The sequence below is a fragment of the Onychomys torridus genome, chromosome 3 (assembly GCF_903995425.1).
Source record: "Onychomys torridus chromosome 3, mOncTor1.1, whole genome shotgun sequence".
NCBI lineage: Eukaryota > Metazoa > Chordata > Mammalia > Rodentia > Cricetidae > Onychomys > Onychomys torridus.
Genome location: NC_050445.1, coordinates 107,577,796 through 107,721,503, shown reverse-complemented (window position 1 = coordinate 107,721,503; position 143,708 = coordinate 107,577,796). Strand labels below are relative to the sequence as shown.

Below are 143,708 nucleotides of genomic sequence, written 5' to 3'. Positions count from 1 at the left end.
AGCTCAGTTCTGGCTCCAGTTCTGAGATCATCACTGTGTCTCTGGAGCTCAGCTCCTCATCTGCACAAAGGAGATGCAAATTGTGGGGTGACTACATAAAAAGGGCCGAGGAGGTGACAGTTAATGAGCACCTAATGGGCTGCTGGATTTTTATCACCACAGCATGAGGCCCAGTTACTACCTTGCAACTTCCGTGCAACAGTGTAGCTTTTGCTTGTAATCCACGCACCCCTTTGTTCAGGTACGTGCTAGACTGCTCACAACGCCACTGCAGTAGACATGCTATGGTAAATGCCGCTCCCTGCATTGTCTAGCGATAATGACATGGAGAAATGCTGCTAAATAGCTGTTCCGCTGCATTGTGTAGATAATGACAAGGAGAAAGGTCTGCACATGCTCAGTGCAGGTGCGGTCTTCCTCCAGTTCGTTTTCCATCCATGGCTGCTCAGGGAACCCCGGGGTATGTGGGTTAGCCTATGCCCAGAGTTCTGTAGCCAGAGCTGGTACAGCCATTCTCGTCCAGATGGCTCCACACCTCTCTCCTTAGCAGCAGCATTCACTCGTGCTTTGGGGGGTGGGGGGGTGGAGTAGGGGGGAGGCTGGAATCTTGCCAAGGTAATCCTGGACTTTATAGATGAGGCCCGTTCAAAATGTAACTGAAATGCTAGCGGCCTCTGTGGGGAGGGGTGCCGCTTCCAGTCCTTGCTCAGTGCTGTGTTCAGGTGAGCCTGTTCAGCAGCCGTGGCTCCTGCTGGGGTCGGCTGCTGTGCGGATCCAGGTGTGGAGCCCAACACTTGCCCTTTCTCTAACACACCCTCCTCCAGTCTTGTTTTCATCGTGGTTTCTCTTAAGCAGGGTCGTCTGTTCTAGAAACCAGTGCACGCTCAAGGAATGAGCAAGTAAGCGAGTGATGGCTTGCGTCTGAGTGGGACGAGTTAGAGACTGCTGAAGACCACAGTAGGCCCAGCCCATGCGGCTTGAATCGACTTAGGACTTGTTTTCGGAAATCGTTACTTCCTGCGGCTCATCCCAGGAGCTGACCTCTGTCAGGAAATGGAGAAATGCCGCCCTGAGTTGTGTCCTGTGAGCATCTGCACCTCCCTGGCCCAGTGGGACCTCTCCAGGAGGCTGCCATTATTTATGGAGCAGTCTCAGTGACAGGGAGCGGCTATCATGTCCCTAACCTGACTGACATCGCAGTGCCTCAGGGAGAGGATGGGGTCAGGAGCCCCCATGGAGACTTTTCAAAGCCATAATAAAGATATCAGGAGGGTGATCTGTCAGGTGGACGCTGCTAGGCCATTGAGGGGGCGGGCAGATGGTGAGGAGAAGGCTGGGCCAAGAACAGATGTTCTGTTTCCTGAGAATAGACATGTCAGGTCTTCAGGGCTGTCAGGTGCCCCTTCATTAGCCCATCAGCCTCCCAGAGCCACAGCACACTGACATCTCACTCAGCATGACACCTGGCAGAGACCCAGGTCCACCGCCATCCACAGTGACCACTGCTTCCCTCTTTCTTTGCAGAGGAGGGGGTCCTATAGGGGCATGGCGAGCCTCAGTGGCTGAGACTGGAGCAGATGACAGCTCAGGAAATACCAGCAGGCTTTGAGCTGTGGAGATCATTTGGGTGTCACCACCCATGTGTCCCTGGCCTGGACTGTGCTGTCCTTTCTTTGGACCCAACCTTCTTCTAAGCACGTTTTTTTCTTAGCAAATGGAAACTTGATGAACTATCTTAAAACACACACAGGCATGCATGCAAACGCCCATCAACCCGTACTGTGATGCATGAGAGGTGGCACTAACAGATCTCAGAAGCATCTAGGCTGTGACGGTGTTTGCTAGCCAACTTCTCTGTCTCTGGGCCTCATGGCTCTCCTCTTGGTTAGTAAGTGGTAAAACCAGTATGGAGGGCGCCAGAGACAGACAAGTAACAAATGGGAATTTTCTTGTACAATGATCAGGACAGAAAAAAATGATTATCTATTGTGTCAAAGTTATTTAACATCCAAGTCATGTCTCATTAGTTCCGGGGCCCAAAGATACCACCTGCTCAATGCTCACACAGTTGACTCTGTTAGCATCAGTCCACTAGGTTTTAGTAACACACACAGTGGCGGTGACCGTTGGACAAGCACCTCCTCCTCTTTTTCAGGTGGGTTATAAGAAGATCTTCATGTGCCTATTATGCGTGAGACACACAGTAGGCACTCAGTACATGGGTCCTCTTCACTACTAAAGAGGGCCTCTGTGGTGTAAAAAGAGCCATGTATTGGTGTTATCTCAGTATCAACACAGTAGGTGGGTAGATGCTTCATTTTGCCTGCCTGGGGAACACCCGTGTAGATCAGGGAAATTGAGGCTATAACACATGTCATCCACTCAAGCACCAAGATGTGCTTGGGACAGCCAATAAGCTGGTGGGTTTTCACTGGCACTAGGTGTCACTGGGATTCAGACTTGACTTGGGACTAGGGAACAGAGGCCTAGCAAGAACAACCACGTTCAGAGTCACTCAGCCTTCCCATAGTGCCTGCTGGCCATTTAAGATGCAGGGAGGAGGGACATGCGCGCTCACTACGCAGGCCGAGGTTGTTCCTCTTGTGGGGTGCTCCTCAGCCTAGACGCTGTAATTAGGCTGGGTAATAACAGGTCCTGTATCTCCTGCGCCTGTCAGGGGGAAGAATCCATCTTATCACTAATTGCAGGGTTGGCGGGCTCTGAATGTCTCTTTCCGCTAGCCTGGGCCTTTCCTGGGGGCAGCTGGCAGGGCTTTCTGAGTTAACACTGCCTGGGCCCCGGGAAAGGGAAGGTTGGAGAAGGGTAAGACAGGCACATAGGAGCCTCCCTTGTCTTGGTCTGAGCCTGCAGCTCTACCTGAGCTTTGGACACAGCTTCCTCGGCCATCCTCCTTGCTCTATCCCTTCTTCCACAGTCAGAAAGCATGCAGCTGAACTGGAAGCCTGTCCCCTCCTTTGCTTTATATCCCCACTGTTCAGCTTTCATGGGAAACAGGACGCAGTGCTCATGATGGCCTATAGGCCTGCATCATCAGCCTGGACCTGCGAGTGTCCACTAGCCTGCTGGCCTCCCTGCTGCTTCCAGAGTGCCCAACCTCCGGCTCACCCAGGGCCTTTGCATGAGTGTTGTCCCCCATCTGTGCCTCTAGGTGGATCTCCTCCACTTCCTGGCATCCTGACTCCTGGTGTGGACGCTCCCTCCTCGGGAATGCACTCCAAAGCCTCCGGCACTCGCTGCCCACCTGCCCTGCTTCGTCTTGTTTTCCTTGTTAGCTCATCACCTTCTTACCCACCATATATTTTACTGCTTATTGTCTCCCGCACCCCACAAGTGTTCAGAGACTGCAGTCTGGCTGGTTCACCAAGGCACTCCTGGTGCCTCAAACAGTGCCCATCACAGAGTAGGTGCACACTGGTAACCCAGCTGACTTGCCTCACCGCTTGCTGGGTTCCCTGTTTCAACTGAAGCTGTTGCTGCCAAGGAGGCTCTTACAGAGGCCCTCACCTCCAGGAAGCCTGCCTGGACTCCCCTGCAACTGCCAGGCTCTGCTGGAGACAATTTCTTTCTCTAGTTCCTACCTGTGTCTGAATCTGTCACCATGGATTATTCCAGGGCTGGGTGGTCCTCTGGGTCTCTAAGGACTGACTGCCTGAGGCCGGTTGTCCTCGTAGGAATGAGGGGAATGAAGGGCTAGGTGCGTGTGCTGAGGGGCAATGCAGTCAGATAATAAATAACAGGCCCTGAATTTAATCCAGAGGGCTCTGTGACCAGGCCACATGCTGTTCCCCCACCTGCACCCATGCACCTCATCTGGAAATGACCACAATGCAGGCCAGAAGCCAGTGTTCCTGCCTCCCCCACTGGAATCCACACAGCAGTTCCTTTATCCAGTGAGGTCCAAAATTTGCTAGCATACTCTGGTTTGGACATGATCCTTTTGAAGTCGTGTGTGAGTGGGTTGAGAGGTGGGGGGATCTTGCAGGGGAGTGGCTTAGGAGGGATTCATGACATTCTCACGGGACTTGGTACTAACTACTGTGGCAACGGATTGTTTTAAGGGGAGGCTACCCCTTGGGCTTGGTGCTTTTCAATGTGTTGGCTTGTTTTCCGCTTCCTGCTGTGTTGTAACACAGCACAAAGTCACCACTGGGTGTGGCCATGCATTCTTGGACTTGCAGCCTTCAGAACTGTGAGCTTCTTTATAAATTACCCAGCTTCAAGTGCTCTGTCATAGCAACAGAAGAGGAACTGAGATGTAATACGTCCTTAGCCAAAATTTAAAAAAAGTTCTAGAACCCACTTCCTATAATCTAGTTTATACTTATAAAATGTGTTTGTATTTACTTCTTAAGTGGTAAATACTGAACACTTATCTTTGTAGGGTATATAGAATATACAGAGTGGGAGAAAGACAGAGACCTTCATGTTCATGTGTGTAGTTCCTTCATACGGTGGCTCCTGCCCAGCCTCTGGGAGACATCCCATCCTGAGGCCCAGTACTCGGTGAGCTGATGTTTCAGGCACTGAGAAAGTGGCATGAGCCATGGATCTTAGCACCCAGGCTGCTGTGCGTCCTTGGAGAAGTTGCCACACCTCTCTGAGCTATAGCTTTCTCATGTGTGAAGTGTGGGTGAGGATGCTTGCCAGCCCATCATGGAAAGGGAAATTTACTCACAAGGTTGAATGTGGAGGCAGGGGAGCAGCTCTCAGAGCCCCTGAGGGTAGCAGGGTTTGGGGATAATTATGGCTCAGGCATATGGGGAAAACATACTGGCAGTTAAGAAGTCATCAGTGGTCAGCCTGCAATCAAATGTCACCAGCTTGGACAGTGACAATCTGTATTAAAGAGGTGTTATCTCCACCTCTAAAATGGGTGAAGGAGATTTTCTTTTCTTTTCCCTTTCTCTCCTTTTTTATGGTGCTGGGGACCGAACAGAGGCCCTCATCCATGCCAGGCTCATGCTTTACCCCCGGGCTGCACCCCAGGCCCTGAACTGGTGGAGTCACTTCAGGCCAGTAAGCCACAGTGAAACTGAGTTTTATCTGGTGCGGTAGTCACCTGAGTCCGCAGGGCACTGTGGAAGGGCCAATGAGAGCATCGCCTGGCACTTCAGAGTTGCTTCTTCCCCAAAGTGGGATTGAAGTGACCAGCGAGAAGCTCAGGCCAGCAAGCTTGTCACCAGGCAGACCCCTCTGCCACTTGCCAGTGCTGATGTATGCCAGGAGCTTGGGGCTCACTGAGCAGACAGTATGAGCCAAGTGAACAAACGGATTCCTGTGCTCAGAGTCATCCCCACAGTGTGCGGGGAGGTTGGAGGGTAGTGGGGTGTCAGAGGCTGAAAGCTGAGGTCTAGCCCCAGCGAGGCCTGGTGGGCAGGGTGGTTGTTCTCTGTTTTCAACACCATTCTGAGGGCTCGTGGTTTTAGTATACACCAAATATTTCTTCCAGGACCTTAATTCAAGTCAGAAAGGAAAGATTTGCTTCACCAGATCAGAGCAAAATGGTACCGATTAGCTTGCTAAATATGTGCCTAGGGCCTTGTCTTCACATGGTTCTGGTGCCGGAGCCTGTAACTGCCTGGCTTTTGGTGAGTGATGACTCCAAAAATAGACAAAGGCCATGAAGCTGTACAGCAAAGCCCCACAGAGCAGACCCTGACCATCTGACATTAGTAGATCACTAGCCAGAGCAACTCTGGTATCAATTGCTCTGGGCTGAGAGGCCTGTCTTTGGGAACATCCCTCAGTAGGGTGCTGTAAACTGTTATAACCAGGTGAAGGAGCATCCTGGAGATCCCATGACAGGAAGTGCCCACACTAGAACATGAGCATAACGTGGGAATCAGGACTCATGGCTGTAGGGCTCCAGCCTTCTGGAGGGGCTGAAGAATTTTCCAATGCAGAGCACTGGGAAAGTCCTGGCAGTTTGCTGAGGGAGGTCCATGAGGATGTCAGGGGGAATAGAATTGGGGCAAAAGGACAAAACTTGTGTTCTGTTGTCTCCACAACAGCAAAGTGCAAAATGCCCTGGAAATCAACTTACGGTCATGGATCCTGCATCTCATCACCCTCAGATGACAGACAGAATCCAGTGATTCAGGAACCTTGACTGTGATGTCGTCAGAACCCATTAACACTAGGCCAGGTGTGTCTGAGAAGCAGGCATGAATTCAGACACCACTACTCTCACTGCCTCAAGAGGGGGAAGGTAGCATCTATTAGGGGCCAGTCCCCAATTCCAGCAGTAAACCAATGGCCCTTTTGTCCTGGTGCCTGTCCCACGGCTATCAGAACCTAGTGAATCTTCTTATAATTTTGAAGGCTAGGTAAACCCTCATGGCTTTGGCATGTTAGAGAAATGCAGATCCCAACTCTTTAAGACATCCAGGTACACCCCTCTTTTTTGATGCCCCCCTAGTAGAGTCAACTATAGTATCTAGGGTGACCCTGATGGTCCAGTTGTCTGTGATAACCTCTGCAGCAATGCTTCTCAGCATTTTGCAGAAACTCATGAATAATCCAAGACACAGGGACTCAGAGTGGGCCAGGGCACTGCTGCTTTCTCTATATCTCCTGGAGAACCCTTTGCAGAGAGCCCATGGACCACACTCAGAGACAGCCCTGGGACCCACTAGCTACAGCCTATTTCCTTGCATGTTGGGTATCCTTAGCCTATTGAATGATGGGGGCTGGGCTTTCATATCGCTGCACCTCTGACAGAATGATTTATTACCTTGTAGGTCAGGGGATGGAGATACCTGCAAACATCTGTGGAATGTCACCATTGGGGGCTCCTCACTAATTGAGTAGATATACACAGTAGCATGGTAGGGGCATCAAGCTAGCAAGGAGTCAGGTACCTCATATTGAGACTAGATTAAGAGAGGGTATCTCGGCAGCTGGTGAGGCAAGCCTGGCTCCTCTTCTGGCATACCTTGGCTCTTGGCTTTCATTCATTCATAGATTTGTATCCTTTCCTCTGTTTTTTTTTTTTTATTGTGATTCATACCACATTCCACCCAATTCATTTTAAATTATATGGTTCCATTTCTGTTGTAAGTATTGCCATAGCCAGAGAACTTTCTCTCTGAAAGTAACCCCACTATTAGTGGCACTCCTCATTGCCCCTAGTGTGTGTTGATAAATTTGTCTGTGCAGATATTTCATGCATATGGAATTATAGACGTACATGCGTACACATGGTTTTGTGCCAGGCTTTGACATAGCTTATAGTGTTTTCAAGGTTCTTTGTTTTGGTGTGTGCCATACTTGATGCATTTTCATATCTGCATAATATTTTGTTGTGTGAACCAACCATGAATCAGTGGGTGGACATCTGACTTGTTTGTACCTTTTGGGTACTGAGGACGGTGGTGCACTGGATGCTTATTTCAAGCTTTTGTATGAACCTAGGTCTTCCCTTCTCTTGGGTGAACAGCGAGGAGTGGAATTGCTGGGTCATGTGGCAACTTCTTTTTATTTTCAAGACAGGCTTTCTCTGTGCAGTCCTGGCTGTCCTGGAACTCACTCTGTAGCCCAGGCTGGCCTCAAACTCACAGAGATCTGCCTGCCTCTGCCTCACCAGTGCTGGGATTAAAGGCATGCGCCATTACCGCCTGGGTCCTCATGTGGCAACTCTAACTTTGAAGTTTTGAGGAACTGCCTGACCTTTCCGTGGGGCTGCACCACTTGACGTTGTTACAAGGAGCATGTGCGTCTCTGACTCCCACACTCTTGCCAGCACATGCCATTGTCTGTGATGACAGTAACCCTTGTGAATGGGATGTGCTGTGCCCAACTGTGCTTTGGATTCGTGGCTGAGGCTGTGCATCTTTGAATGTGTATATTGACCATTGATTTATCCTTTGGGAGGATGTTTCTATCCAAATTACTTTTGCATTTTATTTTGGTTGTTTTTCTTTTTGCTGTGGAACTGTGATAATTCTCTGTTTCGGATACTCGTTCTCCAACAGGTAAATACTTATGACTCAGATCTTCTTTAAGGCACAAGTTTGTAATTTCGATCAAGATGTTTTCCTGTGCTAAAGCAGCTCTTGTCTGACCCCAGATCATTCTCTTGAATGTTCTTCTTGGGGTTTTTATTTAACTTGCACACATACGGCGAGTTCATTTTCGTATGTGATGTGAAGTTGGTTTCACATCCGTTTGTTTGCAGTGTGGATGGCAGTTGTTCTAAAAGCAGTTGTCAGCAAGTGTACTTCTTTGTCATCAGACTGTCTAGTGTCCTTGTTAGAAACCTGCTGGTGATGATACAGCTTTTCTATTCTGCCCCGGGTTGCTGTACTGGCCTCACACACATCAGTCACTGGGGATGTGTCTTAAAACTTTCCAGATTGGATAATTAGACTACAGCCCACAGCTCTAGAGAAGCTAGCTAACATGGAGGACCCTAAGAGAGACACTTGGATCACCCTGAGAAGGGGAAACCGATGAGATCTCCATGAGTAAACTGGGGGTGAGGGGGGCAATGGAGGGTAGGGGATGGGGATGAGAACATAAGGGAACAAGATGGTTGAGCTGGAACAGGAGTGGAGTGGGAGAACAATGAAAGAGATGCCATGATAGAGGGAGACATCATGGGGATAGGGAGAAACTCGGTTCTAGGGAAGTTCCCAGGAATCTGCAAGGATGTCCTCAGCTTAGACTACTAGCAGTAGTGGAGAGGGTGCCTGAACTGGCTTATTCCAGTAATCAGATTGGTGAATACCCTAACTGCCATCATAGAGCCTTCATCCAGTAACTGATGGAAGCAGATACAGAGATCCACAGCCAAGCATCAGGCCAAGCTCCAGGAGTCCAGTCGAGAAGAAGGAAGAGGGATTCTATGAGCAAGGGGCATCAAGATCATGATGGGGAAACCTACAGAGACAACCAGACCAAGCTAATGGGAACTCATGAACTTTAGACCAACAGCTATGGAGTCTCCATGGGATGGGACTAGGCCCTCTGCATAAGTAAGACAGTGGTGTAGTTTGGTCTGCTTAAGGGGACCCCTGGCAGTGTGACAGGATCCATCCCTGATGCATGAGCTGTCTTTTTGGAGCCCATTACCTATGGGGGGAGAACACCTTGAGCAGCCTTGATGCAGGGGGAGGGGCTTGGACCAGGCTTTGTACCAGGCTTTGCTGACTCCCCATGGGAGACCTTACCTTTTCAGAGGAGGGAATGGGGAGTGGGGTGGAAGACTTGGAGACTCGGGAGAGGGGAAGGGGGGATCTGTGGTTGGTATGTAAAATGAATTTTAAAAAATTCTTAATAAAGAAAAAAACTTTCCAGATTGGTTCCTTTCCAGGATTGCACTAGGCATCTAAAATTCTTGGGAATTTTAGATCAGCTTGTCCCCGGGCAGTGGTGGTGGTGTACACCTTTAATCCAAGCACTCGGGAGGCAGAGACAGGTGGATCTCTGTGAGTTCAAGGCCTGCCTGGGCTACAGAGTGAGTTCCAGGAACAGTGCAAAGCTACACAGAGAAACCCTGTCTCAAAAAACCAAAAAAAAATAAATAAAATAAAATAAGAAAAGAAAGGAAGGAAGGGAGGGAGGGAGGGAGGGAGGGAGGAAGGAAGGAAGGAAGGAAGGAAGGAAGGAAGGAAGGAAGGAAGGAAGAATCAGCTTGTCAATTTGTGCAAAAGACACAACTAGATGTTTTTATCTGGACTGCATTGAAGGTATATAGCAGCTGGCTTTGTTGCCATGATGACAGCACCTTTTTTGTTGTTGTTGTTTTGTTTTGTTTTGTTTTTGTTTTATGCCCACAGGCTGTCTTTTCCCAGTGGTTTGCAGTTCCCAGGGTGCAAGCTGCGGCACCTTCTGTTCATGGTATCTCCGTGTGGCTTACTCTTTTTGGTTCTTTTATAATTGGAATTGTCTCTAGATTTCCTGTATTTTGGAAGGGGAGGGCAAAGTTTGGGGCTGGAACATCACCCTGGTGTATCCTATGTAAGTGCGGAGTCTGGTTCTGGAGCCCCAGATGTCCTCTCTTGCACCCCGGTGGCTCGCTGCTGCTGTGTGGGAGCACAGCTGAATTTCATGCACTGATCTTGTGTTTTACTTTTCTTAATCACATTCTCTCTAATCCTCCTCCTCCCCCTCCTCCTCCTCCTCCTCCTCTTCCTCCTCTTCTTCTTCTTCCCAAATAGCATTTAAAATTAATCTGTCAGAATTACCAGGTAAACTTGTTGGGATTTTGTTTAGGATTGTATTTAGGGTTCAACAAATACCTTTGCAACATTAAATATTCCTACCCTTGATTATGAACCATCTCCACACTGGGCTACTGCTAACTTTTCTGGCACCTTGCAGTACACTTAGCTCTGGGGCTGAGTTTCTGACATTTTCTGGGTATTCCTAGGTAATCTGTATTTGCATATTTTCTTGCATTAATGATGATCTTAAAAGACAATCTTTTGGGATGGTTTTCATTCACATATAATATTGAGTATATAGTCAGTAACTTTTTTCATCTCATCTGTTATGTTGAGTTTAGTAATGTATGAAGATCCCAGAACCTAGGCTGTAAGTGGCTCTATTCCATGTAACTTCCCAGGAGAAGGGGGAACCCCCCAAAAAGAGAGAGGAAGTATTCTGCTTGGGTTCCCTTTAGTGTCCAGGTCCTGGCTTCTAGCTTGCTAGCCCTCTCTCAATTCTTCTAATAAATCACTTCAGATCACATTTGTTTGGCCCAGGTCATGTCAAGGAGTTGCTAATACCTGGACAAAGGTGTTATAATATATATTTGGTTTAAAGTATACACATACATATTATAATGTATAATATATAAGATATGTATAATATATTATATAATATTATGTGTATATAATAAATATTAATACTGTAATGTAATAATATAATATATCATATTGTGTGTATATTATATATGTATACAACATATGTATATGTATGTATGTAATATATGTATATAATATGTATAAATATATATGTATGTATAACATATAATATCTACATAGGCTTGGGCACAGAGGGAGATTTCTCTCTGTTCTCACAGCCCTGGCACAGGGCTCAGTTCATGGATGAGGCTGAGAACATCTTCTAGGAATGAAGACCAGTTGATGCCTGAATCAGAGAGTGCTTGTGTTTAAAATGCCACAAACACACAAGCCTCACCATGATCCTTTGTGTTGGGTGCGTCTATGGCTCTCACCTCAGAGACTCGGCGCTGAGGTGTAGAGAGTCAGGTCACGGCGCAGGCAGTGGGCAGCTGAGCCGGAACTGAACTAGATCGTGTGCTCCAAGGCCTGGCCTCTCAACCTGTGTGTGGGTGCATGTGTACCATGGGCTCCCTTGCTTCCCTCTTCATCTTCATTTGGAAGGGTGCCCAGCTTGAGAATCTGCACGGCAGAGGAGACTGGCACAGGCCGCCCTGCCTCCTTCTCACTCGGTACTACCTCACTTCTCACCAGGCACGGCCAGTGTTCATTCAGTTTCTGAGCCCTGCCACTCTTTGTCTAGAATATTCTCCACAATGCTGTCGGAAGCAGGCTCCGTCCTCTCCGAGGGCCACTGCTGCAAGGTACCTCCCAAGGCAACTTTCTCTTGTCTGCCCAGAGAAAACGGTTCCCAGCCCTTCCTTAACCTTGCTGGTGCAGTCCCCATGGGTCACATTATGATGGCTTCTGCCTCATGGTGGGACTCTGGCTCTTGGTGACTTAGAATTGCCAAGTATGGGTCCAGGGTGCCAGTCGCCCACCCGTCCTTCCCTGGGGTCACATGCCGGATGCCCAGCTGTGCAGGCAGGGCCCACGGACATGCCTGAGCAGAATGGCTGGGGCCCATGGAGCTGGTTCTCTAGAAAACAGCTGACTGCTGGAATTCAGAGCTGATAAGAAAAATGCACAAGGTCAGGGACACAATATGAGGAAGGAGTTTTTGTTGTTGTTTTTAAGTACATTTAGAATGTTGACAGTAGGAAGATTCTATTAGGTCTTTCCTATTTAAAGACTCTTTCCTATTTGAAGAAACCAGTGTGACAGTGTGGTGTTTAATTCAGGGGTAGGTTTAGATTGGGCGGGCCTAATCTGAGGCGCCTCACTCCCCTTGACCAGGCCTGGTCCAGGGAAGGATGTGTGATGTTGGTTACCCTAGAAGATTTAAGGGGAATACTGCTAGGGGGTCCTGGGTGTGGTTCTCCCCAGAAAGGGGTATGTGTGGATCAAGACCTTCCTTCTCTCCTTGCTTGGCTGTTGCCATGGCCGGGTGTGGTATTGGAGTGAGGGCAGTTGTCTGTGACCATCACTAGAGAGGTTATGGCCTGCAAAGAGTGACATCTTTGATTCCTTGAGCCAGCTCGAAGTACCACCCTCATGACCTTGGAACTCCTTGTTCTGTTGCTGGTGTTGGCTTTGACTGTCAACATGACACAGCCTGGAGTCACTTGAGGGGGGTGGTCTCAACTGAGCGATTGCCTAGATCAGATTGGCCTGTAGGCATGTTTGTGGGGAATTATCTTGACCAATAACTGTATGAGAGCACAGTCCACTGTGGGTGGCACCACTCCCTCAGCAGGTGTAAGAAAGCTAGGTAAGTGTGAGCCTGGAGTGGGCCCACAGCAGCATTACTCCATGGTTTCCCCTTCAGGCTCCTGTGTGTTCTCCTGACCTATAGACTGAAATAAGCCCTTTCCTCCCCCAAGCTGGTGTAAGTCAGAGTCAGAGGCAACAGAGGTGAAACTAGAGCATCCACCATAATGTGTTAGGTGAAACCTCATATCTGCCAATGATGTCCTGAGCACGGCTCCCCGCGGTTGGGAGGGCCAGGTAGCTGCCCCCTGGTAGACAGCCTCTGGTTCACTCAGTACCTTCCATTTCCCACAGGAGCCAACTCCACTGTCATCTCTGGACACAGGAGAGTGGGGATTGAAGGCCAGGGCATTGTCTGAGCCCCTGCAAGCCCTGTGGACAGTCTTCCATCTTCAGGGGTCTACCTTCCCCAGTCAGTCATCAAGAAGTCATCACCCAGACTCCTCTGCTTGCTTCTGTGCTTGTCATCCTGTCCAAGTTTCCTGTTTGCTAACTCATTCCTCTCTGGCAAACACCTTTTCACCATCCAACTACAATGGGAGACCGAATGTCTCTGCAGCACATCTCTGTGCCTCTCTGCTCCTGCCTACAACTCATGCCATAGTCTGGCAGTCCATCTTGTCTTCTGTAAGGTTCTGCAATCCAGGGCCTGTGTCTCATTTCTATGTGTGACCCCTGTTCCTTATGAGGGTGCAGAAGGGCTGCTGGTTAACAGCAAGGTTAACATTGGTCTGAATATTTAAATCAGAAAGGGGAGTGGATGAGCGGGTGGATGTATAAATGTTCTCACATACCAGACCCAGGGCAGAGGCCAGGAGGCCCCTGTCCATGAAGAGTATGGTCTTGGCGGTGCTGGTACAGTGGCTGCTGCAGGGACACAGCCCACTGCAGAGTTGGGCTGTAGCTTGCTCCTGGAAGGGCAGGTGGAGGCCTGCCTACTGGCCTCCTGCCTCCTCTAATCTCCTCTCCCTGCATCTGGGCTGCTGCAGGTTGGCCCGCCCTCCCCTCTCCTCTGCCTCTGCCAGCTGAGTTATCCCCTCTGCCATCTCCTTCTCCAGATGCTTGGGGGCTGGGGCGGGACTCAAGAGGGAGACAGGTGATGGCCCCACTGCTTTGGGAAATTAATTAGCTCGGTTCTGCAAATCACTTTGAAGATTAAAAAATAGTAGTGGTTGTGAGAGGGGAACTAGAGAAGAAAAATGCTCACTTGCCCTTTATTGGGAGGGTCACTACCAGAGGGCATGGGTAATACCCATCCCACCTCATATCTGTTCTCTAAAAAAGCAAACTTCTGGAAGCAAGGCACTCCTGCCTGTGTAGTGTTCAGGAAAAGAGCATTTGTGTCCTCTTTGTTAGCCTCATACTGAAGGGGACTCCTCTCACATTGGGCTTGGGCCTCAGACCTACCTGAGGATCTGACTATCGACCCTTAGCTGCAGCCTGGTCTTGCACATAGCAAGTTCTCTGCAGGCAAAGCTCATAGCCTTTCCTTCCGCCATGGACAGGGTAGAGTCCTCACAGCTCAGGTGGAGGCAGGCCTAAAGTCTGTCCTGGGAACCCAGCTGCTTCCCTGGGGACCACCCAATCAGGCTGCCTGTTGCTTCAGGGCAAACTCCTGCTCAGAGCCGCAGAACAGCTGAGAGCCCTGGGTGGGGTGCATGCCAACTTCCCGCACCCTAGGAAAAGCCTCATGCTTACCACCATGCCCCAGGGAGGCCACATGGCAGCCCAGAGGCTTTCCTCCTCAGACCCCTGGCTACCCTTTGAGATGCCCCAGAATGTCCCCCTGCCCTTGCCTTAGGCTGAAACTGAAGCTGCAGAAGTTGGCTTTGACTTACTGAGACTTAGCTGGCTTTTCAGCTTCAGCCCCAGCTGGGCTGGAGGAGGCTGGCTGACTGGCACACAGGTGAGGTTTGGCAGAGCAATGGTCTGGAAGCTTTCATAGGGCTTCAAAAGTTTGGCATAGGCACATCAGGATGGATGATGCTTCCTTTTTGGGGACCCCACCCCCGCAGGTCTTGGCATACATGCCAGGCAACAGGTGGGGCTCAGAACCATCTTGTTTATGGCTCCAGGTGAGCACTCAAGGGCCCCCCACTGAGGGGGCAGAGGGAGGAGGCTGGGCTTCAGCCAGGGTGCCCCATCTCTACCGCTCTCCAGCTGCAGCATCCTGGGAAACCCAAGTTTTCTTTCATTCTACCCTGGGCCCTGCACTCTCTCCCTGCCTCTCTTTTGCCTAGGAAGATGTACCCCAGGTGTTTAGGAGGTGCCAGACCTTGACGGACACTGCAGGACCCTGTGGCAGAATGGCTTGGCTTGAGCCAGGCTTTTGCCTCTGTGAAACGGAAGCAGAGGCTCTTGCCAGAGTTGCTGAGGATGGGAAAGGACCGGCCGGAGCTGCTGTGCTGTGGCTCTGCCATGGGGCCTCTTACAACCCTGTGCAAGGCCCTGAAGCAAGATGGTGAGAAGCTAGGGATCTATCCCTTACAAGGAGCCTAGATGGCTGGCTGCTTACTCCTTTGGTCCACAGACTGGCGGCATCTGTTCGGCAGGCATGACCCAAGCTGTCTATACTCTCGAGGAGGCGTTAAGTTAATACAGGAGATTAAAACATGCTGGCAGGGGTGGGGGCGAAGCTACCATGTGCTGAGCACTTGCTGTACTTCAGACACCCGACAGTTAACTCAGATCGTGCTCTCAACCACCCGAGGCAATCTTTTATGACCAAGTTCAGTTTTAGGATGGGCCTGAGCATACATGTATAGCTGGCGTGATTCAGAGCTGGGTCTCTACCTGGACTGGTGGGCTCTGCAGCCCTCTCTCACAGCTACTGAAGCATGCTACCCTTCAGAGAAGGTTGAGGATACCCAGGCAGTAAAGACCCATCTTCTGTTCATAAAGGAGAATGAGAGGACCCTGAAGTTACCTCAGTGTCGTTCCTAGACCACACTCCACTGTTGTTACCATCAGTGGTGCCCCAGTGCAGGAGGACCAACTGAAGCCCTGGGCTCCTGGCCTTGCCCCCTCTGCGGACTGCTCCTATCTCATGTGGCTCTCTCTGCCCACAAACCCAATTCCCACCTCTGGCCACCATTCCAGCTTTAGGGAATTCTTACTAGGGAGTTCTGAAGGGTGCCAGGTTTAAAAATGGGGGCTGTAGAACCCCTTTTTTGATTTTTCTATTTTAAAGCCTATGTGTATGGTCTGGACAGCAAAAGGACATTATATGGTCCCACCCTTCCCAAGATGTAGTACTGTTCATAAATGGGATGCCCATTACATAAATCTCCATCCTCTTTCCTCTCTTCCTTTTCTTAGTAACATGGAGTTTTCAAAGTATTTGTTTATATTTCTTCAGGCAACGAGAATTCTGTTTTCTCTTCCAGTTTCAGGGTTTATCCTCTACAAGAAATCAGAAAGTTATCCCTGCATCTAACATAAGTCTCTCTTTTGTAATGGGTCTCATCATAGACCATGTCCTCCAAAGCGGTAGACCTCCTGAGCAACTGCCATCCTGGGGCAGAGAACAGGTTCTTTTCTGACATCTTCTCAGAAGACAGGGCTCTGGATACCCCACAAAATAAGGGCTCAGGATACCCCATCACCAAATTGGAAAAGCCTGCTGCCAGGGGAAGGTGACTTTTTCTGGCCCATAGCTCTCTATCCATACTAGTTGTACTGGTGTAAACAGGAGTCCTGTACATGTTCGCTGAATGACTGAGTGAGTATAGGAGGCGGAAGAAGAACCATGGGCAGAGATGAGAAGCTCTTGCCCATGGTCCCATCCGAGAGGCTAGGCTGTGGGTAGGGTGAAGGCAGGGAGTATAAGGCTGAGATGGGGGCAGGGTGTCTGGGAGAGGGCTTTCTAGTCGGATCAGAAGGCCCCTCCCAGCAGCCCTGGTAGCATGGTCAAAGGAAGTAGAAGCTGCCAAGTGAAATGCCTGAGGGCAGCCTTTCTATGGCGCTGTCCATCACCTGTAGCTATCCAAGGAATGTGGAGAGCGAGACCCAAGCCAGAGGGAACATGGGTGGCAGAGGGTAGCAAGCCCTTTCCCCCAGCATAGAAAGCAGGATGTGGCACTGGGCTGTGACCTTCGAGTCCCCTCCTCCTTCCCTCCATCCCTTCCTTTCCTCCTTCCCTTCTCTGGCTGGAACTCCCTATGCAGCCTAGGCTGGCCTTGAACTACCGTAATCCTTCTGTCTTGGCTTCTTGGGAGCTGGGATTCCAGGTATTGCCACCATGCCCAATTTCCATTGGTTAAACTTTCACTTTGAGGTGACACCACGTGTCCTGTATGGCTGTGTGGACTACTGTTGTCCCTAAAGTCACAATCCAGGTGAATAGCAAAGTGAGGCTGCACATCCCACAGTCTAGAATAAAGGTCTACACAGTGACTATGTGCATGCTCCTTAGAACCTGTCAGCACCCTCTCAGAGGAAGAGCCAAGTTTCTCCAATGGCTGCAGAGCTGACTGGCCAGTGTCTCTGGCCTCTTCTGAACCGCTGACTCAGGCTGTCCTGTCCGTCCGGATTATTCTCCCCCTAGTTAGCTGCTTGATTCTCTCCCTTGTCTTTAGGATACTGCTCAGAAGTCACCTACTCTGGGGGCCCTCCCTAGCCCCTCTCATTTAAGAAACACCCAATCCCCATTGCTCCCAACCTGCACTGTCCTATGGTAGCCAGCAGTCACGTGTCTCCTGAACACTTGATGGTGGCTGAACAGGATCCTAACCTGCTGTAAGTGGGAAACAGGCACAGCTTCAAGGATCAGGATGCCAACCCGAGCACAACAGCTCGGGGACAGATAGTTTTCTCTGTGGAGTGAGGTCAACACAGCGGCACTTGGACCTGGTGAGATGCCTCATGGCTCAGCTGCTTTCACATGTCCTGTTCTGCTTGTCTCACTGAACCATCACCCTAGGTGTACTGACTGAGTCACTGTCACATCCTGTTGGCTGTGTGTATTTACTTGTCTGTCCTCCCAGAGATGCCGGCTCCCCAGAGTGGGCTTGAGACTCATCATCCCTCTGCTGTAGCCCCAGAAAACCTATTCCAGAGGGGCTTTATGATGGCACAAAAGTGCTACATGGTCAGCAGAAATGGTATTTGGAATTCTGAATTTGGATCATTTCCAGACTGTCAACAGACAGCTCCAATGCTGGTCAGGGAAGTGGGTGCATCTTGCAGCCAGAGGCTGGGGACTGGTTCTGTGGCATGCTCAGCTGCCCAATCAGGCTTGTATGTAACACTCTGCACTTAGGACAGAGTCCATTGGAGATCCCGGAAAGCCACAGCTGTAACTCCATATTCTGCAGTGTTGGAATTTTGATCTGGACTCTAGATTCTAGAGTATCTGAATGTGGGGTGGGGGTGGAGATGGGAGGGGGTTGTTGGGTTTCATCAGAGCATAGGTATGGAAGGTTCAGGTTTAGGTATCTGGGTGCAAACTTTGCCTCTGCCATAGGAGCCTCAGTTTCTCTGTCTGTCCTGTGATGGTCTTATTCTCTGACAGATATTCAGATAGGTGTTCTTGTTCAGGTGTCCCAGGAACTTCAGGCAGGAGAGGCTGGGGGAACCTTGTCAGACCCCTGCCTGAGTTGAAAAACCAAGGAGGACTGCTCTGAAACAGGCAGCATCTTACACAGCCCAGGAGAGGCTGTGGGTTCTTAGGTCTGAAGTGGCTTGGGCAGGAGTCCCTGTTCCTTTGGGGTGGTAGCCCTGAGGGGCTTGACCACACCCAGCTAGACATTCAGGTCCATGTCCTTGATGGGATTTTGGACTCCAGTGAAATGAAGGGAATGGCAAGGGAAAGGGTGGGGGGGGGGGCTGGTGTGGGATCCAGAGAAAGGCTGGCTGTGCACGCTCTCGAAGACTGGTTTCCAGAGAAGGGGCCCAGAAGGGGCCAGTTGCCTTTAGGTCAGGGCATGCCTGTGGGAAAGGGAGTTGGCACAGGCAGAGGAGTCCAAAGTGGCTGAGAAGGCACTAGGCTGTAGCACTGAGGTCCCGGGTCATAGTGGCAGCTGGCATAAGCCTTGTTGGGGACCTGGCTGTGTCCAGAGGACTTGGTATGCTGTATCTGGGGTAGAGAAGGGGATCATTGCTGGAGATCTGTTCAGAAGGGACCAACTCTCTAGTGGATTTCAAGGGATGGAGGATTTGAGTGTCTCTGCTGACCAGGTGTAGGACAGCTAACCACAACTCACCTGGGTGCCCTGAGAATGGCTGGCCTGCTGCAGCTGACAAGGGGCTCAGTGTAAGGACAGCCATCTCCCAGCCTTCCTCCAGGGAGCCTGGGTTTGTGTGGATGCTCAAGGTGGCTTGCTCTGCCCTCCGGGACTCAATTACAGAATCCCCTTTGCCTTGGACAAGACCCCATGAATTAAGCTGCCAGATTGCTCCTCACAGCCCCACCATGGCCTGGTTGCCTCCTCTACCAATCCCTGCCTATCAGGAAATGAAGACCATTGGGAGGACCAGAAGGAGGAGTGTAAGGTACTGGTAAGCCATGAGACACATGGCAAAGTATAGATTAATAGAAATGGGTTAATTTAAGATAGAAGAAGTAGATAACAAGAAGCCTGCCATGGCCATACAGTTTGTAAGCAATATAAGTCTCTGTTGTGTTTACTTGGTTGGGTCTGAGCGGCTGTGGGACTGGCGGGTGAGAGAGATTTGTCCTGACTGTGAGCCAGGCAGGACCAGAAAAACTAGCTACAGAGGAGTGTCCTTGAACCATCTCTAGACATGTGACACCCTTGTACTCAGCCTCAGTGTCCTGCTGCAGGAAGTGAGTTTGAGTCACAGGTTTTCCCTCTAAGGGCCATGAGGACTGCCCTGCAGTTGATGCCTGTTGGCTAGTTGGATGTGTGTCCTTCTGTCTGGGGAGCAAAGATTGAGTATAGGCCATCAGGGAGCAGCTACTCTGGAATATGTGCTACCTCACCACCACCACCAAGAGGTGGGATTGGGGCAGCCAGTGAGCCAGGGGCCATTAGCACCTGCATGTAATTAGTGATCACTTCCTGGGAGTTATTTTTAACTTAGTCTTTTATTGGGTTCCAAATAAATTGAGCCAGACCAGGAAAGCCTGGGAAGTGGGTAGTGGGGGGCTCTGGCTCTCACTGCCACCCGTCAGGGCACCTGGCCCTGGAATTTTTCCAATCCAGCTGTTCACAAGGTCTCACCGCTCCCCTGGAAGGTTGGGAACCCTGTCTAAGGCAATGGCAACCTGGCTGACCCCAGAAGGGATGGAGAGAGAGTGTTGCAGAGCACTTGAGGCCTTGGCCGTGCAGCCAGGTGGTCTGAGAGCAGGCCATGTGCTTGTGAGTGAGAGAGTTCAGTAGGGCAGAATATAAACATTGAGGGGATCTTGGGGGAGGTTTGTTCAGCCTCTGGGCAGTCTGTTCTTGTGGGGAGTGGGTGGCTGGTCTACTGATTGTGAAGTCTGTCTACACTGGGCAGATATGGGGGGGCAGTGAAGAGGTGGTTGTTGGAGCAAGGAGGTTGGGTAAGGAGTGTATGTCCGATGGGGATTAGGGGTGCAGTAAGGTGCTGAGTCATCAGGGAGAGGAGAGGGGCAGCTGTGTGCCTGCAGGGCCATAGGGTGTGGGCTGTCCACGCATGACTGAGTGTGAGAGCATGTGTATTTGGTGTGAGCTTGGAGTATGTGTGCATGCCTAATACATGAGTGATACGTTGATGGCTGTATAATTCTCTGGATTTTACAAGAGGCTGGACAGGTGGCCTAGTGAATTGAGCGCAAAGCTGAGTTTCTGACAAATGCAGGTCAGGAGCCTAACAAGTCGGTGCATGAGCTCAGAACCCCTTGAATGGAGAGGACAACATCCCCTGAGAAAGGGCCTTTCTGCACACCATACATGCTTTACACACCACACACACTGTCATCCCTGACTTCTGATGTCCTGACTTCAGGATAGTGTGAAAGGCACTCAAGTTCAGTAGAGGTCATACTTGATGTGACTCCATTCTGTGTGACCACCCACTTGTCACTTTCAGTAGCTCATGCATTTTATGAGACGCTCAACCCCTGACAACATGCACACTTTGTGTTAGGCACATCTGAGCTGGGTTGGATCATAAATCTCAAGGCCCACCCCTCCCAGAGACCCAATTTTCCAGCATGTCCCTACCTCCCAATGGCCATCCAATCTCCCAGGCAGCTCCAGCAGCCTGTGTGGTATCTCCCATCCAAACCATAACATTCTACCCTGCCGCCCCCCCAGGCTTGGGTTCATCCCAATGCAACATTCATTCCATCTAACTGCAAAAGTCCCTGTAATTTTATACTGTTCCAGCACTACTGAAAAGCCCAAGGACTCTTCTGAGACCCAAGGCACTCAGTTCTCTTAACTGTGAGCCCATGTAGACTTTTTTTATAAGTTAGATACTTCTGATACATAATGCACTGGGTAGACATTTCCATTTCAGCAGGAGGAACGAGGACACAAACAAGAAAGAAGGTTCCAGCAGGACTGGAACCCAGCAGGGAAGACACCAAATGCTATAGTTCTGTGTCCAACATCTGGGGCTTATACTGAGATGGAGTCATCTGTGCTCTGGTGGGCTTGGATAGCTTTCCCCTACAGCCATTTTGCCTGTGGCACATGTGTTTGCTCTTTCTTGGCAAATGTTCCCAGCATAGCCAATATCCTGAGGTCCTGATTGGAGTTTAGGCCTTACCTTCATAACTGCAGTCATTGCCCATGCCCGGACTCCATGTGAAGAACCCAGCCCTGCTGGGTGGCAGTGACATATGCCTTTAGTCCCAGCACCAGGAGGCAGAGGCAGGTGGATCTCTGAGTTCGAGGCCAGTCTGGTCTACAGAGTGAGTTCCAGGACAGGCTCCAAAGCTACACAGAGAAATGCTGTCTAAAAAAAAAAAAGCGGAGGCAATGTCGAGATACCATGGCACTAGGCTGTGGCTTGGTTACTGCTCATTTCTCTTAGCCAGCTTGACAGTGAGAAAGAGCATCATCAGGTGGACCACAAAGTTCTGAAAAACTTACGACCCCAGCTGGTCATACAAGCCTATGGGTCATTGCATATCCAAATAGCATCACATGGCTGACTGCAGAAAGGGACCACAGGAGAAATGCTTTATTTTCTCACAGGGGAATCCTTGCATACAGACAGTCTCCAGCCTAATGATAAAAATTACCATTTTTCCAACTTTGCAACTGTGCAAAACTCAGTATACATTCCATAGAATTTTCCCCTCTAAGCGGTTCACTTTGCCAGCTGCTTCCCTGATGATCATAGCTGGAGCATGTTCCAAGAACCACATGGGTCGTGACTTACTTAGTAGCACACCTTTCCACATTTCAATCTTGGGCTGGTTCTGAGGCTTGCTACTGGGCGTGACAACCCACTGTGGCAGTGACCACCATCCAGAGCATGACAGACCCTCAATCTGGAGCCAGCCAAAGTGCTCAGAAGTGACCCTTGAGCCTCTCTGCCTGAGCATGGCTGAGAAAGGGCATCAGAGTCAGGGAAGGAGCAGATCTGATAGCTTTGCCATTAATACCTTGGAACCCAATTCATAAAAGCATCTAATTACAGGGAGCCTGCATTTCATTGTCGTTTTGGTAATGACCTGCAACTGCATACAAATTGCAGGGCAATCCCTCAGTGGTGCTCAGTTTCCTCCAGTGTTGAACTTTTCGGCAGGTGTCTGAGGCTCAGGTGATGCCAGCGGCAGAGTATGCCCCTCTTTAAGGCACTCATAATACTACAGAAAGATAAATGGCATGAAGCTGGGCACATGCCCTGCCAGCCCCCCATGAAGTGGTGTTCTCAAGTCCCCAGGCTGGAATGCAAGCAAGGACTTGGGTCACATGAGCTGAGCCTGTTCAGCTGGGGTCAGGGGATCCCAGAGGCAGGGGCATGGATAACCTGACTGCTCCTGTCCCTGCAAAGGTGTCTTACCAGTGGTTAGACGCTTGTCCCTTCACCAAGCCCTCAAAGGACATGTCAGAACCCTTAAGGCAGGCTGTAACTTTCTTAACCCTCTGCTTCTTCAGCTTGTGCAGCCCTCTTCCCTTCCCCCTCATCTCTGCCTGGTCCTGCTCTGATGTGTCAACAGGTTCTAGAGACAGAATCTCTGATCAAGGGGCATGGGCTTTGGAGCAGGACAGCCCTGTTGATGTCTACATTCTGTCTTGGGCCTGATGTGGGCAAGGAGGAGGTCCCATGCATATTTCCTGTGAGAAGATGCCCAGGTGGGATACTCAGGCAAAAGGCCTGTGGCCAGAGCTCAGCTAGGCTGCGGTACAGACTGAAGGTCTCAGACCAGGGTCCTCCTGGTGCATTCTGCATTTGTATCTGCCAGGATGTCTTCTTATATAATAGCGGAATGCTTCCCCTCAGAGGGCGAACAAGAAGCCTGCGGAGGAGGGTCAGAGGCATGCCAGCAAGCAGGAGGTGCTCAGTGTCAGCAGTGAGCAGAGGCCACTGCAAGTTTCAGAATGGAAGTCAGGATAAAGCCATTTGTGGCTGGCTGTGGCTCCCACAAAGCCTTGCCTAGAATGCCTGAGGCTCAGCCCCTACCCTCAGCTCTGTGCACAGGTGTGCATTCTAAGTACAGTTTTGTTTTGTTTCTTTCCTAGAATGCACATGACTTTGCCTGACTGTAAAGGCAAAGATCAAAGTGAGCCATCACAAGTTAGGGACCATCTGGACATACAGTGGTAAAGATGCACACAGGACACAAAGCTAAGATTTCCTCCTTGGCCCCATGAGTTTTCCAGGAGCAGCCACCTCAGCTCCTTGTTCTTCACTGAGGCCTCTTCTGTGGGTTCACACACAGCATTCCATTCCCTGGGAACGACCCTGCCCACCCCCAAACTCCTATCCTCAGCTGTCTTTGTTCATTTGCTGGTAGTCTCGGACATAATGCCACTTCTAATGTCACACTAGGCCTTCATTTTGAGTTGTATGGGCTCCGAGGTGTGGATGATGTATTTAGCCCTCCTCCCCCAGTCTGTGGACATGTGGGGTAGTTTCAATTTCTTGTATGTGAGCTGCCGTGTGCTTCTGTGCGTGCGTCTCTAGGGTGGCGTGTTTGGATGCTGAGCCCCTGACAGCATGCATTCATGTCAGCACACCCTCACCTGGTTCTCAGCTGCTTTCAGACAGCAACCCTCCCACCCACCCCCCACCCACCCCACCCACCCCCGCCGCCCGCGCTCCCCTGTGGCTTCTCTCCATAGACCAGGAGCTCCGGACACTCCTCAGATGCTGCTGAACTGTGGGTGCTGACTATCCTCCAGAGGCCCCAGTGTTCATGACTAGGTTCCCAGGGGACACCATAGTGAGATGTTTCCCGGTCCCTGGGGCGTGTCTTTGAAGGGTATGTGGCATCCCAGCCCCTTCTTGCCATTTTTTCTGCTCTCCACTGTGAATAGAACAGCTATGTTTTGACATCTGTCACCACCATGGTACACTGCTCAACCAGAGGTCTAAAAGCAGTGGCCACCAGTCATGGCCCCTGATCTCTGAAATGCTGACCCCAAAGAAAACATTTCTCATTATAAGTGGCTCCTCTCAGGTATTTTGTTATTGTGACTGAAAGCTCACAAAAAGAGGTGTTCCCTCCCCCTCCCCCCCACTCCGCCAGAATGGACATTCATTCCCACCCTACCCACCTAAAAGCAACCGTGTTCTGTCCTGCTCTACACCATTTTCCCGATAAATGTCTCTTCACTTCAGAATGAATCCCAAGGCACTCATGTCCCTAACCCCACTGTGTGGCTAGGGACACTGAAATGCAGGGAGGGGCCATTCTCTCTCACCCAGGGCTATAGAGATGCATGGCCCAGGCCAGAGGGCAGTGGCCGACACTGGCCTTCTGGGACCGCCCCCACCAGGGGCCTTCAGCCGTCCTTGGCCTAATCCCGTTTTCTGCCCAGTTGAGCAGTGGGAAGGCTTAGTTCTCACCCATTTTAATGCAAAGGAGGCTGCCTAGCCAGCTTGTTCTGAGCATGGTGACAGTGGCCATGAATGGGGACCCCAGTAACGGCGACAAAAATGTGACAGGGCCCTCCATCATGGTATTGTGTGACAATTGGGACATTATAGTTAGTCCTGGAACCCACTCAGGAAGGGGCGGGGGCCTCCGGGCTCATATGCTAAGCAGGGCCAAGCCCGCCTCAGCCACCTTCTTTGGCCTGTCCAGTGACCCCATTGTGTGAGGTGCTTACATGGGGCTCCTTAACTGCCTTCCTCCTTCTCTCCCTCCCTCCCCTGAGGCTTGGATGCAGCCTGGGCAGAGAGGTGCTGGTCCTGGTGCCCTGCTGTGTAGCCCTGGAGGTGCTGCCCTCTCAGGGCCTTAACTGGCAGTAATAAGAGTGATGCAGAGACCACATGAGATCGGGGTCCTGAGTGTGTTCGCCTTGAGCTGTACATACTCTACCAGCTCTTTGTGCAGCCCACATAGGAAACAGCCAGGCATGGTGACTCATGCCTTTCATCCCAAGAAGTGAGCCTGGAGAAGGGCCTTTGCTTGATCCAGATTGCAGATAAAGCCATTAGCTCTGGAAGCTGAGAACCCACGTGGCGTGCGGGTGTGCATGCGTACATGCGTGCAGCCACTCCAGGCAAATCTCTTGCCTCTGTACACAGCATGACCATGGTCCTCAAAGCAAGGCAGGAGTTCAAACTCATGAGCTGTGGAGGGTAGCTCAGGACAGGGGTGAAGAGCAAAGGCAGGCTCCTTCCTCCCTTCTAGGCTGTCCTGCCCAAACCAGACCAGACTCCATTGATCAAAGCAGTCTCCTTGCCCCTGAACCATAGGCCAGCCTGCTCTGCCAGCCCCCAGCTCCTTTCCATTTGCAGCTGGACAGTTTCCAGGGCCGGAGTTGGGACAGGCAGTAATGGACCACAGACTGAGTTATGGAGTCCTGGAGGCAACCACAGCAGTGGAGGCTGGACCCCAGTGCCGCTGAGCTGCAGGACACTTGTCTCCCTGGCCCCTGGACTCCCATCCTCTCTCCTTAGCAGAACAGCTCTCTGGCCTTCCTTCTAAACTTTCCAGAGTTGGCGACTGAAACTCAGAGGATGAAGACGGTTCACCTAAGGTCGCATGATAAGCAAGCTCTGAAGGTCTCTCCAGTGGCTTCATGGGAGTAGGGGAGCACGGGGTTCCCTACCATGCCCTCCCTCTGCTGTGTAAGGAGGCTAATGTGGTTATGTGCCTGTGTGGCTTTGAACCCATGACTTTATGAATCAGAAGTTCCTTCACAGCCTCTTACTGTTGGAAAAGCCCGCGAGATGTTCAGTGGGCAGGACAGAAGAGAGGGGGTTGGAAAGCCATGAGTGATCAACTAAGACTCAGGTCTCATTAATTAAGGTCTGCGCCTAGAATGAGGGTGGTGGTTTTTATGCTTACACTGCCCACATGATTCCTGAATCTTGTCCCTGGGTTTGGAGGAGAGGAGCCCTGTGGTGGTATTGTGTTCCCCGAAATATTATGCCCGCTAATAAACTTATCTGGGGTCAGAGAATAGGACGGCCACAATATTAAACATGAGGATAGACAGTGGTAGAACACGCCTTTAATCCTAGCATTCCAGAGACAGAAATCCCTGTGGATCTCTCTGAGTTCAAGGCCACATAGGAACCAGCCAGGGTGGTGACACACGCCTTTAATCCCAAGAAGTGAGCCTTGAATCCCAGGGAGTGATGGCAGAAACCAGAAAGATATATAAGGCGTGAAGACCAGAAACTAGCAGCATTTGGCTGGTTGAGCTTTCAGGCTTTGGGGCAGCAGCTCAACTGAGACCCATTCTGGATGAGGACACAGAGGCTCCCAGTCTGAGGAAACAGGATCAGCTGAGGAACTGGCGAGGTGAGGCAGCTGTGGCTTGTTCTGTCTCTCTGATCTTCCAGCATTCACCCCAATACCTGGCCTCGGGTTTGATTTTATTAACAAGAACTTTGAAGATTCATGGTACAGAGCCCATCAGAGCTGGGAGGAGTTTGCCGCTGCTTCTGGGTAAAGGGTCCTCCCCATCTGGAAAGCATGGCTCATGGCAGTTTCTGAAGGCTTCCCTGGGACAGGAGGAGGAATTGCGGTTGTGGCCAGAAGGTAGGACTGGGTCCCAGTGTGCAGTGTGCAGACAAACAGGCTACACACTGGTGAGGGGACGCTGCCTCCCAGCAGGCACCTCAGAACTGGGCAGGCTGAGAAGGGAGGCAGAGCTCATCCAGCTGTAGAGGCTAGGGACCCTAGAAAAGGGGGTGCAAAGGGCCTCAGGCTTGAGTGGGAGCTCAGTTCTGGGACCCACAGGGCCCTTCCTTCCCAGAGTGCTCTAGCAGGAGCCCCCACCCCACCTCCTGCTGATTACAAATTGCTCTGTGATTTTTCTCCCGTTACCATGGTGACGGCAGGCCTAGCATCTTAGCCAGCAGTAGGATGCAGCTGGATCGTTTAAGTCCGGGGCTGTTGAGGATCCCTCTCCTCCTTTGTCCTCTCTGTCTTCTTTCCTCTGTGTGTTCTCTACTCATTCATTCCCTCCTCCACCCTTTTCATTCATTCATTTCCTCCTCACACTTCCCCTCATTCATTCATTCGTTTGTTCATTTGTCCCGTCTCCCCCCCACCCCGTTCTCCTTTCCTCCATCGTCCCATCACTTCACAGCTCCTGGCAGCCCTCAGATTGGTAATGGTTGCCAGTGACTAGCCAAACATTCAGAATATCAGATATGTCCTTTGGTGTAACAACCAAGCCTTCCCCTCTCAGCCACATGAGCTCAAAGCTCCAGCTTCCTTTCATCCTCTGGTGGCTATAAGAAGCAGGTACCCCTGTTATTCCACTGTGGTTGCCTTGTGGCAACTAGGTCCCACAGCTACCCAGCTTCCTGGTAGCTCTGTGTTACACCCTGGCCTTTGATCATTCAACTTCTCAGAAGCCATTGGTAGCTGGGAAGGGGCAGCAAGGCCACAGCCCACTCTAGTGCGGAGCTGCCCTCACCCAGACCTGGTATAAATGGCTTCTCCGGGCTCTTTAGCTGTGCCCTGCCCCAGCTGATTTTCACAGTCCCTCCCACCCCCCAACACCCTCACCCACCCCTGGCTCTCTCTACCTTGCTCTGTACCCAGGAGGCTGCCGCTCAGCCACACTGGGGCTTCTCCCTGAGCAGAGCAAGCAGGGAAAGGAACCCGCCTCCTGCCTCCACCACCCTCTTCTATCTGTAGTCACTGATTGCCCCAAGTCCCTTCCCATGGCTCCAGATCTGAGCTCTATGATCCCTTGCTCCTCGTCCCTGTGGCCCAGGGTGACAATGGCTGAGTGCCACTGTGGACACTGCTTCCCAGTCCAGCAGGCTCCCTGCTGTCACAACTCAGAGTGCTTCTTGCTCTTATCTTCATTTCCTGCCCACCCCAGGCCTGAGCCTCGTTCTGGCTGGGTTAACTTTGGTCTCTGCCAGTTTTCAGTGGCTCCCAAAGGTAAGAGAATTCTGGAGCTAGAGAGCAGGGTTCTAATCTCAGGGCTAATAGGTCCTGATCTGCCCTATCAGAGCTGTGTCACCTTGGGAAATGGTCTTGTCTCTCTGGCCCGCTTGTGGTAACTATAATGCCCATCACAAGAGGCTGCTGTGAGGACTAAATCCCTTAACACCACCGAACACATGACCAGCATGTACTAGTAGGTAATAAATGTCAAGTAAGTAGTCAGTGCTTCGCAAGCGTTCACCCTGCTGCCCTTACCAAGTTCTTGTAAGCTGTGGGGCTGGGTGGAAGCCTCAGGCAACCACTGGCATTCTGACCATGGAGACTGGCAAGCCTTTCCACCCAGAGCACTGGTTCCCAACACAAAGCTGAAGCTCTCTCCATCTTCTGCTCTCTCACAGCCTCATCCCCCCACATTCTTCTCATCACCCTCTTTTGGACAGTGGGACAAGGCAACCCTTGATAGCGTGTGACTTCATGCATGGGACCCATGCCACCACCACTCCTGTGGCTTCACAAAGCTCACCTCTCCACTCCTTTTTGCCTGCCATGTATACTAGAGAGCTGCAGGCCTCCTTGCCTGTCCGGCCTGTAACTGGAGCTGTGGCGGTGTGGCCGAGTCCTGGTGGCCAGATCGCACAGGTATCAGTGACTACCAGTGTCCCGTTTTCCTTCACACAGGGACACAGTTAACAATGACTGACAGTCCTCACAAGGGCCTGGCTTCCCCAGGGAGAGGCCCGGGCATGCTATCAGGCCTCACGATCTTACCCCTTAAAAGGCCTACTCTCCCTGCTGACATATCGCACAAATGGGGCCTTCAACCATTGCCAGGGACCGTCTGCTGTCCTGGGAATGTGGGCCGGAACCTGGGGCCCCGTGCCAGCCAGTCCTGCGCAGCTTGCCCTTTCCCTCTGTGTGAACCTGCCTCTCTGAGCACCTGACCATTTTTCCTCTCTCAGCCTGGATTACACCCCGTGAAAGCCCTTTGTTCCCTGGCTGCCCAGCTTCTGCCAAAGTAGCCATCTGCCCATGGGCAGTCACTCAGACCCTGGGCCACTCTTAGGTACCAGTGTTGGTCTAGGAGTTAGGTGGCTTAGTGATGGGCATGCCACTGTCATGCCAGATAATCCTGAGTGTTGCCTTTTGTCCCCAAATGCTAAGGTGTGTATTCTAGAAATTTCTCTGCAGCAGCACTGAAGAGGCTTTATTAGCTCATGGCTGGATAAGTTCTCCCTCGCTGATGCTCTTCCTTATCTGTAAGGAAGATGCCTTACAGCCTCCCCACATAATGGCTCCACAAATGCTGAACTTGGTGGTGGCAGGCCTGGCAGAACTGGGCAGTGAGACAGCGATGGGGCAGAGCTTTGAAGCTTGGGATTGAGACCATTACAGATACAGCTAAGAGAAGGGACAGATGGAGAGGCCAACAAGGCCCCATTTCAGATGGGATCTGGGAAGCTTAAGAGATGATTTGGGGCTAACCTCTTGTCTTAGTCAGGGTGTCTATTGCTCTGACAAAACACCATGACCAAAGAGCAAGCTGGGGAGGAGAGGGTTTATTTGGCTTACACTTCCATATCGATGTCAAGACAGGAACTCAAGCAGGGCAGGAACCTGGAGGCAGGAGCTGATGCAGAGGCCATGGAGGGGTGCTGCTTACTGGCTTGCTCACAGGATCAGAGGTTTAGTCCATTATCATCATAACTGAAAGCATGGCAGCATGCAGGCAGACATGGTTCTGGAGAAGGAGCCAAGATTTCTGAAACCTTAAAGCCCACCCGCAGTGGCACACTTTCTCTAATATTACTACACCTTCTCCAAGGCCACATGTCTTAATCCTTTCAAATAATGCCACTTTTGTTGAGCCTATGGGTGCCATTGATTTCCAGCTTTCTGAGGAATTGGCATATTGATTTCCATTGGCTGTATAAGTCTACACTCCCACCACACCCTCAACAGCATCAGATGTCACATTGATCTCAGTCATTCTGACAGGTGTAAAATGGAATCTCAAAGTAGCTTTGATTTGCATTTCTTTGATGGCTAAGGATGTTGAACATTTCTTTCAGTGTTTCTCAGCAAATTGAGTTTCCTCTATTGAAAATTCTCTGTTTAGATTTGTACCCCATTTGTAATTAGATTATTTGGGTTTTGATATCTACTTTATTGAGTTATTTATATATTTTGGATATAAGTCCTCTATTGGATGTGGAGTTGGTAAAAAAAAAAAAAATCTTTTCCCATTCTGTAGGCTGTCATTTTTTCTGAATGATGATGTCCTTTGCCTTACAGAAACTTTTCAGTTTCATGAGGTCCCATTTATTAATTGTTATCTTAGTGCCTGTGCTAAAAGTATTCTGTTCAGGAAGTTTTCTCCTGTGCCAATGAGTATAAGGCCATTTCCCCACCTTCTCTTCTATCAGGTTCAGTGTAACTGGGTTTATGTTGAGGTCTTTGATCCCCTTGGACTTGAGTTGGGGCAGTGTAAGGACAGCTCTGATTTGATTTGATTGATAAGTACAGCTCTGATTTGATTTGATTGGTAAGTACGGATCCCTTTGCGTTCTTCTGCATGCAGACATCCAGTTTGACCAGCACCATTTGTTTAAAAAGGTCTTTTTCTAGTGTTTATTTCTGGTTTCTTTATTAAAAAGCAAGTGTCTGTGTATGTGGATTTATGTCTGGGTCTTCAATTCAATTCCCTTGATCATTGTGCCTGTTTTATGCCAATACCATGCTGTTTTTATTACTATAGCTCTGCAGTAGAGCTTGAAATCAGGAATGGGGAGACCTCCAGCAGCTCTTTTATCGTGTAGGATTGTATTAGTTATTCTGTTTTTTTTTGTTGTTGTTGTTTTTCCATATGAAGTTGAGTATTATTCCTTCAAGGTCTGTAAAGAATCATGTTGGGATTTTGATGGGAATTGTGTTGAATCTGTAGACTACTTTTGGTAAGATGACCATTTTTACTATGTTAATCCTCTTGATCCATGAGCATGGGAGATCTTTCCATCTGATATCTTCTCCAATTTCTTTCTTCAAAGACTTGAATTTTTATCATGCAAGTCCTTCACTTGCCAAGCCACCTTCCAAGTTTTCTGCAACCACAAGGGACAACTTTGGACAGTTGTGTTAGTCTGTTTTGTGTTTCTGTGACGTCCGAGGCTGGGAATTATAGAAGAGGATTAAGTCAAGTGCAGTGGTACAAGCATGAAGCCCAGGCACCCAGGAGGTGGAGGTGGAGGTAGGAAGAGCAGAAGTTCAGAGTCATCCTCAGCTACAGACCAAGTTTGAGCCAGCCTGGGCTACATGAAGCCCTGTCTAAAAAAGTGTCCTGGCTAGTTTTATGTCAACTTGATACAAATTAGAGTCATCTGAAAGGAGGGACCTCAGCTGAGAAAATGCCCCCATAAGTTCTGGCTGTAGAGCATTTTCTTAATTAGTGATTGATGACAGAGGGTCCAGTCCATTGCGGGTGTTACCACTCTGGGCTGATGGATCTGGGTCTATTAAGAAAACAGGCTGAGCAAGTCATGGAGAGCAGGCCAGCTGCTCCATGGCTTCTGCATCAGCTCCTGCCTCCAGGTTCCTGCCCTGTTTGAGTTCCTGTCCTGACTTCCTTCAGTGATGAACAGTGATGTGGAAACATAAGTCAAATAAATCCTTTTATCGATACCCAAGTTGATTTTGGTCATAGTATTTCACCACAGCAATGGTAATCCTGACTAGTACAGAAAGGAAGGAAGGGAGGGAGGGAGGGAGGGAGAGAGGGAGAGAGGGAGGGAGGGAGGGAGGGAGGGAAAAGGAAGGAAGGAAGGGAGGAAGGGAGGAAGAAAGGGGAAAGAAGAGGCTAATTGCCTTATGATAGAGGCTAGACAGTCAAGATTAGGTGACTGTCTGCTTGGCCTCTGCTGGGGGCCTCAGGTGGATGGCATCATAACAGTAGGAGATCATACTTCAACAGAGAAGACCAAAGGGATTAGGGCCAGCTGTCCTTTTTGTAATACTTCCCCAGGAACTAACTAAAGTCCCAAGAAAACTACTGTAAGTCCTTCCAAGGGCAATGCCCAAGTGACCTACCTGACTTAACCACCTTCCCCCAGAGACTTCCCCACCTCGCCCAGGTGACCTGCCCACCTCCACCCAGAGACTTCTCCACCTCCCCCCCCAGAGACTTCTCCACCTCCCCCATTTCCCCCCAGTGACCTGACCTCTTCCCTCAACATTCCATCCCTCTGCCCACCACAAGAAGGACCAAGCCTCCAACATATGAACCTTGGGGGTTTCACTCAATCCTCTTCCAAACCATAAAGCAACGCGGCTGTGGCTGTGAGGTGTCATCTCAGAAAGTTCTTGGGAGCCTGGTGGAGATTATCGGTGAAGCATCTGCAATGTGCTCTGGCTGCAGTGTCCTTGGGAGTGACAGCCACACTCGGCTTCTGCCACCTGCTCTTTGCAAGCACCTGTACAAGTGTGACTGTGAGTCAGTGCTGGACAGAGGTGAGGCTTTTCCCTCTGCTGGAGACAGTAATGAGGCACAGTGCCGTGCTACACAGCACGGCAATCCTGGTCTCTGAGTGGGACCACATGTAGGACCCAGGAAGGAGTACAAACCTCCATGGGGTCAGGGAGGCTCCTATCTCTCCACCAGGAAGTGTGCAAAGTAGGCCAAGACAAACCCAGATCTTCAAGGTATGAGCTCAGAATGGTGAACCAGGGTGTTCAGTGGGTGGATGCGTGCTCACACACTGGGTTAATAGCTGGTATGTGGGTGTCCTGACCACCGCTGCCTGCGATTGTGCCTTTTTAAGTGGCCAAGAGTCTTTGGCTATGTGACTAGAGACCATCCAACAGTGTCAGTCATTAGGAAAACAACAGACGCTGGTGAAGATGTGGGCAAAGGGGAGGCCTGTTCGCTGCTGGATGGAGCATAACCAGTTCAGTCAGTATAGAAGTCGGTATGGTCTACCCTGCGTCACAGGTCGTGAGTCCTCACCCAAAGGCCTCCAAGCCCTCAGAGACACTGTACAGTCATCCCCATTGCAGCCCTGATCATGCAAGTGGTCATGCAAAGGAACAGATAGGGAAAGCGTGAGCATAGACACACAGTGAAGTTCTTTTTTATCCTAGAGGAGAACAGAATTACGTCATTTGCAGGAACACAGATGCAAATAGGGTTAATCACAGCGTGCAAACTAAGCCAGTCTCAGAAAAACAGAGAGCAGGCTTTTTCTCTCATTTGTAGTTCCTAGGATGTATAGACACATAAAAGCATGTATGTATCCATGGAAGAAAATGAGTCAGCTGTCCTGGACTGATCGTGTGAACCAGCTCATCAAAAGGGTCCTTGCTGAGGGACCCAAGAGGCCAGAGTCAGAGGTTGAAGGAATGTGCTCTGTAGCTAGAGGAAAGGACCACCAGTCAAGAGGTGTAGGCGGCTGCGGGGAGCCAGACAAGTCAGGAAAGGGTTGGTCCTCTCAGGGCCTCTGGAAAGAACCAGCCCTAACCTCACCCAGACTCTGGCATGGGGAGTCTGATTACAGACTTCTGACCACCAGGCAAGTTTGTTTCAGCAGCAAGAGAAAACTTATACATTAGCAAAGAGGCTAGAATTACTGGTTTGGGCACTGGATGGAAACTTCTTTTGCTAACTGGATAACCTTGGGCAAGTGGCCTCAGTTCTCTTTGTTTCTTTTTACTTATCTGAAAATTGGGGCTTATGGAGCTGGGGTACAGTTTTGTGGCAGAGGGTTAACATAAGCCTAACATGTTTGTGGCCCTGGGTTTCATCTCCAGCACTAAAAGAAAAGATTCAGCCTCCCAGTGTTACCAAGAGACCCTGGGGAACTTCTCAGGTAGTTAGGTAGTCTGCAGATGGCACCGAGGATTGTGCTGGGTCTCCTGGGAGCACTTTGCCAACACTGGTTATGAGTGATTTTTGTCTCTATGGTCCTTTCCTAGCACCACACACAGATCTGCCCCATGACAGCAAGGCCTATGGCCCAATGAGGGGCATAGGCCAGGGGTGAGGGTGGGGGAGTGGTTCCCAGCAGTGCCCTGAGGAGCAGCTGGGAGGCTCGGGCACAAGATGGGGGTCTCAGCAGGCATGGGCCTGGATCTGCCTCTCCCCTTTCTCCACCCACACTCTCCAACAAGCTGTCCAAACACAGGCCAGCCGCCTGAGGAGGTCTCCCAAGGATGGGCCCTGGGAAAGGTTGGTGACAGCAGCATGCAGCAGGAGGAAGCAGCCTGTTTGCTTTCCTGCAACCAGGGAGCTTCCTGCCCTCTGTGGTGTGTTTGCTTTGCTTTCTAGGGGCTGCCTGCTGTGGAGGGTTGGCCACCTGGTGGCCCTGAGCCCTGGAGCCCTGGATGGCGGTGCATCCAGACCTGAAGAAGCATCTGGGACATCTCAGTCCCAAAATCGGCTCTTGGACTCACCAGTGCTGAAGCCAAGGGCAGAGCCACCAAAACCACCATGTGTGGTGGCTTATAGCACATAAGGCCCCCTTTTGCAATGCTGTTCCTTGAATCACATACACTCAAGACCATTGTGTTAGCCCCGTGTACCACTGTGGAAATGGAGGCATAGAACATGCTGACCCTAGTCCACTTTCCCCAAAGGTACAGCCTGATCCTGAAGTTGCCTCACCTGACAGCACCCTTGCTGAACATCTCAGAGCAGAGGTGTGAGACCAGCACCAGCCAACTGAGTCTTACCTGTGTTATAGGTGCTTGCAACAAATCCCACCTCTCATGTTCTTATTCTCATCTCAGGTCCATATCAGAAGAGACCCGTATCCAGTGCCCTCCACCTGTGCACTCATTTTCCTGTGACTTTCAGCTCCAGGCTTGTCACCTTGCTGCTCCAGTGTGGTGAAGCAGCTGAGTCCTGGCTGGAACTATCACCTCCATCTGGTTCCAGTTGCCCTGCACCTTCTGATCTCTCCATGCTTCTCTGCCTTCCTGCTTGCTTGCACACATTAGCACCTCTGCCTCTGATTTCTGCTGACAAACAGTGGCACTGATTCTCAAAAGTGTGTTTCTAGTGTGCATTGTATTGGAGTCCCTGGGCAGGGTGGGGCCATCCATCTGCTTGCTGATTATTTGGGCACTTCAGTTAATATCTGTGAAGGCAACTCATGAAGATTGGCGCTCAGAAGCCTTGTATGAAAACAAGATCTGCTAGTGGGGACAGGCGAAAAGATCACATGATCAATCCAGAACTGGAAAGAGGAATCTATCTGTGGACCCTTGATGGATGGTGTCTACAACCTGCAGCAGAGGCAAGCTCACTCTCCAGGGGCCCTGCAGGGTTATGTCCCCTGCTCTGGCTGGCTTCCCCAGAGTGTTGGTGGGGAATAAGCACAAAGGTTTAGCATCACTTGGCTTGGAAGCCCCACTTCTAAGATCTGGTCATAGCACTGTGCCAAACTGCATGCTTGCATAGAAAGACAATATATGGGGCATTGCTTCTTATGGTGGATAGGCAGATGACTCTCCCCAGTGGTCACATAGAGCCTACTAAGACTAATTGGTTATCTTCACAGCATAAGCCACTGTAAACAGTTTCTCTGTGTCCTAGCAGCTGCTCCCAAATAACCACACAGAGACTTATTATTAATTGTAAATATTTGGCCAATAGCTTAGTCTTGTTACTACCTAGCTCTTACAACTGAAATTAACCCACATGGTGGTACCTTCTTTCATCATGGCACGTTAATCTTCCTTCTCTCCATGTCTTCTTCTTCCCAGCATTCTCTTAGTCTGGTTCTCCTGCTTAATCTTATCCTGCGTAGTTATAGACCAGTTAGCGTCTTTACCAATCATAGTAACACATGTTCACAAAGTATAAAGGAATATTCCACAAGTCACTGTATGACAGGAAAATAAGGTGCTGTGACTTGTGCTTGCCAAGGTGAGTAGAGAGCAGCCTGAGTTCATTCATGTTGTCTGAAGCATGGATAGGTTTCTAGTCCCCCTGTCAAGTCTGACAGTAGTCACCATCTCTGGGCATCAGAGCCTCTGAAGAATTGTGTGTATGTCATCTCTTACTTCAGACACTTCTGTGCATTTTTAAACTAGGGAGCACCTGCCATTAACAAGTATAAATAATTTCTGCTCCCCTGTACCCCTGAGAGCATAGGAAGGGGAAGCTGGTATAACCTCCCCTGCTGTCCCTTCCATGCCTGAGAAGGCTCAGTATTAGCCACCTCTGCTCCTACCTTCCTCTTGGCTAATGAAATGGTTGTGTCTCTGTTATAGATGGACATCAAAGTTGCTTGGGTAGCTAAAGCTTGGCTCTTTGTGGCTTGGTACCATTGGCTCCTTGCATTTCAGCACTCAGTGAGGGGCAGAGTGAGGGCCCCCCCAGGACCCTGCAGACCCAGGCTTCTGCCACCAGGCAGCCCTCTCCCCAAGGTGGCTGATGGGAAGAGGTAAATGCTCACTTCTTCTCATTCAGGCATGGGTATGACAGGTGTCTTCTCCTACCCAGCATTCCTTATGGGAGATGCTCCTGCTGAACCATCTCCCAGCTGCATAGGAAGTGGATCTGGTTTGGAAAAGCCCAAGCACAGTGTTCTTTGACCCTCTGCCTGTACAACCTGTATCTTCTCTCTTGCTTGTGAGCAGCCAGTAGGGCTCTGGAAAGCAATGAGGTAAATCTCAGAAATGCCAGGATGGGCCAGAGTTAACCACCTCAGACTTTCTTCTAGGAAGGGCTGGGAAGGAAGCTCTCTGCTCTCTTCTGAGGTTCCATCTGGGTGTTTGGCATTGAGAGACTTCCCCACATCTAAAAGCTAGTCAACAAGCACATACAATTTGGCAGTCAGCTTGTTAAGGGCCAGAAAGACAGATGGGACTGGGCAGAAATTGGGGTATTACCTGGGGGCGGGCAGTGAGCTGGCATGGAAGGGTACCTGCCTACAGGAATGGAGGGTGAGATGAGCATTGAGTCAAGTTGAGTAAGCAAGGTTCTAGAGATGCTAAGCAGGGCCACACATTCTGAGAGCCTCTGGCCACTGGGAGGAGTCTGAAAACCATTAATTCCCTTCATGTAAATGGAAGCCAGTGCAGTGGGCAACTTTGCCCACCATGTGTTCCCACCACCACACACTCCATGACATACTCCACTGTGTGTTCCCGCCATGTGCTCCATCCCATGTTCCCACCATGTACTCCCATCCCGTATTCCCATCCCGTGCTCCAGCACATGCTCCCCCATGTGCTCCACCACACACTTCACCATGTACTTGCCATCACCTGCTCCCACCACATGCTCTCACGGTGACACATTGTCTCACCATAGGCCTAAAGTAGAGAGGCCAACCCCATTAGCCCAAGTGGCACCTTCCTCCCCTCAAGTCACTCTCTTAGCTTTTCTGTCACAGTAGAGGAGGGATGACTCAAACACCAACCTCTCCAGACCAAGAAAGGGAAGGCCTGTGATTGGAGCCCAGACTCTTAGGCTGTGAGCCGGGGTTCTGCAGAGCACAGTGCTCTGTGAAACAAACGCCAAGCTTCAGAAGCTCTTGGCCCTTCAGCCAAGTGCCTCCTGTCTGGGTATGGCCTCCTGGGGCAGGTAGCACTGGCTCTCTCTAACCTTGCATGAGAACACTCACCCAACCATGCACACATGGTTGAGGGCTTGCTTCTGAGCAAGTACCAGAGACCACAGGGGGAGAGGAAAGTCCTGGGCATGGCTCCTAAAGACAGGTCTGCAGCTTTCCCCAAGCCATGTCTGTAGTCTGTGCCTGGGTGTGTGTGCGCATCTTGTACCCTTAAGAATATGGCACTACCCACGCTGCTTTCAGAGAGAGGAACTCATCTTCTTGCCTTAGCCCCCAGAATGCCGGCTCTGTTGCCTTGGCTGACACCCAAGTATGGCTGAGGTGATGTGTGTGTGTGTGTGTGTGTGTGTGTGTGTGTGTGTGTGTGTGTGTGTTGTGGTTGCTTGTGAAGGTCTGCCTGAAGTCACATGGCTCTTGTCTGTCCTCTCCCTTTCAGTCAGTGTCTTTGTGTGACTGTATGTGCGCATGCATTGCCGATTCTTTCTTTGCCATCTCGCAAAGCCGGGGTGGCTACTGAGCTTGCCTGTTGTCTTCAGTTCATTCTTCTGTGTCCAGGAGCGTTGCTGTGGTAACCAGTGCTGCCTGTCAGTGGAGAAGCTGTGGCTGTGGCTGTATCCATAGGCACCAGCCAGCTCCAGTATGCTGCAACCCTCAAAACAAGCCAACCTCTTGTCTTCCAGGTCCTCACCTCTGGTGCCCTCACAAGCCCTCTAGGTCCCACCAGGCATTCATTCCTAGTTAGCAAATGCTTATTATCCTAAGCAGGCAGTGGGCACTAGGGATCCAGCAGCAGCCTCACAGATCCCTGCTCCATAAGCCTCCCCTTTCCAGCCTGCACCATGTGTTAGTTCACTGGGTTACTGCCATCCTGTTGCAGCATCTGCTTGACCAGTAGAGAAAGATGGGCACAGAGAGGTTAAGTGGCTGCTCTAGAACACACAGCCAGTTTTGAACCTAGGAAATCCTTGCTGTCATCTCGTTATCTGTCCATCGATCTGCCCATCCACACTCCCATCCATCTATGCACCCACTCATCTACTTATGGTGCATCCATCCATCCACTCCATTTTTCCAGTTACATGCCCATCCATCCAAACACCAAAAAACAAAACAAAACAAATTAAAATTTCATTCAAGGGAAGAAATCAGCCATCCAGCCATGTTTATTTTCATGCTGTAACCCAGGTGGGGAACTGGACATGACCTAGGCACTGAGAGGCTCCTAGCACACAGGCCAAGGGCTCAGGACTGTGGTCTCACAGGTGTCTGAGTTTCACCAGCAGCTGTGGAGATAGAGTTCAGAGTTGCAGTCTCTTTGTGGCTCAACACAATCAAAATAGTTCCCTGCTGTCTACCTTGCACCCCACCCACAGATATAGACACCCAGTAATACCCTCCAGGGACCACAGATGCTCAGGCATACAGCTCCATACACATGATCTGGTCTCCCAGGCACATGGAGATACATGCAAGCACATCTACATGTGAGCACTCTGGAGGTACTTCAAAGTGCTGGCATAGGAGTGTGTAAATGTGCATGCATGCACACAGGTGGAAATGCATGTGACACACATGAAAATGCCCCCAGCTTTCTTGAGGGTTTCCTGGTTGAGAGACTCAGGTGTAGCTGGGTCTGCTGTAGAGGGGCCACATCCACCACTTTCACTGGGGCCGAGGATTCTTGGCTTTCTCCTTCCCCCTCCTTCCTGACCCCTTCTCTGAGGATTGCACCTCACCTGTAGGCACATAGGCAGTGGCTGGGCTATGCTGGTGAGGTATCAACACCCCTGAACTGGCCTTTGCCTGATGATGAATGCCAGGTCCACTGATGACCACAAGATATCAAGACACCGACTCATCCACCACTGTAGCTCATCCTGAGGTCACCTCCTAAGATTATCACCCAGTGACACCATTCGAAGAACTGAGTTTAGCAAGCTAAGGCTGGGGGATGAGTCCTTCTCATTCAATACAGATCATACCCCAGCCCAGGCATCTGGGAACTGCTATGGCCCCCTTGGCAAATGGAACTCCAGAACCCAGCTGTGTGAGGGTCTCCAGGGGACCTGCCCACACACCTGGCCTTGTCTTCCTGCCCCTGAGTGAGTACCAGTGTTAAGAAGAAGCACGGGCCATGGGGCATCACAGGCAGACTCCATATAAATAAAATATCCATAGAAAAATAGTCTCTTAGAAATCCTCTTATCCAGTGGTTCACTTTCCAGAGATAGAAACTGCCGGGGGGGGGGGGGGTTATGATTCCTGTCCCCTGACACATACTGTTCCCAGTGGGACTTTTCTAACAGTGAGGTTTGAACTGTGGAAGGCAAAAAATGGGGGCGTGTCCTGGAGAAGAACTGCTCCAGATCTGGACCAGCTTAGAGTCTGGATAGGTAGCAGCAAACAGCAAAAACAAAACAAAACAAAAAATACAAATGTGTGTGCATATATATCTATATGTGTGTAAAGACCATCTTCTCTTTGTACTTAACATCTAGTGCTGCAGAAGGGTACTTGCAAAGTCAACTAGTAGAAACATCTGCATAAAGAATAATTATGTACAGTTGTTCACAGCTCCCAGTCTTAGTGACTAAGTCCTGCCACCAGGACCTCAAGCAGTCCACTTTGATTGCAGAAAACGGATCCCGACGAAGTGGAGGAATTCTCTTTAATTAAATAAATTAATATTATTTCTCATCAGAATAAATTGTTAAATATTGCTATGACGAGGCCCAAGGCTCCAGAGTGCCTGCCGCAGAACACTTTGTTCCAGCTGTGGAGGGGCCTGGGCAGTGTCTGGGGGAGGGTGGCCTAGCGGCATCCACGTGGAGTAGAATGGGCGAGGCCTCTGAGAGATTCTTCCCACAGGAGTCTGCAGGAAACCCAGAACACCCCTCCCCACTCAGCAGAAAAGACAAGGCCAGTGCTTCTGTGGTTCCCTGTGAGCATCCGGGCGGTGGCCGACAGGGCGATTGTGTCCTGCCTGCCATCTGACCTCTGACCTCCGTTCACTTGCAGGTGTACATCTCGGTTCGCTCACTGCACGTGTTGCACTTGACGTAGCAGCACCAGTGGAATTTGCAGTTGCACTGCCACACTCGGGCATATTGGTGTGTGTTGTAGCCACGGCCACAGCACATGAGGTCACAGCCGCTAGCCTGAGGGGCTGTCTTATTGCAAGCACGGCCCTGCGTGCCCACGCTGCCTGTCACTGGGTCCTCTTCACAGTAATTGGGTGACTTCTCAATGTACACCAGGTCGGTGTCCATGGGCTTACGGTAGGATAGGGGCTTCTTGATCTTCAGGAAGGTGGGCCGCTTGTTCCGGCTGGCACGCACCGGTTCCACATGGACGGCCTCGTTGTATTTGTCTTTGAGCACATAGCCTAGCTCTCGGAACTGTGGCAGCGTGGTCCAGCACGTCTTAGTGGTACAGGAGCCCGACACGCCATGGCACTTACACTCCAGCTTCATGTTCTCCTCCAGGATCTGCAGGGCCAACAGGGAAAAGCACAGAACTTGTCACTGTGGCTCATGGCCAAGGGCAGGCCCAGCCCACCCTCCAGGCCCTCTCAGCCTTTGGTATAGGCAGCTTGGGTCTGGAACCCGGTCCCTCTGTCCCTCTGTCTCCACAGCCTCGATGCGGTGGTCTCCCTGGGTGCGTGTGCCCTGTTTACTCTCAACTTCTTTATGCTCTGCTCTCTGTGGTGACACCAGCCCAGCTCAGTCCAAATGCACATTAGTTCTCTTTGGTCTAAGATCAGTTTTGAACCGTGTTTACAACTCAGGAGGATCCTGTTTAGAAGATGGGCTTTTCAGATTCCTTTCCAGACCTGTGGCATCTGTTGACACAGAGTGATGACAAAGACCTGCTTCATTCAGCTGGGCTGCTGTAGGTGCTGGCCCAAAGTTCACAGCTGTCTATGGTACCCTGGAGCAACGATGGCTTAGACACTGCCCAGGGGCCCATGACAGTGGGTCCATGAGCTGAAGACCAGACTCCAAAGCTCTGGGGTTATAGCTCTGTATCCTGCAACCTGCCTCTCCCATTAGGCCTCTCCTCCTCCTCTGCAGTCACTGTTGGCCTGGGGCTGTGGTGACCTTGAATGGGCCCTTAATCAGGTGACATCCAGCCCAGCTCTGCTAACTCTGCACCCTGAAAGTCTCAGAGATCTCACTGTATTCAGCATAGTCACAACTGCCCTGGCCAGGACTGGTCACCCACGGGCAGCCAGCTGCCTCCCTAAGGCACCCACAGCAGCAAAGAAAACATGTGCAGGTCACCCCTTCATCCAAGCTCCCACCTCTGGAGGCCAGGCTGATCCTGGCTTCTGAGCTTCCAGGATTCCTAGCTCCCTCCCATGCTTCAGGTCAAACAGCTTGAGGCTTCAGAATCCCTATAGTGACCCCTCTCCAGCACCTTCCCAGGGCTAGCCCCCAGCAGGTACTCAGAAAATGCCCAAAGGGAGTTCACCAGCAGGACATTTGAACTACTTCTTAGCACGCCACACCTCAGGGACCCAGGATAAAGGAGGGTGGATAGGTGTGCTAGGATCTGCCATTCATACCAACACTTCACATAGCCAAAGAGAAACCCAGGAGGGAATCAATACACATCTGGGTCTAGCCTCAGCTGGTTGGCCCTTGGAAGATGCTGAGGAGTTATTGCCCCTGCCAGATTCCATTGGACCCCATGGGAGCTTGGGCCCCCACTATCAAAAATTCATCTTGTCTGAATTCCATCAGGCCTCCAGTCCCAGGCAGTGGGCACCCTTTTAGACTGACTTCATTCTATGGATTAAGAAACCTGTCTGAATAGTTCCGTTCTGATACAGCTCATATGCCAGAAAGAATTATACCTCCTCCAGGAAGCTTCCCCTGATTATCAAGGTAGGCTCCTCCCACCTGTCAGTCCCCGACTCTGTCTCCTGAGCAGTGTTGAGCCGTCCATACATCATGTTCTCCATTAAGGCCGAGCCCTTTGGGACACGGAGGAGCTCTGCCCTAGTGGCCCATCTCAGGTCACTTAGAGCTAGAGGGACAAGTACCTGGCCATTCCAACTTTGGCAGTGACACAGGTAGGCAGTACCCACTCCAAAAAGCTCCTCAAGGCTTAGTGTCTACCTGTCTCCTACAGAGTTCATGTCTGACTCCCCCTCTCAGCCCCCTCTCCCAGAGAACCCCAACTGGGACAGTCATCAATCCACGACAACCGGCCTGAGATAGCAAACGTGCTGACTTCTGCTTGCAAGGGGAACAGAGGGCCGTTTGGGCTCAGATGCCTGCTATCATTCACTTGTTCATATTGCAAAGGACACGTGTGCTGCTGGTATTGCCTCTGCTACAAGCAGGGGTGGGACAGACCGTCGGGGGCCTGGTGACATCGGACACTGGCCCTGCCTGCTCTGAGGTGCAGCCTCTTCTGTCTTTGAGCTTATGGTTCCAGACCCAGGGTGGCCATGGAACTCACAGAAACATGTAGCAATGTGGGCTGAAGGAGTAGTAAGGAACACTTGGAGAAGGGTTGGAGGTGGGCTTCAGGAAGGCGAGAGCGGTGCAGGACCCAGGGAATAAGAAGGACTGACAAGAACAGCTTGGCCTGTGCCTGTGTGGGTGGGATGCAGCCCCTGGGAGGAATGGGAAGGAGGCCCTGTGGAAGGAGGGTGGAGGCTCAGAGTGACAGAGCTGAGGAGCTGGCACAGTTGACTCTTCAGGGCAGGGGAGCATCTGGATCACCATGTAGGCAGCCACAAGATCACTAGGTTGGAAGGGACAGTGGCAGGGGAGCATCTTGGAGAAACACAGTCCTCTGTGCCCAGGCCAGAGATGATGGAGCTCTCGTGCAGGCAGCAGCCATGGGAGGAGAGAAGAGGCAAAATGCACAGTGATTGTGAGTGGACCAGCCACGGGGGCTGGTGAGTGCGGAATCTGTGCACCGAGTTAGGAGGCCGGAAGCTGGGCTTGAGGAAGAGGATGCATACAGAATACAGGGAATACATTCAGGTAGGGCAGTGCTCAGGATGAAGGGCCTCTGTGGAGCGGGGGTGGGGGGTGTCTTTTGGTGCAACTGGACGCTGGCTCCCATCACCTGGCAAGCCTAATGGGGGTCATTTGAAGTCTCAGGAAAAATTCTGTTCCTTCTGCAGACTAACACATGATGAGTAAATGCAGCCAGAAGAGAAGAAAACACTCAAAAATCTTTATATTAAAATTGGTCGCAAAAGTACAGAATGGGAGAGACTGAGAACGATTGAATGCTTCAATGACCACAAGACTGCTAAAAAAGCCAGCCGTCTGAGGCCATGTTGATGGATGCCTAATGCACACACACAGAGAATAGTCATCCTTTGTGATTCCTAGCATGGAAGAAGAGCAGCCAAGCCTGGTAGTGCACACCTGGAACACCAGCACTTGGGAAGTTGGGGTAGGAGAATTGCTACAGAATGAGGTCCTGTCTGTCAAAAGAAAGAAGAATCAGGTCTAATACAGAGGAGGAGTTCAACACAGCTCAGCTTAGAGAAAACAATGTCCAGGGTCCTTGAGTGTGGCCCACAGACTCTGCATCCCTGTCTGGGATGGGGTGAGCAGGAAGGATGTGTGACTGAAGGGCAGCACTTGGACCCTGGGAGGAGGGGTCTTCCTGGGCAGCAAAGCACTGCTCAGTGGGAGGCTAGCCTTCTCTCCCAAGCTCATGCCTGCTGGGAGGCGGCTCCTGTGACAGCAAGTCACCTGTCTTGGAGTGTGTGTAACTAGCAGTTGGCTCCACAGAGGGGCTTCCTGCACCCCGTGGGTGGGGCTGCAGCTGAGATCCTTCTCTGTCTCCCAGCAGTGCCCCAAACCTGTCTAAAGCAGCAGGAAGGTTTTTCTGCACCGCCGGAGGGAAAGACATCCATCTCTTTCTGACAAGTCCTCCAGGAAGTGCCAACAATGTGCCAGGTGCTGCCCAGAGCCCAGAACTCCTCAGGGTGGGGTGCTCAGGTTTGGGAAGGCCTGGGGAGAAACTTGGCTCTAGAAAATTCCTTGACTCATACATTACGCCAAGTAGATACTATCAGAGTCTGCCTGCTGGGCCTGCCCCAGACCCTCACAGTGGCACGGAGGACCTGGAGAACAGTAATGGTTTTGAGAGGTTGGACATGACCTCTGGCTCCCACTCAGTCCATGCCATAGGGCACCCGTCACCAAAGTGTGGAACATGCTCCACAGCATCTCTATGTTGAACATCACTGTTTCTGTCCATGACCCCCAGCTGGGAGCCACACTGAAGCTATCTGAGCTTCCAAACATGATCAGGACTTCCTGCTTGCTGGGGTGGATCACCTCTGCCGAGCCCTCCTCAGGAATGTGGCTCTGTCTAGGAATGCACCACCCTCTAGGATCTCAGGGCTATTCATCTCCTGCACAAGTCTGGCCTACCCCATCAGGTCACTCTTTTTTGGTACTTTGTTTTCTAGCAAGGCTGGCATGACTGACCCTGGCTCCTCAGTGAGGCTTTGCTGGCCACCCAAATGAAAGTCACTCCACAGGTCACTGTTTCCAGCTGCCAATATGTACCTCTCTTTAGTTCCCATCAGTCACCTCCCTTTTCCAGTTCCCACCTGTCAATGCTACTAGTTCCCACAGTCACCTCTCCAATTCCCACCAGTTAACCCCCCAGTTCCTACCAATCACTCCTCCCCAACCCCAGGTCCCACCAGTTATCTCTCTCAGTTCCCATCAGCCACTGCTTAGTTCCCACAGCCACTCCCTTCTGGCTCTCACCAGTCACTTCTCCCAGTTCACACCAGTCATTGGTAAGGATCAGCTGGTGACTTGACCCAGTCACAGCCAAGCAGAGTCAGTCTTGGGAATTAGGTGTGAACTGAAAGTATGTTGGCTGTTTCTCACCAGAGATGAACAAATGGGAAAGTGAAGCCCACAGCTGTGGACAAACATCTGGCCAGCTTGGAAAGTTGAGTCTGGTACCGACTAAATAAGTGAGCTGGGAAGGAGTGATGTGTGCAGCTGGTTCCTGGGAATAGTATTTGTGCCCGGGATCAAGCTGGCGCGGGATTCATTGCCACAGGACCCTTAGTTCTAGGAATTCTCCGTCCTTAACCATGAGTTGTGTTACTACACTGTAAAGTGTCCTGACTGCTACAGAAATCCTTCCATCTGTGTGGGAGATGAGTTGCGAGCGCACACACGTGTGGTGTGTGTGTGTGTGTGTGTGTGTGTGTGTGTGTGTGTGTGTGTAAAACAGTCTCAAGTTGATGGGTTTGGGACCACAAACAATATGGTCTGAGTTACTAAGGACTGGTTTGCATATTAAAAAGGACTTGGGGACAGGCAGGCAGGTGCCAGTGGGTAAAGCCTTGCTGTAGGAGTGGAGGACAAGTTTGAATTCCCAGAACCCACATAGAACTGGACATAGACACATGTACATCTGAATCTGAATGCTCCTTTAGCAAGACAGATGGTGGAGACAGGAGATTCCCAGGAGCTAGCAGGCCAGCTGGCTTGGTGTATGTCACAAAGAAGAGCAAAGAGACCCTGTCTCAAAGAAGCTGGAAGGTGAGGAGTGACATCTGAGGTTGCCCTCTGACCTTCACACATACACATACCCCCACAGCACATGTGCACCTGCACACACATATATCAAGCACACATATGCCCAACATATACACATACCACCACCACCACCACCACTACCACCACCACCACCACCACGCTAAACTATAAATTCAAAGGACATGGGGAGGTCAGGATCCTGGGGTCTGAAGACTGAGAATCTGAGTTAGCTGACATTGTGGCTTCTTTCCCTAGTCAATTCTGAGTAATTTGTGCCTCAGGTGGTGAGCAGGGATCCAGGTGATCAGATCCTCTGTGATAGCATGCTGTAACAAAACATCCCAAGGCAGGGAGCACTTGCTCTTCCCCACTGCTTCTCCTCCTCCCCCACTCCTCCCCCTGTTCTTCCTCCTCCCCCCCTCCTCCCCCTGCTCTTCCTCCTCCCCCTGCTCTTCCTCCTCCCCCACTCCTCCCCCTGCTCTTCCTCCTCCCCCTGCTCCTCCTCCTATTGCTCCTCCCCCCTCCTCCCCTGCTCTTCCTCCTCCCCCACTCCTCCCCCTGTTCTTCCTCCTCCCCCCTCCTCCCCTGCTCTTCCTCCTCCCCCTGCTCTTCCTCCTCCCCCACTCCTCCCCCTGCTCTTCCTCCTCCCCCTGCTCCTCCTCCTATTGCTCCTCCCCCCTCCTCCCCTGCTCTTCCTCCTCCCCTGCTCTTCCTCCTCCCCCTGCTCCTCCTCTCACTCCCCAGTCTTCACTGCTCCTCTTCATCTCATTCCTTCCCTTCTGCTCCCCTCCTCTCTTCCTCCGGCCCATCCATCATGATCCAAAACCTGCCTTGTACTTCGCTGCAGCTGCGTTCCTCTGGGCGACTCAGATGAAAGAGGGAAGCAGCTTTTTCTGTAAATACTTGAGGTATTTTCTCTTCGGTCGCATTCTTCAAGCCACACTGAGTGCACTCACCTCAAGCCGGCGCCCCTATCGGCTCAGGTGGATGCAAGCATAGCTGCATTCCACAGACAGGGGCCACCGCAGCCCTAATGCTGCAGACCTGAGTGTGGAGGACATGCCCAGGAAACAGGGCTTTGGGCCACAGCCAGAGAGGTCTTCTGGTGTAAAGCGGAGGCCTCTGAAAATCTTGTCTATCGGGTCACAGAGGCTCAGAGGCTGTTTGTGACTCCGTGCTGTCTTTGAGTTCCTGGACTTGTCTGGAACCTGTCCTCTAACGCTGGGGTCTTATGGAAACTTGTACTTCATAAATAGCCCAGTCTCATCTCTTCTTGGGTTCACACTTCCTGGGTACACCTATATGTCTGGCACAGGTCTGCTGTGGTCAAACAGCCAGATGCAACAAGTGTTTACACACCCACACACATTCCCTTCTGTGGGTGAACCACACAGTTACACAGGCTACATACCCTTGCACTCATTACCACAGGAGCCATGCCAGGTTTCATCTGCATATATACTCATGTCCTCCCTAAAATAACATGTTCACACACTATATACGAGACACAATTGTGTATTTTCACACTCACACAATTACACACCCTCATTACACACACACACACACACACACACACACACACACACCCCTTCATCTTCCCTACATGTGCATACTCTCACAAACGTGTACCTATGCACCTCAGACCATGCCAGAGACCAGCAGAGAGGTTCCTGCATGGCAGTGGGCCTGGATCAGGCCTCAGTTTCTCTCACTGTAAGCTGAGGTTGCTGTAATCCCTTCACAGGGCTCCCATGGACACTTAGAGCCATTTCAAAAGGGCAGTGGCTGAGCCCTGGGGACACTAGCTGCTCACAGTATGGACTCCTGCCTGGTATCTCTCCTGAGCTGATAAACAGACAGGCGTAGCCTCAGGACTGTCCCATGGTCCAAGCTGAGTGGAGACTATGGACTGTGGCTTCGGGTGAGACAGTTGGGTGGCCCTGCCTGTGATGAGAAGGATGGAGAGTTGGCAAACCTGCATGATTCCAGCAATCTCTGGGACATCAGGAGTGGACTTTGGCCTGTCAGCTCTTTTGTTCATTCTCGTTCATCTCTGTGCCACATGATGATTTAATTCCTGGGCCAGGCCTAGAGGTGGGCAGCTTGGTGGGCAGTGAGAGACTTACTCAGATTTCCGTCACCATGGCAAAATTCCTGAGGTCACCAACTCATGGGGATAAAGGCTTATTTTACACCTGTGGTTTCCAAGGTCTCTTTCCATGCTTGCTCTGGCCCTGTTACATCATGGTGGGAGCACTCAGTGGAAAGCTGCTCACCTCATGGCAACCAGGAAGCAGAGAGAGAGAAAGAGAGAGAGAGAGAGAGAGAGAGAGAGAGAGAGAGAGAGAGAGAGAGAGACTAGACAGTGTATAGGTAAGGGTCTCACTCTCCACTTCAAAGACGTGCTTCCAGACACCTAAGGTCCCTTCGCTAAGCTGACAACTAAGCCTTTAGCAGGTGGGCTTTGGGGGGATGCTCCAGGTCTAAGCAGCATGCTACAACATGGGTGTGCCCTACACACATGATAACAATAAACGAAGCCTGTCACAGACCTGCACATAGATTGATCCTACTTACACAAAAACATCTGGAATAGGCAAATCCACAGAAGCAGAAAATAGGTCAGTAGTTACCAGGAAACTGGGGAAGAGGGGAACAAGGGTAAGATGATGGCTGATTGGTTGACTTCTTGTTTTTCTGAGATAACGGTCTCACATAGCTCAAGCTAGTCTTGAACTTCTGATCCTCCTGCTTATACTTCCCCTCTACTGGGACACAGGGCTTGTTGGCTTGCATTTTGACCTATGACTGTCAGTAGTTACCAAAAACTTTTTCTTTTGGGGCTTGGAGGTTTTAAGTTTATTTGGATGGTAGGTGTGTATCTCTATGAACCTCTTAGGAACCACTGAACCATATCCTGTGATTGTGTGACACACAGATGGCTCAACAGAGCTACTGAAAAAAAAAAACCCTGTAGGGCCAGCAGCCCTAAGCATAGTTGCTTCTGTGTGTGCAAAGTACAGCCTTGGCCTGGTGTATGGCTGGCACCTGCTTCTCCTCCAAAACTGGGCTTCCCAGCCCTGCAGAGTCAATGGGGGCTGAATTTCCAGAAGTCTGGCTCAGGCTCTTCTAAGTTCTGACTTGATCTCAGCTGTGGACAGGCACATGAGAGCATTCACAGCTTGTGGCTATATATTGTGTAACCTAATAAAATTTACCTGAAGATCAGAGGACAGAATAAGCCACTAGATTAAACATAGATGCCAAGTAGTGGAGTCATACACCTTTAACCTAGCACTTGGGAGATAGAGATCCATCTGGATCTCTGTGAGTTCAAAGCCACCCTGGACTACATGAGATTGACTCAGTCTAGGAGAGAAATAGAGCCAGGCAGTGATGGCACACACCTTTAATCCCAATACTTGGGAGTCACACGTCTTTAATCCCAGCACTTGAGATGTATGTCTTTGCTTTTAATCCAAGAAAGTGATAGCTGGGCGGAGAAAGGTATATAAGGCATGAAGAGACAGGAACCAGAGGCTTTTTCAGGCTGAGAAGTGGGTGAGGTAAGAGGTAGTGGCTTGTTCCTTTGTCTCTGATCTTTCAGCATTTACACCAATATCTGGTACTGGGTTGCTTTTTTTTGTTTTGTTTTGTTTTGTTTTGTTTTGTTTTGTTTTGTTTTGTTTTAATGAAAAGACCACTTAACATTCGAGCTACAAAAGCTCTTCTGGTACTTTTAATAATGAGCAGGGGAGAGAATCCTGCTCTGTCCTTCCAGAGCCATCTTGAAGGACCTACCCTCTGCCAAGGTCTCCATCAGGTGCTAGTGATGTGGGGCAAGGTCTCTCTCCTCAGGAGACTCTGCATAGTCAGGGAGACAGACCAGTGAATCTTTCTTCCTCAGATCTGGTCCAAACAGAAGCCTCTACGTTCTCTATGGGCCAAGCAAGTGATGTGCCTGTGAGGCTTCCTAGAGGAAGGGACGTGTGAGTTTTGAGGCATGCAGAGAAGCAAAACCAGGGCATCTCCAGTAGCAGAAGTGCCTGGACAGAAGTCCAAATGATGCAAAGACCAAAGAGTTAGTGAGATACAGGAGAGAGGTGTGTCTCAGCAATGGCCAGCATAGGAAAGGAAGGAGTGTGCAGACCCCACAGAACTCTGGATAGACTTGCTGAGAGACCGTGTACTGGGCCATACCTCCTCCTGGAATCCAGTACACATCTGGGCATAGCTGGGCTTCAATGGGATGGGGATGTGGGCAGTTATCAGAAGCCAAGTGGCAACCTCTTAAGTAAACAACTTCACCCTACCCTCTGGTGCCCAGGACACCCGCTGCTTTCCAGCCCTGCCAAACACCCTCAGCGAACAATTGGTACCAGGTGTTCCTGGGAAGCCATATTTATTCTCACTCAAGACCCCTATGGCTGCTGCTGTCTTGCTTGTGGCACCCTTCCCCTGGGTCCTCAGCTTTGGCACACTCCTCTGTCAGACTCTCATGCATGACCCTAGTATGGATCCTCCCAGCCATGAGTTTTTAGAGGACTTGCTGGATTCACTGTGCAGAGCCCTCTTCTGTGTGGTCCATGAGGCAGCTGGAAGAAGCCTCCTCCTAGGAGATGCCCAGCAGGCATCTGTGAGTTAGGAGTGGCTGGTCTCAAGCATCTGGGACATACATGTTGGGGCATCTCCTCTGAGATACTCTTTTCTAGCTGGGACTTATATTTGACTTCTGTTGGATAGAATTGGGGTTCCTCTGGTTGAGTGTCTGGTCTTGACCCCATGGCAATTTTCAGCTGAGTGCAACAGACCTCTCCCCCAGGCACAGATGGTGGGCATGGTTGAGGGATCATGGATTCCCTGGTGCTGTTCTAAACCTTAGGATTTGCTGCAGGAGCTAGGACCCAGGGCTCCCAGGGACTTGGGCTGTCCCAGCCCTGCCAACCAAAGGTGCTATGCCTTCTTTGCCATTCCAGAGACTCTCTGGCTTCAGGGTCCAGGCCACTTTAGCAGATTGGCAGAAATGAATGGGTCTGGAAGTTCCCCTGAAGTCATGGCATGCTAAAAGATTTGGAGTCTCTTACTTCAGAGGAGAAGGAGTTTTCTCTATTTTGATTCAAGTCCCAGCTCTGTCACCGCCTGGCTGGGTCACTCTGAGGATGTTGCTTAGCATCTCTGAACCTGGTTCTTTGAGCACAAAACTGGGGACTGGTAAGAGAAGCCACTTCTGGGCTATGTGAGCTAAATGAGCTGGAGAGCAGGCCCGCTGGCCCACCCAGGAGGGGAAGGGCTGCAGGGACCTAGTCCAACCTCCTCATTTCCCATGATCATCCTCAGCAGAAATTTATAGCTGCCTTAGGGACCTGGGAAAGTGAAACTGCCTCTCCCCAGCCAGTCCTAAATCAGATTTGGAGATTATAGGGGTAGCGTGGGTATCCTGGAAGCAGCAATATGATGTCCTGAACTAAAATGTGTTATCAATACACATACTAGATTGCAGACAATTATTATGGAAAAGCAGCACACAAGACCTCAGTGTTCTTATACTGGTCACAGATTAAATAAATTGCATTATTCCCTTTAACAGCATCTTTTTTTTTTTCCTCTTCAGTGCTGGGGATCAAACCCAGGACCTTGTGCATACCAGACAAATGCTCTACCCCTGAGCCACATCCTCATGCCTCATTTTGTCTTTTTGATGTTGTCATTAGAACATGTTACTTAAATAGAACATATGGCTTAATTAGGTTTCTATTGGATGGTACAGGTCAAGATCCTTGTTGCCCAGTTGTGGTCCCAAAGCCAATGTCCCAGGCTGTTCTCTGTGGCTTTAACTGACTGTTAGAGGGTGGGTAATTATTCAGCTTAATTCTAGAGGCTGAAAGTCTAAATGCATGGTACCCACATCTAGGAGGACCTTGTGCCATGTCACAACATGGCAGAGGGTGTTACATTGGAGACAGAACAGTATGGGAGCTCAGGTCTCTCTTCCTCTGCTTATAAAGCCACTGATGTCACTCCGAGGGCTGGCCTCTAGACTTCGTCTACCCTTAATTACCTCCCAAAGGTCTCATCTCCAGATCTCCACTTGCTTTTGGGGATTAAGTTTTCAGTACCCGAACTTTTGGGATATACATTCCAGCCACAGCACCCAGCAGCAGGGGAGGCTGCTGGAGATACAGGGTCTCAAGCCCTGCCCAGGCCTGCCATCAGTCAGAGGGTGTTTCCACTCTCCAGGTGGTTTATGGGCATGGGAAGTCTGAAGAGTCCTGTAGGACCCTGGGCCTTGGGTTGGGTTGTGGTGAAGGGGGAAGCCTCAGACAGAGAATGGGAGCCTGTGCCTATCTTGTGGTAGCCTCCAAAGCCACCCCTCGGCAGAAAGCATGCATGCTATCAGAGGGAAGAGAAGCAGGGCACTGGACAGCTGTGCCCCACATCAGTGGACACCAGTAACTTAGGCTGAGAAGTCTTATCTCAGAGGATAACTGACAAACAGATCGATGCACTTAAAATCCCATACTTTACCCTGCTCCCACATTCTGTTTCTTTTTCTCTCTGAAACCTTGGCCAACAGCACCCAGGGGCACTGAATACAGAATGGTGAGGGAGTAAATCACTCAAGTGCCACATGCTGCCCAGGGCCTGTTTCATGGTTGGGCTGCAAACCATTGAGAACTGGGAGCTGTAATTAAAATGCTGATGGCCTCCCAACTGGGAACCCTTCCAGGAGAACAGGGAGGGGGGCTCTCTACAGCAAACCAGCCCAGATTCAGTGCTCTCCACCGGCTCCCAGGCCAGCCAGACACGACTGCCCTTGAAAGCCTTCACACCCAAGAGGCAAGTTGTTCTTCTCCCAGATGTGCCTACTCCAAGCAGACCCCTCACATGTCCTCCAGGGCACCCCTGCTCCCAACACTCCTGCCTGCGACCTTGTCACCCCTGTATTCATTGCTCACTTGGTGGGGCCACGCTGGCCTCTGGGCTATTGAATGCTCTGACTCAAGTGGTATTCCCCAGACAGCTCAGTCTCTGTTCACAGTTCACCTTCTCAGAGGGGTCTCTTCCACCTCCCCCAATAACATCCATTCCTGTCGTCTCTGCCCTCTCACTCTGCCTTATTTTTCTGTCATGGCATTTATTACTATTTGACAATGGCTCTCTCTCCATTTGTTGTCTGACTTCCCCTGGAATGTCAGCTCTATAAAGGCAAGTGCCACACCTAATCCCAGAGCCTAACACAGTACCGGACACACAAATAGGTGCTTGCTGGTGTTTGTTGAGTGAATGAATGTGTGGATTTGCAACCCTTTCTTTCAGCTGGTCTGGTGATCTCACTGGGAAAGTGTCCAACTTCCCAGCAATGAGCTCAGCTTTTTACTCATTCATTCAATCAACTAACTATCTTTCCAAATAACTCTCCATCCATCCATCCACCCATCCATGCATCCTGCATCCTTTGACTCTTACTTGGCCATATTTCAAATATTTATATATACACGCATCCATATACTTATAATCTATTTATCCATTCACACTCATACACATCCATCTATCCTCCAGCTTTCCTACCCCGTCATTCACATGTTTATCCATTCATCCATCCATCTACCCACCCTCCCATCCATTCACATATCCACCTTTTCTAAATCCTTTTCTGTCTATATAGTAAAACATCTCTGCACCCATCTTTTCACCCTCCCTTCTATCCACCCACTCACTTACCTATCCATCTTTCCATCCTCCCATTCACCTACACAACCATCTACCCACACACCTAGGCAGCCGCGCTACCACTCAGCCATCTGCTCAGATCAACCAGTCCCCACACAGAAACCTCATCTTCTGGGTTCCCACAATGTCCTATGCTTCTCTGTGTCAGATTCGATTTCTGCTGTCAGGTATCTGAGATGCAATAATTCACTGTCTCCCTATACCGTCACAATGTATGCCCCTCAAAACCAGCCCCAATGCTTCATCTCTGATGTTCAGAATTGACACATTACAGGTGTCAGCACATGTTTACTGAATGGGGACATTTTCTTCTCCCAATCTTGACTCATTCAATATTTCTTATTGGATTATGAACTCCCTGATGGAGGGCACCATTTGCTTAGTCATCATCTATGTATATGTTCATCTCCAAAATTTGTAGTTAACATGAAGTAGACACGTATTTAACAAATAAAGGAGTGAGCAGCTACAGACAGAAGTGAGTATAGTGAATGTAGGTTCTGACCCTGCCCTTCCTGGATACATGTTCTGGCTCTTTATTTATTGGCTATGTAGTCTTGGGCAAGTCACTGAACCTGTGCCTCCATTTCCATATTTATAATGGAAGATTATGAGTGGCCATCTCATGGGTTCTTATGAGCACTGTGTGAGATAATGCATACAAAGTACTTAGAATAATGCCTGCCATATGACGAGAGCTGTATGGAAATAAACCCTTTCCACTGGCCCAGTGGGGAAAGGTATGGAGGGACAGGCTCCTGATCATGGTGGGGAGGAATCTTTGGGCCTGAGCCCTCCAACAGGATGCCTTCTACAGCAAGCGCTCTGACTTTTCCCAGTCACATTGGGATCTCTGGCAAACTCCCAATATTATGTCAGGTGGTCGAAAGCTATGTGGGAAAACAAAACATGGGCGGGAACAGGAAGTGGTGAGACAGATGGGGGCAGTTTCCAGAGGGGTGGTCAGGAAAACCCTTCTTAGGTGATATTTGAGCAAGCACTTGAGGACGTGTGGTGGGGTGAGTGTTGGGGGTGCAGCAGTCTAGAGAAATTGGCAAGAGCAAAGGGCCTGAGGCAGGGGAATACCCAGCATGTCTGAGACCAGTGAGGAGAACAGAAGAGGAGGAAGAGAATAGGCAAAGAGGAGGCAGGAGGTGGTGTTGGAACAGAGGATGACAGAGATCAGGGGGGGGGTCTTGATGGATATTTTGAAGATTTCAGGATCTATGCAGACATGGAAGGGAATTAGTGTGGGGTTGTAACAGAGGATGACAGATACAAGTCACATTTAGAAACACTGTAGCCCCAAGCCAGGGGACTGCCATACTGCTGCCAGGAAGAGGCTGACGAACTGGAACACCAGGCAGGGGCAGATTCTGTTTGCAGGGGATTTGAACTTAGGGTCTGGTGCACAAGTGAATCCTGGGTAGCTGTAGTAGAGCAGAAATGGGGCAGTAGGTGAAGTCCCACCTGTGGGGTGTGAAAGGAAGCACACAGCCAGAGGCAAGGCCAAGGCTCTGTCCTTGGGTGGCACCCATGCTTCCTGGAGCAGGGCAAGGATATTCCAGGCAGGCCACCAGACAGTCTGCATCCAGGAGGAGGGCAGCTGCTGGATGCAGCAGCCAGGAGTGTGGACAGAAGTTCTGGGTGTAGACAAGGCTTTGTGGACTTGACAAGGGCTGCTCTCTCTACTGAGGAGCAGTTCAAGCATGACTGATTGATCCAGAGACCCATCTCAGGGAATTCATAATGTCACACAGTGGCTTGGTCTCCTGTGGCCCTCCCTATTCGGAAGTAACAAATCTCAATGGCTTCCAGACAGCTGCTTCTCCCCAGATCTTTCCAACCTGCTCTTTGGGCAGGGCTTCAAAGAAGGTGGAGCACGGAGCTAGCAAGAGCCTTAGGAATAGAAGAACATAGGTTCTAGCCAGGTGTGGTAGTGCAGGTCTTTAATCCCACCACTCAGGAGATAGAGGCAGGTGGGTCTGTGTGAGTTCCAGTTCCATAGTGAGATCCTGCCTCACCACCACCCTCTATAAAACAAACAAACAAACAAACAAACAAACAAACAAGCAAACAAACCATAGCACCTAGAACACAACTGTGGCTTTCATGCCATTTCTGCAACCCCTGCCTCTAAGACTCTTCAGTCTCAGAGCAGCTGCCCAGGGCTCCGAGCGTTCCACAGGGAAACACTGGCCATCTAGGACTTTGCACGCATTGAGCTTGCACAGTGGATCCAAGAAGTCTATTATTGGAGCCCCCCACACACACATGGAGGAGGGAAACTGAGCCTCAGAGACAGGTAACTGTTCAAGATCATACAGCAAATAAGCAGTACAGTCAGGACTGGGAGGAAGCTCTTCCCACACCCAGGCCATTTCTATTGCCAGCAGAGAACAAAGGCCCAACTGGAATTCTTGAGAGTTAGAGCGGGGTGTGGCCAGCAACCCCACCTGCCCAGAGGAGAACAGCTCCTTGCAACGCAACCTTCCTGATGCACAAAGGCCCACCCGAGCTTCAGCGGCCATGCCTGCTTACAACAGGGGCCCCGTGACACTGCTCGCCTGCACAGAGCTGCAAGGCTTGACCAGGAAAAGGTGTAAATAGTGAAGGTCTTGCAAGAATAAGGTGTATGCAACTTGCTAGTCATTGTGACTGCAACATACCATCTAAACACTGTACATGTGCACACACAGTAGAGGGCTAAGAGACAGGTACACAGGAGAGGGACAGAGTGTGGCTTGCCAAGGTGGGTGACAGGGCTCCCTCAAGCATACCGCTCATTTAGTGCCTCAGTTTCCTTCTGTGGCAGGAATAACAACAGGCCCACTCTTGTGAGGTGAGAGCAGCTGCGAGGCATATATGGAATGGGATGAGCACACACAAAGTATGTCTAGTCTTGATACGGTACAGCACAGTGAGCAGCTGAGGCTGGCATTGCCCACAGCCAGGGCCCGGGTCTTGCTGTCCTGAGGGCTCCGGTTATCAGGGGACCCCACCCCTCCTGTCAGTGGCCTGCTGCACTCCTCCAGCTGCTGCCTGGACCTCCCCCACCATCCATGCAGTGGGCAGGTGACATATCATCCCATGGGTGACAAGGGAAGCCTTCCTATGGCATGGCAGACACCCGCACCCTGAGCTATCTCCCTGGGTTCAGATGCACACTGCCAGGGAGTCTCCTTGACTAGGCAGAAAGTCCCTCTTCAGTACATTATCACACCTGAATTTTTCTGCAAAGGACACAAGTGTCCAGGATTAGGAGAGGTGACAGCTGGGCTTCTAGGAGCCTGTCTTACCGTCCCTGCCGGACCATGCCATGCCTCTTAGCCCTCTCAAATCCCCCTCTGTGCTCTCCCCTTCACTTGTTTGATAACACCCTGAGTTCTAGTCCCCCCCCCCCGGACAAAGAAAGCAATTGTGTGCCCAGTGGGCACATTTTGACTTGGTCTCACTGTGGCGTAACTGAGCCCCACCTTTGCCTCACCACACTGCCCCTCCCTCCTCTGGTTACTTTCCAGTAAGCTCCTGCCAGGTCAGCCACATGGGGGATTCTTTCTAGGGGAAATCACATGGCTGGTCCTGGAGGCCAGCAAGGTGGCCAGCTATGGAGGCCTTCCTAAGTTTCTCTATTAATGCTAAGTTCTGAATACCCCGTGCTCACCAGTGTCTAGGGGACTTCCTGTACCAGGGAAGTCATAAGCTAACCATGAGCCACACATGGACACCAAGCCCTAGAAACCTGGACCAAAGAACTGAGTTTTCATCGCACTCATGTGCAGTGTGTTCAGAAAGTCATGTACGACTAAGGGAGACTGTTCAATATGACCATAAACATTTTCAGTTCATTTGAGCATTTTGTTAGCATCACTTTATGAGACGAGCCCATTTCACAGATGGAAAGAGTAGGCACAGAGAAGCAAAGTTACAGTCTTAAGGACAGCAAGGCCAGGTGTAGCCAAATGCACAGCAGCATACACTGTGAACAGGAATGAAAGCAGCCCTCCCAGCCGCATGGTCCGCACTAGCCCTGAGATTGTGCCACCCCAAGACCTCAAGTGTACGCCAGGCTGGGCTCTGGGGAACGCTGAGCTGAAGCTCATGTTTGCCTAGTAGAACAAGAAGGACCCTGCAGGTGAAGGCTCAGGGCTCCAAGCTTGCCCTCTGCCCAGCACAAGCCCAGAGCTGTGAAGGCCCAGAACTCTGCTTTAACAGACATAAATGTAGCCGGGCGGTGGTGGTGCACGCCTTTAATCCCAGCACTCAGGAGGCAGAGGTAGGTGGATCTCTGTGAGTTCAAGGCCAGCCTGGGCTACCGAGTGAGTTCCAGGACAGGTGCAAAGCTACACAAAGAAACCTTGTCTCGAAAAAAAAGAAAAAGAAAAGAAAGAAAGAAAGAAAGAAAAGACATAAATGCATAAAACCTCTAAATCATCTGTTTCTCTGGCTCCCAGGTGTCCTCTTCTAGGCAGAAGACAATGTCTAGTGCCCCACAACTAGATCAAGACAGGACACAGTGCCTGAATGACCCTCAGTCCCCAGGTGGTTAAGGACCTTGGGGACTGAGGACCAAAGCTTCTGAGTTGCTTCAGAAGGTTCCAGACTTTTGGGATAATATTGTGGAATCACTCATGGGATGTCAAGATTGAGAAAGGTCAGCCCCAGACATTGTTGAGTCTGGAGCCAGCTTGAGTTCAGATGTCTAGGGTAACTTGAGTGCCGTGTAGCCTTGGACCATTTTACCTCTTTTCACCTCCATTTTCCCAAGTGTAAAGCAGGGAAGGCAGACTTGTGACCAGGCAGGAGGTTAGCGGTTGTGGGGATTAAATGAGATTGTACTGTTAGTGCTGATATTAGACTTCCTGTGTCCCCCCTAGGAAAGAACCTGTTCTGCCTGTGTCAATCCCCCTGACAAGAGCCTTGTGCCGTCTTCACCTGAGCTTGAACCTGCCTTTGCCCACGCTCTCCCTCCTGGGCATCCTGGCCTGCTGAGGGCCTGGGGGACAGCGACAACTCGCTAAAAATCATCTTCTTCGTGGATGAGTGATCCAAGTTCCTTTGGGGCCATGGTGTCCAGCTATTCTCTGAGCTAAGCCTAGGCTGTCATGTCTTCATGGGAGTGAGTAGAGGAGGTCCTGGCAGCCGAGAGCAAAGGGACAGCTGGGGACCTACAGGCATTGCCAGTTTCTCTGGGAAGAGCTGCCCTATCTGGCCACTGATTTCCACTCCTCCCTTATCTCATCCCTCTTTCCCTGGATACTGGTCATAGTTATCACTGTGGCATCAATGGCAGGAGCTGGCTGGACCCAGCCCTGGCTATGTCATTGGATGAATTGGAAAATCCCTAGTCTTCATGAACAACCTCCACCCTGACCAGGGTCAGTTCCCTTCTGACCTGTTCTCAGTGGCTTCTCTAGACCAGTTCTAGCTCCGCCAGTATCAACAGCCTAGTCCTCTTCCTGGACTCTCCTCTCCATGACTTCCCTAGACCAGTTCTAGCTCCATCAGTATCAACAGCCTAGTCCTAGACTCTCAGCTCCATCATGGCCCCAGCCTCTGCCACAGCTTCTCATCCAGCCTGTTCTACCACAAGGCAGGAGAGCCTAAGCTGGGCCGGGTACCAATCCTGGTCTGCTTCTCCACCTGTGGGCCCTTGGAAGAAGTCTCTAGATCTACAATTCCTCTTCCTGGTCAAATTCCTTCTTAGAGGCTACACTCCTTGTCTAGGCACCAGGGCTGGGCAGAGGAACCAGATTTAACCACCATGAAAATCAAACTAGAATAGGAATATTGTCACTCAAGTCACACCTACAACATGAGAACCTGTAAGACATGAGGCCAGTTCAGGCCAGACACAGAAGAAAAACACCCCAATCTAGCTTAATTCTGGATTATTAATTAGTCTCTGGAATGGTCAAATTTGTGGAAGCAGAGAGGAAAAGTATGTCATTAGGCCAGGACAGGAAGTGAGGAGTCTATGTTGTAGTTTGTAGTTTCAGTGACTGGAAGCTCTGGGTTGAGGTGTTGGGACCGAGGCTGCATCTTTCAAGTTGCTGAAATCAAAGAATCTGATGAAGGCCCTGGCATAGTGTGGGCATGGAGGCCCTGGCACAGGGGTGGGATGGAGGCCCTGGCATAGCATGGAGATGGAGGCCCTGGCACAGGTGTGGGGATGGAGGCCCTGGCACAGGTGTGAGGATGGAGGCCCTGGCATAGTGTGAGGATGGAGACCCTGGCACAGGTGTGGGATGGAGGCCCTGGCACAGGTGTGAGGGGTGGAGGCTCTAGCACAGGTGTGGTGATGTCTCTGGCACAAGTGTGATGTTGTCTCCTACACAGGTATGATGGGGGCTCTGGACAAGTATGATGGAAGCTGTGCACAGATGTGGTAGTGTTTCATGATACTAATGGACCTTGAGCTACATAATCATATATATATGCATAGTTGAAGTGGTAAGCTTTATACTAGGCTTAAAACATCTAGTTAATCTAGTTACAAAATTAATGGGCTTAAATGCTTAATTTCTTTCTTTTCTTTTTTTTTTTTTTTTTTTTTTTTTAGTCAGGGCTTTACTGTATAGATCAGGCTGACCTCAAACTCACAATCTACCTGCCTCAGCCCTCTGAGTCCTGGGCTTACAGGCACATGCCACCACACCAGGAATTTAAATGCAAAACTTTTAGAAATAAGGCACTTTAGGGACCCAGAGTAGCAAAGGTTTCTTAGTTAACCTCAAAAGCACTTTCCTCACACAAGTTCAAGGCCAGCAGAGCTACAGTGAGACTGTGTATAAAAACAAACAGCAGTAACAACAGGCCCACTTTTGCTCTGGGAAAGGTCCTGTCATGGAGATAAAAAGACAAGCTGTAGTCCTGGAAAAGGCTTGCAAATCACACCTGAAAAAAAGCACCTGAATAGATGAATCAAAAATGTCCAAAACCAACAGCAAAAAAGCAAGCAGTGAGCCAGAGGATGGACAGACACATTCCCACCGTACCCTCTGGGGTATACAGATGGCAGAAATACACAAGTAGAGATCTTATCAGCCATTGGAGGTGTGGCTAGAGCCCCGTGGAGATATGGCACACACCCTTTACAGTGACAGAAATAAAGACCTGTGTTATCAGCAAGTGTGGGCAGGGATGTGGAGAAGCTGGGTCACTCACAGATGGCTTCTGGAGGCAATGCCAGTGCTGTAGTTCAACCTGGGATGACCCTAGAAGGCCCATGTAGTAAAGGGCTGCTTCCCAATAGACAGTGGGATCTTCAAGAGGCAAGGGAGTTTTCAAGACATTGAAGGTGCCCTCAAAGGGGAAAGTGGGACATGGTCCACCCTATCCCTATCTGTCACCTTCCAGACACAAAGCATGCAGCTTTGCTCCATCATACATCCTATTGTGATGAGCTGCTACAGACCCAATCAGCAGGATCAACCAACCCATTGTGGACCCTCAAAACCAAGAGCCAAGGCAGCCCTTCCCCTTCACAGTTCAGTGGTCTCAGCAGTTGTCATGTAGTGATGTGAAGCTGACATCCCTCTGTAGGGATGTTTAGTTGTTTTATCATAAAGCTAAACTCTCAGCAACAGTGTGTTGGCTCTCTTGGCATTTACCATAGAGAACTAGACATTCACATTTGTAGAAAAATCTGTACACACACATTCACTGCAGCTTTATTTACGATGGTGCAAGCTTGCCAACAAACCAGACGTCCTTCAGCGGGGGAACAGCTAAACCAAGTGTGCCGCCTCTGAGCCATGGACTGTCATGTGGACTGTCACGTGACTGCTGAGAGGCAAAAATTATTGTTGCACACAGCAACTTGAGTGAGTTTAGGAGATAACGTGGAGCAAGCAGGGATTCTATCAGCTGCATACTTCACCTCTCCTCCTATGCAACCTTCTAACACAACAAAATTATAAACACTAGTGATGTGTGGTGACTGGGAGTCCTGAAGGAGGGAAATGGCACACGATCCTCATGCTCTGTACTTCTATGGTATCAATGCCAGGGTCCTGGGGTGACAGCATCCTACAATTCTACAGGCTGTCACTGTGGGGGAGCTGAACAACAGGTCCTCATAGTCTCTGTGTTCTTTCAATTTCATGTGAGCCCATAGTTACCACAGCATAAGCTTTACTCAGAATACATAAAACAGTTAAATTTGAATTTGACATAAAAAAAGAAGACATCTAATTGTGTGTCTCATAAAACATTTAGGACACACATAAATAAAATTTATTTCTTACGAGGTTGGGGATTTAGCTCAGTGGTAGAGTGCTTGCCTAGCAAGCACAAGGCCCTGGGTTCGGTCCTCAGCTCAAAAAAAAAAAATTATTTCTTACTTATCTTGAATCCAAATTTAACTGGGAATCTGAAATTAGATCTGGCATCGTCTTCCCAAGACACTTCCAGGAAAGAGCAGACACTTGCCATTCATGCACGCACTCTGGAAAGCTTTCTTGAACCCTACTGTGTGCCAGGCACCATTCCAGGCATAGACGAGTCAGCTGTCCTGACCCTCATGATGCTGACCTTGTAGTAGGAGGTAGTGGACAATAAAGATATGAAGGGCTGTGCAAACAGAATAAGTTCAAAAGGTGAGGGTTGCATTAAAAAGTAAAAGCAAGTGTTGGGGATTTAGCTCAGTGGTAAGGCCCTGGGTTCGATCCTCAGCTCAAAAAAAAAAAAAATAATAAAATAATAAAAAAAATAAAAGCAGAGGGCTATTACACAGAGAAACTCTGTTTTAAACCCCCACAAACACCAAAAAAGAAGGAAAGAAAGAAAGAAAGAAAGAAAGAAAGAAAGAAAGAAAGAAAGAAAGAAAGAAAGTTCAAGGCCAGCTTGGGCTATATAGCAAGACTATGCCTATAGATAGATAGATAGATAGATAGATAGATAGATAGATAGATAGATAGATAGATAGATAGATGATAGATAGATAGATGATAGATAGATAGATAGATGATAGATAGATAGATAGATAGATAGATGATAGATAGATAGATGATAGATAGATAGATAGATAGATGATAGATAGAAGATAGATGATAGATAGATAGATAGATAGATAGATAGATAGATAGATAGATAAGCAAGCAGAGTGGTATTACTGAGACTAGGTGGACACTGGGGAGAGAAGACGTCTGAGAAGGGCTGAACTTCACTCTGACGGGCAGCATGTGTAAAACCCCTGAGTGGGAGCAAGATGGTTGGCCCAGGAGTTCAGGACTAGAGGCTGGTGAGCATGGGAGGCAAGGGCAAGGTCCTCAAGAGCTTTGTGTTTTCTTCTACCCCAATGTCAGACCTGGAAAAGCCTCTGAGACCCAAGGCCACCCTCATCCAGATCCATTGAGCCCAGGATGCAGGCCTTTCCTGCATTTTGAAGGTGAGATCCCATATCTGCCCCAAATGTGGGGCATGACTTGTAAGCTCAGTAGCCTGAGGACTGCTAGCTGGCTTCCGGGGAGGTGGGGCCTGGCCTCTCGGGCCCTTGACATGCCACACTGTCCACTCTCTCTGGGTAAGTATGCAAGTGGCTTCTAGCGGTAACGAAGTGGAGCAAGTCTTATCTGGGCCTCGCCCTCGCTGCCAGGGGCTGGGTCCCTGCGGTCCCCGATACACTGGCCTCCCTACAGCCATGCCCAGAGTAGAAAGCCCGCCCCCAGGAGCACCCAGACCAGACAGGGCAGGGCAGGAAGGGACAAGACCAACACCCCTTGTGAGCAAGAGGTGACTCCACACTCAGGTGGAATTCCATCCCCCTTAGCTCACCTCCCTGGAGCAAAGCACATTCCAGCAGGGCTGGCCGGTCCCTGTGGGGGGCCCTGTCCTCAGGCTGCCTGTCCTGGCCTCACCACTTCAGGGGCTGCTGACCGCCCATCCTTCCCCAGGACCCTCCAGAGCTCCACAGCACTCTTCACCCTGAGGGTAGGTACACGAAGGCCTCCACAGCCAGTAGGGAGATACCATGTCATTGTGGGGACTTGGAGATAACGTTGTCAGGTGAAGAAATAACAGGAGCCAGAAGCCACTGCAACATCCAGACTCCGGGGATGTTTCCTGTGCAGTCCGGCGGGGTCCCAGGTGGTCCCCTCCCTGCCAGCACCTCCCTTCCCAGAACCCTCCTGGCCTCTGTTGTATTACTTCCCTGCACCCCTCAGAGGCCTTTGGTGTTCCTAGCCCTTCCCACTGTTCCCTCCCTCCAGTGGGTCCTGGGCCTGCTCCACATAGGCATTCCCCAAAGCTATAGTCAGGTGCCAGAACCCTGGGAGTCACCACCTCTACGTCTTGGAGCACCCTATCTGTCTCCTCTGCCTAACCCAGTGAGGGGCACACCGCCAAACATTGCCCAAAGGCTGCTTATTATACTTCCCCTAGCTCCTAGGTGTTGACACCTGCTACCTCTTCTAGGGCCTTTTGCTCCTCCCCATTCCCTGTCAGGGAAGGACAGGAACCCCCCCCCCAAAGCTCACCGCCATCACACTGTTTCTGGTTACTTGGGACATGTAAGGCCTGGTATTTGATTCCAGTCTCCTGGGCAACCTCACTACCTCTTACCCAGCCTCAGACAATGGAGCCCCTACTGCTCTTTGAAGATTTAACACACACACACACCCCTCTTTTTAATGCTGAGGATTGAGTGGAGGGCATTACAGAATGCAGACACTCCACCACTGAGTCCTATGCCTGCTTATGCTAGGTGTCCTCCTCCTGGAATCCTTCTGTTTATCCTTCTAGGCCCGGCTGAAGATCGCTTTCTTCTCTCCCTTAGGAAACTGCACTGCTGTGTTTTCCGAACCATCTTTCTCCTACAACGTTCAGCCATGAGTCAAAAGTTTGGCCCCTTGATTTGACTCACACTAACTTGAGAATCTTGAGGACTCGACCATGGAGTAATTAACTCTTCTCCCTGCCACCCAGGGGACAGGAAAGAGATAATCTAAGGATACAGAGATTGCTGTGAGGATTTCAGGCCCATTCTCCAGACATCTGTCTCCCTCAAGTATCCTGTGATTTGAACCACTAACCAGAATGAGTGAGCCTAGTATTCCACCAGCCTGTAAAGCAGAGTGGCCTGAGACATCAATCTAGAAATAATGTGGCCCTAAAAGGCCAACGGGAGAGACTTCAGTTCCCAGCCACCTTCCCCAGAGGCATCTACCATCTTTGGCCTGTCTTTTTGTGACTACCCCTGCCATGGCCCTGACCACTGGTTCTGGAGTCCACTGATGACAGAAGCCTCACACTGGTCCTCCTTCTTTGCAGGGGACACAGTCAGTGCTTCTGTAGTAATGGCCCCTCTGGAGCGGGCAGAAGGCATGTGTGGCCTTTCTCCTGGCTCTCCTGCCCCTTCCCTTTTCTCCTACACCAGCTGCTGACAAGCTCCAGAGCCTGTGGTCAGGCTGAGTCTTGTCTCTGTGAGGCACTGGGTGATCAACAAGACCATGGTCCTTCCCAAGCCTCTCAACCCATCTTGCCCAACTGCTGTGGGCCTTTCCTCACCAGCCGTATGGAGTCCAGCGCAGCCTGGAATATGCTGGGAAGTCCTGGGGAGGGCTGTGCTTTACAATTAGTAATATCCTCTGGGACTCAGGCCTAGGCCAGTGGCCCCAGCTAACCCTCACACTCAGGATAGTGCCTGGTCCCTAGATGAACTGCTTTTGTGGGAAAACACCCAAGGGTCCTGTAGCAGTTTGAATCAGAGTGGCCCCCAGAGGCTCACATATTTGGATGCTTGGTCACCAGGGAGTGGTACTATTGGAAAGGATTAGAAGTGAGGAGGAGTGACCTTGTTGGAGGAAATGTATCACTGGGGATGGGCTTTGAAGTTTCAAAAACCTATGCCAGGCCCAGTCTCTCCCTCTCTCTCTCTCTCTCTCTCTCTCTCTCTCTCTCTCTCTCTCTCTCTCTCTCTCTCTCTCTCTCTCTCTCTCTCTCCCTCCCTCCCTCCCTCCAGATAATGACGTACTTTCACCTAATGCTCCAATGTCATGCATGCCACGGTGCTCCCTGCCGTGATGACAATGAACTAACTTTGAAGCTGTAAGCCAGCCCCCAACTAAATGCTCTCTTTCCTAAGAGCGGCTTTAGTCTTGGTGTCTCTTCACAGCAACTGAATATTGACTAAGACAGGTCCTCACCAGCAAGGGAGGGAAATCCCTCCTTCTGTGCTCCTCACACCTCAGGCAGGCCCAGCCCATGCTCCACCCATACCCAGTGTCTATCTGGGCCTTGTTGTCATGTTGTCTCCACATGTCTCCACATGTCTCCACATGTCTCCACAGCCTGTTCCCATGACTTCTACCCCTCTCTGCTCTGGAGCCAAAGCACCTCTACCTAGTTGCCATGGGTCCTGATCAATGTGTCCACATGCAGCATGTCTGTCTCCAGGGTCTGGGGGCAGCTGTAAGGGACACCCCAAGACTGAGAAAGCTATGGGACAAAGCTGCATCTCAAAAGAGGTGGGGAAGGAACGAGAAGGAAGCTCCCCTAGAGGGGATATCATGGCTGAGGACAAGGAGAAGCCACATCAGGACACCCTATCAGATTTGGGGATCCTCCAGGAACCCACAGATCAGCCAGACTCCAGTCTGCCATGGGTCCCATCCTTCTGGGACTCTACCTCTTTCCTCTGATCAGCCAAACTTGGCTATCTTTGGGGCCCACCTCTTCCAGGAAGCCCACTGAGCTTTTCCTGTGACCATGTAGTGCCACAGGCCCAAGGTAGCATAACTGAGCAGCAGCCACAGCCTTGTGCCTAGAACCAACTGTGCAGCTTATGAGGCTCTCTTACCAAAGCGGCTAGCCTGGTTTACTGTGATCCATGGGCTAGCCTCATGCTTTGCCTCAATGTAGGCCAAGCAGGCACCTGGGGTAAGGAAACCGAAGATAAAGGGGGGAAGTTGTTGCCTCCTGCCTGCCTCCAAGGAGCGAGAGCTTCAGGAGGGAGCAGCACCTGTGACCTCCAGTCTCCCCTGGGAGTTGGACTACAGCAGTGGAAAGGAAGGGATAGCTGAGACCCCCCTCAGAGTGACCCCCTCTGCACAGATGGTCCCTGGGGCCACCCGATTTACCTGGATATCATCCTAGGGCAGGCCAGGTCTCTCTTACTTATCAAATCTCCTCAGAGGCTGTGGCACACAACATGTGGTCAGGGGGACACAAGAAAGGGGGTAGCCCCTCTTATCCTTCTGGATACAGGCCTGTCTATGCCCTCACAGTATGTAGGCCGCCATTCACACTCCTCACTGGGTCCCTCTGGGTGCTGCATATGTGGGCAACATGGACTCATGCCTGCCCTGCCTGAGCATTGAGGATGGTGGGTCAGATCTTAGTGGGATGCCTTCCCTCCTCACCTCAGCCCTGGCAGTACAGCAATGAATGCCAGAAGCTGACCGAGCAGAGGTGACCCTGCTACCATCTCAGCCACTGCAGCCCTGTGCACATCCGTGCAGAGAATGTGAACACTGTGGCCAGACATGCCTGGTGCCAGTGCTAGGGGACCTTTAGCGCATCACTTCCTGCCTGTGCCTCAGTTTCTTCATCAGTGCAAGTATGGTACAAATGACACAATCTCCTGGGGACACTGGGAGCTGAAATATTTGGGGGCCTGCTCCACCAGGACAAGACACTGCTTTGCCATGGTCACCTAGACTAAGCAGCAGACTCTCATGTCTAAGCCCTTCTGTCTTCATTCCTGGCTTTTCCCATTTCAAGACCAGTTCTTAAGATGAAGTAGTAGCACAGAAAACCAGAGACTTACACTCAGGACTGGCTGTCCTGCTCCCAGAGCCCACCCAGCTGTGACAAGCTGGTCAGGCCTGAGGATGCCCACCCCTCCACCCTACCCCCACGCCCCACCCCTGCTTCACCACAGCTCTGTGTCTCTGTCAGTCCTTCCACCCTGCCTCAAAGATACCTCACAGAGCAAAGCACAAATCCCCTCCCGCTTCTAATCCTTCACAGGCCTTCGGAAACCTACCCCAGCCTCAGGCCTCAACCAGGGACACTGCCCTCTCAGGTAACACTGACCTGGGTGTCCCTCAGTGCCTGCTCAGGCAACTGATGGGTGAATACTTCTGGAATAGGGTTCCCAGCCTGTATTGGTGCCTTCATGCATTCCAAGGCTGTGGCTGGTTCTTACATTGGCAGGACCTGCCTCCCTCTACCACCCCCAACTCATGGTTCCTCGCGTTCTCCTCTGGCCCTTCAGTCCCATCTGCTTCCCCTCATGGCCTGGGCATCCAGCTCCCTTCCCTTCCCAGCCAGTCTGCAGGAAACAGGAGAAATCCTGCCCTACTCCTCTAGGATTGGCTCAGATCTTGGTTTAGGCGACTGGAAATGGGTAACTGCTCTGAAAGCTGGTCCGTGTGGATGCCACTGGCAACTGCCCCAGACTTTCCCCAGAGTCAGTTTCTACAGCTGACAGTGGAGAACTCATGAGCCTCCCTCTTCCCTCCTCGCTGAGAGGCACCCATTTTGTTTTTTGTCTTTTTGTTTTTTTCTATTCAGCCAATAGGCTTCATGCCAGACACTCGTGACACCAGAGTGGAGCAGAAGGAAGCTAGGTGCAGAGCTGGGCTTTCCCAGACGCCACCCCTGTCACCAAGGACCTCACTGCAGTGTCCTCCCTGCTGCCTACCTTCCGGCCTGCCTCGTTATTGTGTAAGTTCATGAGGGTACGGGCATTCTGCTTGATCTCCCGGGCATCCACGAAGACCTTGGCGAAGCCGATGCCGTAGCGGATGTCGGCAGAGCAGCCACCCCACTTCCAGCCCTCGTCCTGGTGGTACTGGCCTTGCTTCTCCTTGTCGCAGCCACAGTCGCTCAGGTTGCCCTGGGTGCAGGCAGCTGTGATGGCATGGGCCACACCCGCAGCAATAATTGCATAGGTGAAGGCAGCCTCCCGGCTCCCTGGGGGCAGAAGAGCAGAGAGAGCTTTGTAAGAGCTGATTTGGGAGATTCTCTGATAAGGACATCTAGGGAGAAGGTAGGATCTGGCCCAGGAGAGGCGGAGTACAGTGCAGTGGCTCTCCAGAAATCAACCAGATGTCTGATGCTGACTATGCAGAGAGCTCCTTAGGGTGGCGATAATGCCTGGGGCCCCAGTCAAGTGACATTCACTCTCCTGTAATCCCTGACCCTCAGGAAAGCTGGATTGGGGTGCGCATGGTGTGTGTGTGTGGGGGGGGTGTCTTCTGTCCCATTTCTACCTACTGCCTCTCCCAGCACACTTGACAGGATCATGTCACCTGTACGTATATTCACATCACGGAAAAGCAACATTTATGGAACACCTGTGGCGTGCACAGGCTGAAAGTTGAAGCTGGGGCCATTAATCCCTGCCTCTGTGACTTGACCAGTAATCACCCCCGCCCTGTGCCTTGGTCTCCTCAGCTGTGAGAGTGGCTAGAAGTATTAAGGGTTCGTCTTCAAAGCTCTAGCCAGTGTTCAGCAAGTAGCACCTATAGGAACAGTATTGCTAGCTCTCAGTCACTGATACTGCTGCGTGACACACTGTTTCATATAACTGTCCTCTGCCCTCTCCATGGTCCCCTTGTCCCACTGTAAGGGGCAGAGAGATCTGAGCATCAAGACGAAGCCAACAGAAATGCTGAGTGGAGGCAAGTGTCATGTTGCCACCCAGCCACTTAGCTTCTCTGGGCTCCAGAGACGCTTTGCCAAATAGGTTCAAGAGATGTGTGTACTCTGCAGGGCGAAGTAGAACAGGACTTGCCCGTGATGATCCCTGAATGAGCACTGGGCCCACAGTTCTTATAGCCTGGGGGACTGAGGAAGAAGCCGAAGCTGGAGCAGGTGCATGGCAGGGGGAACAAACCTCAGAAGAATGCATTCCAGGAGCTGGGGCAGAGATGGCAAAGGGCTGCCAGGGAGACTGAGGATGCTGGTGAGAAACCTGGAAGTAACATAGACCCCCCCCCTCCCTCCAGCCTCTTGGCTTCCACCTGGGCTTCCCTGGAACCTGCTTCACACACCACTTGCCCCCTCTGCACTGCTGCGTTGGCGCTCTGCTTGGCTGGACAGGGCCAGTGTTGTTCTTGCTTTCATGAAACCCACCCACAGCATCCCTATCAAGATAGACTTATGTCTGATTCTTCTCTGCCACTTGCTGGCTGTTGTGGGATAGTCCCTCTTCTCCAAGACCTGGGTCTCTTCATCTGTGAGCCTGGGGTAATGCCAATGTCTACCCAGGAGGGGACTATGAGGGCTATGCAAAATGCTTAACCCAGAGCCTGGCTTAACAAATGTCCAAAACTGGGGTCCTCAGGGTAGAGCTCCTGTCCTTCTTCAGAGTGGCAGCTTGACAAGACACTTTAAGCACCCACTGAGTTCTCCAAGACCATAGAGAGGTAGGGAGGAAGCCCCTCCCCCAACCTGGATGCCAGCTCACTTCCGAAAACAGACACACAAGAAACAGAACTCTAGGAGAAGCAGTGACATCAATGTCAATCCCGCAAAGGCTTTGGAGAAAGGGACAGTCAGAGGCAACTGTGTTCCACTGCTTTCTAGCTGTGTGACCTCAGGTGAGACAGCTGTCTCTCTGACCACTGTTAAAGCAGGAAAAGGGATGCCAAACACCAGTCACTACGGCATTTATGGAGGACAGCACTAGCTGGCCCTCACAGAACTGAAGGTGAACGGGCTGGCCCTTCATTTTCTTTTGCTTACATTTGAAGAAACCAGAGCCAGTAGCGCAGTCCAGCTCAGCCGGGGCACCGGAGCATAGCTGCACACCTGCCCCGGCTACCTCGAGGAACGAGAGCTCTCCTGGGATGAAATGGCTTCAGAACACAAGGGTGGCCATCGCTGTCACATTCCAGCAGGAACTACGTTCACCTAACCACACCAAAAGTGTAAAACTGAGGAGAGACCAAGAGCCTCAGCCCCTCAGCCTCACCCTTCTCGGGCTTCTCCCTGCACAGGGCAGACAGACAGACGGACGCTTCTTGAGGTAACTTTGGGTGTCTGCCTGCCACTCTGTTTCTCTTGAGTCTCCCAAGCCACAGAGTAATGTAGGTGATGGGAAACAGTCAGCTACTGAAGACAATGGCTACAGAGATGGCCACAGCCTCTACTCACACATTCCCTGAGGTGAGGGAAGGGCAGCCATGCTCCTCGTTCAAAGTGCACCATCACAGAGTCTGGTCCTGGCCTATGCATGGCCTTGACCTCCCCGACAAGTCGGCCCTGAGCACCCACTGCTCTGAGAAGCAAGGGGGGACAACTACCCTTGCATAACACCAGTGCTCCCGGCACTGGGTGCTGTCTGTACCCATGCCCAGCTCAGTTCCCAGAACGCACAACCATCTGTGACTCCACAGTCAAGGGATCTGATGACCTCTGCAGGCACCGAGCACGCACATGGCACACATACATACATATATGCAGGCAAAACGCTCACACACATAAAATTTTAAAGTAAAATAAATAAATAATACATGGCTCTTCCAGTGAGCTAGTGACAGTACCCCACTTTACAAATGAAGAGACTGAGGCTCAGGAATGTCTAACCAGGCAGGGGTGGAGCCCATGGTGAACAGGCTGCATGCCTCTCAGCCCATCCTGTCTACCACAACCAGGGAGCCAGGACAGTCATCCCCAGGCTCTGCAGACTTGCAGGAACAAGAGTAGACAATGAGTAACATTTGTTGTGCACCTACTAGATGCCAGACCCACACCTGGCTCTCTGGGGTATGTTTTGGAATAGCCCCCAATGCAAGACACCATTCAATTTTACTGATAAAGAAATGGAGGCTTTGAGGAAGAAAAGCAAGTGGTTAAAGTTTCCTGTCTAGACTAGGGCCAGAACTGGGAGTCAAGGCCTTTGCTGGGTGGCATTGTTCCTCAGCCCTGCCTTGCCGCCCTACCTTGTCACTGCATCTGAAAGCCCTGGTTAGAGAGGAAGGCATCAGCTCTTCTCAGAATGCATTATTTCTGTCAAGAGATGACATTTGGTTATCAGTTAATACTTGTCCATAAGTAATTGGTCAGGCCCTGGTATCCTGAGAAGGAAATGGAGTGATGGCAGATCCAGTAGGGAAGGATTCTGGATCCCTTGGTCATCCAACTGCTCTACCCACTCAAGCCTCCTTCCTTGGAGTGGAGCTGAAGGGATGGGGTTCAGCAAGGTACTGATGTCACAGGCACAGGTATGGCCAGAGGCAAATTGAGAGGTAACAGAGTGTCCCCATTCATGACCTGAGCCATTCCTGGATCCTGATGGTCCACACTTCCCAGCACAGCCTGGAGAAGCCTTCACTGGGACGCTCACTGAGCACATCTCATGGTGCCCGCAGGATACCTGCACAGAAGTTCTGAGTGACTCCTTCAGCTCCCACAGTAATGGTGGATGGAGCTGGATGGCACTGCATTCATACAGAGAGTGCCAACTCTTCAGAAATAGGCTGCTGGCTAGGCTATGTCCTGAACATCTTGCTGAGATCGACAAATCAAGGCAACCAACCTGTAACAGGCAGGCTGACCTAGGCCACCTCTTCACAGAGGCCCAGACACAAGACCTGACCTGACCCGACAGTGGACTCCAGAATATGACCCACTCTCCTGTAGCTCATGGCTCTAATTCCAGGCCACCTCTCCACCAGATCTGGGATGTGTTTTGGGAGTAGATGCCAGCTCAGCTGAAGTTGGCAGTGCCCCTCTGGTGATGAGGAACTACCAGGGGCAAAAGAAGGATCTTCATCTAAATCTTGGCCTCTGCCACCTAGGCTAAGCGTGTGCCCAGTCCCTGCCCTCAGCAAGCATTTCCTGAGCACCTACTGTGTGCTAGGCATGGTGTTGCAGGCTGGATGAACTAAGATGTGGGGTTCAGGTGTAGCTCTGCTTTTGTAGGGAGACATGGCAAGATTACATCACTCTGTTAGCTGAGGACCTTAAAGAAGCAAAACAGCACAGTGGTGGGAGCTGGGGTGTCAAGATTTGAAGTGTCTATCGGGAGGGGAGTCTCCAGGACAGGGGCACCCAGACCAATGTCCCTGGCTGGTGTGGACCAGGTAAACCAGGGATATTGATGAGGAGAAGGGGAGCTGAACAGGGATCTGGATTTCAAATCTGAGTCCTAAGATCCTATCTTGGGCAGAGCTGTCTCCTGTCCCTAGAATCAAAGGACAGATTCCCAGAGCCATAGACAGAAGGAAGGCCTGTCTGAGGTCACCAGTGACTCCAGAGACTAGACTAGAACCAGTCCCCAGGCCCCCAGTGAGGAACCTTTCCCTCTACCTTACTCTCAACTGTCACCAGTCACATATCAGGGGTTTCTACACAGAAGCCCAGGGAACCAAACCCAGGTGTCTTCAGCTCAGTTTGTGTGACAGGGCACTTACCATCTACTCCCCAACTATGCCTCACTCAGCAGGTGACTCGGAGCCCACACCCTGAGTCCCTGAGCCTCACCCTTCCCATCTATGAACTGAGAACCCAGGAGGTCACTGCCAGGCTGCCCTGAAGACAGGCAAGGCTTCTCAGGTGCTTCTAGGGGAATCTTGTAGCTCAAATGTTAAAAGGTCTTATTAATAAAAACCCTGAAACCAGATATTGGGGTAAATGCTAAAAGATCAGAGCAACAAAGGAATAAGCCACGTCTCACCTCTAGGACTCCTCAGCCTGAAAAAAAGCCCTAGTTCCTGTCTCCTCACACCTTATATACCTTTCTCCTCCAGGCCATCACTTCCTGGGATTATAGGTGTGTGTTCTTCCCAAGCAAAGGCATGAGATCTCAAGTGCTGGGATTAAAGGTGTATGCCACCACTGCCTGGCTCTGTTTCTCTCCTAGACTGAATCAATCTCATGTAGTCCAAGGTGGCTTTGAACTCACAGAGCTCCAGATGGATCCAGAGTGCTAAGATTAAAGGTGTGTGCCACCACTGCCTGATCTATGTTTAATCTAGTGGCTTGTTCTGTCCTATGATCTTCAGGCAAATTTTATTAGGGTAGACAATATATCACCACAGAATCTCAACAAGAGGGAGGCGGGTAAGTGCTAGTGCTGAAGTGAAGCCAGAGCCTGGTTGACGCCCTTGGTGTTCAGCTCCATAGCAGTCCCATGGGGACAGAGGAAATGAGCCCTTGTCCAAGCTGGCCCCAAAGATTCCATCCTCCGCCCTTTGCGAACGCTGCCCGTGGTTTGCACCGGAATATTATCTGGGTGTATTTACGGTATCTGACTGGAAACCACAGAGTGCATTGTCGTTTTTTTTTTTTTTTCTCTTTTGCTATTTAAAGCCAATGGGTCAGAGAGTGAACAGTCAGTGACACCAGCAGAAATGTGTGACGACTGGGAAAACAGGCAGACAGAAAAAGGTAGCAGCTCTCACCAGGCTAGTGTCGTAGCTGCTCACAGCCCAGCCCTCTGCTACACAGGAGTTAGGAATCGCTCAGTGCACGACCAGGAGATTTAGGAATGGGGTGGGGGGCATTGAGTCAGACGAAGAGACAGACGGGGACACAGAAATGGGGACGGGCATGTGTCATATAGCCCACTCTCACTGCTCTTCTGTCTGTGGGTCCCTCTTCCGACAGAGCCAAACCACAGCACACTGCTAACTGTCCCCCAGTGGTCACTGGCTGTTTGTTCTGACTTCTCTACGCTTAGAAATGCCCTTTCTGCTGCTCTGTGAGGCATCATGGCATCACGATTAAACTATCCAGGTAGTTTCAAAGCAGGGTCTGGAGGCCAGTGAACCTGGGTTCACAGCCTGGCCCTGCTTCCCTGCTTCCCAGCATGGAAAGATGCTGGGCAAGTTACATGCCTCTTGGACCCCAGGGTCTTCATTTCTAAACTAGGAATCATGAACAATCTTTCTGGAAAGGAGGCAGGGATCAGTAAAAGGCAGCTCCAAGCAGAGGCATTTGTTTAGCCTGATAGCAACCATGATGTGGCTACAAATGTCCCCACTTTCGAGGCCCTTCCTGATGTCCTCTCCCTCCGTTTATGGCCAGCACCTTATCTATCTGTGTATTGTCCTGAACTGAGTTTTCTTCCTCTCTCCATGAGGTTGTGGGGACCTAGATTATTGACCTATGAAGTCTCTGGGTTGAATGAATGGCTGTGTGAAAGTGACTGTGTGTGCACGCGCATGTGCAAGTGTGTGTGTGTGTGTGTGTGTGTGTGTGTGTACGCATTGGACTGTCTACCATGGGGAAGCTGGAAAAACCATGTAACAAAAAGCTCATCTCAAAGAATAGTGTCAGGAGAGCGAAAATCCAGGATGAACTGAGGCTTGCAAAAAAAAAAAAAAAAATGCAAACGAGACAAAAAGCCCTTTGTTGGCGGTGTTCTAAGCGAGAATGGGAAAGAAAAGAGCTTTTGCTTGGGCAAGATGGTGCATTGTTAAGGAAGGCAGAGGGAAAGTGGAGCTGGCCGCCCTCGCTCTATCTCTCTCCCTGGAAAGGACTTCCCATCCATCCTGCCAAGCAGCCAAACACTGCTCCACTTTTACAGGCTGTGGGTATAAAGACAGAGCATTTGGGGGACCTGTAGGGGTTCTCATACAAGGGATGTGGACCCAGGTAGTTCCCTAGAATAAAGGAGGGCAAGCTCAAACAACTGCCCCGGAGAGAAAGGTTATACACTTGGTAGCAATGCATCAGAGTTTCCCTGGAGCTAGATAGAGGCGGGTGGACCTGAGGTTGAAGCCTAGGTCATGTGTGCCCATCCCTGGAAAAATTCTGCAGGAGGGTACCAAACCGGAGGCCATGAACATTTGGAAAGGAATGTGGCATCCCCTGAGCACATGATGGGAAACCACCATTTCTTTGTTGATAATGCTGGCGACACAGCAAACTTTTGTGTGCACAAAGAATGTGATTATCACTCAACCTCCTGGGCGAATCTCTTGGACAACTCCCTGCCTGAGCAAAACCTCTGGATGTGACGTGCAAAACCTTTCCATAGGAAGTCTGGGAATGATGGAGTATGCCTGTAACCCTAGCACTTGGGAGCAGAGAGAATGCTATCCTCAGCTACATAGTTGTGTTTGAGGCCAGCCTGGGCTAAATGAGGCCTTGTCTCAAAAACAAACAAACAAATAAAAACAACCATCTGGGATTCCTCATTCTCCACTTCTTTCTGAAGCCTCTCTGCCATCCCTGTCCATCATCCCAGAGTTCTGCTAGCCCATCCTCTCTAGAATCCAGTATCCTGTACAAGTCACAATATACTGCTGAGCCATCTCTACCACCTCTTAACATCCTGTCCTGTAGACCAGCTCCTACTTCAGGTGGCCCTGCAGGTGGCTCTGAATTGTAGTCCACACAGCCCTTCACTTAGAACACATTTCAACCCCAGCTTTATCTGTCCCCACCAGATGTTGAAAATGCCAGGGCAGAGCCTGTGGCTGACTAGGGTGTTGCTCGCCAGCTTTTACTGCACAGTGATCCAGTCTGTGGGACTGGTGAGTGAGTGTGGGGTGGGCAAATATGTGCGAGAGGATCTTAGCCCATAAGCATTTAACAGCCATGAATTTAACCCAACACACTCCTCAGAAGCTGTAAAGTCTCATGAATGTAGGCTTTGGGTCTGAGTTCTTTATCCAGTACCACGCATTCCCAGATATATGTCAGACATGTCTGTGAGTTTCTACTGCCCTTGTGTGGAGAGTCTAGCATCAGAGTTTCTGGGTGCCTTCTGGGAATTGCTGACTGAAACAGATCTCATCAGCCCCAGTCACATCAGATACTAATAGCCCCCTGTTCTGGACCCGTAGAAAAGATGTTGGGTCTGAGAATGGGTGACCTGAGAGTTGGCTCCAAATCACATTTTGAGTTCAGTTGCCTGTGAGGGTATCACAGGGTAGCCATTTCCAGTATGCAAGTCTCTCCAGAACTTTATCATGGGGCATCTGGGATATCTGTGTGGAGTCTGTTCAAGTTGTTTCTAAAGCTTGTAGTATATTGGTGGACACACCGGCCCTCTCAAAGAAAAGAGTATTACACGCTGAGTTCCCCCAATCACCAACCATAAAACCAAACCCCTATGGTACCTACCAGGGACCTGGTCAGGTTCAGGCAGGGTAAGGTGCTGACTAGTCTGCTGAACAGAACTTGGACACAGCTGCTCCTGAATGATCCTCTAATGGTCTTTCTTGGCTAGTCAACATCCATCCCACTGGAAGATCACAAAAGAGTGAGCACACTGGATGGCTATTCAGAAAGGCTTGCCTAATGTACACAAGGCCCTGGGTCTTACACTTGACACTATAAAATCAGAACAGCTGCCATAAGTAGTGCCATGGCATCAAGGGGCCCAAATAGATATGTGTGGCAACCAGTGTTCAGTCTTATTTGGGCTGGAAATGAAATGCTTTATCTTTCCAGCAAAGAAAATAAGGCACTTATAAACTATGTGAGAGACTCCTGGACACGGTATTCAGTAAATGAAAGGGGCTAGCCTATCCTCCAGGGCTCTATGAAAACCTACTGTGTGCCAGGTTCTGGTCTGGACCAGGCCTGGGGGTCCTGGGAGAAGAGGACAGTTTGGCAGACCCAAGTTCCATGGAGCCTCTGGCTGGAAGAGAAGACTACCTGGAGATGCATTCTTCCACACGTAAGGATGCTCGCACATGGTAAATGCCAGAAATACAACAGCACACAATGGGGCCGGGTCAGCTGTCTCAAAGGAGAGCTTCCTGGGGGAGGTGCCTCTCGAGGAGAACCATGTATGATACTAGGATGGCAGGTTACTGTAGCAGCTCAGCCATCTCCTGTGTATGCTCTAGACCCATTCCCTGCTCCAGTATTCTGGGGTGTCCCTACATCTACTGAGCTCATAGTGGTCACCAGCCTTCCATGTGCTGGCCTGAGTCCTCTACTCCCCACTGGGCTCTGCTTGGAGATGTGGAGATGATCCCAACAACAAAGGGAGATTCACAGGTCTCATCCATCCTTTAGCCACCTGGAAGACAGGCATCCTTATCATGGTGGTCAAGGACCATGGCTAGGACACAGCAGGTAGCCTCAGTGCTAAGGCCCTGAGCTGTCTTGGGCAGCAATGGCATCAGGAAGATATGGGAAAAGTAAAGTGTGGTTAGGGATACACTGCAGTGGTGTGATGAGACATCTCTAAGGGGGTGGGGAGCAGAAAGGCGGAGGACAAAATAAGCAGACATCTGGGGAGTGGCGTGTGGGCAGAGGGGACAGCAGACTGTGCCAAGACAGGACTTGGCCAAAGGAGTAGGGTCTGTGTCTTCGCTTCTTCTAAGAGAACTAGGAAACCACAATAGGGTTTTATATGGGGACATCCAACTTAGATTGACACTGATGGATGCATGGACTGGAGATCCAACCAGGGTGGATGTATAAGGAAAGTGATATTGTCCAGGTGGTAACTGTGTGAAGACTGTCATCGTCATGGAGGCAGGCAGATTTGGGGACTCAATTTCAGTCAACGTAAAGACTTCAGATGAGTAAGCTGACTAATAGTTTCTGCCACACAAAGAATAGAACCTGGGGCATGAGTCCCCGGTTCCTGAGCTGTGTCTCTATCAGATCAGCACACAGGCTCTATAGGAGGGAAAGGAGACCCTCTGAGAGCCAGCTCACCAGGTGCCAGGGTCTTGCATCCTGCATCATGTAGTTCTGCTACCACCTGGCATGGTGGACCACCACAGACGGGCAGAGTGAGAGGAGAAAGGTCACATGCCTTTCCCAAGTCTTCAGCGTATAGGGGTGGGGCAGAATGGAAACCTGGGTGTGTGACTCCAATTCTAGAGCTGGTCGAGCTGCCCCACACAGCTTCCCTGAGGTTCTCAAGTCTGGCTCATGCACACAGGAAAATCCTCCAGCAATGGCGAACTCACTGCCAAGTCTCAGCACTGCCACAAAGCAGCCATGGGATGCTGCTGACTCGTGCCTCTCTGCGAGACTGGAAGGACAGGGCCATGAGAAGGGCTGTCCCAGTTCCTGCCCATATTTGAGCCTCAGTAAAGAGGAGCCAAGAGTGAGGCTCCCCACCTAAATACTGCGAAGGCAGCCCTGGATCCCTGGATCCCTGGATCCCTGGATCATGATATCCGTACTACCACATTACCCCAGCCCAATGGGAGAACCTGCAAGACAACCGGGAAATGGGCGAAAGGCAAGAACAGGCAGCTCAGAGGGGAGTAAATACAACCCCTTCCCTTCACTGGGAAATATAAATCACAATGGCAGGTAGCAGGGAGCTCCATGTGTGGCACCCACTCAACCTGGCAGGAATGTGGAGGTCTGAGAAGTCCTGTTGGGGAGGCCATGAGAGGCACTATGGAGGGACAGAGGTAGAATCTGCCACAGTCATAATTAAACTCAACTGGAATGAAGTCATTTCCTGGGGAGGTGTATCTGTTATGATGAATAAAACATAAGCCATCAGGGATGTGGAAACATCTCCATCCCCTCCACATTCAGAACGGAGAAAGATTGGCATGAGAAGGGACAGGTGCAGAAGGAAGCTCCCACCATGAAGGACCATCACTCCTCCATTGGATTTGAAGAAGGAGTTCTGAAGGTCTAAGAAAGTGTTTTCAGGTGTGTAAATACACGTTGTAAAGGTCTAAGAAAAAGATTTAAGATATATAAAAATGAAAAATGTAAAAGGAAAGAAAGGAAGGAAGGAAGAAAAGAAGAGAGAGAAGGATAATTAGGGTTGGAGATGTAGTCCCATGGCAGAGCATTTGCCTAGCATGGTTAAGGCTCTGGCTTCAATCCCCAGCACAAATGAAAGAGACAGGGATGGGTGGGGCTAAAGCCCTTCTTGAGCCCCCAGAGGGTCTCCTTGGGTCAGGTCTCAGCTGATTAGACATATCAAGTCATACACCACACAGAAAGAATCCCCGCACTCTAGGAAAGACTCACTCACTAGAACCCCCCTTACCTGAGCCCTCTCCCTGTCTCCTAGGACCTTAGTCACAGTTCCCTTGGCTTTTCCCACCGTCTGTGATCCCAGCGACTAGCTAGCAAAGTTCCTTATCTTGCTCTTAGACCCAAACCCCTCTTTTCATCTTGGGGGTCCCACCTCTGAGCCCCTTCCAGCCCTCCAGCACCTCTCTTAAGTCATGGACCATGCCACTGCATGTTGCTATAGGCTCAGCTATGTCCCCTTTAACTCACACTGATGCTCTGACCCCTAGCACCCCAGAATGTGAGTACAATTAGAGAGAAGGCCTTTAAAGAAGTGGTTAGGTTAAAACACGGACATTGGTGGGCCAAATCCCATGAGACTGGGGTTTTTTAAAAAGAACCATGAGAGCTTCTGTGAGGGACAGGAATAAGCAGGTGAGGATACAGCAGCAAAGCTTTACAGTCAGGAGCAAAGTGATTTCCTAGTAGGTACAAGGCCCTGGGGGTGAATCCCCAGCACCAGGTGGGGAAAAGCCTTGTAAAAGTTCAAGAGAGAAGCCTTAGGAGAAAGCAACCCTGCTGGGCCTTGATCTTGAACCCCCAGCCTTGGGAACTGTTAGGAATAAATGCCAGCTGTTTATCCCCCAGCTTTGGCATTTTGTTTCTTTTCCATGAGAGATGGCCAGAGTGGGGCTCTCATGCTGGCCAGCAAAGCATCTTGCCCCTGGGATGGACACATGACTCAAAGTTCAGTTGCATTAAGCTGTGGAGTCTGAGAAAGCATTGGGACTTTTACAATATGGCTGGAGATAGGCCAAGGCTCTTTCCCGAGGTCTTGAACCGGTTGTGGTCCTGGGTCTACAATGGCCATCTGGCTGTCCTCGTAGCATTACTGGAAAGCAATGCAACCTTCGGTCCTGCTCTTCTGAAGCCAGCACCATCCCTAGTTTTCCAGTTCCTTAGGCATTTCAACAGTCCCCTTTTCACCTGGGTGTGTTGGACTTGGTTTCAATTTCTACTTCCAAGAGGCCTTGTCTAGACACGCTCACAGCCTTCTTAGATCTCTGCCTGAAAATCCAGACACTCAGAAGGGAAGGCAAAGCCAGGACGCTCAGGCAGAACAGAGGACCACAGTAGGGATGGGTGGGAGCAGGTGGGAGGAGGAAGTCTTCAGACCTCAGCTTGGGGAAGTAGAAGCTAGCTACACTTACTTCATAATCTACTTGCATATTCCTAACATCCTGAGCTGATAACATGGCTGTTCTGTGTGCAAGACTGCCTTTCACAGCTTCACTTGCAGCTAGGTGAAGTTATGTGACTAAATTCTAGCCAATGGGCTCTACAAAGATGTGTAGGATGGAGCTCCTGAGAAGTTACTGCAAAGGACATGTACCCTATAGTTTAGGGTACCAGAGGGCATCCTGGGGGTAGGGGCGAGGTTGAGGAACCCAGACGTCCCAAATTTGAGAGATAACAGGATACTTGTTGACATAAGAGAAAGGCTTGACTCATATGAAGTTGTCGTTTTTTGCGGGTCAATAATCATTGAATGGTGGCAATGTTTAAGGTGAAGCCCATACTTTGGTAGTCATGGTCATGGTCAGAATCTTCCAACAGATCTCAAGTCCTAGAAATTCAGGCTCCTTAGAGTGGACTCCCACATCTTCCGGCTCTAGGTCCCACTTTCACCCAGGGTACCCCAGCATCACTATGTCATGTGTTTCCTCATAGTTACCCTTACCTGTCCCAACTGGCATGCCTCTACTGGTGGCATCCCTCCTCCTTAGACTGTGTGGGGCTAATCTCATAGAATATAGCCAGGTATGTGGGGTGTTATGATCCAGGGGTGCCTCCATCCTGGCCCCCTCTGCCACAGTCCAATGGGTATCATCACAGTGTGTCTTATAAGTTGGCTATACTCATTCTGAAACAGCAAACTATAAGAGATGAACTCTGTCCTGGGAGACCCTGTCACTCACTTTGGCCAAGTCCCTTCTGAGCCTCAATTTACTCATCACAGTCCAGCAAGGCTATTAGGTTCAAAATAATGTCAGAGCCTCCGCCTGGGTATCAGGAATTAGAAGATGGATAGGGCACTTGAGAAGGACAAAGCTGATAGATGTCAAGCAGAAGGCTGGGGAGACTGGGATTTCAGAGGTTTCAACCGCAGTGTTGGTGTTGACAACATCCTGTTGCCTGAGCTGAGATGGTCCACTCTACAAGGAAATGGGATTCTGAGGTTGAGACCAGGGAGGGCACAGGTAGGTGTGGGGAGGAGGCACTCCATGTAGCCAAGATCCAGACAGGGAGTGCTGAGAAAGGGGCTTTGCTGGAGGGGACCTGCCTGACCATGTCATACAGGCCACAGGACCCAGCTCTGTAGAATCTGGTAACCAAAATAGACTTGCAGCAAGACTGCCTGGAGCAGGGAATGATGCACTCATTGTGAGCCAGCTGGGAGCCTCTGCCCTCCTGAAGTGGGCAGAATGCACCGAAATAGTGTGATGTGGAGCCAAGGAGCAGGTGGTGGGAGGCTCCAAGAGACTTGAATGCATGCAGAGGATTCAGACTATGGCACTGGTCTCTAGAGAGGCATGATGGCCCTTAAGAGGAACCAGTAAGGTGTGTTTAGAGAAGAGGATAAGACTGAGTGGTCCTGAAGGGACCAAGGTCTCACCCGCAGGTGGACAATGGTTTCCTGCTGGCCCTTTAAAGGGTCTTTCACAGAGTAACACCATGCTCTGGTTTCTACTTAGCTGTTCCTTCTTTCTGGGAGCAGTGGGGAGGTGGGAAAGCCTGGGAGCCCAGATGACAGCAGGGAAGCTGGGGAAGCAGACAGGATGTGGAGAATGCTGGACTGGACTGGACTGGACTGGGGATTTCGAACATCCCACTGGAGTTGCTGGTGCTAGAGCTGAAGAGAGCATTCAAAGGGGCCTTTGCAGCAGAGCTGTGCATTCGGGGAAGCCCAGCCCAAAGAGACCGGTATTGCTCTGTGCCTTGAGGAAGGTCACAGTGCAGAAGAGAGTCTGTGGCCATCTTGGGCCCCCAAGTCTGGACACATACAAGTGAGAAGACATCTCCACATCCTCCCCCATGGTTCAGGACCTTCTGAAGATTAGTGAGATTCTCTGCTCCCTTCCCATCACAGGCTTATCGTGATTGCTCTGCATGTTGAATACATGTGTGCATGTGCTCAGGCACACATACAGGTCTGCACATGCCAACCCACCCCCCAAGCAGGAATCAGGTGGATTGTGTCACAGGACTATGCATGCTGGACACAGTAGAGCATGTGGGGACTGTGGCAGAGAATGGGTCCCTCAGACCCTCAGGAGACTGTATTCTCAGCTCTAACTAACACAATGATGCCAGTGCACAGAGGTGATGAGTAGATATGCCCATTTCCCAAAAGAAGCTGCAACCCTCTATGATGGGTAGAACACTACACACTTAAATTTGGACCTCATTTGAAAATATGTTAGATCGGCCAGTGAGCCTTTGGGCCATCAGTTGGTCTGTAGCTTTTTGCCTGTAACCAACGAGGTGGCCTGGCTTCCATCTACAATCCTGGCCTTCAGTGGGAGACTCTAATCCAAACCATACACCCACAAGATGCAATCAGCAAGGGTATTGGAGCATAGTGCTAGAAAAGGGATCACAGAGGGCTCCCAAGGGGACGGACTCTCTTCATAGACCTGCTCAGGGTGCCTGATGATCACGTACCCACTTTAAGCTCCTTCCCGAAGACGGTGCGCTCTCCCAGAGCTGAGCAGTTCCAGCGGCCATTGCGGAACTGAAACTGACACTCGTCCAGGCCCATTTGGGAGCCTTCTCCTATGACGATGATGGCGTCCGGCCGGCTCTGGCAGATTGCCCGCTGTCTGGGAGCCAGGCCTGGGATCTTGTTACAGATGATGCTCGCACCCAGAGCGACCACCGAAGAGAAGCCACTGGAGGGGACACAGAGACAGGGGATGAGACCTGGAGGAAGGCTCCGGCTGGCAGGTGCTGGAGGTGGAAACCTCATCTCAGCTACTACAGTGGACCTCCCACAGAGCCACCGTGGGCGAGGGGTCTAAGGGAGGGCAGGACAGAAGGATGGCATGTAAAGATTTTGGCTACAAGTCCTCTGAACATCTAGCTGAAATGTCTGTCCCGGCAAAGCACAAGGACACCACGGGACCCAAATTTCAGAGAAGCAATTTGCTAGTGCCCAAGGGGGCGGGCCTCTCTTCCATCAATGCCTTCCTTAGTTTTCTAACCTGGAGCAAGTTCACACCCTCTCTGTGTATCTCAGAGCCCTCACTGTTTAAGCAGGAGCTTCTGGTAGGCAGTCTGCACCCCAGAGGGTCGCTAGGAAGCACATATTGAGTTGCCATTTCCAATATTTGGGGAACTAACGGTTCCCGGGGCCTAATGCTGGAGTCTCCTGAACAACCCAGGTAAATTTAGAATACCACAGATGTGCCGTGCAGAATGGGAGGCACAGGAGCCAGTCTTACCTACCAGACTGGGAAACCTCCAGGGATTTGGGGACCTTAACCCTCGGACGCAGGGGGCAGCGGAGCAGTTCAAGGTCACTGCAAGTCTTTGCTAGGACCTCCCTCCAACTGCCCTAGAGAGGAGAAGGCCACGCCCTCCCGACCTCCGCCTCTTCCCCTAGGGTAGCTGGGCCCCTAGGGAGCCAATGAGGTGTCGGATCCCGGGGAGACCAGGGAGGTTTATTCTCTGTTTTTCCCTTCTTCAGTCTTCGGTGTCTCCGCCCCCGTGTCTAATTAAAAAGAAGATAATACCTAAGGCGGCCACAGCCAATAGGCCCGGCCCGCTTCCTGGATGTTGGATGAGAGTGGATGAGCGCAGGGCGGCAGTGTACCGGCCAAGATGAAGATTAAAGCAAGTGGGGGAAAAAGAAAAGCCACCCAGACGCGAGCGAATCAATAACACTTAAAACACGCCCGCAGGCAGGCAGCGCGCGAGCCCAGAAGCCGCCTCTCGATCCGCGGTCGGGCAGGAGGCCGCCTAGTCCACTCAGCGTGCACACTTGGTTGCGAAACCCCGTCCCAGAGAGGTGGGGTTGGGGAAGTGGGAGGCCTGAGGGTGGCGGTGGAGAAACACAAAGGGTCTGCCACACACGCCCCCCTGGCCTTGGGTCCAGTCCTCCCCAAAGCGGCGACAGGAGGTTCACACTAGAGAGTGGGGGTGTGTGGAGAGGCAGGTGTGAAACCTACCAAGATGGCCCTTTGGCGCCAGCACCTCTGTCCGTGTCTAAAGCCCCTCACGTCCTCCAAATCGTACCGCACACAAATCACTTCCTAAGTACAAAGGGAGACACCGTGTAATGCAGCGCAAGCCGCATCTGGAGCCACCTACTTGCACTTTCTAGAAGAGTGTCGCCTGCCCCACCTCCAGACACGCCTGGGCTCCTTGGCTCCCACCCCAGCGACCCCAGGGTCGGGCTGTCTCGCTTCCCTTTGCTGGTATCCAGACAGCATCTCTCCCTGGTGTCTCTGACCATCCATTGACTACCTCAGGACTTCCTATTTGGTTCTCTTTGCTGAGGATGCTGTACTCCTGGCTTGGGAATGGGGTCTGAGGGTCGCTGGAAATGGGGCGGTGCCAGGGCTCTGAGAAGTGGTCCCCCTCCCCTAGGTCCCTGTTTGCTGTCTGAGGAGCCCTGTCTGCAAAAGGGCTGTGCCCGCAGCACACGCGCGGAGTTTCTGCCGGGAACTGAGCTCTCCAGGGGTGGTTGTAGTTCGGCCAGACCTGCCGTGCTTGTGGATTGCGGGGTCCCTGGGGAAGTTGACCCTATGGAGCAGCTACTCTCCTCTGGAGTCCCAGAGCTGTCTGTTTCTGAGGATTCCCAGACTCGGATATCCTTGGGATGGCCGATCCCCTGCCCAGATCTATGGAACAGCATGAGTCCGGGAGGTGTCCGCTCGCTGGGAGCCTTTGTGCCGTCAGGATTCCCTCACCGCCCACTGCCTCTCCTGAGCTAAGTTGGGTAGCACGCCTCCCTCCCGGGCCCAGCCAACTTTGCTTGGACCGCACGCTGGACCGCACGCGCGGAGAGGACGCGCTCGGCGCTTACCCGATCCGGAGGTAGACCATGCCCAGGCTGAGAAAGAGGTGGCCCAGGCAGCGCCGCGCTTTCCGGGTCATAGTCCCCGCTGGTGGCGGGTGCCACGGGCCGGGCTGTGCTGATCCCGCCGGCCGGGCCCGGCGGGGCAATCCACATAGCCTGCTCAGGGGGCGCGGGCCGAGGCTCCCTGGGCCGTCCGTCTGTACGTCGGTCCGCGCTCGGCGCTGGAGACTGTCCCAGAGCGCGGGAGCCGCGGAGTAGGAGGGAGGGACGAGCGCGCAACGCGGGGCGACGCTGCGCGCCAGCGATCGCAGCAAGTGTTTGAGGCGCGGGGACTGCGGGGCGCTGCTGCCGCCCGCCCCCGCCCCTCCCTCTCCGCCCTTCCCCCCCCGCCCGCCTCCCGGAGCGCCCGCCCCGCGCCGGAGCGCCCGCGGGTCGAGGATGTCTGCCCCGAGCGCGCTCCCGCGGCACTCCTCCGAGCTCGCCGTGGGAGGCGGGGGCGCGGAGCGGAGTTGGGGGTGGGGGGCGGTGGAATCCCGCTCGCCTAGCATCCTTCACTAACTCGCAGGTTGAGACCAGCAGGTGCCCAAGGGCCATCCTCTGTGTGGAGATGATATAGGCTCATTCCAGAACCCTCGAGCCTTGTTAGAGCCCTGTCACACCGGCTAGAAACAGGGAGCTGGGGTGGCGACCCCATCTGAAGAACTGCTACCGCACTGGCTATACATACGAGGGCTAGACGTTCCAGGATCCTCCGGAATCTTGCTACCGGTGGAGACTTGGAATTGGACTGAAGCCCAAAAGCCAGAAGCAGAACCTGAGAGCTCACGCAGGTGAAAGCTCAGGGCGCTCTCGTGGCGACACCTGCTGGGTATTTTAGGTAGTGCATTCTAGCCTTGTGTCTTCCGGACCAGAGACGACACAGACCCTTCCTTTGATAAAAACATCACCTGGAGAGACTGTGCTCATGAAAGTGAAGCCAAAGTCATACTCAAAGTCACCAGCTTGTGAATAGCTAGACTGGAACAACTAGTGAACTCTAATGAACCCCTACTCTTCTCCCCACTCCGGCCTGCTTAGCCTTCAAGACTGCTGTTCTCCATGCACACACTCATTTACACTCATGCACAGACTTCTTCCCTGGAAACCGCTGTCCATGTATGCATCCACGGGCTACAGACTCCAGCCAGGCAGCACGGTGATCACGGTGGATTCAAGGAACAAGGAAGACCTTCCTCTGGGGACAGTGGGGAGACAGCTCCAGATGGCACAGGCTGTCGGGAAGGTCACAAGACGATAATAGGAGAGAGAGTTCATTTTAGCTCCAAGGAGGTGGCAGGGCTGTCCCTAGCAGGTCACAGGATTTGGACACCTGTTATGGTAGAAGCTGGGAGATGGGTGAGGGTAAAGCTGGGGTGAAGAGAAAGAACACCAATGAGGTGGAGGGAAGAGGGGGGCACTGCAGACCCAGAAGGCTTAGAGTCCAGTGGGGGACATTGGAGAATAAGCAGGTGACTCATTTGATGTGGGCATTCTAAAGCAACCTTTGGGTGTTCTATGGAGACACTGATGGGGGCTGGGAAGAGAGCTGGGCACAGGGGAGCCTGATGGACGAGAGAGACTCCAGCATGGGTTCGGGGACAGATGGGATGTCTGGGCTGGAGAATGCTTGAATTGCTGTTTTGAGTGTACCCCAGACTGGCAAGGAACTGGCTGGGGCCGAGAATAGCCTTGAGCTCCTGGTCCTCCTGTTCTCACTCAGGAGTGCCGAATAGCAGACTTGTGTACTTCCACTGTGTTTGTGAGTGCTGGGGATTGGACCTAGTTCTTTTCTAATGCTAAAACAGTACTTTCCCCAACTGAGCTCTACCCTCAGCCTAGAGGGCTTTTCAGAACATGGCCACTACATTGCAAAGTGTTCTCTGTGTCTCCTGGCTTACCTCCTGACCTGTGATGGCCCCCTCAATGACAGAGAAAAGGTAATGGTGCAGGAGTCAAAGGTCCTGGCGGTAAAGGGATCATGCAGGATCCCTGAACCACCCTAGTGGCTGCTGTGCTGTGTGGAAGCCAGGAATAGGTAGAGCACTGCAGCCCACAGTCCCAATTGAGTGTCTGACTACTGTCATCCATCCTGATTGCTACACAGATATGTGAAGGCCCTCCTATTGGTGAAATTATTAAGGCCACTCCACGTAGTTAAAAGGGAGGTTTATTTTGTGGGGTAACTTACAAATGAAGGGGTAGGTTGCAGGGTCTGGCAAAGGTATAGGGCAGTCCGGCGGTGTTCTCTGGAGAACTCTGCTCGGTCTACTTCCAGCGTCCAGCGTCCCGGAACCAAGAGAGCCACCTCCTCTTGTTCCTCGGTCTTCCGCTCCCTCCTCTGCCCCGCCTTGTGGGCATGATCATTACTGAAGCCTCAATGGAGGTTGGAACTTCCAGGCCAATGCTGGGATGGCTATCCACTACACCCTCCAGATGCCACCAGCCAGCCACTCAGTTTTCCTGGCTTCATGTTTGCCTAGTTGAGGCACTGTGCACAATAACCCATGTGTGACCTCTCCACCCATAGCACATGCTCTTGTATCGCTCCTCCATCTAGTCATCTGCAGACAAAGTATCAGACCCTTTTCTGTCTCTTCCATGACACCTCTCTGGTATGCCATTTCCAATATGCACCATTGTCATCTGAGAGCAGAGTCAGTCATGCCACAGATGTTGGGGTACTCACTACCTGGATGTGTGTGGTGCCTGTGGTGACAGAGCAGTAAGCAAGCCACCTTAATTAAATGTTTTCCTTATAAGAGTTGCCATGGTCATGGTGTCTCTTCACAGCAATAGAAACTCTAACTAAAACAGCTACCATCTCTTAAAAGATCTACAGCTTCTAAGCAGTTGGGAGGCAGAGGAAGGTGATCTCTGAGCTCTAGGCCAGTCTGATCTACATAGTAGAACTTGTCTCAAAAACAAAAACAAAACAAAAAACAAAAACAAACAAACAAAAAACCCAACAAACAGAAGTTTCTACAACCCCTCAATGGTGTCACAGGCATCAGTTTTGGGGGACATTTCAGTATCCCAACAGTGGCATAGTATCTGGGCTGTCAAGAATGACTGAGGTCTCTATGGCCATGAGTGGACTATCAATCAAATCAGAATACAAGTGGGATATCAGTACTTAGGATCAGTGGGGAATATGTTGCCCAAAGCCACAACACCTCAGCCTGACTGGCAAACAGCTGGAGAAGGGAGTCAGTAAAGGTGGAGCACTCTCCTCCTCCCCTTCCCTCCCTTCCCTCCCTCCCTCTCTCCCTCCCTGCCCCTCATGTGTTGGGTGTAGTGTGTGTGTGTGTGTGTGTGTGTGTGTGTGTATCTGACTCATTCAAAGATCTGTAGAGAATATCTGCCCCTCTGTATCTATAACTGCCACAGAGCCTGGTACAATATAATCCTTGAGGAATATTTGACAAAGGGATGAAGAAGCCAAGAACTGAGGACAGAAGCCAGGTGGATCAAGGCAGGCTTTTCAGGTGAGTGGAGACATGGCAGACCAGGTCTGTATTTGAAGACAGAGTATTTTATTGTAATTCTTCCTTGGGCTTCCACTGCCCCTGAGCTGGTCTGGCAGAGTCCTTCCCACCCTAGAGGATGTCAGCGCTCACACTATCTGCCTCCCATTAGAGCTGAATCTCCTTGTAACAAAGCTCCTTCGATTCTGATTACAAACTGCATGGGCTTAGATCAAACCAGGACCATGGCTTGCTGAAGAGATCACACATTGGTGGTGGGGGGGGGGGACCTAAGCCTGGGTCTGGTCCCAGTTTGACCTCTTGTTAACGTCGTGATCTGAGACAGTTTTTCATTTGTTTGTTGGTTGGTTTTGCTCTGCAGCTAGTAACTTCCAGATCACTTACACACTAGGGGGCTGAGAGTTCTGGAGTGAATCTGATCCATCCTAAGACCCAGAGTCACAGGAAAGCAACTGTCTCGGACTGACTGCAGACTTTCTTTGCAGATTCCTATTAGCCCAGGGTCTCTCCCCATTTGTGACCTCTACTTGCATCCTGGAAAGAGGTGTCTCCCATGACCCAGTGGGTTGCCTGTTACATCCTCAGGCAAAACAAGCATACCTGGGCAGGAGCACGCTTGCCTCTGTGCTTTGTCGACACCTGCTGGAGACAGAAGAAATGGCCACCTCAGTCCATATAACTGTTGCTGCTAAGGGATGCTTTATCTCACGGCAATAAGGGGAAAAGCAACAGAATAGAACACCCCAAATCCTCCTCTAGCTTCTATAGGCTGACACACAGATACACACACTAATCCACATTCATGCACATACAATGCCTCCAACACACACACACACACACACACACACACACACACACACGGGAAAAAGGAAAGAAGGAAGAGAAATAAAGAGCATACATAGTAGACTGCAGAAACCCTTTTACTGCTGAAGTCCCTGCAGCTTCTGAGTCCTGTGCTATGCAGACCACTGGTGAGCAAGGACAGAAGCCGACAGTGCTCAGAGGAAAAGTTCAGCAAATGGGACCGAGTGGCTGGTGCAGAACCTCAAGGAGCAGCAAAGAAGGCCTCCGACACGGAGATCTGTGCTAGCGCGGGCTGATGAAAAGCGCCCCCGGGTCCACCCTGAAGATCCCACCAGGACACTCCTCCCCATCACAGCGGCTGGTGCGCTGCCTTACCTTGGCCTGCATGCTGGCCTGTTCCCCTGACCGGACACAAGCATCACTGAGATGGAAGGATGTGACCTTGAGGTGATACTCTCAAGAGCCTGAGCACCCAGCCCGTGGAGAATGACAGACAGCTGGAAAGAAGTGGTCAGAAGGGAGTGGCTGGAGCCACTCTGGTCTCTGTTGTGAAAGGCTGGGGACCTCCTTCTGCAGAGGACACCCACAGGTTCAGAGCAGAACTGTGGACCCGTCCTATGTGGGACTGTATAGGTAAGGTGAGTCTCTGCAGTCTGTGGCTGTCCTGCATTCCGCCGCATCATGACCACCTCTGTGTGGACAGCCCCATTGTGTATCTGTGTGTGTGTGGGGGGGGGGGGACCAGGCCTCTCCCATGAAAGCTTCTGGCCCTCCTGCCTTGGAGCTGTTGCTTTCAGGTTGGGAGCAGGTGGGACAAGATGATGAGGCCTGAAGACTCCACTCCCACATCTGGAAAGCAGCAGAAACCCAGAATCCCATGACAGTCAGCTGCCAGTCACTGTGACAAATTACCCCAGGTCTTTGACTTATAGAAGGAAGGCTTTGTTTTGGTGTCAGAGGTTTCCGTCTGTGGTTGCTCAGCCCTGTTGCAAGGCAGCTCACCATGGCAGGAAGCTGTTGGGGAAAAACATGCTCCCCTCATGAAATCCAGGAAACAAGAGAGGGACATGAAGGAGATAAGGTCCTTCTTATTCTCTTCTTCAAGGCCTTGGCCTTGATGACTTTTAACAACCTTCCACTAGGTCTTAACCTCTTGAAGGTCTGGTTACCTCCCAGCAGCACCATAAGCTGGGGGCCAACCTTTGGTGGCAACTAAAAAAAGTAGTACCTTATGTTGTGGAATATTACCTTAACTAGGCAAAGATGTGTTACATTTGTTTATGCTGTGGAATATTACTTTATGTGAAGGTGTGTTACATTTGTTTCTGCTGCATTTGTTTAATTATGAAAAGATGCATTGCTGTTTCACCTTGCCTGCCTAAGACACCTAATTGGTCTAATAAAGAGCTGAGCAGCCAATACCTAGGCAGAAGAGTGAAAGACGGGGCTGGCAGGCAGAGAGAATAAATAGGAGGGGAAATCTAGAATGAGAGAGAAGAAAGGAGACGAGAATGAGGAGGACACGCCTGGGGCCAGAAGCCAGGCAGCTACCAGCCAGACATAGAGACAGCAGGAAAGTAAGACATACAGAAAGAAAGTAAGAAAGGAAAAAACCCTAAAGCAAAACGTAGATGAAGAGAAACAGGTTAATTTAAGTTAAAGGAAAAAGCTAGCCAGAAATGAGCGTAAGCTAAGGCCGAGCATTCATAACAAATAATGTCTGTGTGTCACGATTTGGGAGCTGGTTAGTTTCCCCTTGCCCCCCCCCCCAAAAAAAAAGCCTGCTCCAACCTTCCATCTGGCTAAGGGAGGGCAGGGCTGCCTGCCACCTCTGCTCTGTGAAACCAAGATAGTGCTGTGAGGGAGAGCAGCCTGCTGAGGTCCATGGTGAACTCCCTGCAGAGGGGACAGACTGGTTTGGGCACAGTTTCTCCTCATACAGGTGGCATCAGAGGATGAGAAAAAGGAGAGCAGGAACTCAGTGCCCTTTTGGTCCTGATCTCTCCAACTCAGAAGCAGGATCTGTCATGCTAGTGGTGTGTCTGCTTCTCCAGAGTGCTGTATTTTGGGGAAAGAAATGCTCAAGTCCCCAAGAGTGAGACTTTAAAGCACTCTCATTTTCAGACGGACACAAATCCAACACACCCTCCCAGGGCTTCCATGTGTGAGTCTGTGTTTGTGCACGTGGTTGTGAGCTGAACCACTACTGAGTCTGTGGCTCTTGGAAGGAAAGCAGATAGACAGCCTGTAAGTTACACTCCATCACCCATGCTGTGGAGGAATCAGGCAAGTGCAGAGGGCTAGAAGAACTGATTCCCATCAGCACACGAGGCTACAGGGGGCCAGGATGCCATTTGTCCTGAGTAGGTCAATGCTGATATCAACCACTTCAAAGCTGAGTTTTGTAGCATCGATTTGAGAGTAGACAAATACCACAATGGCTAATTCCCATTGTCAACTTGACTGCATTTGAAATCAACAAAAATGCAAGGCACTGGGTGTAGCTAGAGTTTTCCTGGTCCTGCCTGGTCCTGCCTGGCCCACGGTCAAGGCAAATCTCTTTCACCGGCCAGTCCCGCAGATTCTCAGACCCAACCAAGTCAACACACAGAGACTTGTATTACTTATAAACTGTATGGCCGTGGCAGGCTTCTTGCTAACTGTTCTTATGTCTTAAATTAACCTATTTCTATTAATGTATAAGTTGCCACATGGCTTACCAGTATCTTAACATCTTCTCATGGTGGCGGCTCGCAGCGTCTCTCTGCCTCAGCCTTCCACTTCCCAGAATTCTCTTCTCTCCTTGTCCCACCTATACTTCCTACCTGGCTACTGGCCAATCAGTGTTTTATTTATTAACTAATCAGAGCAACACGTTTAACATACAGAACATCCCACAGCAACTGGGCACTCCTGTGAGGAATTTTTCTTGATCAGATTATTCAGACCAGGTGTAAGTGGCACTTCTGGTGGCATATCAGATAAAGGACATGGAAGAGGGAAATGACTCTTTTGCCTGTTTGCCCTCACTCTCACTGACAGCCCTGTGCATGCTGTTGCTGCAGTAATCTTTCACCGATATTAGAGCCAAGTTCTTTGAGATTGTAACAGGCTGAAGGCCAGCAGTTCTTCAAGAATCCTCCAGAATCCCAACATTAGATAGGGACTGCAGAGACATCCAGCCTTCTGGACTGATCATCCACCAGATTCTTAGCCTTTCAGTCTTGAGACAGTCATTGGTGGACTACCAGGACCATATCCTCTAAGTTGGTGTAATAAATCCTTTTTTAATATATATATTCATTCTGTCAGGTCTGTTCCCTTAGAGAGCCTGACTAAAGCAGGCACATTTGCTTAAGCAGTTATTTCCTGGAAGCAAATTAAAACTGCATTGGGCGGGACAGGAGTTGGGAAAGCCACTTTCCCATGCCAAGGAGCATGCTTGTTTCCCCGGTCTGAGAAACAAGTCCCTGTGGATTTCCAAGAACCATAAGCACCCATGTAGCTTGTGATACCATTGAGGAGCCCCCCCACACACACTGAATAGGATTTTCTAATGAACTTAAGGTTATGACCATTCTATGGTCATCTTACACTAAATATAGTGGGGGCTGGGGATATGGCTTAGTTTGCAGAATGCTGGCCAGCATGTATGAGGTCTTAGGTTCACTCCCCAGTACTGCATAAACCAGGTGTGATGACGCATGTTGGTAATGGAGGTAGGAGGGTCAAGAGTTCAGGGTCAGCCATAGAGCCAACTGTAGACTTGCTATGTGACTTTGGGCAGGTGAGTCTACCTCTTTGTGTCATAGCTCTCTGACTTAAATACAGAAAAAGAAAGCTCCATCTCTAGTAGTTATGAGGGATAAACTATAATGCAGACACACTGATAGCTGAAACACCCTGGGAACCAGAACTCAGACAATGGATTTTATAAAGCTTTTGGGGTGGGGCGGGGCACAGGATGTAACCACTAGTGTAGAGTGTAGTGCACTTTTTAATGTCCAGAGTTCTAGAGTGGGTCATCATGAATATGAAGTCTCCTCTGTTACATATGATGGAGCCAGGAACAGATCTACAGCCTCTCAGAGCTGCTATTACTCATGTGTCCGATGGGGAGGCAGGGTCTACTCCCAGGGTGTGTGGGGTTAAGGAAGTAGTAAGTAGTCAGTGCTTGAGCCCAGGGAATTCTCCCTAAAAGCCAGGGAGGGTCTCCATCACAGGTTAGTGTGATGGTAGAGCTGCTCTCTGGCTTTTGACTGAGCATAAAAACTACATTTCCCATCAATCTTTAGATGTTGAAGTAGTGGTTCTTTGAGAAGTCTGTGGAAGACACAATTCTTGGGTTACCCTCCTTTCCCTGCTCTTGTGAGCTTTATGAGTAGGATTATGAGATGGCAATAGGAGGACTCAGGTCCATGATGGCCTTGTAAGCACCATGAGAGCCCACAGTGCTCGTGTTGGGGTTAGTTTTTCCAGGAGAAAGGAAAATATGTAAGTTTTGGTTTTGTCTGTTTTCTGTTTCCTAGTGAAAGGACATGAAGCACTGGTGTCTGGTTCCTAGTTCTTGGGCTCCAGAAAAATCTAAGCCCAGAGGATCATCAGCCTGTCTCACTAATTTCCTCCTCAGACCCCTGAAGCTGGGATAGATGCACCACACCTGCCCAGCCATCTCCTGAGCCCTGTCCAGGCTGCTCTAACTCCTCAGAAGAGAGTCTCTCCTCCAGGTGCCAGGGCCCAAGCCCAGGCTCCCCAGGCTCCCATGGCTCTCCTGAGCACTGTCTCTAGATCTGGCAAATGCTTCTCAGGGTCTCCAAGCTGCTCTGATTTGCTGGGGGCATCTGGACATGGAGCAGGTATTGTACTTTCCATCTATGAAGCAGAGCTGACAACTAAGAGAGACCCAAAGAACTCAGACAGGGAGAGTCAAGGTCAGGATGGTGACAGTGCCTTCAAATAAACCAAGACCAGGACCACTTGTCCAAGAGGAGGGGCATGGCAGAGCTGGGCACTGATGCCAAGTCCATTGAAGCAGTGTGGTGGGTACGGGCATGGAAGAAGTGGGAGAGACTGGAGTCCAATCCTGCTGACCAGAGAGAGTGAGTGCTAAGATCAACCAGAACATGCGACCCAAGAAGGGAGAGGACTGACGTCTCTTAGTGTCCATCGTCTCGGGGACATCCTGTGACAGGTGTGCAATTGGGTAACAAACCTGTGTAAAGTGAGTAACTGTTTCAGTCCACTCAAATTTGTTTATCTTGTATCAAATTTGAGCGAGAATATGTTCCACACATTAATTTTAAAACCAGCACACTCAGTGTGATCTTTGCTATTTTTCTTTTCCTTCCTCCCTTCCACCCTGCCCTTCTTGCCTCCCTCCAACCTCACCCTCATCTTTTCACCCTCATCCTCTCTTCCTTCCGTATTATGTCTATACACATGTCTAGAGCCGGGCAGTGCTAGTGCACATCTTTAATCTCAGCACTTGGGAAGCAGAGGCAGGAGGATCTCTGAGTTCAAGGCCAGCCTGGTCTACTGAGAAAGTTCCAGGACAGTCAGGATTGTTACACCAAGGAATCCTGTCTCAAACACCACCACCCCCACACACACACATACACACAAAAGACCAAACCATATCCAGAATTATGTTGCCCAATACCCATGTGGGGCTTAGGACATGGGGTTTTATGTTGGTTTTTCTTCCCTTCTCACTTTTGAAGTACAGTTTGAAAGTTTTGTTTTGTTTTGTTTTGTTTTTTTCGAGACAGGGTTTCTCTGTGTAGCTTTGTGCCTGTCCTGGATCTCGCTCTGTAGACCAGGCTGGCCTCAAACTCACAAAGATCCACTGCCTCTGCCTCCGAGTGCTGGGATTAAAGGCGTGCACCACCACCGCCTGGCAAAAGTTTTTTAACCTATTGGTTTTTTGTTTGTTTTTACTTTTTCATCTTACTAGTTTTTTTTTAAATCATATTTCATTGGTTCTTTAAGAATTGCATACTATTTATTTTGTTCATATTCACTCTTTTCCCAGCTACTCTTAGATCAAGTACCCCCTCCACACCTGACTTTGTGCCCTTTTCTTTTGTTTTTAAGCCTATCAAGTACAATTTGTGGCTCCCATACATTCTTGGATGGACAGCCTTTCACTGGAGTATGGTCAACCTACCAGCGGCCACACCCTTAAAGAAAACTGACTCCCTCTCCCAGCAGCTACCAATAGCCAATATCTCCTTAGTTAGAAGTGGGGCTTCATGCCACTTTCCCTCAGCATGCTGGGGTTGTCGCCTGACTAGAGCTTGCACTTGTGACTTGCATGCTGTCACAAATGCTGCGACTTCATGTGTGCAACTGCCCAGCTGTGTCCAGAAAACTTGTACTCATCATTGCCTCTGGCTTTTGCAATCTTTCTCAACCCTCTTTCACAACAATCCCTAAACCTTAGCAGAAGAGGGTGTGATATAGATGTCCCATCTAGGGCTAAGTGTTCACCAGGCTCTTCTTCTCTGTACCTTTACCAGCTGTGTGCCTCTGTGTTAATCTGCATCTATGTCAAAAAGAATGATAGAGTTCAGAGATCTCTAACATATAAGTATAGTGAGAAATCCTTAAGAATCTGTTGAATACTATGCCCCTTTATGAGAATAATGATAGTGCGTTCTCCTCTAAAGCCTAGGACCTGTCTGGCCACAGGTCCTGATAATGGTACCAGGTAATGTTTTCAACTTGCAGAGTGGGTCTTCAATCCAAGTGGAAAGTGGTTGGTTACTCCCACGACATTTGTGCCACTACTGTGTCAGCAGGCATGTCTTGCCAGGCCTGTCACTGTTGTGGTCACAGGGTTCCCAGCTGAGTGAGATCAGTGACTACTTTGTCCTCCAATAATGTGTGTAGGCCTTTCCAGCACTTTGAAAGCTAGCCAGTAGGAATGAAGCTTCCAGGAGGGTGCTAGATTGGTTTCTCTACATTCTATGACTCAAGTATGTGGTGTCCTCAGCAATAGGGTCCTACTACCAAGTTTGATGGGGGTAACCATGAGCATTGGCAACAGCCTGTGATGTTTGAGACTTTATAGGACTCCACTGGCCAACAACTCCAAAAGAGGTCATCCATTCTTGCGGCAGGGTTTTTATTTGTTACACTGTGGTATCTAGTAGGGATCCTGTTACACCATTACAGTAAAACTCCATTTAAATCGTGTGTGTGTGTGTGTGTGTGTGTGTGTGTGTGTGTGTGTGTGTGTGTGGTGTTTGGAAGCTTCTACAGTAGTAGGCTTCCACATGTCTTTTTCAAAATGTCTTTAGTGTTGATTATCCCTGGATCCACATCTTCCCTCATCCACCCGACCTTCCCATCTTCCACACCACTTAACCCTTCCTGTTCCACTATTCCCCCTTTGGCCTCTTATACAACTCTAATACAATCCTCCCATGTCTCCTTACTAATGTTCTAGCCTCTACGGGTACTCCAAACGGAACACACATATCTGAAAGTTCAAAGCAAACACCAACATGTGAGAGAAAACACGTTTTTCTTTTGGGGTCTGGGTCACCTCATTCAGAGTATTTGTTTCCAGTTCCATCCATTGCCTGCAAGCTTCACAATTTTGTTTTTCTTAACAGATGAATATTCCGTTGTGTAAATGTGCCATATTTTCATTATTCATCCATCAGCTGATGGACATCTAGGCTATTTGCATGTCCTGACTAGTATGAATAGTATCAATACATGAATGTTGATGAGCAAATGCCTTTACAGTATGATATAGAGTTCTGTGTGTGTATGCCAATAGTGGTATATTTGCACCATGTGGTATATATATTTCTAGCCAGTTTTGTTTGTTTGTTTTTGAGTCAGGGTTCCTGGGTGGACTGAAATTTACTATGTAAACCAGACTAGCCTCAAACTCACAGAGATCCACCAGCCTCTGAATCCAGAGTGCTAGGATTAAAAGTGCAGGCCACCATGCCCAGCTCTTTCTAGCTTTTTGAGAAGCCTCCATACTGATTTTCATAATGGTTGCACCAGTTTGTACTCCCACCAGCAATGAAGAAGTGTTTCCCTTGACCCACATCCACAGTTCACCTTACCATCAATGATAGACATCACCTTAGGCTAAAAGGATGTAAGAAGGCATTCCAAGCAAATGGAAATAGCAGACAAACAGGTGTAGCTGTTCTAATACCAGACAGAATAGACTTCAAGCTGACACTAGTCAGAAAAGATGGGGAAAGAACATTCCATAGTATTAAAGAAAAAAAATCACCAACAGGACATTGCAATCCTAAACATTATATGCACCAAATGCAGGGGCCACCAATGTCACAAAAGAAGCATTGGTATATCTACAACTGCAGACTGATCCCAACACAGTGACAGCAATGATGTCAATACCACTTTCTGACAGTCCATCCAGAAAATAACTAAACAGAGAAACTCTGGAGTTAGATGACATCATAAACCGAAAGACCTAACAGATATTCCACACAAACACTAAAGAACACACATTCTTCCCAGAAGCCCATGGAACTTCCTTCAAAACTGACCTCAAAGCAAATCTCCACAAATATAGAAAAAAGGAAATGACATTCTGCATTCTATCTAACCACAATGGAATCAACAGCAATAAAAGCTACCGAAAGTATACAAACACATGAAAACTAAACAACTCATTACTGAGTGATAATCGGGTCATGGAAGAAACAGAGAAGGAAATTTAAAAATTCCTAGAAATGAATTAAAATGAAAGCACAGCATACCAAAATCTACTGGGGAAAAAATGTAAGCAACAGAAAGAAGAAAGTGCCTACTAAGTGCCTACATTAAAAAATGAGAGATCTCAAATTAATAATGGTGAACCTGAAGACCTTGGTAAAATGAAAACAGGCAAAAAAAAAAAACCCAACCAAAAAAAAAAAGTAGACAGGAAGATATAACCAAAATCAGGGTTGAAATTAATAAAATAGAAGCAACAATGAAAATAATACAAAGAGTCAATGAGACAAAGAGTTGATTCTTTGAAAAGATGAGCAGGATTGGCAGACCTTCAGCCAAATTAACCAGAAGAAAGAGGGAGCTGGAGAGATGGCTCAACAGTTAGGAGCACTGGCTGCTTTTCTAGAGGGTCTAGGTTCATTCCCAGCATCCGCATGGTGGCTCACAACTGTCTGTCACTCCAGTTCCAAGGGATCTGATACCCTCTTCAGGCCTCGGTGGGACCAGGAAGGCACACACTGTAAGATACACATGCAGGCAAAACAGTCATACACATTAAATATTATTTCATTTCAAGTAAAAATTTTAAATACTATATGCCACCAAATGGGAAAAATCTAAAAGAAATGGATGACTTTCTAGATCTGTATGGCTTACCAAAGCTAACCCAAGATGCAGCATGTCCTTTCAATAGACCCACAACATCCAGTGAGATAGAAGCAGTATCTAAAAGTCTCTTGGCTAAACCAAGCTTAGGGTCAGGTGGATTCGGTGCAGAATTCTAGATCTTCAAAGAACTTGCACCAACACACCTCAAAGTATTCCATAAATAGAAAACAAAAGGAATTTCTAAAGTTGTTTTTTATGCAAAGCCAGCAGTAGTACCCTGATTCCAAAATCAGACAGAGGCCCAACAAAAAAATTATATCTCAGTAACATCCTTGTAAACCAAATTCAAGAACACATCAGAAAGATTGTCTACCATGACAAAGTCAGCTTTATCCCAGAGGCACAGGGGTGGCTCAACATATGTAAATCAACAAACATAACCCGCCACATAATTTGACTCAAGGAGAGAAACCACAGAATCATCTCATTAATCAGTAAAGTCCTTTGAAAAAAAAATCCAACATCCCTTCATGATAAAGGTACTGAAGAATCTAGGGATACAAGGGACACATCTCACAGACCACATCTTGTTCAATGGAGAAAAACTCAAAGTATTTCCACTGAAGTCAGGAACAAGACAAAGATGTTCACTCTGCCCTCCCTTCCAGCACAGGACTTGGGAGTTTACTAAAGCAATAAGGTAAAGGAAAGAAATCAAGGGGATACAAACATGAAAGGAAGAAGTCAAAATATCCTCATATGAAGATGATACGATCCTATATATAACTTGAATTCTTTATAATTGCTTCTGGCATTTTAATAAAATGATTCAACAAAATTTCAAGGAGTTCTGTAATATCCACTTAGTAGGACCAGGACACCAAATTGCTGGACCAGACAAGCACCTAGCCTAGCATAGCTCGCACAGTTCTAAGTTGGCCGGGGTCCTTTTCTGGTGATGCACACACTGTTCCTTCTGTCTGTAATATCCTTTCCTCCCTGCTTTACCAAATTTCTGGTCCTTTTAGACCTAGCTCAATGTGACACATTTCCCAAGCCCTACACCCAGCCATCAGACCCTCTCTGGAGACTGAGAATCTGAGCAGTGACAGAGAAACAGCAGAAGGCTTAGCGTGCACTCACAGGCGGCAGCATGCAGGGAACACTGTTCAGGGACTGGCACCAAGTCTGCATGGTGCAGCCCAGCTTCTGCTATTGAACTTGGCCCGGGGACTTCCCTTATCCCGGGACCTCAAGTTGGTTTCCCAGTGCCCACCTGCTGCCCTGACTTCCAGTGTTGAGTCTGTACTGCAAGAGGATTGTAGTTACTCAAAGATTGTTGTACTAGGTCATTCCCCTAAGAACCAACCTGGGAAAAGATGGGGCATGGCCACACACATACCTGTACAGTCTCCTTCGAAGATGTAAGGGCTGGGAGGGAAGGCTAGCTCATAAAGCTCTTACTTGCTATGGAGTGTGCCCATCCTGTAGAGAAAAGGGAAAGGGTAAGGGGCTAAGGGACAAGGGCCAGGCACTGTTAGCAGACACATTTTGTAGATGGGACAGGATGCTGAGAGTTGAGAAGACAGCTCCAAGTTTTGATGTGGAAGTCCATGGTTCCCCAGAACCCAGGTTCTCTCAGCCACAACACCTTCCTGTGTCTTTCTAGGAGATCCCAGGGAAACTGGTGTATGGGGGAGTAAGGTGCACAGGTGGGCTTGTGAGGTGACAGGAGAGGAGAGGGGAAACAATCCTGACTGAGCTGAGCTGTGCTCAATGTGGTTCTAATTGGGCCCATCAACACTGTGCAGAGGACCAATAAGAGATTCCAAAATGGATACTCTGAGCAGGGCGGGCGGGGTGGGGGGGTGTTAGTGGCCAGAGCCAATGACAGGAAGCTGAGTGGAAGAGAAGAGAGGCAGAGAGCCCTGTGAAGTGAAGTAGGGCTGAAGGGCTGGGCGGAACCTGAGGGTTTGAGGTGAGGGGTTAAGGGACGGGTGGGGCTGAAGTACTGATTGAAGTGATGGGAGGCACGGGAAGAAGCAATGGGTGTAGGGTAAAGGGGCCAGGGAAAGAACACCCTGACCCTGATTTGACCTCGAGACCAGGGGCAAGGACTTGAAATCCCACCAACCCTGAGCACAAAATCCCACCTATCCCTGGGCCCAACATTCCACCAATCCCTAAACTTGCCCTAAAATCTGGCCATAAAATCCCATCAATCCCAGGCCAAGAAACTCTACATAAACCCTGCATTCCGTTCAGTTCCCTGCTACTTCCCCCTGAAACAAAGACAGCCGTCCTCCAATAAATCTCGTGTGAGGTTTGTTGTTTGGTGTGACTTTGTGGTATTCTTTAGCTCCTGATGGCCAGGATATCTCTTGAAAGGGTATATTTTTTAAAAAGGAGGGAGGGTAAAGTGGGTACCTTTTGGCAGGCCCTGCCAAGATATGCCACTAAGCAAACATTCCATGCACAACAGTTGGTGCAAGGGGTTTATTGGGGGAGGGGAGGAGTGAAAGAGCGAAAGGCCACGTTGTCGGAGTGGGGGCATGAGAGAGGCAGAGAGACAAAGAGAACAGGCAAGAGAGGCGAGAGACAAGAGAGGCGAGAGAGGGAACTGTGACTGGTTAAAGTGGGCCCCTGGCGCATAGCTGACAGAGGAAAGGCACATGGTGGCAGGTGATGAGGTAACCACCTCAGTGGCAGATGCTGGCTGATGCCACCAGGGGAGCTAATCTCCTTCCCTTCAGAGCTGTAACACACACCTTTCCCAGTTCATTCCCTCTTAAAACCGCCGACCTCCCATGTGCCACTAGGTGGCGCCAGAATGTGCGTACTTCCCTTGCATGCTGGCCGGCTGGTCCGCTGGCTTGGTTACAGGAACATTTAGAACGCTCTGGATGTTAATTTTATAAGCAGCGTACACTTTAGTGCAGCTGCCAGTGAATACAGTGTGGAATTAATTTTCCAGCTATGACAACGGGGGAATCCTCAAGGCATTCAGTCCCGGCATGCTCCAGTGCACCCGAGCCAACCACACGGTTTCTCTCAGAAGCCAGGTGAAGGTCTGAATTCACTTCTGGCTTTCCTATGGCTATTATTGCTGAGATGTTTGGAGAACTCTCCTGAGGTGCAAGGTGTTTTGTTTCTTTCAATGGCTCTGAGTTTTATAAGCCTTGTAACAGAAAATTCAGTCAGTATTCCTCCACCAAAACGCCATTATTTTCTACCCAAGTTAGGTAAAAATCAGATACTCTGTTCTTGTTTCTCAGCAAAATTTCTTATAAATCAAATGTGTGAGGTTCCATTTTCTCCTCATGCTTAGTTATATTCTTCCTAGGGGTGTGTGTGTGTGTGTGTGTGTGTGTGTGTGTGTGTGTGTGTAACCTCCATGTTTCACAAACTAAGAAAGAATGTCCATCATTACCAGCTGGGAAGGCATGGTGGCTGGAGCACCAGGCTAGCCCATCACATGGTGGCCGGAGCACGAGGCTAGCCCATCACATGGTGGCTGGAGCACCAGGCTAGCCCATCACATCACATTGGATGTCTGGAAGCAGAGAGAGTAAATGCACGTGTGTTTGCTCTTAGCTACTCTGCTCTGTTCTGCAGATCAGGATCCCTTGCCCAGAGGATGGTGGCAGCCATAGTGGGAGGATTCTCCTAGCTCAATTAATGAATCAAGATAAACTCCCACAGAGAGGCCCACAGGCCATCCTGATCTAGACAATCCCTCACTGAGACTCAGTCCTACATGATTCTAGAATGTGTCAAGTTGACAAAACTAACCATCCCAACTCTACCATTTATCACCTTGACATAAAAAGACGTCACTTAAAGATATCACCATTGATCCGGCCCTTTCCCCCAAAGTCTCATGTTTATCTCATAATGTAAATTATAGGCCAACTTTAAAAGTCCCCATGGTCTTTAAAAATTCCAGCACTTTAAAAGTCCAGTCTCTTTCATAGAAAAAAAACTACACACTTGCAACATATAATAACACAAAATAAATATTCTAATTTTGTGACAGAATAATCAAAACACAAAATAATCACACTAAGATAGAACCAAAATCCAGTAGGATAAACGCCAAGGCCCTATAGCTCCATGTCAGGCATCTGGAGTTCATGATGTAATGTCTTTTCCAGTCAAGATTTATTACTATTTATGTGTATGTGTGTATGTATTAGTGCAGGGGCCCATGGGAGGCCAAAGAGGGTGTTAGATCCCCTGTAGCTGGAGTTACAGGCAGCTGGGAGCCACTTCATGGGGTTTCTGGGAACTGAACTAGGATCCTGAGGAAGGGCAGCAGCTGCTCCTAACCAGTGAGCTAACTTTCTCACCCACATGTGTCTTGGAGACTAGAGATTCCTGTATCGTGTGTGTGTGTGTGTGTGTGTGTGTGTGTGTGTGTGTGTGTGCGCGCGCGCACGCACACACGTGCGCGCACGTGTGTGCACATGAATATGGAGGAGGCTAGGTATCATCCTTAGGAACTCTGTTTACTTCTTTGAGCCACTGTCTCTCATTGACATGGAACTCACCATGTCTGGCCAACACGCCCCAGGATAGGTGGATACACTGTTGATTGACTGGTTTCTGCAGAGGCTCCTTCTGTAATCTAGGCTGTCCTGAACTCACTACATAGCCCAGCCTGGACTTGAACTTGTTAAGTGACACTCCTGACTCAGTCTCCTAACTGTTGAGATTATAGGCAAGAGCCACCATACCGTACGCACATCAGCTCTCCTGGAGGGGAAAGGAGTGCTGGCACTTCTCTGGACTCCGTCTTTCAGGCAGGATACTCTGGTCTTCGTATTGAGGGAATTGAGATCTGGATATTAATAACTGTTTCTCTAGTACATCTCAACAAATGGACCTGGATAAGGTTTATTAGGCATATTGGCCGCCCCTAGTTTTGATGCATGAGTATCTAAATGATTTCCCAATTTAGTTATCCATTTCTTTACTAAGACAAGCTGATTTCATATTTGTTTGTTTGTTTGTTTGTTTAAAGTCTTTGGGGGTGGATTTGAGGCAGGGTTTCTCTGTGTGTAGCCTTGGCTGTCCTAGAACTCACTCTGTAGACCAGGTTGGCCTCAAACTCACAGAGATCCACCTGTCTCTGCCTCCCAAGTGCTGGGATTACAGGCGTGCGCCACCACCGCCCGGCTGGTTTTCTATGTATATGTCAGGTTATAGTACAATATAACGGGGTTGTAAACTTTCTTTGTTTTTGTTCTCCCACTCTCCAACAATGGGAGTCCTCATGTTCTTCTACCCACCACCGTCCACCTGTTGTTCAACCGTGGTGGCAACCTTGAGCATTAACTCCTACCTCTGTAAGAAACACATTTGCTGCTGAGAATCCATGTTGGCATAGAGTCTCACAGCTTAGGTTAACTATAGGTTTATAATTTTCAGGAAAAACACACTATCAAAGATTCTTATGTCCGTTTCTTTTATTGAAGTTTAAAACCTCGAGAATCACCCTTTGTAATACAAAACTGTGTGTGTTTTAACAAATATATAGTCTTATTCCCATATCCCCATCAAATACACAGCAGTCCGTCACTTTGAGATTTCTCAACTGCACCTCCTTTTGGTCAGTCTGCTTCTCTCTACCCTGACTTCACTCATCCTTCGTCTACCCTATAATGCTCCTCATGAAGAACGTTACGTGAGTGAAACAATTAAACCGTGGTCCTTACGGGCTGTCTCCTTTCACTTAGTGCATGTAAGATGCATTTTGTTTGGTAGGCATTCAGTGTCGACTCCATCTGCCTGTGTGTTCCTGTGCTGGAGGCCATTATTCCTCACACTTGACAGTGACCGTGATGAGTGCCGCTGGCAACACTCACATGGGGGGAGAAGGGGTGTGGGCACACGTTTCCAGAGATTGAGTGTAACCGATACCATCTGTTTGTTTATTGTTCATCCAGAGGAGCCGTTTTAGAATTATTAACTACTACATAGGTAAGCAATTAATTTGCAGCAGGGTGGTGGCAGCACACGCTTTTCATCTCTGCACTCGAGAGACAGAGGAAACAGATCTCCAAGGTCAAGGTCAGCCTGGTCTACAGAATGAGTTCCAAGATACTCAGGGCTACACAGAGAAACCCTGTCTCAAAACAAAACAAAGCAAAAAAAAAAAAAAAGTTAATTTGCCACCCATGTATACTGGCGCAAGCCTGTAATCTTAACAGTCAGAAGGTGAAGACAGGAAGATGAGGAGTTCAAGGCCTCCCTTGACTATACAGAAAGTCTGATGCCAGTCTGGGCTACTTGAGACACTCTCTAAAAACAAACAAACAAGTAAAAAGCCAACAGTCAAGATCTTGATGCTGAGAGTACACTGTTTATATGGAGCTGCACAATGTCCTTAGCCTTTGACCTCATCATTTCCACAGAAAACATCACTTAGTAAAGATTCTTTTTAGGGGTTATAAATGCTGGGGCTCACCCTTTTTTGATATGAAATTCTATGAGTTTAGACAAATAGATAGTTTTGGACCCATCTCCCTGTCAAATACAGAACAGACTGTCACCTTGAAGGTCCCTGTATGCACACTTTTTCTTCATTCACACACATCCCTTGCATCAACCAGTGATCTGTTTGCTGCTGTTCCTTTTAAGGATTATCTTATGAATTGACCCAGTAAACACAACCTTTGCGGTCTCTTTCCACCTAATAAGATGCATTGGAAGTTAATTTGAGTTGATTTATCACTCGCCTACTCTTCTCTCTTGCTGCACAGGAATTTGTTGTGCGGAAGTCCATCTGTCCTTCCATTCCTGTGTTGTGAATTCCATTCCTTCACTTTACAGCAACTGTGAAGAATGCTCCAGGAAAGGCTAGCATGCATCATATTCTCATATGATTTGTGCAGAACCAGGAGTGGGACTGAACAGCTGGCTCATATGGTGAGTGTGTGGTGGAGCAAGATCTCCCCCCCTTCCTCAAAATCTTCTGTAGTTGTCCTTCCCTCTGATGGTCAGTGACTGACGCTGTTCTGATGACCCACACGTGTCTCATTGTGGCTTTGATGTTACTCACCTAGTTCCACCTAATCTTCTCATGTGCTAATTTACTTATGTATGTCTTAGTTGCAAAGGGCGTGCCCATGTCTTTCTTCTTCCCTCATTCTGAGACATGAGAGTGAACGCTGGAATAGAGCCGACTGTGTAGCCACAACTGGCCTTCAATATGTGACCCTGGTACTTCGGCCTCCTGAATGCTAGGACAGTAAACATGCACCCACATGTCTTAGCATCTTCTTGTCTTTCCTACATGTACCACCTGGATCATTTCCTTCATTTCCTCCCGTGTTCTTGACCTCTTAATAGTTGCAAATATTCTGTCCCGTCAACTAATGATGTAAAATTCCATTTTGTTAATATCTGGCTCAAAATGTAGAAAGTCAACCTAACTTAATGTTTTTTCAAATTGTTCACTTCTGTCCCAGTTCATTTCATTTTGTTTTTGTTTGTTTGTTTTGAGGCAGGGTCTCACTCTGTTCTCTGGCTGTCCTGGAACTCACTATATTGACCTGGTTGGCCTCAAACTCAAAGAGATCCACCTGCCTCTACCTCTCAAGTGTTGGGATTAAAGGTGTGTGCCACAATAGCCAGCTCACCACCCATTTAAAGTTATTTCTTTAAATAAAAATCCTAAAATCAGAACTATGCAATCAAAATATGTGTGTGGCTGTCACTATGTCATTCTCATTAAGTGGTATTTAGTCCTGTCACATATCCTTGAATTGCTCTTCTGAAATATCGAATGACACAGAATTCTATGTCACATATGTAAGATATACCTGCAGCAGCATTTGATGTTTTATAGTTAAACATGCATGACAAGTCTCTTGCTTCCACAGCATTGATGGCTGTCCTGCTGGGTGACTTTGCATGTCTGATTTTCAGAGTTTAATGTCATGAGAAACACTTGGTCCAGAAAGTCACAGCTCTTGGAGCTAAAGGGAGGCTGAGAGCTTTTTCCAGTTAAATTTCTTTGCTTTTGAGGCAGGTTATCATACAGCCCAGGTTGGCCTTACCTCACTGTAGCCAAGGCTGGCAGGGCTAAAGATCTCTTCAAAGGCTGAGCAGAGGCAGTGCTTCTTCCTGAAGCTCTAGGAAGAACTTCCCTGCTGCTCTGAGACACTGAGGCTAAGAGTCAGACCGTTAGAAAATGTTCATCATTTGGGAAAAGTCTTCTGTGTTTTAAAACTTGTAAAATTACATTTTGGCACTCAAGAGTCTTTTCACTTTTTTATTCCAGGGAGAATATGCTTTGCATCTGGGTTAAGGTAACTGAACACATTTTTATCATGATAAAGCACATATAAGCGTTTCCCATCTTAAGCATGCTGCTTGGAGTCATTTATGTCTTTACCCACTGCCTGTAACACTTCTTCCTCCTCCACCCAGCCAGTCGCCCAAGGCCGTCCCTCCTGAGCTGAGAATGATATCTGCTCTGTCTCTACCTGTGGAAGTCTCTCAGCTCTTCCTGCTCCAAGTAGTCCACACAGAATCCATTCTATGTGACTTTAGTCAGTCAGCACAATGACTTCATGTTCATCTATGTGGTACCAAGTGCAGAATCCCCTTTGTTTTAAAGCCCTGTGTAGAGACTGTGATTTGTTTATCCATCCTTAGGACTGGTTTTTATACATAGACTCTCTCTCTCTCTCTCTCTCTATATATATATATATATATATATATATATATATATATATATATATATATATATATACCTGATTGGCCTCAAACTCAAAGAGATCCACCTGCCACCTGCCTCTGCCTCTCACTATATGGGTAATCCAGGCCATGACATGTAAGATCCATTTTCCATGTCTCCCTTGAAGACATCCTGGAGAGTATAAAACACTTATGTATCTGACATGTGGCTTTTCTTTTATGTCTGCCATCCACATATATCACAATAAATAGGTTTAACAGAAATAAAAAGAATAACTCTGGGGCCTGGGGAGATGGCTCAGCAGTTGAGAGCATTGGCAGCTCTTCCAGAGGTCCCAGGTTCAAATCCCATCAATCACATGGTGGCTCACAGTCATCTATGATGGGACCTGATGCCTTCTTCTAGTATGCAGGCATACATGCAGATAGAACACCATATGGCTAAATCTTGAAAAATTATAAAGAATAAAACTAAAAAAAAAAGAGTAACTCTATTTTCATTTTAAAGGATGCTCATACAGGCTACACTACAATGCATAGCTCTGATGGCAGTATACCAGCTCATCTTAAGGGGACTTACCCATCCTTAAACAACCACAGGTTTACTGCCCTCTTGTACATGGATTTGAAAATGCTAATTATACTTTTTTCAGTGCTGAGGACCAAAAAAGGACTCGCAGTGGCATAGCCATGACCTGTCAGAATCAACACACAGTAAAACATGGAATTGTCACTTACACGTCTTAAGTAGGAAATGATGCTATCCAAGGTGTACATCACCACAAAGAAACTCATGAAGCACAGAATGGTCCAAGTGGCTCTTTGTTCTGCAGATAGTTTGTGGGAAAGGCTGGTGCTGTGGAGAACACGGGACTTCTTCTTATGTCTGCATAGGAAAGTCACCATGTACCCACTGGAGAGGACCATAAGACCCACAAAGATGACATCCCTGAAGGTCAACAGTATATAAAATGTTTGATGAATGGAGTAATTTGTAGGCACAAGAGAACAAGATTCAGTGAGGTATATAAGACGAGATGAGGTCAGATTAGGGGTTGCAATCACAGATGATATGAGGGGACTGCTAATGGATATATAGAAGACACTGAGAAAAAGAAGGCAGCCTAGCATGTGGTGTAGAGACTTATGTTTGAACTTTGCTAGACAGGAGCTTCTGGGACTGAGGGTGATGGCCTGGAGGATGCTGAGCAGGCTAGAGGTGCACACAGAGAGGCTCCTAAAAAACCTGTACAAGAACATAATAAATTTACATGTGGCATCACCCCATCTCCTCAAAGGCATAAAAATGTCTGTAGCTACTAAACTCATGACCAGCAGCATCAGTATGTGGATTAGGGCCAAGAGACCAATGGGCAGGTCGATGAGTCTGGGCCTCTGCCCACGAATAAGCCTGAGGATGTGGAAGAGAAGAACACTGTTGCCTACGATCCCAATTCCAGCTTCGAAATAAATGATGTTTCTTGCCTTAATGTTATGGGACAGTTTATTGATTTTATTCATTTTATGGCTGAAAGAAGCAGGTAGGAACTGTGTGTGTGGTGGGGGGGGGGAGAACAGCAAGAAGATTCTATATCACAAATCTAGCCTCGCTCATCAGCTTCAGTCAGTGACAGCATTGTGAGCTCAGGGGGACCTGTCGGGAAGTCACAGTCCGGCTGTATTCCACTTGCTGCCACCTCCACCTGTCCAGAAACCACCCCTGCTCTCCCTGTTCTGACACTTACACCCCATCAGTGTAAATTCCGTCACTTACGCCTCATCAGTATAGAAGCTTTCTTCTGTATTAAAAATTGCCCTGGGTCATAGAAAGACTTCTTTTCCTATCACTTCATATTTGAGATTTCCTGAGGCAAAAGCAACTTGTCTTTCATCTGCAGCATCTTGATTGTCAGGGATATAACAGCCCTACAGTTGTTAAGGAAGTTCAGTGAGGATTGCAAGGAAGCAGAAATGAGACTCTGGCATGAAACAGTGTCCTTGGGTCAAACAGGCCCAGAGTCGTTTCCTTCCAGTCTCTCTGTGTTCTGCTCCCTTGCTGCAGATCTAGTGCTCTTCATGTGGTTCTGCAGGGAGCACTGAGAAGTGGGAACTCTGAATCCAGACTGCTCCACATTCTACCCACAGTCTGCCATTTCCTCTGAGCATGATCCTGAGCACTCTGAGGCTGAGCCGCGGTCATCTCCTCTAGAACATATGGACAGTCGTGTGCCTGTGTCAGGGAAACCCTAGGTGTGAAAGAAGATGAAGTCTATGTGCCAACCATGGCAGTGTTTCCTGCACAGGGTGAGTTGTGGAAGTGTCTGCTGCTGGCTTTATTCTCATGAGGTTCCTTATGTTTGTGACTTGGGAAAGTGAATGCAGTTTTAAAAACAATTGATCAGCTCTGCCCTGCCTGAAACAGAAAAGATTAAATATGAAAGCAGTAAAGTTCAGCCCTTTTCCAGAGCATTCTGGTACCGTATTTGTCTTTTCTGTGAATACCATTTTGTAACTGCATCTGAGATATATGTTCATGTCACAGCGTAACAAAAGCCCCTGTGAGAAGCGTCCAGTTATCAGATACTGGCAGGAACATGGTCTGGGGTTTTTCTCCTCTGGCATGTGAAGATTAATAAACAGAAATAGAATTATAATTACAATAGATCCATGGCCATTCCCATTGTAGGGTTTTAAGGAAAGAAAACTTAATAAACCCATCCTAAAAGATGGGCTGCACAGGCATCTAGGATTCCGTACCTCTTTGAGGAAACAGTGATCTTTCTCAGACTCAGGAGGCCCAAGCTTCAGATGTACACCAGAAGATTTGATAAAGGATCTTCTGGAAGAGTCTTACTCATATGGTGCAAGCATTCACTTGAATTCAAATATCGTACTCCTGAATTATGTAGTAGTCATATGGCTCAATCAAACAGTAACTAGCATCTGAAATTCAAGGGTGTGTGCTGGTTTTATATTGTTTAGACCTCGGAACTTGTAAGATAGGAAGAAAAGCAGAAGTGTCCAAGGTCCTGAACACGCAGCACCTACTATGTATTCAGTGCAAAAGGCCTGCAGGGTGGCTCAGTGCGCAGATGGGCTGGCTGTTGATCGTGGCGATGTGAGTTTGATTCCCAGGATTTACATTCTGGAAGGGAAGAGCCAACTCCAAGGACCCCAAGAAGTGTGCTGTGGCCTGCATACCTCCTCCTCCCCCACAAAATAAATAAATGAAAGGAAAGGAAAGAAATCAGAGCAAAGGTAGATAGTTTAAACAATTAGAAACAGTATCTGGAGAGATGGCTGCATGGTTAAGAGCAATTGCTGCTTTTGCAGAGGATGCAGGTTCAATTCCCAGCACTCACACGGCAGCCCCAAACCACCTGTAACACCAGTTCCAAGGGATCCAAAAGCTGCTTCTGAGGTCCACAGGCATCAGGCATGTATGTAGTGAAAATACATATATGCATACAAAATACTTGTACATGTAATATAAAATAAATTGTTTAAAATAGAGATTTCCCAAATAAAATTCTATAGCAACCTTCGGAAAAGTTAAATTTTTATAAGATTAATAATTAATAATAATTAATAATAATAATAATAATAATAATAATAATGAGCTGGGCAGTGATGGCACAAGCCTTTAATCCCAGAACTCTGGAGGCATAGGCAGGTGTATCTCTGTGAGTTTAAGGTCAGCCTGGTCTACAGAATGAGTTCCAGGACAGGCTTCAAAGCTACATAAAGAAACCCTGTCTCGAAAACAACAACAACAACAATAATAATAATGTAAGGATTATAGCAATAATGGTACTAATTGAGTTTTAAATGAGTTTCACTGAATTATTCCCCTTGAATTGTCATTTTCTTTATATAACATATGGGTTTAATGGCTTAATCTCAGTCTCAGTAAGCAGAGATCAGAAACAAAATGAAACAAAATCTATGGGGGGGGGGGGCGTGAGGGAGAGAGAGAAAAGAAATCTTCAACCCTTCCACACAGCTCATTGCAAAACTCTGCAAACAGTACATTTTCTCCACTGGTAACCAGACAGTGACCCTATTATCTTCATGGGACTTTGCAAACCCTGATTTAGGAAAATGGGAAGGATCTCATAATACCACAACTTTAGTGGATGGGGCTTTGGAACCCTTGGAAAACCTTATTTGTCTGGAGGTGACCACCAGAGAAGCCTCCTTCATCCAGAAGACAGACCAAGAATGGGGCATGCCATCATGTCATCACAAGGACTACCTGGCCAGGAGAGACACAGACACTATTTCTGCATTCTTTCTCCCAATGTTGCACCATACTTGTATCAATCAGACATACAAATCAAATGCATGTGGTGTAAAGGTCTTTCAATTATATATGATGTAAAGAAATGTATATGATAACTTCTAGACTAATCATGGGGAGCCATTCTGGTGAAGATGCCTCAACAAACCACAGAAAAGGAATCCCCAGGACCGTCCCCTCCTAGGTGAGCCTTACCAGCTTACACCAGCCTAGCAGAGCTTAACCTTGGAAGTCAGGGGACAGGACAGAAATGCTCCACCACCAGCAGTATCATTTAAGACACCTTCTTCAATCAGACAAGGTAATGGTGGCTGCCCTGTCAGTGTCCTAGAATAAACTGTTTTATAGTGGACCCAAATCGCCTTTTGCACAATGAAAACACAGATTGATTCAGAGACACTTGACTTTCTGTATATAAGGAAATAAGTCACAGGGAAAGTGATATGGGTCTGGGAAATTGTCCCACATGAAGAATGTGTAAAGGTGAACAGACCAGTAAAACAGAATACTCAAGAAAGGAGAAATGACCAAAAGAAAACTGGGGCTCCCTCTGTTAGAGCCAGTTGTAGGGATGTCCCCTGAAAGATGAGAGAGTTAGCTTGCCCTGCACTGCAGAGTTCAAAAAGCCTTGACTGCAGGCACTGTGTCATCCTGAAGTTCCTGCAATCGGGGGAGAGCCTTGCAGTGCCTGACATCACCAAATGGACCTCAAACAAGTGACCAGTGCTCAGGACAGTGACTCAAACTTGTAAACTGGTTGGAAGTAGAGAGTGCAATGAAAGGAGAAAATCCCTCAGCAGATGTCACTGCAGGATGGGGTGCCTATGACCCAGTAGGTGCACTGATCCAGGGAGAAGCAGCTTGGAAGGACACATGTGTTTCCTCCCCAACATGGAATCAGCCTGCCCATCTCCTGGTGTTGAGAGGATGGGTAAAGAGCAGGGTCATGTCAGGACTGAATGGTACCTGTCTACTCTTACATTCACAAAACAGTGGACTTGTATTTGTCATCCTCAGACAGCTCACCTTTACCATGATGTCAACACTCTCATCCCCTCTGTGAGTTAATGTAAGATGGACAGATGGGTTTGGGATGGGAAACTGGCTCTTCCATCTGCAAGTGGGATTGCATGGGGTGGAACTGAGCAGTGTGTGCTGTTTTGTTTTGTTTTTCCTAATTCTATCTGGAAAACTAGAGAGATTCTAGGGAGATGGCTGGTGCATCAGAGAAGGAAAGCCATCACCAAGCAGATGTCAGCTCTGTGTCCAGAGAGGCCATAAAGTACAGGAACTGCAGGAATGCCATGGCAAATGCCTAGAGAATATCCGGGCTAAGAAATAAACACTAATTCTGAAAAGTATCTTGGGAATTAATCCCTGTCATCTTTTTCACTGAAATGAGTGTGGGTACTACTCTGGGCTCAGACTTGCAGCTAGGATGTTGACTAATATTTTCACTACACCTTGAAACAGCAGGAGAGGAAAGTACTTTTTGAAATACAGAAGCAGGAAGCTGCAGAGAATCCTCCTCTCTGATCCCACTGTCAGCCTGGAGATCCACAGCCTGTGGCAGACCCCGCTGGTCTTCAGCTCAGGAGGAAACAATGGCCAAGACCAGCTGTCTGCTGCACAGCTGTCTTTCTCTTCTCCTCTTAGTCTCTGTGTGTCAGCAGTAAGAAAGATGGTGTTCATGTCTGTCTGTTCTGATGATTTATGAAAAGCTCCAGACTGAGAAAATCTGAATGCTAAGCACAGAGCAGGACAGGGTGAGGCTTGACTAACATCTTGTACTCTTTTCTAAGCAAACTGAGAATCCAGCACTCCGCTGTCAGGGTGTTTGGAAGGGGCATTTCTCAGTGACTTGAACACAGGACAGATTAACAGACACAGATGTGGTTCCTCTCAAGCTCTTGGAATTTGGATCCTGGCTCTTTAGAAACCAAAAGGGGAAACCACCACTGTGTTCGTGGTATAGTTAATATCGAGTGTTCCAGCCACCAAGATCCCCTCCAAGGACATGTCTAACTGTGTAGTGCACATACAGTGAGACAAGAGCATTGGTATGTGATTTCTGAAAGTGAATCAGAATAAAATGACTTCAGGAGAAAATACTGGTGGGGACCTCCAAGTAATGTGACATTATCCTCTACTAGACAATGTTGACACAAGGAAGGACATTTCCTTCCAGACACCCTGGAATTCTTTTTAATCACTCAAAATATAGGAGTTACATAATAAATACTTCTATAACAATATATGTTTTAAATTAATAAAATATACTGTATATGAGGAACATTGGATATAATGAGTCATTTAATCCAGACAAACATGTAAATATAAAACATTGATGTCTCCAATGAAAAGTTAACTATTTTTAGGAGTTTCAGAAAATATCCTAAGAAGAAAACACCCTCGTCCGTGCAGCACACATTTCCTGTGCCGAGAGGCTGTCAGAGCTCAATGTCTCCTCTGCAGATGCTGACAACCTCCCTGAGCCCCACTGCTCCTCCTCCCACAGCCTGCCTGGGACCCAAGCACCTTCTGATCCTGCACGTGGGTGCAGAGCACTTACCCAGATGGATGTGGCAGGGGAGGACTGTGCCTGAAGAGATCCTGCACAGGCTTCTGGTATCCTAAACACCAAGATCCGCCCAGCCCTGTGATTTTCAGGGCCTGTGAATTCTATCCTTGACTGACCTGTGCTCCTAGAGGATCTCTGAGTGGTATCAGTGGCGGTTCTTAGGCAACATTCTCCACCCTGTGTCAGTCTGGATCCAAGGGAAGGAAACTACATCCTGAGCACCCAGGGGACAGATGGAAGCTGCCTCTGGAGCCTAAGCTGAAGAACTGGAGAAGTGAGGAAGCTGTGGCTCATTCTGCTTCTCTGATCTTCCAGCATTCACCCCAATACCTGGCTTCAGGCTTGATTTTATTAATAAGACCTTTTAAGATTCATGTTACAGAAGTCATTAACGCACCCCTGAAGCATGTTATTTTCATGGCTATTAAAGGTGACAAGGTCCCACTGGGGAACCTGGAAACATGACATCCCAGTGGAGCATCTTCCCAGCCTTTGATCTTACTCCCTGTGTCCTGGATAACAGCCATCTAGGGAGAGCTAAGCACAAACTTTATCTGAGCTTCCTTGCTGAGAGGGAGGAATCAAAAAGTTTATGTCATATAGACAACCCTAAGTTTTCTAATTTTTCTCCTTAGACTTAATTCAAACCAATTATATTCACTGTGATGCCTCTAATCTGGGGTGAGGACTCTTGGGCCTCCCATGACTTCCCATGGTTCCAAGGATGCTTTCCCTACACTGTGTGATAGGCAACCCTCTTCCTGGGTTGCCTACACTTCTCCCCCATGGAGCATGTATTAACATCAGGGATCGAGTTGGGAAATGGCTCACTGGATAAAATGATTATTATACATACGTGAAGTTCAGAGGTCAGATCCCCAACACAAAAGTAAAGATTGGGCATGTATGCACATGCCTGTAATCCAAGCACCAAGAGGAGAGGAACCTCAATGCCCCACCAGTCTAGTTAAAACAATGACTCTCAGATTCAGTGAGAGACCATGTCTCAACAAATGAGGTGGAGAGAAATAGATGGCACCTAAAATGACCTCTGGCCTCCACATGCACACAAGAGGGAGTCCCCAGGTACACGAGCACACACAGCCTACAGCTCTCTGTCACACATTTAGGGAAAGGAAGACCTGGAGAGGTAGACTCTCCTGCCTGTAATCCCACAGCAAGTCATAGCACTGGCATGTGTGTTCAGATCTCTCCAGCTTCTCCAAAGAGCAATTCTTGGCTCCTCCAAATAGTAGGTCTCACCTACAGATCCCCATCTCCAGAGTTTCCCAAGGACTGTATGGGGACAGAGGAACAGATGTAAATGGGTGATCTCTGTGCCACACCATGCCAGAGTGTAAGGCAGAAGTCTAGTCTGCTACAGGCAGAGAAGTGCTGGGTCCAGGATGAGGCTGGACTGTGGTGACGCCGTTGTCCCAGTAACAACAGGCTGTGGGCTTCCTCCTTCCTGGATGAGCCCTTCCTGATTACATGTGTTCAAAGGGTTGTTCAACAACTTACTCTCACTTCACATTCAAAAGCTTCCATTTAATCCTCCCTTCCTGACAATGGGCACTTGTCACCTTGATTTGAAGATCTCTGTCGCTTTCTCCTAGAGTTTCCAAACCTCCCAGGCCCATCCACAGGCAATGTACAGTTTTTGTCCTCAATTTCCTTTTCATTCCACCTAGGTTTGCAGTTCTCTCTGGAAGTTACTAATCATTCCATCTGTTGTGTCTGTATTAACATCAAACATTGAGAAGAGTTATATTAAAGTACTGTTTTCTGATTCTAACACCTATTTGAGGGTCTCCCTGAAATGACTGCTTTTCTTGACAAGGTCTCTGAGTATCCCAGATTGCTCCTGAACTAAATACTCCTGCCTCCTTCTCCTGGGTGCAGGCGGTGCACCATGTCTGCACAGGAGACTGAAACACAGTGCATATCAGTGCTCCACTCAGACAAAGCACAGCCTCTTCCTGTCTCCTCAGGGACTGGAGTCCATCTCAGGCATGGGTCAGCCTCAGCTGTGCTCCATCTTCCTGTGACACCAGCTCTGAGCTGTGCTCCACCTGCCTGTGATGCCAGCTCTGAGCTGTGCTCCATCTGCCTGTGACGCCAGCTCTGAGCTTTGCCTCTACTTCTTTATTTTTATTTACTTCTTTTAATATTTACTCACATCTTTAATTCTGAAACAGATTTCAGAAACCAGGGAACACTGGTGGGGCAGTGAAGTCCCCCCTTGGTGCTTGGATTACAAGCGTGTGCATACATGCCCAATCTCTACTTGGTGTTGGGGATCTGACCTCTGAACCTCACACATGTATAATAATTATTTTATCCAGTGAGCCATCTCCCAGTTCATGGAAATCACTCCATCTCCATTAACACCAAGGCACTGTCAAAGAGATCTGTGAGAGAGTACAGTGTGACTATTTATAGTGGAATATTAGTTTAAGGGGTGTTACTTTTGTTTATGTTTCATTTGTTTGACTCTATGAAGCTGTGTTACAGTGCCTGCCTAAAACACCTGATGGTCTAATAAAGAACTGAATGGTGGATAGCAAGGCAGGAGAAAGGAGAGGCAGGGCTGGCAGGCAGAGAGAATATATAGGAGAAATCTGGGAGGAGAGAAAGAGCAGTACCCAGAGAAGGAGGAAGACTCCAGGGGCTAGCCACCCAGCTATACAGCCAGCCATGGAGTAAGAGTAAGATTTACAGAAGTAAGAACAGGAAAAGCCCAGAAGCAAAAGAGAGACAGGATAATTTTAAGTTAAGAAAAGTTGGCTAGAAACAAGTCAAGCTAAGGCTGGGAATTTGTAATTAAGAATGAGCCAGGTGTCCAATTGTCAAGAAAGAGGAGGGACTGTAGGAGCGTGAATTGTTGAGACCAAGATTGGAGGAAGCACAGGGACAAATGGCCAGACGAATGGAAGCACATGAATTGTGAACCAAGGGCTGTGGAGCCCCCAGCTGGATCAGGCCCTCTGGATAAGTGAGACAATTGAATAGCTTGAACTGTTTGGGAGGCACCCAGACAGTGGGACCCGGGACCTGTCCTTGGTGCATGAGCTGGCTGTTTGGAACCTTGGGCTTACACAGGGACACTTTGCTCAGCCTGGAAGGAGGGAACTGGACCTGCCTGCACTGAATCCACCAGGTTTAAGTGAATCCCCAGGGGAGTCTTGGCCCTGGAGGAGATGGGAATGGAGGGGAGGGGATGGGGGTTAGGTGGGGATGGGGGTGGGAGGGGGGAGGATGGGGGAACCCATGGCTGATGTGTAAAATTAAAGCACAAATATAATAATAAAAAAAGGAAAGAAAAGAGCCTCTGTGTGTGATTTATTTGGGAGCTGGGTGGTGGGCCTCCAAAAGAGTAAAAACAACCAACAATAGCTATTATTGCTGCAGACAAAGCTGTGGTGGGAAATATCAGTTCCTGAGACAATAAAGCTGCTCTCTGGCTTTTGACTGAGCATAAAAACTACATTTCCCAATACCCTTTGCAGATCAGAGGAGGCATGAATGTTCTGGCCAATGCTAACTAGGCTAAGGCCAATTGGGCCTTGGGTTCTTTTTATTCCCTGGCCTCCAGCATCACTCTTAACATTTTAGTACTTTAGTGGTTAAGTCCCATTTCATTGTGTTGACATGTGACCTTTGTCAGGCAACACGACTCATTAAACATAGAGAAAGTACATGTAACCTAATCTTCCACCAGCTTGTCTCCTCCCATCACCCAATGTTTGAGTTGTCTCCTCAAGTAGATTCTAAAAATTGGTGATATACAAGTATAAACAGTAACTATTCCAGGTATAGAATGTGAATTTAGCATTGCCACATTTCTGTGAGTTGGTCTTTGAAAATACAGTACTGACACCTATGTGAAACACATGTGTGACAGAATTTGGTATTTAATTCCATGTTTAAAGTAAAAGCATATTTTAAGTCCATAGCTTTATGGCATTTGTTAATATCAAAGATTTTTATGTCTCATCTGTGCTTTACAGTTGTAGTTTTGCATTCACAGGAAACCTTATCCAGGAGCTCACAACACTGGAGCTGCCTATAAGGCTGAGTGCCAGAGCTGAGCAGCACATGGCACTGGCAGGATCTCCAGCAAGGGCTTCACTTTCCCAGGAGAGACTGAGGGCATCAGAAACTGGCTCCTTGGTGGTCTCTGGGTGTTTTTTGACATGGGTACAAGACCTGGAGATCAGAGGGCAGAGCTAGCCACTAGTTAACCATAGAGGCCAGGCAGTGGTGGAGCACACCTTTAATCCAGCACTTGGGAGGAGGAAGCAGGAAGATCAGGAGTTCAAGGCCACTCTGGGCTACATGGGATTGATCCAGTCTAAAGAGAAACAGTGCCAGGCAATGGAGGATCACACCTTTAATCCCAGCAATAGGGAAATGGAGACAGTAATATAAGGTGGGAGGAGACAGGAGCTCATCCCCTTTTCAGCCTGATCCTCATGGAGATAAGAGGTAACTGTGACTAGCTCCTTTACTTCTCTGATCTTTCACTGTTTACCCTGATATCTGACTCTGGGTTTTTATTATTAAGACCAATTCTTAATAATAATTCACACTACGCCTGTTATTCTGGTCCAGACTTTCCACTTGGTTTAAGGTTGGGTCTCTTGTCATCTCTATGGTGTGGCCAGGCTAGCTACAGTGGAGAGTCTAGGAATCCCCTCCCTTCTACCCATAAGAACTCTAGGATGGAAGATGCCCCGTGCCCTATTGGCTGGTGTTATGTGAATACTGGATATCTGAACTCAGGTCCTTGTTCTGCAGTGAATCCATTATCCACTGAACTTCACAGGGACTAAAGAGAATGCTGTGTTAGCTGCACGAAGATAATGTGTCTTTTATTATAAGGAAGCTCACAAAACATAAGAAGATGTCATTTGAACATTCTAGCCACACAATTGAGTGCTAGTGAGCACATACACATCATTATATCCTATAACTACACATATCTGCATGGGTTTACCCCTGAATTGAAATTACATCCATCAAGGAAAAAAATTCCATTTGTACTCTTTCTCAATCCTCCATAGTGACATTCATTGTATTTTGTCTCTCTGAGTCGCCCCTCTCTCAGGCAATCCACACAATACTTGTTTTCTCTCACTGTGTTATCTTACTTTGCACAGCAACATCATGGTTTGTCTAGGTTCCATTGTTGCAGGAAACAAGCAAAGGCTGAGACACCCAAGCTGAAGCCAGGATCGTTTATTCTATGGAAACAATAGGCCCACAGGACAGTGGTCCAAAGCTGAGCCCCAAGTTGATATAAGCAAAGCTTTTTATGTTCCCTGTGTCCCCTGCATAGCAATCTACAGTGACACACATTTGATTGGCTTATTAAGCTTCTGTAATAGAGTTTACTAAACTGCCTCATAAGCAGAAGTGTTTGCCCAAGCAACAGAACTTACCACAAGCCATTTAAAAAAGAGCAGATGGGGGAGTGGGGCATGGAGAGGGGAGAGAAGATTGGGTTTTACAAGAGATGTGGGGTGGAGTCTTGAACCCCAAGGGAGCTGATCAGTATGGTATGGCTATTTCTTGGGTTTTTGTTTTGTTTTGTTTTGTTTTTGTTTTTTTGTTTTTTGTTTTTTGTTTTTTGTTTTTTTAGCTGAGGATGGAACCCAGGGCCTTGTGCTTGCTAGGCAAGCACTCTACCACTGAGCTAAATCCCCAAACCTATTTCTTGTTTTTCATTCCTGTGCTGGAATGTCCTTGCACTTTAAGTATCCCAAAGCATAAAAAAGGTTATGTTTTGTTGTATGTTCTGATAACTCTAGACAGTTGTTTCCATCTCTGAGAATTTTAAATCCTGTTACTGTTAGCATTGCTGGACAAGTCATTGTGTAGTGTACCAGGCTTTTTCTTTTGGGCCACCAACTCTCTTCCAAATCACGACAAGGAGACATCTTATTAGTTTTGAATACTTGGCCTTAGCTTAGCTCTTTTCTGGCTAGCTATTTTAACTTAAATTAACCTGTTTCTCTTTATCTACCTTTTGCCTCAGGTCTTATTACCTTTCTTACCTCTATATATCTTACTTTTACTGCTTCTTGTGTCTGTCTGGCTTGAGGCTGCCTGGTTTCTTACCTAAGCACGTCCCTCATTCTCTCCTCTCTTCTCCTCTTGTTCTTCCTCTTGAGCTTAGGTTTTTCCTCCTATGTATTCCCTCTTCCTGACAGCCCAGACTATCCTTTCCCTGCCTAGCTATTGGCTGTTCAGCCTTTTATTAGACCAATTAGGGGCCTTAGTCAGGCAAGATGAAACAAATGCAACACCTCTTTTCATAATTAAACAAATGCAGCATAAACAAAAGTAACATGTCTTTGTCTAGTTAAAATAATATTCCACAACAGTATGGTTCCTTGCATATAGTTCTGTTTTGAAAGTTATGTGTGTAATTCCTTTTCTTTTGGATCATATGACTATTATTTTTAAAAAGGCTTTCTTATTTAATTTGTAAAAATAAATATAACAGAGGAAGTTTAAACACTGAAAATTGTTAGAAGTGGTTATATACTTAAAAGTAGTATGGGCTATCCTAGGCCATGATGTTTAAGAGCCACCTCATAGGACTCCCTTAAAGACTCATTTATATATATTTATATATATATATATATATATATATATATATATATGACTCATTTTATATATATTTTATATATATATATATATGACTCATTTTATATATATTTTATATATATACACATCCCTTATCATATCTCAAAGGGCATATGGTTAAATTTTCTGTCACATGTTTGCCACCACATGAGTTAAATAATTTTAAGAGAAAAAATACAACTTCACATTTTCATGTACAACAAAGCACATAGACACAATGCCATGATTGACAGTTCTAATGCCAGCACATTGGCTCTTCTTAAAGGAACTTGCCATTCAATGAATGTTCAAACATTTATCACCCTGTCACACATAGACTCAACAAGTTACCTATATGTTTTTCAGTGCTCATAAATACAAAAGGACTGACCATAGCATAGATATGGACCACAAAGAAATGGATATTGTAAAATGTTGGATCATTCTGAAACATAGTTCTTGAGCAAGAGATAATGCAATCAAAACAGTAAATCACCACAAAGAAGCTCACAAGCAGCAGGATGGTCCGGGTGGCCCTTTCCTCTGGAGATGCTCTTGGAGAAAGGCTGGTGCTGTGAAGATGCTGGGACTGCCTCTTGTGCCTGCACAGGAGGGTCATCATGTAGCAAGTCGAGAGGACCATGAGACTAATAAGAAAGGCTTCCCTGAGGGCCAGCAGTGTGGAAAAGGTGCTTTGCATCAGGTAACTCATGGGTAGAATAGAGCAGGATTCAGTGGCATACATAATGTTATTCAAGGTCAAATTGGGTGTGGCGATAATAGATATTAAGAGGTGACTGCTAATGAACATATAGAAGACACTCAGGAAAAGAAGGGCACATGGCATGTGAAAGGGAGATTTATGCTTGAACTTTGCCAAACAGGTGTTTCTGGGACTGAGGATGATAGCCTGGAGGACACTCAACAGGCTGGTGGTACAAAGGGAGAGACCTCTAAAATTTCTGTACAAGTAGATAAGGAATTTACATGTGATGTCATCCCATCCCCTGTGAGAAATAAAAATGTCGGTAGCTATGAATGCTGTGATCAGTAGCATCAGTAGGTGGATTAGGGCCAAGAGAGCAATGGGCAGGTCAGTGGGTTTGGGCCTGTGCCCAGAAGTGAACTTGAGGATGTGGAAGAGAAGAAGGATGCTGTTGGCTAAGATCCCAATGCCAATTTCAGAGAAAAAGGTGTTCCTTAAGTGGGGATTAGTGTGGAGTTCGTGGTTCATTTTATGTGGGAACAAACAGTGGCCGAGGAGGAAAGCAGATCAATGACTCATCCCTGATACAACCCCAGGAACCACTGCAGAGAGCTCAGCTGCCTCAGGGAAACATGCAGATGCCCACACACACTTACTGCACTGAAGATCTCAGTTCCACCTCACACTCCACAGACCATCCTCATGTCCTAATCTTCAGAGCCAAGGGTGGGTCTTGTGTCCCAGGGTGGCTGCATCAGTGTGTGAGCTCCTCCAACATTAAAAACTCCCTCCATCAGGCATGATGACTTTTCATATTTCACCTGGTTGGGTTTTACTGGAGCAGGAGCAGCTTCTTACTGGGTTTTTATCCACGGCATCTTGATTGTCAGGTACATTATAGTCAGAGTTTCACTATTTAGGGTGAGTTTGAATGAGGATGATTGTGTAATAGAAGAAACCAGCCCTTTGCACTGAAAGAGGTCTAGTGGGTCAGGCATGCATTTATCATGGTCAGGGCTGCCTTTACTCTATTTATTTCTTAATACATTTCTATGTCAAATGTTGGGAATTGTGAACTATGAATCAAAACATTTCACATTCCACCCATGATCAAGTTTCTTCTAAGTGTGACCTTGAACACTGGAGGCTGAGCTCCAGTCACCTCCTCTGGAACATATGGACAGTCACATTCCTGTGTCAGGCAGACACTAGGTGTGCAAGAACATGCTTTATACACACAAAACTTGACAGTGTTCCAGCACATAATGGTTTCTGTCAGTTTCAGCTGCTGGTTTTCTCATGCAGTTCCTTATGTTTATGTGCTAGGAGAGTTAATGTAGCTCACAGTGGCTGTTCAGCGCCAAACCTGCCTGAAACAGAAGATAAATGATAAATTACACAATAGTAGCACATTGGAGTGGAGTCCTTTCCAGAGACTCTGATGGACAATTCAGTCACTGAGCTCTGCTCTGTAACTGCATCTTCCCTGTTTCTAATCTCATTCCAGAGCCTCCTCCATGAGAAGGGCAAAGTGGGCAAATGTCAGCAGGAGTATATTCCATGTCCTTCTCCCTCAGCATGTGATGTCAGGGGGTAAATGGAACTGCAGTTATAACAGACTCACGGCTATCCTGTCCCATTTCAGGGAATTAGTTAAAGGAAAATGGTCCAACTCAGTCTTAAAAGATGGGCTCCATAGGAATCTAACATTCCATCTCTCCCTAACTGAGCAGTGATACTTCTTCAGACTCTGATACGCCAGTCCCATATTTATTTTAGGAAATATAGTACTTTGAATGAGAATGGCCCCCTTAGGCTCATATATGTGAATGCTTGGTTTCAGTTGGTGAAACTGTTTTGGAAGGATTAAGGAGTGTGGCCTTGTAGGAGAAAGTGTGCCACAAAGGGTGGGCTTTGAGATTTCAAAAGCCCACACCAGGCCCTCTCTCTCCTTTCCTCTTCCCTTCCCTCCCCTCCTCTGCCTCCTGCCTGTGGATCAGATGTATACTCTCAGCTACTGCTCCAGCACCATGCCTGCTTACCTGCCTCCACACTGCCCGCCATAGTGGTTATGGACTCACCCTCTGAAAGTGTAAGCAAGCCTTGAATTCAATGCTTTATTTTATAAGTTGCTTTGGCAATGGTGTCTCTTTACACCAATAGAACAGTAACTAGGATAGGTGTATGTGTTGTTGAATTTTCACATTTTCTTTAGTTAGACACCTTGTATACAGGACTTGTAATATTGTAAAGAAATTCCATTTACATAGTAAAAAAATTATCACTGGGTGTAAGGTAAAATTATCTGGATTTTTATGTTTGTTCGGGTTTTTTTTTGGGGGGGGGGGTTGCTGTTTTTTTGTTTTTTTGTTTTTTTTTTCCAGAACTGAGAACCAAACCCAGGGCCTTGCACTTGCTAGGCAAATGCTCTACCACTGAGCTAAATCCCCAACCCCTGTTTGTTTGTTTTTTGAGACAGGGTTTCTCTGTAGCTTTGGAGCCTGTCCTGGATCTCACTCTGTAGGCCAGGCTGGTTTGAAACTCACAGAGATCCACCTGGCTCTGCCTCCCAAGTGCTGGAATCAAAGGTGTGCACTGCCACCACCCGGCTTGGTGAAATTGTTTTATACTTATTTGAGTCATGTGACATTATAATGGAAGAAGATATTGTGGAGAGAAAAATGGGATAAAATTCACAACTACAGGGTACCATTTAAGGATTTAGACCTGAGGCAAATAATTGGTGAAAACATTTAACAAAGCAACTTTTCTGAAATAAAAACTCTATAGCATTGTTTAAAAGGATTAATTCTGTATAAGCATATGGACCATGTATTCTTAGATAGTAATAGAATGTTGATAAAAAAACAAGTGGTGCTTAATTATTCCCATTGAATTGTGAAGTTCTTTATAAAGTTTATGAGTTTGTTTTCCAAATCCCAGTCACAAGGATGAAAACACAGTAAGGAGGGAGAGGAAGAGGCAGTGTGACATTTTTCAGTGATCAGGAAAAATGGCAGTTTTCTACACTTTGAACAACTCAAACAATTGATATGTGTGTTGATAACCCAGGTGAACAAAGGAGAGATTAAGAGAGCTGCATTGTCTCCAAGCTTTATAGGATAGATGTTATCAGGAGCACATGCTCTTAATGCCATTTTGTGATCTGTGGGCACTGAGTAGCAGGTACATGTTTTATCTAGTTATTTCATGAAGGAAAACACACACTGTAGAGTTTGAAATAGTAGTTTGTATCACCTGCATTCTAGTACTGGCTAACTAAGAAGTAAAATAGCTCTAAAATGTTTTCTCTTATGTTGTTTCTAGAAATCTGCATTTTTCCTTAATTCCACTGAACTATCCAGAAAAGAAAAGAAAGGGAAGTTGGTCTTTATGAAGAAATCACATTGTGAGACTGCCCAGGCAGTGTGCTGTCAGCTCTGCAGAGCAGGGCATGGGCTGTTTTCAGCATCACTTCAGAAACTGTGGCTCTGCAAACCTAAAGCACTTAGGAAAGTCAGGCAGGTGCAGAGGCCATGAACCCTCAGTGATGTCCTCAACATCATGGCTTCAGAAATCCCTGTTTTGACGCCACTGGAAAGGATTGTTTTCTGAAAGTGGAATTCCACAGTCACAAAGGAGAAAATTTACAGTCGTGTAACTGCTTGTCATCATGAACCCCACCTTGCCAGGAGAGACAGAGACAGCATTTCTGTGGTCATCTCACTACCTCCAAATTATATGCACCATACAAATGTATCTAAATTTTATATGAGAATTAGTAAGACACATAGAGTCTAGACGGTTATAGAATTTCTATAGAAAATGTTCTGTTGAGTATTAATCCTTCTTTTTTTTTTAGCTGAGGATCAAACCCAGGGCCTAGCGTTTGCTAGGCAAGTGCTCTACCACTGAGCTAAATCCCCAACCCATGAATCCTTCTTAAGGTCAAACCACAAGGCATCCTCTAGCTTGTCCCATTCCATCTGAACCTCAAAGCTCTCACCTTCCAAGCTGAGCATGGTTAGGATACCATGAGACAAGACCAACACTCTCAGATCTGCAGAATGGACTAAAGGACAGTCATCTAACAGAGTGGGCAGGAGAAAGTGAGTTGTGACAGCCTGGGATAGCTTGTTGTATCATGCACTGTGATTGATTTTACACAATGTAACAAAACAGGCTGCTTTCCAGAGACATGAAATTCTGTCCATAGAACCAGAAAAGGTCACAGATTCTGGAACAGCTCCGATTAGAAAAGGCTGTATTGGAGAGGAAGAAGGGAAGACATTTGGAAGATTAGGAAAAGAAAATATGCAAGGAGCAAGAAATGACAAAGGAGTCTAAGCATTCCTCAGTTAAAGCCGATTGTGAAGGCTGCAGCTGCTCAGGACGGAGGAACTGAAACCCCCTGTCTGTCTGAATCAAGGAAGCCATGACCTTAGACTTTGTGTCATCCCTCACTTACCCCAACCATGGACAACCCAAGGCCATAGGCTCAGCAAAGAGAGAGGCTTGGTAGGCCACACTGTTCCTGCTCCATGCAAGTGATTGAGGATGAGGTTACTCAGTCAGGATGTTTACCTTTGGCAAAACCCTAACTTTAAAACTAGGAAGACAGTAGGAAGAAATGGCTGGCACACCAAAGAGAGGAAAAATATGACCAAGGACATGCCAACACTGTTTCCAGTGATGCCAAAGATAAATGAACTATGGGAATGTCATGGATAAATCACCAAGGGCCTGTGGGCTAAGGAATGGCAGTTGTGTCTGAAAGACTGAGAATTGTATTTTTGAATTTTGAAACCTTTGAAGCTGAGTCTCTGGGTTCAGACTGGCAGCAGGAATGTCACCCGGTGTTTCCAAATCAACCTCCAGAAATGACAGGACCGGAAGCCCTAGAGGAGCAGCGTGGTACAGACTCCAACACTGGACCCAGCACATGCTGCAGCACACCCTGTGTCCCTCATCACCTGAGAGGCTTGGCTTTACTGCTAAGGGGCTGTGACCTCCCTGCCAGAGTGTTCATCACCTCAGTGACAAGAGAAGGGAGTCAGTTCATGTCTGTCTCTTCAAATAATTTCATAAAATGATAAGGTTTCAGGAGAAATCTGAAAACAAGGTAGAGGCAGCAGGACAGGATGGGGTTCAGTTTTTCAAAAATTTCCCCCCCCCCAAAAAAATGAGGTTCAGGATTTTCCATGATAAAACTATACATACAGAGCATGGGAAGAACATAGATTAAAGATAAAACATGCAACTACTCTTCCCAGAAACTCCTATTCCTGGGTCTCAATGAGTTGGGAAGGAACCTGCCACTGTGTTCACTGTAATTTAATAATTATTGTCCTGGCAACCTCATCATCATGGCCACTGGCGACAGTTCCTACCAGGCTAGCTGAGGCTAAGGACCAACACCACAAATTCGTGATTTCTGAGATTGAATTGGAATGAATAGTGACCACGAACAAACAGTAGCAGGCACTCTGTAGTCCTGTGAGGTGGCCCTCTGTGGAATGTGGTTTAGAATCTGCAACCTCCATTCTTTACAGAGATTTTTAAATCTTTGATAACTCAAACTCAGAAGAACTTACACCAAAATAGTTCTGCTGCGTGGGCCAAAGTGATAATTGCACAGCTGAGGACATTTAATTAAAGTGAGAATTCCCAACCTTTCAGTTCTCTGATAGTTTATCTTAGGAATAGGTAAATCACTAAAATGTTTGGTAACTTATCCAACTATTCCATTGTGAGTTATTTAGTTCAGAGGAATAAATGTACATCCTAAATCAATTTTGAAAGCCTTTAAATTAAGGAACTAGATATGTTAAGAAGAAAACACACTCATTGTCCGAGCAGAAAACAATCCCTGTGCCGAGGGGCTGTCAGAGCTCAGTGTCTCCTCTGCAGATGCTGAAAACCTCCCTGAGCCCCACTGCTCCTCCTCCACAGCCTGCCGGGGACCCGACCACCTTCTGATTCTGCACTTGGGTGCAGAGCACTTACCCAGATGGATGTGGCAGGGGAGGACTCTGCCTGAGGAGATCCTGCACAGGCTTAGATAAGGGGAGTTTTTAATGTATTTCTGTGGCATGTAATTTTAGTGTCTGTCGAAGGTGACAAATTCCTACTGGGGAACCTAGAAACATGACATCCCAAAGGAGCATCTTCCCAGCCTTTGATCTTACTCCCTGTGTCCTGGATAACAGCCATCAGGGGAGGGCTAGGCACAAACTTTATATGAGCTCCCTTGCCACATCTGTAGGAGAGATCAGTTGGCCCTATAATATAAACAACCTGACTTTGCTCATTTTGAACTTGGATGTAATCAGTCCTGACCTATTTCATACTTTTTGATGAGTCTGCTCTGGGGTAGAGATGCCTGGTTCTTCTATGACTTCCCATAGGTCTGATAATCTCTCCCTACAGTGTTAACAGGCAGCCACTGCCTGTGACAGTCCTCACATGGAGCACATGGTTTCCATGTATTGTTGTTCCCTGTGCCTCAGTTTCCACATTCTCAGCTTCAGAATTCAAGCTATGAGTGGTGCCTACAAGTAAATTTAAAAGGAAGCAAAATGACAAAGTAGAGGAAGAGGCAGAGCTGGAGCCTGGAGGTGATGCAGTCACAGGCAGATGAACGCTGCTGAGGCCAAGGCCAAGCCCAGGCTGGACTTCAGTCCCTGAGAAGCCTGAGTGACAAGCCTCATCCTCACCGATGCAGCAGGAAATCTCACTCCCGAGGTGACCAAAATTCCCTGTAAATGCACTCCAGTGTCTCATGTCATGTATTCAGAGTTGTACAAAACACTGGGATCCTAGGGACAAAATGGAGTCCACCAGCCTCTACTTACAGCCAAGGTGGCAAGTGCCTATATTCCTGGCATTCAGGAGGTGGAGACAGGATTTGTGTTCAAGACTACATAGAAATACCCTGTCAATAGAAAGAGTTATTTTAGTGGACTCATAAATAGTTCAGGTATTACAATTGGAAAACATACTTTAAAATCACCATTGCCAGTGCTAGAGGTTAAATCAGATTGAAGGATGAAAAGATTAGTAACTTCCAGAGAGAACCTAGAAGGAACCAGCAGAAATAGAAGAACTGAAAGCTGTAGCTTTCCCAACCTCTAATTCCATGTGAATGAGCCAGTGAGGAGTGGAGACTGTAGAAGAGCTACAGTGACCTGTAAAGAAAGTTAACAGATGTTGATCATCATGTACAGTTCACTTCATGCCAGATCCAGCACTCCTCTACCTTCTGCCCATGTCTGGCATGACACGGCCCATTGATCACCCATTTATAGCCAGGTACAGTTGTCCTCTCCCCAACAGCTCCTGAGAGGAACTGGGGATGATGTAGCAGAGGTGAGGCAGCTCTTTTAGGAAGCCAAGAATAATTAATACTTTGGAGAAGCCAGTGAAATCTGAACACACATCCTGGTACCAGTGTAGATGTGTGTGGCTTTAGGAAAATGAGATACCTTGTTAGGTCTTGGTTTCATGATTTTAAAGAAAAAGGGAACTGAAAGGGCATTTTGGTTGTGATAATACAGATACATTGTGTCTGGATCCACCCCCTCACCACCACCACCACCACCACCACCACCACCACCACCACCCGGCACTGAGTGAAATCAGATTCCTGGAGCAGGTCTCAGATAAACAGTAACAACACCCACCCAAACCCTCCAAAAAGAAAAAGAAGCAAAACAGGAAGCCTGTGAGACAGCTCAGCATGCTTATGGTCTGGAGTTCTATCCCCCAAACCCATGTAAAGGTGGAAGAAGAGAACTGAATCCATACTGTTGTCCTCTGATCTCCATGTGCATGCCATGATGTGTGCATACCTGTTGTGTGACAGACTTTTACTGAGGAAATGTAACGCATACCCAGACAGGCAGCCCACAACAAACCAAAGAATGGATGTCACTGAAGTCCAACTTGGTGAACCAATGAGTTTTATTGGGGAATATTACAGGAATATGGTGAGAGGTTACTTACCAGAGCAGAAATGACTCAAAGACAGCTGTATCACCAAAGCCCACCCCAGCATGGGTGACAGCTCACAAAAGCTGAGAACCTGGAGCACACTGAACAGCCTGCAGGCAGCTCAACATGTTGGAGAGAGTCCTTTCCAGGTGCCTCAGTTGGTTTGAACCTCTTCCAGGCAGATCAGCTTGTCTAAGCCTTTTTTTGCAGCTTAACTTGTCTGAGAGTGAATCTTAGAAGACTTAACTCTTTACTTGGGGAAGGAAGAGCCTAGTTAATCTGGTCAGCTTCAGGGACTTCCTGAATCTGTTTTGAGTTGTTTCTTTTTTGTCTTTAGGAGCTCCCCCTAGTATGGAATGTTTTAATCTTCTAGGGAACTGCTACACAACTCCTCCCACAAACCATATACATAATTGTCCTGGCCAGTTTTATGTCAATTTGACACAAGCTGGAGTCATCTGAAAGGAGGGACCCTCAATTGAGAAAATACCTCCATAAGATCCAACTGTAAGGCATCTTAATTAGTGACTGATGGGGGAGGGCCCAACCCGAGGTGAATGGTTCCCTTCTGGGCTGATAGTCCTGGGTTTATAAGAAAGCAGGCTGAGTAAAGCCATGGGATCAAGCCGGTAAGCAGCACTCTTTCATGTTTTCTGCATTAGCTCTTGGTTCCATGTTCCTGTCCTGTTTAGGTTCCTGTCCTGACTTCCTTCAGTGCTGTAAAAGTGTAAGCCAAATAAACCCTTTCCTCCCAAAGTTTCTTTGGTCATGTTTCATCACAGCAATAGTAGCCCTAAGACAATAATTACCACCACCACCACCACCACCACCACCACCATCATCATCATCATCATCATCATCATCATCATCATCATCACCACTATGTTTTAAAAAGACAACAGCAATAGCAACAACAAAAAAACAACAACTACTAAAGATCACACAACTTGCAAAATTCAAAGGCTTTAATCTGGGAAAACTGGATGTCCTCATGTAGAAGATCAAAACTAGATTCCTATCTCTCACCCTATGCAAACACCAACCCCCAAATGGGCCAAAGAACTTTCTGGTAGTAGAAGAAACCTTGTCCCTGATAGAGAAGAGCACTGGGGAAACCCTTTGAGATTTAAGAACAAGCATGAACTTTCAAAATTGGTATCTGATAGCTCAGGAAATAATGGCAAGACTTGATGCATGAGAGTGTGTTAAACTGAAAAGCCTCTGCACTACAAAAGAACACCAAAAGCCAGGAGGTGGTGGCACACACCTTTAATCCCAGCACTCAGGAGGTAGTGGCAGGTGGATCTCTGAGTTTGAGGCCAGCCTAACCTACAGCCAGAGCTACACAGAGAAACCCTGTCTGGAAAAAGACAAAAACAAAACAAAAACAAGCCAACAAACAAAAAACACCAAAGCACAGTGAGGAGAGGTCTTTCAGAACAGGAGAAAATCTTCCAGCTGTTCATCAAGAGTTAATATACAGTTGTCATCCAAAGAGAGGAGGGGAAATGAGGACACTGTTCCTGTTCTGGTGTCCTCCTTCTTCTTTCTTAGAGACAGCAAAACACAGTAACAACCATAGTGATGGTGAGTGTGTGTCTGCTTATTTCGGTGTAAGGTCTCTGAAGAAGGAATGTAGAATGGAATTCTCAGCTCTGCTGCTCTCTAGCTTTGATTGTGACTGTGTCTATCTTCAGTTGCTATAACAAAATACCTGAGGCTGATACTTTATAAAGGGAAGATTTACTTAGCTCACAGTTTGGAAGTCCAAGACATTGGTGATGCCCACTTGGATGTGTCTTGTCATAGAGAGTGGCATCATGGGAATACATGTGAGTGGGAGAGATTACAGGGGAGCCAGGGTGATTCGGGGACCAGAATTGTTCTTTTACATCAACCCCTCTTTTAAGAACAACATCGATTCCTTCCAAGAATGGTGGCCTTGTTACCCTAGTCACCTTACACTAAGCTGCCACCTCAGGAAGTGCCCACTTCCCTGAGGACAAAGCTTCCAGCCCATGAACTCAGAGATCACACTCAAAACAACACAAACCATGGTGGAACACATATGAGAAAGCATCCTATCTTGATTTCCTTGGGTGCCCTTTATCTTCCTTCTCTTTCTCTTCTCTTCTTCTGCTTTTCCTAGTGTATGTTCCTGGGAATGGGACTTGGGGCCTTGGGAATGATAAATGAGCCCTTTATCACTGAGCCTCCCCATACTCTACTACTGTGGGATAGAAGTGTTCATGGTCTCTGCCTGTAGGATAAGGAAGACAGTGGGCTTCACCAGCATATTATGTACTAGGAAGTGACCCTTTACACTACCTTTGATTGTGTGGGTCCTTATCCCACAAAAGGACTTGGAAGTCACACAGGGTCAAAACACAGAGGATGGTCAGATAAGACAGTACCTTGCAATTACTGACATAGCCTAAAACCCAAGGAAAACTGTAGTTAGAATTTACCTTGGGCTGCCAACCATCTCCCAAATAAAGACACAGAGACTTATTATTAATTATGAATGCTCAGCCTTGGTTTAGGCTTGTCCCACTAGCTCTTTAACTTAATTTAATCTGTTTCTATTCATTTACATTTTCCTCTGGGCTTTTAAACTTTCTTTCATCCTATAGGTCCTACTTTTCTGCTTCCTCCATGTTTGGTTGGCTAGGCCCTGGCATCTCCTTGGTGTCTCTTTTTCCTTCTTCCCCCAAGCCTAAATTCCTTCTCCTACGTACTCTCCCTTCCCAGAAATCCTGCATATACCTCCTCCCTCAATACTGGCTGTTCAGATTTTTTTATTACATCAAGCAGATGCCTTTGGCAAGCAAGATAAAACAGCAACACATCTTTATATAGCTAAACAAATATTCTGCAACAGAAAACCACTGGCCAGGGCCTTTCTGAGAACTCCTAGAGGACAGACAGAACCTGTGAGACTCATGCTAGTGATAGATGCAGAAACTCACTGCATCCAGAAATGATCAGACATGGTAGAGTATCAGCAGTCTTAAGCAGCTGGCATTTCAGTTAGAACCTTTTATCAAATACAAAAAGCAGCAGTTTATGGCAGTCCCCAAGGAAGAGCCTGCCTCTAAAAATTCATGGGATTCCAGCTTCTTCCACAGATAAGAATAATATGAAAATGTAAATCATGGAGAAAAATAGCCAAAAACAAAAAGCTATAAAGATAATATGCACTAAGCATTAGGGTAAGAGGCCATAATGGGATCTAGCATTTCTGATCATCACTGTTCTACTCATTCTTTTCTGGTGTGTGTGTGTGTGTGTGTGTGTGTGTCCATGTAGAACTGTTAGTCCTTCCAAACAGAATTAGCAATAGGTTCAGAACAGTATCCCAAGTGACCAAAAGCCTGCAACTTTGCTTTGTGTCACCATGATTTACATGCTTAACTTTTTCCATGTGCCATGGGCCTTCTAGCAACTTCTTTGGCTAGGGGTGTATTCAGGTTTTTCATCTGCTTTTTCTGTTGCTGTCTTCTTATTAAGTATTAAGGGTTCTTTGTATTTTGGATATAAATAACCATGCACACTGTTTGCAAATAGTCTTTCCCATATCATTCAGGGATATTTAATTTTTGTCTGCCTTTATTTTTTTATTATTATATTTGTGTTTTAATTTTACACATCAGCCATGGGTTCCCCTGTCCTTCCCCCTCCCCCACTGTCCCCACCTTCCCTCCAGCCCCTCCCCTCCATTCCCATCTCCTCCAGGGCCAAGACTCCCCTGGGGATTCAATTCAACCTGGTGGATTCAGTACAGGCAGGTCTAGTCCCCTCCTTCCAGGCTGAGCAAAGTGTCCCCGTGTAAGCCCAAGGTTCCAAACAGCCAGCTCATGCACCAAGGACAGGTTCGGGTCCCACAGCCTGGGCGCCTCCCAAACAGTTCAAGCCACTCAACTGTCTCACCTATCCAGAGGGCCTGATCCAGTTGGGGGCTCCACAGCTTTTGGTTCATAATTCACGTGTTTCCATTAGTTTGGCTGTTTGTCCCTGTGCTTTTCCAATCTTGGTCTCAATGAGTCACACTCTTACAGTTCCTCCTCTTTCTCAACAATTGGACTCCTGGAGCTCCACCTGGGGCCTGGTCGAGGATCTCTGCATCCACTTCCATCAGTTATTGGATGAGAGTTCCAGCACTACCGTTAGGGTGTTTGGCCATCTGATCACCAGACAAGGTCAGATCAGGCTTTCTCTCGACCATTTCCAGTAGTCTACAGTGGATGTATCATTGTGGATTTCTGGGGTCCTCTGTAGCACTTTACTTCTTCCTGTTCTCATGTGGTCCTCATTTATCATGGTCTCCAATATGGAGGTTCTTTGATGCCCATAATCTTTTGAAGTAAAATTGGTGCTGTCAGGAGCAGATGTGTCTCCCTGTCATGAAAAGCCTTAGGTTATTAAACATACTAAATGCCATAATCTGTAGGTCTTTGAATTATTTGAAGACCATCTATCTATCTAAATATATCTATGTATGATCTTAAAAACATACCTAATATGACTACAATTTTTATTATTGTAACTATTAACCTGCATTTTAAATTAAACATTACCTTTTTAAATGAGTTGCATAAGCACAATACCCCAAGCAAGAGTAGAAACATGCATATAGTATAGCAAAAATAACTTTAAATTTGTATGAATAAAACAAAATCTGTACCAATCTAAAATATTTTTAGATTAATAGTTGTTTTATGGATTAAAGTAGATTCAATAATCTACCCTTTTTTCCTATCATTCCTATATCATATTCACCTTTTTTTCTTTAGAAAGAGATCTTTGAATTTAACTCTTTTGTCCAGCTTTTTCTCTGACTATGACCAATAACAACTTGTAAGCTAACCCCCCTTAAATGATAACAAACATCCATAACCCACCTTTTTGGAATTTGAGTGTTGTTTTTTTCTAGACTACTTGGTTTTTCTATACTATGGGTACTAGATTCTTTGGGGGAATCTTGAGAAAATCAGGATAATTGTTAAGTCCTGTCTGGAGTAGTCAGTGAGGCTGGACAATCTCAGCCAGCAGCCTTGAAGCTGTTCTGGATGCAGAACTCTGGGGAAACTTCAACACAGGTGCTCTGAGATGTTGGATCATCTGGGCCATCTATTTTTATTGGTGTCTGGTCCCCTTGCTCTGAAAAATACATAGTTTTAAAGGTAATGTACATATCTGTATTAATACAAGCATAGACTGTGTATTGTACATGTTAGCCAAAAATGAGTTTGTTTTATATTTGAGCAGATAAAATATACATTATGTGTTTTGTAGTTTTTCTAGGTTTATTCTGTTATATCTGCATCCAGTATTTTCAGGGGGTCTTTGCCGCAAATCCAATCCATATCAACCTTGAATGAATTTGTAGCCTCTCATTTCCTGTGGAAATAAAATCATAACCTCCCCCCCAAAGCAACACATTTTGACTTCCATTTTGAAGTCAAGATATTTTAAAAATATATAGGTTTGTTTAATCAAGTAGCTTTCATAATCCAATGCCTCTTTAGCAGTTATTGCTCATTCATCAGTACTCAAACAATTCAAAGACAACACAATATCACACAGGATCCAGACTCTCTTTGTATTTCCCATCTTTATGTGGCTTATTTTTTTTTTACTTTACTTTTTAAAAAAAAATTTATTCATTTTACATATCAACCACAGTTCCCCTTCTCATTCACACTCACTTCCCCACAATCCACCACCCATCTACTCCTCCAAAAGGGTAAGGCTCCCATGGGGAGTCAACAAAGCCTGGTGCATTCAGTCAAGGCAGGACCAAGCCCCTCCCCCTGCATCAAGGCTGAACAAGGCATCCCATGATCTTGACCTCCTTGCTCAGTTCCTCTTCCCTCTCCTCAACTGGACTCCTGGAGCTTGGCCTGGTGCCTGGCCATGGATCTCTGCATCTGCCTCCATCAGTCACTGGATGAAGGCTCTGGCTTCTCTGAAACTGTGGTTGTAGTCTGGATATCCTTCACTTTACATCCAGTATCCAGTTATGAGTGAGTACATACTGTTTGTCTTTCTGAGTCTGGGTTACCTCACTCAGAATGATATTTTCTAGTTCCATCTATTTGCCTGTAAATTTCATGATGTCATTGTTTTTTACAGCTGAGTAAGACACCATTATGTAAATGTACATTTTCTTTATCCATTTTTCTGTTGAGGAGCATCTAGGCTATTTCCAGGTTCTGGCTATTACAAATAATGTTGCTATGAACATAGTTGAGCAAGTATCCTTGTGGTATGATTGACCATCCCTTGGGTATATGTACAAGAGTGGTATCATTGGGTCTTAAGGTAGATTGATTCCCAATTTTCTGAGTAGTCACCATACTTATTTCCAAAGTGGCTGTACATGTTTGCACTCCCATCAACAGTAGAGGAGTGTTCCCCTTACTCCACATTCTCTCCAACATAAGCTGTCCTCCGTATTTTTTTTATCTTAGCCATTCTGATGGGTGTAAGATGGTATCTCAGAGTTGTTTTGATTTGCATTTCCCTGGTGACTAAGGGTGTTGAACAACTCCTTAAATGTCTTTCAACCATTTGAGATTCTTCTGTTGAGAATTCTCTGTTTAGATCTCTATCCCATTTTTTAATTGGATTATTTGGTATTTTGGTGTCTAATTCCTGAGTTCTTTATATATTATATATATCTTCTGTCAGATGTGGGGTTGGTAAAAAACTTTTCCCATTCTGTAGGCTGTCATTTTGTCTTATTTACCATGTCCTTTGCCTTAGAGAAGCTTTTCAGTTTCAGTTTCAGAAAGTCCTATTTATTGATTGTTGCTCTTAGTGTCTGTACTACTGGTATTATATTTAGGAAGTGGTCTCCTGTGCCAATGTGTTCAAGGCTACTTCCTGCTCTCTCTTCTATCAGGTTCACTGTAACTGGATTTATGTTGAGGTCCTTGATCCACTTGGATTTGAATTTTGTGCATGGTGATAGATATGGATCTATTTGCAATTTTCTACATGTTGACATCCATTTGTGCCAGCACCATATGTTGAAGATGATTTCTTTTTTTTTCCATTGTAAGTTTTGACTTCTTTGTCAAAAATCAGGTGTTCATAGGTATGTGGATTAATGTCAGTGTCTTCAATTCGATTCCATTGATCCACGTGTCTGTTTTTTATGCCAGTATCAAGCTGTTTTTATTACTATAGCTCTATAGTAGAGCTTGAAGTCAGGGATGGTGATACCTGCAGAAGTTCCTTTGTTGTACAAGGTTGTTCTAGTTATCCTGGGGTTTTGTTTTTCCACATGAAATTGAGTATTGTTCTTTTGAGGGCTGTGAAGAATTGTGTTGGGAATTTGATGGGAATTGCATTGAATCTATAGATTGCTTTTGGTAAGATTGCCATTTTTACTATGTTGATCCTACCTATCCATGAGCATGGGAGATCTTTCCATTTTCTGATATCTTCTTCAATTTCTTTCTTCAAAGATTTATTAAAGTTCTTGTCATATAGGTCTTTCATTGTTTGCTTAGAGTTACCCCAAGGTATTTTATATTATTGTAAAGGGTTATGTTTCTCTGATTTCTTTCTCGGTCCATTTATCATTTGTATATAGGAGAGCTGCTGATATTTTTTTTAGTTAATCTTCTATCCTGCCACATTATTGAAGGTGTTTTATTAGCTTTAGGTGTTCCCTGGTAGAATTTTTGGTGTCACTTCTGTATCCTATCATATCATCTGCAAACAGTGAATGTTTGACTTCTTTCTTTCCAATTTGTATCCCCTTGATCTCCTTTTGTTGTCTTATTGCTCTAGCTAGAACTTCAAGTACTATATTGAATAGATATGAAGAGAGTGAACAGTCTTGTATTGTTCCTGATTTTAGTGGAATTGCTTTGAGTTTAATCTCTATTTAATTTGATGTTGGCTGTTGGCTTGCTGTAAATTGCCTTTATTATGTTTAGGTATGTTCCTTGTATTCCTGATTTCTCCAAGACCTTTATTATGAAGGGGTGTTGGATTTTGTTGAAGGCTTTTTCAGCATCTGATGAGATGATCGTGTGAGGTTTTTTCTTTCAGTTTGTTTATATGGTGGAGTATATTGACAGATTTTCATATATTGAACCATCCCTACATCTCTGAGATGGAGCCTAGTTGATCATGGTAGATGATTTTTTGATATGTTCTTGGATTCAGTTTGCCAGTATTTTATAGAGTATTTTTGCATCAATGTTCATAAGGGAGATTGGTCTGTAAATTCTCTTTCTTTGTTGTATCTTTGTGTGGCTTGGGTATCAGGTTAACTGTAGCCTCATAAAAGGAGTTTAGCAATGTTCCTTCTGTTTCTATTGTGTGGAACAATTTGAGGAGTATTGATATTAGCTCTTCTTTGAAATTCTGGTAGAATTCTGTGCTGAAACCATCTGGCCCTGGGCTTTTTTTTGGGGGGTGGGGTAAGACTTTTAATGACTGCTTCTATTTCCTTAGAGGTTATAGGTCTATTCAAATTGTTTATCTGGTCTTGATTTAACTTTGGTATGTTGTACTTATCCAGAAAATTGTCCATTTCTTTTAGATTTTCCAATTTTGTGGAGTACAGGTTTTTGAAGTATGACCTGATGGTTCTCTAAATTTCCTCAGTGTCTGTTGTTATGGCCCCTTTTTTGTTTCCAATTTTATTAATTTGAATATTCTCTCTCCGCCTTTTGGTTAGTTTAGGTAAAGGTTTGTCTGTCTTGCTGTTTTCTCAAAGAACCAACTCTTTGTTTCATTAATTCTTTGTATTGTTCTCTTTGTTTCTATTTTATTAATTTCAGCCCTCAATTTGATTATTTCCTGGCATTTATTTCTCCTTGGTGAGTTTGTTTCTTTTTGCTTCTAGAGCTTTCAGGTGTTCTGTTAAGTCACTAGTGTGAAATTTCTCCAACTTCCTTATGTAGGCATTTAGTTCTATGAACTTTCTTTTTAGTACTGCTTTCATAGTGTCCCATAAGATTGGGTTTGTTGTAATTCATTTTCATTGAATTCTAGGAAGTCTTTAATTTATGTCTTTATTTCTTCCATGACCCAGTGGTGATTCAGTTGAGTATTATTCAGTTTCCATTAGTTTCTAGGCTTTCTATAATTTGTGTTGTTGTTGAATTCTAACTTTAAGCCATGGTGACCCAATAAGATACAGGGGGTTATTCCAATTTTTTTAAAATCTGTTGAGATTTTCTTTGTGATCGAGTATGTGGTGAATTTTAGAAAAGGTTCCATGAGGTGCTGAGAAGAAGGTATATTTTGTTGTGTTTGGGTAGAATTCTATAGATGTCTGTTATGCCCATTCGAGTCATAACATCTGTTAGTCCCCTTATTTCTCTGTTAAGTTTCTGTCTAGTAGACCTGTCCATTGGTAAGAGTGGGGTGTTGAAGTCTCTCTTTATTAGTGTGTGGAGTTTGATGTGCAATTTAAGCTTTAATAATGTTTCTTTTACATATATGGGTTCCATTATATTGGGAGCATAAATGTTCAGAATTGAAACATCATCTTGATGGATTTTTCCTGTGATGAATATGAAATGTCCTTTTTCATCTCTTTTGATTAATTTTCATTTAAAGTCTATTTTGTTAGATATTAGGATAGCTACACCAGCTTGCTTCTTCAGTTCACTTGATTGGGAAGTTTTCTTCCAACCCTTTATTCTGAGGTAGTATCTGTCTTTGAAGTTGAGGTGCACTTCTTGTATGCAGCAGAAGGACGGATCTTGTTTCTATATACATTCTGTTAGCCTATGTCTTTTTATAGGCTAATTGAGTCCATTGATATTAAGAGATATTAATGACCAGTGATTGTTAATTCCTGTTATTTTTTGGTGGTAGTGTGTGTGCATTTCCCTTCTTTGGGATTTGCTGGTGTGAGGTTATCTATTGCCTGTGTTTTTGTGGGTGCATCTAACTTCCTTGGGTTGGAGTTTGCCTTTTTTTTTTCTTTTTAAAACTTTTTTTTAAAAAAAGATTTATTTATTACATATACAGTGTTCTGCCTGCATGCCAGAAGAGGGTGTTAGATCTCATTACAGATGGTTGGGAGCCACCATGTGGTTGCTGGAAATTGAACTCAGGACCTCTGGAAGAACAGCCAATGCTCTTAACCTCTGAGCCATCTCTCCAGCCTGGAGTTTTCCTTCTAATGCTTTCTGTAGGACTAGATTTGTGGATAGGTATTGTTTAAATCTTGTTTTGTCATGGAATATCTTGTTTAGTCCATCTATGGTGATTGAAAGTTTTGCTGGGTATAGTAGTCTGGGCTGGCATCTGTGGTCTCTTAGTGTCTGTATAATGTCTGTCCAGGACCTCCTCTGGCTTCCAGAGTCTCCATTGAGAAGTTGAGTGTTATTCTGATGGATCTGCCTTTATATATTACTTGGCCTTTTTCCTTTGTAGCTCTTAATATTCTTTTTTTATTCTGTATGTTTAGTGGTTTGATTGTTATGTGGTAAAGGGACTTTGGATGGGAGGATTCAGTCTATTTGGTGTTCTGTAAGCTTCTTGTATCTTCATAGGCATTTCCTCCTTTAGGTTGGGAAAGTTTTCTATGATTTTGTTGAATATATTTATATATTCTATATATATATCCTATGCCTTTGAGCTGGGATTCTTCTCCTTCTTCTATCCCTATTATTCTTAGGTTTGATATTTTCATGGTATCCCAGATTTTCTGGAAGTTTTATGTTATGACTTTGTTGGCTTTAACGTTTTATTTGACTGATGAATCTATTTCCTCTATCATATCTTCAATACCAGAGATTCTCTCTTCCATCTCTTGCATTCTGTTAGTTATGCTTGCATCTATAGTTCCTGTTCATTTACACAAATTTTCCATTTCCTTATCTAGGAACATTACTTTATTATTTTTAAACTTTTTTTATTCTATGACTGTATTAAACACACTGTAACCTGTTTAGAAGTTTCTTTTGTTTGGATCTGTCTTTACTGTGTATCTGTAATCTTTTTTTTTTGTCTGTATGAGCAAAACTTGCAACTTAGCACATAATGTGCTGGTAGCTGGCTCCTTCCCCCTTGGTTCTGAGAGCTTAGCCTCATGGTGGAGGTACCAAGAACCATATTTACCACCCCAATTTTGGGAAGTTTTTGGGTCCATGCTTCGACCAAGTAGGATACCACCTACTGTTCATAAACCCCATATAAGTGTTCAGTAGCAGGGCCACTTAAAAGAGTCACACCTCTTGCCGGGCGGTGGTGGCACATGCCTCTAATCCCAGCACTCAGGAGGCAGAGCCAGGTGGATCTTTGTGAGTTTGAGGCCAGCCTGGCCTACAGAGCGAGATCCAGGAAAGGCGTAAAGCTACACAGATAAATCCTGTCTCAACACCCCCCCCCCCACCCCAGAAAAAGAATAGAAAAAGTCATTCCTCTGTTTGTTACTAGCACTGAGCCTACCTGAGAGAAGGCAGATACTAGGAAGCCATGTTTGGTTCCATTTTTGTGTTTTTAGAACCTTTTTTAAAAGCTTTCTCATGTTTTATGTGGATCTATATGTTGCCCCACATTGGAATACCATTTGTAGGCTGAGTTTTTCATCTGGACCACTCACTCCCCAAACCACACAGAGACTTATTATTAATTATAAATGCTCTACTGACAGCTTAGGCTTATTTTTAGCTAGCTTTTATAACTTAAATCAACCCATTTCTATTAATCTATGTGTTGCTCCAAGGCTCATTTACCTCACCTATGTACTTCCCATGCTGCTCATTTTGCATTTAGCTGGAGACTCCTGAGACTCCATCCTTCTTCCCAGTGTTCTCTCTGCCCAGAAAATCCTCCTAGCCATTGGCCAGTCAGCTCTTTAATTAACCAATAGGAGTAAATCATATTTACAGTATACAAAACAGATTATTTCACAGCACTATTGGACTTGTCTAGGTCACTTTCTGGGCTCCTGTCCTGACCCACTGACTCCCTGTTATGGTGATATATTTATAATCTAAGAAATTAAGCTTTCCTGAAGATCAGAGGACAGAGCCAACCACAGAGTTAGCCACAGAGGTCAGGTATCACACACCTTTAACCCTAGCACTCAGAAGGCAGAGGCAGAGATCCGTCTGGATCTTCATAAATTCAAGGCCATGCTGAGCTACATGAGATTAATCCAGTCTAAAAAAGAAACAGCACCAGGCAGTGGTGACACACACTTTTAATTCCGGCACTTGAGATCACACACCTTTAATCCCAGCACCAGGAAGGTTGAGACAGGAAGTGATGGCTGGACAGATAAAGGAATATAAGGTGATAGGAGACAGGAATTTGCTGTCTTGCAGAGGCTATGTCAGGCTGAGGAGTTGGTAAGGTAAGAGGTGGTAGCTGTGATTTGCTCTGCTTCTCTGATCTTTCAGCTTTCACTCTGGTATCTGGCTCTGGGTTTTTATTATAAGACAATTTAGGATTCATGCAACATCCTGTTCTCTCTCCAATATATGGTGCCAGTAGTTACTGTGAATTACAGTAGGACTGGAGCCCAGAATGATCCTATCTGAACCTCTTCTCTGAATTGAGACTGACTGCAGCAGATCTTTTGCATTTCCATGTGAGCTTTGGAATGACCACATTGGAGAAGTGATATCACATGAACTTGAACTTCTTTCCATCAGTATGTTGCATATGTCTTCAGACTGGCACTGTGCATGTGTTTCTTGGAGCTGAACCTAAGTGTGTCTTTGTGCTGATATAGATGGTTTTTCAGTTGGCACTTCCATTTCCAGTGTTCAGCTGAAGTGTAGAGAAGCATCTGACTTTTCTCTGTTGGCCTTGATGCTAAGCTTTAATTGGCTCTAACTGGCAAGAGGTTTATTAATTATTTGGGGTTCTCTTCATGAAAAAGTTACTTGCAAACAGGAAGTTTCATCTCTTCTTTTCCCACTTGCATTCCTTTCATTTCCTTTTAGTGTTTCTCCTATTTTAATGTTATTACAGAGCCAATGAGATGGCCCAACAGGTAAAGCCTGATGTCCTGGATTTTATCCCAAGAAATGGTTGAAGTGATTCTTACAAGTTGTCCTCTAATCTCCATAACAATGAAAGAAACAAGGAAGGAAGAAGACAGGAAGTTAGCTATTGCACTAGACAAGATTCTAGATTGTTGCTAAATAAGGTGTGTAAGAGGGACAACTTACCATGTTCATGATCTTCAGAGAAGATACTTGATGCCCACTGTTAACCGTGGCATTGGCTATCTGTAGTTTCCTAACTGTTTTTTTATCAGGCTAAGGTAGTTTTCCTCTTTCACTTGTTTCATCATAAACGGGTCATG

At 48.0% G+C, this 143,708-nt stretch overlaps 3 protein-coding genes across 3 annotated transcripts; all 3 read right to left on the bottom strand.

Moving 5' to 3' along the window:
- Nucleotides 1-38,750: 38,750 nt before the first annotated feature.
- Wnt7a (Wnt family member 7A) lies at nucleotides 38,751-86,198 on the bottom strand. Its single transcript, XM_036181187.1, has 4 exons — nucleotides 85,848-86,198; nucleotides 83,483-83,709; nucleotides 68,547-68,818; nucleotides 38,751-41,107 (listed from the first exon to the last, which is right to left on the bottom strand). The coding sequence occupies exons 1-4, from the start codon at nucleotides 85,916-85,918 to the stop codon at nucleotides 40,628-40,630; spliced, it is 1,050 nt and encodes a 349-aa protein (XP_036037080.1). The 5' UTR covers nucleotides 85,919-86,198; the 3' UTR covers nucleotides 38,751-40,627.
- A 4,253-nt stretch (nucleotides 86,199-90,451) lies between these two features.
- Nucleotides 90,452-109,717, bottom strand: LOC118580099 (vomeronasal type-1 receptor 54-like). The gene is made up of 2 exons (XM_036181897.1): nucleotides 108,777-109,717; nucleotides 90,452-90,590 (listed from the first exon to the last, which is right to left on the bottom strand). The coding sequence occupies exons 1-2, from the start codon at nucleotides 109,715-109,717 to the stop codon at nucleotides 90,452-90,454; spliced, it is 1,080 nt and encodes a 359-aa protein (XP_036037790.1).
- Nucleotides 109,718-122,029: 12,312 nt separating this feature from the next.
- On the bottom strand, nucleotides 122,030-122,944 carry LOC118580782 (vomeronasal type-1 receptor 45-like). The gene has a single exon (XM_036182739.1). The coding sequence runs from the start codon at nucleotides 122,942-122,944 to the stop codon at nucleotides 122,030-122,032; it is 915 nt and encodes a 304-aa protein (XP_036038632.1).
- Between the last annotated feature and the right edge of the window lie 20,764 nt (nucleotides 122,945-143,708).

Excerpts from the sequence above, each read along its gene's own strand:
- Wnt7a (XM_036181187.1), bottom strand. The coding sequence starts at position 85,918 with ATGACCCGGAAAGCGCGGCGCTGCCTGGGCCACCTCTTTCTCAGCCTG. Across the intron at positions 83,710-85,847 it reads ATGGTCTACCTCCGGATCGG|TGGCTTCTCTTCGGTGGTCG; the intron begins GTAAGCGCCGAG and ends TGTCCCCTCCAG. Across the intron at positions 68,819-83,482 it reads CGGGAAGGAGCTTAAAGTGG|GGAGCCGGGAGGCTGCCTTC; the intron begins GTACGTGATCAT and ends TTCTGCCCCCAG.
- LOC118580099 (XM_036181897.1), bottom strand. The coding sequence starts at position 109,717 with ATGAATAAAATCAATAAACTGTCCCATAACATTAAGGCAAGAAACATC. Across the intron at positions 90,591-108,776 it reads CTGTGGTTGTTTAAGGATGG|TGATGCTTGTGTCCGGTCAG; the intron begins GTAAGTCCCCTT and ends CTTCCATCTCAG.
- LOC118580782 (XM_036182739.1), bottom strand. The coding sequence starts at position 122,944 with ATGAACCACGAACTCCACACTAATCCCCACTTAAGGAACACCTTTTTC.